Source organism: Rhea pennata, chromosome 2 (genome assembly GCF_028389875.1).
Source record: "Rhea pennata isolate bPtePen1 chromosome 2, bPtePen1.pri, whole genome shotgun sequence".
Taxonomy (NCBI): Eukaryota; Metazoa; Chordata; class Aves; order Rheiformes; family Rheidae; genus Rhea; species Rhea pennata.
In genome coordinates this window covers 56,173,682-56,297,047 of record NC_084664.1, presented here as the reverse complement: position 1 = coordinate 56,297,047, position 123,366 = coordinate 56,173,682, and the positions used below count along the sequence as shown (strand labels likewise).

At 39.0% G+C, this 123,366-nt stretch overlaps 3 protein-coding genes and 1 non-coding gene across 5 annotated transcripts; 2 read left to right on the top strand and 2 right to left on the bottom strand.

The window, feature by feature from the left end:
• Positions 1–6,803: 6,803 nt before the first annotated feature.
• On the bottom strand, positions 6,804–34,159 carry RALA (RAS like proto-oncogene A). The gene is made up of 5 exons (XM_062569577.1): positions 34,047–34,159; positions 15,587–15,741; positions 14,514–14,722; positions 10,744–10,918; positions 6,804–8,723 (listed from the first exon to the last, which is right to left on the bottom strand). Exons 2-5 carry the CDS (start codon positions 15,698–15,700, stop codon positions 8,601–8,603), a joined length of 621 nt encoding a protein of 206 aa, XP_062425561.1. The 5' UTR covers positions 15,701–15,741; positions 34,047–34,159; the 3' UTR covers positions 6,804–8,600.
• Positions 34,160–45,174: 11,015 nt separating this feature from the next.
• Positions 45,175–58,191, top strand: LOC134137076 (mediator of RNA polymerase II transcription subunit 1-like). The gene is made up of 15 exons (XM_062569574.1): positions 45,175–45,246; positions 46,354–46,438; positions 46,792–46,846; positions 47,293–47,425; positions 48,476–48,504; positions 50,847–50,918; positions 51,039–51,113; positions 52,271–52,341; positions 53,112–53,177; positions 53,743–53,851; positions 54,596–54,720; positions 55,131–55,243; positions 57,026–57,221; positions 57,609–57,704; positions 58,166–58,191. The coding sequence occupies exons 1-15, from the start codon at positions 45,175–45,177 to the stop codon at positions 58,189–58,191; spliced, it is 1,323 nt and encodes a 440-aa protein (XP_062425558.1).
• A 51-nt stretch (positions 58,192–58,242) lies between these two features.
• On the bottom strand, positions 58,243–65,881 carry YAE1 (YAE1 maturation factor of ABCE1). 2 transcript variants are annotated; one of them, XM_062569575.1, is made up of 4 exons: positions 65,861–65,881; positions 64,172–64,308; positions 62,336–62,457; positions 58,243–61,943 (listed from the first exon to the last, which is right to left on the bottom strand). In XM_062569575.1, exons 2-4 carry the CDS (start codon positions 64,286–64,288, stop codon positions 61,514–61,516), a joined length of 669 nt encoding a protein of 222 aa, XP_062425559.1. In that variant the 5' UTR covers positions 64,289–64,308; positions 65,861–65,881; the 3' UTR covers positions 58,243–61,513. The 2 variants fall into 2 exon arrangements, with proteins under 2 accessions (XP_062425559.1, XP_062425560.1); XM_062569576.1 differs by lacking the exon at positions 65,861–65,881 and adding an exon at positions 65,401–65,445.
• Positions 65,882–92,143: 26,262 nt separating this feature from the next.
• On the top strand, positions 92,144–92,216 carry TRNAV-UAC (transfer RNA valine (anticodon UAC)). Its single transcript has one exon. It is a non-coding gene; the product is annotated as a tRNA-Val (tRNA).
• Positions 92,217–123,366: the final 31,150 nt, after the last annotated feature.

The following is a 123,366-nucleotide window of genomic DNA, read 5'->3' as shown; positions in this document are numbered from 1 at the left end:
CCTTGCCTGCTACTCCTGTAGTAAGGAAACATCTGAAAATCAGTACTGATGTTGCCAGGAAGGGATAAAAAAGAGAGGGCATGAATCTGTTTTGCAGCCTCACCCTGTGCTTACTTTGTACTACCTTCTAGACCAATGTCCCACTTTCAACCTTGCGGGACTGGATCAGAGCCGTCAGTCCTATGGGCACCTTCTCCTATCTGTTGAGCAAAGGAGACAAACTCACTTTGCTTTTGGCTGCCAGAACACATTAGTGTTTTGTTGCCATCGCTGGTACACACAGCTTTGGTTCCCACTCCTTGTCTTAGTTCCTAACTCATTGCAAAGATTCTCTGATCTTTTGCCCAGGCGCTGCGTGCTTCCCAATTTCTTCATTTTCCCTGACTGCTTTTCTCAAGCGGACCTTGAACTTGATACAGCCCCTGTTCTCTCTTTGATTTCTCCAAGCCTCCCTTCACCCTGACATAGAGATGTCTCCGATTCTAAACCTCCTCCTGGTGTGACCCACTTGCCCATCAGTCCTGGCTGAGATCCCTTAATGAGCACAGCTCAAACTCTATCTCTGACAGCCCATGCTCCCACAGCTGCCAATGGCTGGCACCTTCCCAAGCAGATGGTTCCTCCGCCCCCTCCTTGCTCTCCTGCCCTAAATATGGTGAAATCCAAATAAAAATGGATATGGAGGAAAAAAAATGTGATTGCTACCAAGCTCAGCAAGTGAAGAAAGGTGTATTTTTAAATCCATATACTAATATGTGTCTTTTCCTTCATTTGCAATGTAACATACTGGTTCCTCAAGAATCTATAAATAACCTTCTCTCCCATCCCAAATGGTTTCCTCCAAGTAGGAGAGAAGCAGATGAGAAACTTTATTTAAAATGGGAGAGAATAGTCTGAGCACAGAGAAAGGACAGAGCTTAGGGTGGATAACAGCTGGGAAGGAATTTTAATATGAAGTGGGAAAACTCTTCCTTTGCTGCCTCTCTTTCTATTTAGTGCTTGCATTTAGCATGGGGGAAGGTCTAGGAGATAGCTACTGGCTTACCAATGTCTAATTGCTCCTGAGGGACATTAAACATCTCCTTGAGGATGAACTCTTCTTAAAAAGTCACTGTGTATATTACATTTTGCAGATCATTGCTATATATTCACATTGCTATATATCCACAATCTAAAACCAGAAGTACTTTCTAAGCAGCTTTGGAAATAAATGCAGTTGCCTTTGTTCCCAGGGGGTGAATCAAGCCAGGTCTTAGATTAACCCTACAATCTAGCTCAGATACCACAAGGTTGCAGGCAAGTAGCAAGTGAATGAGAAGTTTGATAGAATCCTTGACATACAGTTAGAGGCAAAAAGGAGGAGAAAATAGCATTAATGTTTGTGGAGGCTGTGGGAAGCCATGGATTAAGGTAGATGTGATCACCTTACCTAGAAGTGCTTTTACTAGAAATAAGGCACATTAGTGCCAGGGCACAAAGCCCAGGTAAGTAAATGGTAGCCTGTACCAATCAGCCTTGGTCCAGAGGAACTGGAACAGGTTCAGCAAAGGGAAACGACGATGATCGGGGAGCAGAGGAGCTGCCAAAGAGTTCTCGCCTTCCTGAAATCTGCACTGGAAGCAAAAGAGAAAACCACTCTTTAAGATGAAAGGGTGTTTCTTCTGCAAATACTATTTTCTATAGCTGTTCTGTGATTCAGCTTTGGTTTTCAGTGGTAAAGGGCACAGGCACCACCATTACGATTGGTCTGCATATGAAATGCCTATTAAGTGTATATAATCTGTTTCAAATTCCCAAAGAAGCAAAGATTTCTATGCTGGTAAAAGTGAATCGTACAAGAAGGCCCAGGCTTTTTCCCAAGGCCACACAGTGACAGGCATCCATCAAGGAAAGAAGATTGGTATCTAGGCTTCTCCCAGATTGATTAGAGTTACAGGGGTGACAAGAATATCCACAGCTACAGTTAACTCTGAAAAAAAGATCACAAGGGGATTTGAAACGCCCCTTTAAGAGAATTGAGAACAAGATGGTATCGGATACAGGTTGGCAATATACCTGCTGTTGGTGTCTCTTCAAGGTCTGAAGTATCTAGAGTTGGTCACTGCTGGACACGACTAGCCAAACTGGCAAGCCTGGGGTGACTCGGGCTGTTTCCATGTGCTTGCTTCTGCCACGTCCCCACTGGAGAAAGGCGGTCACCCCACTGGCAGGTCTCCTGCACGTCAGGGCACAGCAACATCCTCTTGTTGAATGCTGAGCTGCTCTCTACCCTCCCTCCTCCAGCAAAGCACCTCCTGATGGATTGCTTTATCACTATGCTCCTCTAACACACGTTAGCACCGCTCTCATTTTCAAATTAGCCTCATATATCTAATGTCTGGATGGCCATTAAACTTACCAGGCACTTGACATTGCCATTGCTTTAACAGCCTCAGACGATAACTGCTGTTTCTTTCCAGATGGAGGCCCTTGGCTACAATATTCCGTGTGTTAATTAAAGGCGACACGACTTTAGTATTGCAGCTTTAGTAGTTCAAAGAGGCAGCTCAGGGGTGCTGATGGCCAGCAGGCGGCTGTGTGCAGCAGGACCGGCATGCACTTTTAGGGAACAGCTGTACCTGCAACCAGAAGAGTCGGCACATTCTTTTCCTGCAAATACTGATAATAAATAATATGCTGTGATGCAAAAAACTCATGTGAACGACTATGCTGGCAAAAAAAAAAAAAGGCAGAGGGAAAAAGACAGAAAGCAGGGAATATGCCAATAATGACAGTGCTTTGAAAAATGCAGGTGTCCTGTGCTGGTTCCATTATTTTCCGTGGTGCTGATAACAGAGATGGCATAACACAAAAATTCAAGGTCTTAAAACTGTCTTCTCAGAGTTGTTTTTTATGCATGTGTTCCAAGATTAGGTTACTGAGTATGAGGTTGCATCCTAATGTGTGTTATAATAGTTGAACTGTTCCAAATCATCTATCCATGGACAGGTAGACATGTCACCCACAATTATCTCAGTAGATTAATGTAAGTGTATCGCAATGCTGCTGCAGCTGTATTTGTAACACACCTTACTTGGCAGAGACAGCATCAGCGCTTTGCTTTAATACTAGTCAACACGTTTTATTCCCACCTCTGACAGGCCCTTTAGCTTTCCCCGTCTCAGTTACGTCCATCCATAAACGTTGAGATGGGTGACTATCCTCAAAGTATATCTTAAATTGAATAGTGTAGTCAGATTATCATGAGAAATGACCAAATATTTCTTAAAATATCAGATATTAAGGAAAATTAAGCCTGCAATAGATACCAAACCACTTAGGAAGTGAGATTTCTAAAAGCATGAGACATACAAAAATGACCAAAGCAATTACTGTAACAGACTATCTGCTACAGGCTTTTTTTTTTTCCAAGAAAATTTCCAAGGTGGTTTCCTGTAGGAATAACTTCAGTAGAACATTATTAAACATGTATCCTCCTCCTTGCCTCCATTTAGCTAAGTGCAAAGGAAACAGTGGAGTGATGAAGTATTTTCCAGTATTTGGACATTTTAAGAGCCCTCTGGAGCCTGCTTATATTTAGCACATAGTTTCAGGTTGTAAGGCATTCTTCCTCCATTCCTTATTTTGCAATACCATGTTGTATTAATAAAGCAAAAAATGGGCATAAAACCAAGTGAGCTGCTGAATATTGTAGGACAGTTTTACACACAGTGGTGCATGGACCCAGACAAGCTTTAGTACTGCGAACAGAAGTTCACAGTAAGGGCCTGAGATGCCACCAACATCACTTCTTTCATTCTTCTCATCTCACATTTATATTACATTATTCAACCCTAGAGCTTCCATAATCCCTTACAAACGTGTGTCATTCCAGCAATGATCTTTGCTTTACGTGCATAAATTATGCCTGCATATACAGGAGTCCACAGTAAAAGCATAGGTGCACAGTTGCTTGACAGGAACTACAAAACTGGCAACTTCCATCACAAAAGAAAATCTGTGATTTTGGAGGGAAAAAAAAAAAGGCCATCCCTGGTTTGAGTAGCAGAGCGATAGTAACCACCTGGAGCTACTGTGAAAAGCTCAAGAGGAAGGAGAACAAAAATCTTCTTGGGAGCAGCATAACACAGTTACCCATTTTCAAAGAGACTCTGGTGCTTCCGTTCTGTTGAGATGCAGACCGATCCTCAGTTTTTAACATTTCAACAAGAAGTCTGTTTTTGGGGAATGTCCTTGCAAAATTTGAAAAGCTTAACTGATTGCCATCATTTGTAATCTAATTACTCAGGTTTTAAGATACTCCCATCTCGATTACTTTTTGCCACATTTAGTACATAGTCTTACCAAACCAGTGCATCATCAGAGTAAAACAGGACTGCTCAACCTAACACTTACTGGTCAGTGAACCAGTTTCCTAAATTCTGTCTCTGTTGTTTGCATCTCTAAGACACAGAATAACAGCGTCTGTGTCGCTAAAGCTGTCCCCACTGAGATCCATGAACAATTGACATTATGCATTAAATGCTCTGGTAGCATTAAACATTGGTGAGTGCAGTATTAATCAAGAGGGTGCAGGAGACAAATATTTCAACAACTGAAGCTTTGATACTTTTTCCATATTACATGGAAGAAATAAGAGTGTGCGCATGGTGGGGAGGACCCCAGCACACACAGACCAAAACTGTACCTTCTGAATATTTTCCCCAAAATAGGATTGTGCCCATGGTTAGATCCACCCAGGATCTCCTTGAAGATGAGGAGCATCTGCCCAGGCTCTCAAATGATAAACATTTCAGCATTTTGCCAAAGAAGCTTCAGCCCAAAATATTCCAGTCTGGTCAACGTGTTCAGATCAAAGATTAGCTTACAGGACTCCAGCATTAGCAACACTGGCTCCTCTTCTCTATTCAACAGTAGTAACAAACTGAAGCTCCTACAAAAACATGCAAGGAGAGGTTAAAGTTTCTTTCACAGGTCATCACTTAAATAGATGACTGGGTATGTTTTTAAGTATTCTTAAGATGGAAAAAACACTTTATTTGCACAGAATTCTTACCTGAGTTTTAACAACCATCTCAAGCCCTTAAGTCAAAATGCATTTCCAAAGCCCTTAAGTCAAAATGCATTTCCACACCCACCCTGTTCCCATTCCCTATATTAATAATAATTGAAAAATCACACCTCAGAATGCCCTAGTGACAGTAGCTTAGGTTTCATTAGAACTAATAGGATGAACAAAATTCAGTCGCATTGCTTCTTTTGGGCAGATAGAGGAATTTTATATCCAGTCAAAAATCTAGTTTAAATCACAGATCATAGTTTCTGGCATTTCAGTCTCTTAGGTGAATTTATGAAATCACCAGCAGCTGGAAGAGAGCTTTTGTCCATCATTAGAGACTCCTTTATATGTATTTGGGAACTGTGGTGTCCAACATTACTATGGCAAAAAAAATCTCTCCTATTCAATTCCCAGTTCTTAAAGGTTCAATCTTGTCTTCTGATGCAGTTTTGGGTACAGCTAAATATTATATGCAGTCATGTAACACCAGCTGTTTCTCCTGCTCTGCCTTTTGCATTAGACTGTTATCATGTAGAGATCGTCCACCCTCTCTGAGGCTCTGGAAGCAAAGCTCATTGCAAAGCTTCCTGTTCCAAAAAGGAATCCAAGATTTTCAGCCAGCTTTTTTCACATGCTAAGAGATAAAATATTTGGCTTCTAAAGATGAATATAATGAGCACAAGGCTCAAATATGGAGTGCATTTTATTGCATTACGATTGCCATTGGAACTCTGATGTTAACAGCGTCTGTATGAATGGGAAAGCACGTCCTGCCCACCAGGAGGCTGTTTCAGCATAGTCAAACAAAACTGTTGAACACTACGATTTTTAAGTCACACTCATCAGGAGGCTACCAGGTAGACCACAGCTTCTCTAGCTAGCTTTTTCAAAAAGTTGATTTTGAGTTTTTAAAGCTATGGATAAAAACCTTCAGGGAAAGAAGAAAAAAAAAGTTAACATAGGAATTCAGCATTAGTTTCGTGCATAATGGAAGACTGAACTTCACAGCTTGTTACAAATTAAGGTCTCTCTCTTGGGTCCAAAGTCTTACCGCGCAATGTGTTTCACGAACAGTGGCAAGAACACTACCAGCACATTAGCCTAATTTGGAGTAAAATCCCATGGAGCGCTTTGATCCTGCCAATACACGGAAATAGCCTTGACTTCTTGGAGGAGACACAGGAGAGGAAAGGTGTTTGCATGCACAGAAGCACAACTGACCTAGGAGTTTCAGACACAGAAGCAACACTAAACTGTGAACTTCCTTATGATGCAAATTTGGATCACTCAGTTTGGATGACACTCAAGTGCATCAAAATCCTATATAAGCAGTTCAAGCTATTTTCTCTGCAGGCTGAGGAGGAACACTTAATTTTTCCCCAAGTGTGCTAAAAGTAGTTACAATTTGGATTTTTTTTTTTAATTTTTAAAGGTTCTCTTTTTAGAAAGATCTCATTTTCCATTCTTATGGAAAAGTGTACTTCTGGAACAAGCTTACTACAATTCACTTGCCTGTTTTCTGATGCTCCTTGTTACAGTAAGTGGGGATGAATTAGTACAGGACAAAGTGTAGCACATGCATAATGTGCTTTTACACAGTGTGTTTTACTTACAGTAAGTTAAATCTACAGTTCTTTTCTGTTCACATACACTAACAAATTTCTGAATTTTTTTTCTTAAACTCCATGACAAATAGGATAGCATAGTATCAGTAATATAGTTAGCAATTAACACTACACAAGTCTTTTTTTAAAAAAATGGAAGTTTATTCATCTTTCAATGGCTCAAATAGCAAATAAAAGGACAGGTTAGGCATCAGCCAAGACCAGTTTCATGTGTCTGGTGGCTTCATAACACCTCAGTTCCCAGTATACAGGTTCCAAAGCAAAGTCACAATGTTAGTGGTTAGACTCCCTGGCTAAATAGACCAAAATGAGTACACAGTAAGATGAAGACTGGCTTATTTGCCATAGTTACATGAGTAACTTCAATTCTGCACTTGGCAGTCTACTAAATGCACATACAAAATTCCTACTGATAAATATTTAACATGACAAATATAATTTCTAAGAGTTGAGTCCCTAAAATGTCTGTTAGCTTGAAAGTTAAATATTTGTTACCTAGTTTGCTTGAGCACATTTCAAACTGTCAGTTATAGGCTTACACATGTATAAAAAGTATAACAGTTTGTGGAATTGATCTAGCCTGCCTTACCCCAGAGAAGTCCAAAACCCTCAAACATTCTGGTATATTTTTAGTTAAGATGCAGCATACTAACCGTGTGCTAGTATTCTTGCTGTTCTGAAGCAACTGAGGCAGTACACTTTGTTTGGGGATTTTGGATGCACGTGGTAAATGTTTCTGTATTGCAAAGCATATTTGATTGTTTAATATCAACATTAACTAGAAAAAGTAGCTACAATGTTCCCCATTTTAAATCAACATAAACTAGACTAAATAGTACAAAAGCTGCAAAGAGCTTCAGCATAACACACCATGGTTCCCGTAGTGAAAGAAATTAACTGATGACACCAGAATTTCCCAGACAACATCTTAACTCAAAACACATTAGCGCTACTGAATCAGCTCCACTCCACCCAAATCCAGGGAGTTAAAACCCAAGGAATACCTAGACAAAAAACTACTTGCAAAAGGAAGTTTCAAGGTATCAGCACATTAAGATTTAAACATCCGCTCCAGGCTTATGACTTCAATCTTATATGTATTCTGACCTTTTAGTTTTAAGATACCGTACTGTTTACTAAGATACAGATGACAGATTATGCTCTGTACAATTCACAAAACCAGAGTATGGCACACATTTAAAGAACAGACACTGCTAGCAGACAGCTAGTTAGCAAAATCATTCACGTAACTGCACTCTGAGAGGGCAGTCTCATACTGATGTACAGGGACAGTCTCCATGCAACAAGCTGAAAATACACCCTTGACTAAGCAACCTGCTATGTTTAGGTTTTAAAATTAAGGCATATTCAAATGTTTCAACGTAAAAGATTACTTCACTCTTTTAGGTTAATCAGATAATGCAGAACCACATATAATTTCTCCCAACGTAACTTTTCTTCGCATATACATTATTCTTTTCTAATTTGCATAACTCCATGGTAAAACAACTGTATACTGCTTTGTTAGGTATCATGTTCACAATTCTAATTTTCAAGGCAGCAGAAGACAAGATGAATTGACAGTTATCAATGATAAAAAAGTATGTTTTACAAGATCCACAAAGAAATACTTCCCCCCTCTATTAAAGAAAAGACTGCCTATGAAACACTACATTCAGAAGAAATGTGATAAGGTAGGCAATTATGAAATGGACTGAACTTTGCTTCTCTTGAAGCCACATCAATTTTTTTCAGTGAATTTGACTTTCAGTGCAGATCCAATTCATGCTTTTAGTGGTACATTACAATTTCCAACATGTTAGAGTAATTTCAGTCACTTGAGCCTTCAGTGGCATGCTTATAAATTATGTTTTTTATTAGTATGGTCAGGGTAGGAAAGGAATTCAGGATTTTGATTATAAAATGCAACATCTTTCTCTGATTCTCTTAGCTAGGCTTTTTCTTTTCTTCTTCCCATTCTTCTCTTTGCTGTCTTCCATTTTTCTGGCTCTAATTTCTCTCATTAAATCGAAGAACACCTAAAAAAGATGCAAAACTGTAAATGCCAAAATACGGACAGGCACTTAAGCTATCACTGATGATACCCATCTCAGCTGGTTAAAATAGTCACTTATATGCAGCAGATTTGAACAAACAAGTATGAATCTAACAAATCTTTCGCTGGTTTTGAAGACCAAGTCTACAGAACTGATTATTTTATGGTATCATAAAGTTTCCCAGTCTTCTGATGTTTGCTTACAAATCCCATCAGACACAATTTTGCACACAACTTCAAGCAGAGGAGTTGTATTACTGTCTAGTTCTTGTTTTTTTTAAATGTATTATCTACTTCTCACTGAGGGCAGTCAAGGAAGTTTATATTTCAAGTATTTTCAGTGTTTAATCATGTAGGCTGAAAAAGTATGATTTCCAATTCCAGAAGCACAGTTATGGAGCAGCGGTAGGTACTAAGTATTTCATAGTCTGTATGCCCCTTGATGCAAGTCTAAACGCACAGTGACTAAGAGATATCAGCAATTCCTTTGTACCAAAGCTAGCAATCGTATGATTACATTCACTAGCTTTTAGACTAAGTAATATCAATTGCCACATTACAGTCTCAAAGTAGATTCAAACTTTGTTTTCATTGTCAAGCGTTTCAGTAGGAAACAAAAATCTGAGACATATCAATGACTTGTCTAGAGAGACCCTATTGTCAATTAAGGCTTTAGGACTGGATTGTGTGCAGTTACTTCACTCATTAGAAAAGCAGATCATGACTTGTTTGACTTGTAAGGGGCCAAATAAAATAAGCATTTCGTCTTTGTAATTTTATTGTCTCAGAACAGTTGAGTAATTCTGAAACTTTTTGCTCTCAGGAAGATGTTCTCTAGATTTGTGTTTCAGGGGACTTGATCCATTTCTGTGAAACATGGACAGTACAGAGGGGCTAATAAACTCCTTTTCTACATAGTACAGCAAATTTTATTTGCATTGACTCTAATAACATATTGATTTGCAGCACAAGCATCGGCCTTCGTTACAGTGGCTGAAGAAAAAAAAAATCAATGTAACTAAACATTTCCGTTGAGAAATAAGATTACCTTTAGATTTCTAAATGTGGATTAAGTTACTTAATTATATTTAAGTCCATGCTTATGGTGTGATGCAACTGTCAGCTTGCCTAAGCATTGATACAGTACTACAGTTGTAAGCTACCTGCGATACTTAACTTACTGAGAAGGTGCTCAGTTTCTCTCACTTTTACCAAACTGAGTGCATTCACATTAGAAAATTTTTCAATGCAAGGTCAAACCTGTCAACAGGTCTGAAAGGAAAGGTTAGTACAGCAAACTGCTTATTTCTTTGGCCATCCATCTATTACTTTTGTAATGACAAGACAGAGATAGTTCTGAGTTCTGCATTCCAAGAAGCCCTGTCTTTTAGAGCTATAACTGAAATTCTTACAGATAATCAATAGTTTATCTTCTTGGGGATAAAGATTCTCTGTCTGGTATATCTCACTACCTTCTGAACCAGGTTCTCTCTTTCCCTTAAAATTCATGACACCTTTCTAGGCTGTTGAAAGCTTAACAAGGTTCATCCATTCCTCACTGAATTAACATACAACCAAGCATCTGTGGTCGAGAGGGTTCCAATCCCACCCCCACATACTTCCGTAGTTTTATTCTGGCTGAGGACCAGCTAGTATTCCTTGCTGTTCAGAAGCAGCTGGCCTACTAGTTATAGAAAACATGACAAGAAATCTAGGCAAAAATAGCAGCCTCAAGAAATCTGTAACGAAATGTAAGGCCTTGCCTAATAACCTACTCCCTAAAATTTAGGGTAGGATAAACTTGTTATACCTAACATTTTCACTATTCTACATGAAATGACCTAGCCATATGCTCATCACAAGCTAAGGGAAAAAAGTACTCAATCTGAATTCTACAAACAATGCTAAAATAACTAGAACATATAAAAGTACGACTGCACGGAAGAGGGGTATGAAATAAAAGCTGATGGATAGATTCTTTGTATTAAGAGGCCAGTTATTACCTTGTCAACATTAGCTCGTGTTTTTGCAGAAGTTTCCACATAGTTAACATTCCACTGGTCAGCTCTGGTTTTTGCTTCTTCTACAGAAACTTGCCTTTTATCTTCCAGATCTGATTTGTTACCAACTAGCAAAAAGGGGACGTTTTCATCTTCTTTTACTCTTAAAATCTGTTCCCTGGAGAGAAAAAGAAAGAGGGGGAAAAAAAAGAATTAACCGTTGCATGGAGTACTGTTCTTGGAACACAAAGAGAAGAACTCATCAGAGTAAACACTTTTCCATCTCACAGTAAAAACCCATTTATTCCTTTCGTGAAGCTTACATTAGTGAAATCTGAAACCTCATCATGACACCATACAGAATGAAGACCAAGACAGATGACAAGTCTTCCAGGAAGGGAGGAATCAGTAAGAGATTAAAACAGTAGAACAATACTATTTTAGATAACAATTTAAAGCCATCTTTTTAGGTGTAATTTGAGATTATTTCCCATTTTTATATCGCTATTTGTAATTGCAATTGTTGACCTAGCCAGTAAACTTTTTACACTGAGTGTAGAAGTGTTTACAGTAAGTTTTAACCTCAATGTTTTTTTTCCCCCCTAATAAAATGCACAAGCCATTTCTTAGGGCCAACAGAAATTGTCTACTTAAGTAGCAATCCAATACAGTACACAAAAAGAAAAATCTCTTCCTTTCAGGAATCTTTCAAAAGTCAATTACATTAAGTTTCTGCAGAGATCTGGGTTCGATTATAAGCCCACATAAGGATAAAAGTTTCACACACCAACTTTTGAAATACAGATCCTTCCACTGATCAGTGAACTGCTAGGACGAAGGGTTTGAAGTTATAAATAAAACCCAGTACTACAAATCCCTTGGTACAAAAAGTCTAAGATTGAAAAAAAAGGTTTTAATTTAATTAGAAATATATCCAAAGCAAGACAAAGAACCTTTTTCCAAGAGTGTTATTCTCTATTTTGTCCCAGGAAACAGTGCAAAGTCAGTAGTGAAATTTAACCCTTCTTGGTGGAGAAATTTCTGGAAGTTCAAAAAAAGCACAGAAAACTACATTTCTTTCATTAGTTGAGGTGAAACCTATTGCCAGGTTTAAGTAAAATAGAGAGAAACTGAAAAGAGTTAATTAATATCTTTCTAAATGGCTTTGATGTAGTGTGCAGGCAAGATCCTCTCGCCATCATAAAAATCTTTGAATAGCAAACCATCATTTTGAGAAATTCTACTCATAGTGCAGAGAAACTGCAGTTAATCCACAAATTATTTTTTAAAAAAACCAACAAATATGTATTTGAAGCAGCTTATAACACCACAGTCATTTCCCAGGTGTTATTAGAGTAACATCACCCCAAAATCAAAGCAAATGTTTTAATATCATTTTCAGCTATCCAAAAGTAGGCAACCAAATGTGCAAATAAAACTTCTCCTAAAAATTAGCAGCTTTCATCACTATTGCTCAGGTGATGCCAAACAACTTAGCCATTAAGGAGAAAAAAAAGCAATTCAAGTTACGAAATTCTACTCTAATCCCTCTCGGAAGACTGATATGCTAAACATCTAATTAAAGACATGCTAGGTTGAAATCTAAATTCTAAATTAAAAAAAAAAATTAGAGTCACATCATTTCTACTCAAAGCAAGAGCATAACTTGTCGAATAATCTCTGCCTTTCAAATAATTTAAAAGTTTAGTTGTTGCAGGTCTGCTTTCTATTAACAAAATTACTTAAAGACCATTGACATCTCAGAGCACAGTAGGAAAGCCACAGAAGACTTTGAAAAGTAGTAAACAAGTCTGTTGGGAGTTCTGCCATTCCATGAAAACAATCAAATGTCCAAATTTTTCTTGTCATTTCCTTTCAGAATTGTATCTTACTTAAGCAGTATTCCCTCAGGTTGCTCAACAGCAGCACTGGTGTTTTAACCCTACCTTAAAGAGATGCAGATTGCTTTTACACAGAGCAAAAAGAACAGTGTTATTTTTCTGAGTTACATTGTAGCATTTAAACTTCTAGTGTTTCAAAGGTAGTTTGAAAGGTATTTTCAGATTTGGATTGTGGAGAGTTTTAATCTCTTCAACGAATGGATTTTTTCCTTCCATCTTTGCTGTTTCAATATGCACACTATGAAGGCTCACCTTTCCTTACGAAGTAGGTCTTCTTTTAAAAAAATCTTTAGAAAATCATATCCTTTGATGCATTAACAGGATTTTAAACAGACTTGAATAGGTCATTTTGTACTCCACTGCTGTTATATTAAATAGTGCTCCAGCAGAGAAAAGACTGAAATATCTAGCATAAGCCTGCAAACCACTCAAGCCTTCTCTCTAAATACAAACACACATATCTATATATATGTATGCATGTGTATGTATTTATATAGAGAGTCAAATAAAAAGCACACCACAAGGGGAAAAATTCACTTCCTCTGCTCTCCAGACCACCTCCCATAGGGGCCATATTAAAAATACTCCGATATGTGGTGCTAATTAACTTGAGCTACGAAAGCATCTCTAAGAAGCCTTCTTTTTCAGCAGCACAGAGCTCATTTCTTTTTGTTTTTGCCTCCTTCCTTGCATTTTGAAGGCCATCTCCTCCCCTCTTTTGCCACACTTCGAAAAGGCAAACTTTTTCGGTCTCTCTAGTCCATAATTTCTTTTTTTTTTTCTTAATAGCAGGAAGTGTTTTAAATAGGCTTTATCTTTCAATCAAAATTAAACATCTGTAACTTACTGGTGCCTGTTTTATATTGCCTTCGAACACTATAGGGGTTTTAATTTGCTGTAAGCCTTAAAAACATGCTAATAAAGCCAGCTACTTGGTTAAATTTTCATTATACTAAAAAAAATCCAGTTCCAAATTTTGTTTTTACCATGTTTCCCTCTATTAAGTGAAATCCTCTCAGACTTTGATGGGAAGAGCTAACACTGTACAGAACCCACTTCTGTCTTGTAAATCCCCAAATTCACATCAGTATCTTTTACAGAGAAAGAGAATTCATATCCAAGCAAAACTGAAAGAGTAGATTTACAGCAGGCCTTTACATAAAATGCAGAATACTCAGAGATACTACTCATCTCTGTGGTCTATAAAATCATTTTTAAGAGGTAGAAACACCTGTGTTGCTTATACTATAAATTTCAGAGTCTCCCAGAATCCAATGCTTATACTTATCACAGCCAAACACTTCACAGACAGACATCACCAGCTGTGGTTCTTCTGCACAGTTTTTATTTGGAATCTAGTTACATCATCTTCATAGCTATTAAGTATCCCAGCATAAAACAGCTGGACATGCTAAAAATGCCTTATTTGCTCCAGGTACTGTTTCACAGGTTAAAGAAATATAACACAATCCTTCATATGAAGCAAGAACTGAACAAAAAAACCAAACAAACAAAAAAAAAAACACTCGCGAGGAAACGCAGTATTGTATCTGCATTATACATACCCACATAGTCTATAAGCAATTTTTATTATGTCTTTTACTTTGGACAGTGCTGATTTACAAAGGGCAGCAGCTTTCCAAACACCGCTAAGTATCTGCTCCGTGGCAACAGCATTTCTAGTATTTAGAAAACATAGCAAAGATACGGTACACAGACAATGAAAGCTTGATGAGGTACCTACTCAAATCTTTCTGCAACTACAGTAGAGCTGCTCTTGTCTAATCTGGATATCATAAGGATGTTAAAAACAAAACAAAATACCTTTTTACCCCATTTTAATTAGAATAACTAACTCGCTTTGTAACTTACCTGAAGTCTGCAGTAGCTGCAAAGGACTCCAGCTCTGTAATAGAGAAGACACAAAGAAAGCCTTCTCCACTTCGGAAGTAGTTATCTCTAATTGCAGCATAGTCCTCCTGCCCCGCTGTGTCCAATATATCAATTTGTACTTCTTCCCCATCCAGAACTACTTTTTTCCTGTAGCTGTCTGCTTTGGTGGGCTCGTAATCTTCTACAAACTAGAAACAAAACTTTTATTGTATAAAAGCATGCTTGCAAACCAAAATTAGCAAAAGAAATACAGATGCAAAGGCTATTATTTGCATATAAGGATATAACAACATGTTATATCATTACAGTAAGAAATAAGCAAGCAAACACATATGTTTAGGCTATGTGATTCAAAATGGTATTTCCATAGTCAAAGCAGGCTCTCCACAGCCCAATTTACGGGTTTTTGATTTCTTCAGCCATTAGAAGGAAAGTCTGGAAGTTACTTGAGCAACTGTAAATCATCAATGGCTGTGCACTAACTAAAACTCTGCTTCTAGTCAAACACAAAATCTGTCTGGGTTCCGTTATGCTGACTGAATACATTTAATAACAATTTTTTAAAGGACCCTGAAGTGACAACTTGTATCTTTTAGTGAAAGATAATGCCTTTTGCTGTCAAAAAGTGAAAATTTCCTGGGACAAAAAGAAAATGAATTCCTTTTCTCTCTTTACAATGGCATAAAAATGAAAAAAATCTGGCATTATTTCAGAAATATGCAACTCACCTACGAGAAAAGGCTTTGAGCTACAGCACCTAAGTAAGTTCTAACAGCTACAGTGAAAAATGACAAAACATATTGATAGTATGTCTAAGCAATTTTTAAGAATCTCAGCTAATTGCTTAGAAATCTGAAAAATACCAAATTACAACCTCACTTCAGAAGACAAATCCAAAAAACTTTTAAAAACACCTTTTGTTCAATTTAATGGCTAATTTTCATACCATGTCATATACATTCAGACTCCCAGAAAGTTACTACACCAATGAATGCTTAAATAACACTATGCAGCAGACATCTCATGAAAAAATTTCTAGTACAAATTCTTACCTCATCATACATAAATTGCAGTGTTAAAGCAGATTTTCCTACACCACCACTTCCCACCATGATGACTTTGTGTAAAGCCAATGAATTCTGTCCTTTAGGCTTATTTGCTGCCATCTTTGGACTGCAGAAACTTCACAGGTGTAAAACGAGAAAATCTAGAAGAAAAATACTGCTCCATTAGTTTTCTTTTCCCTCTCCCATATGTACTCTTTAAAATGGATTCAGTTTAAATCCTTACATATCACTTAGCTTTCACTGAAAATAGCAGAACTGAAATATATCTCCTTTTTTGCTAGAAAACACTCCAGAAATTATACTGAGCTCGTTATCTCTTTTTGTGGCATGAGCAAGGGGAGTCTCCATCACTTGGAAAGGGCACAAGTGGTGTGCAGCATCCGACAGTGATTAGGGGAAGAGATTTGCATTTTGGTATGTAATGTTTTCTTTTTGAGACAAGAGTTTGTTAAGAATTCTTGCAAGTTTACTAAGCAAGACTTGAAGAAAACCACAGTGAGTCAACAGCATACAAGAAACCATGAGCTATGATAGCTGCAGGGGAAGAAAAACAGGTATTTGAAGGAATTTCCAGTTTAAATAGCAGGCATGAAGAGACAACAAGAACAGCAACAAGGATTGGTTAGCATACTTTTTCAATGGGCAGAAAACCAGGTAAATGTGTCATTTAAATCCTAAAAATAATCTGGTTTCAGTGAATCAATCAGAAAACTGAAAGAATAATCTAGTTCAGGCACAGTGGAAAGATTGACCTTGCCTTTGTAGACTACAAAAATGATTATTCTGTACATTTGGAATAGAGATGTCTCAGTCCTGCAACCGTTGCCCACAGGCAAATCTCTGCACCTCGCTTACATTGAAGGGTTCTACAACAGTTAATTCACATATAATCTAATGTACATGTGCACATATGCAAAAATCATGTTGTGGTTTTAGCCAAGCTCCAACAGTTATCCTTCTACTCCTTCCTTTCATTCCCTACCCACCTCACTTGTCATATTACTGTATATGTTAAAGTCTATAAACAGTTAGCACAGTTCTTTAAATACTAGAAAGTCACTGTACAGATTTACAAGAAAATACCATCTTTCTAAGGTTTAAGGCTAAAATAAGCACTGATATCCAAAAAGTACAATGACTTCCAGACTACAGGATGTAAAGCACAATGAGACACTTACATTAGCAACTGAGAACCAAGTGCAACTTAAATTTTGGTAGTTAGAAAGCTCATTCAGATGACAACATAGTTCAGTTATATACAGAAGTATCAGAAAACACAGTGTAGTAACAGGATGCCATTACCTTTGCTCAGCACGTGATTATTTGACAATCTCGTACTAAAATTACATCCTATGGCACAACAAATTATCCACTATGTGAAGTTCAAACAATTTGCACAACAAGCACAACAATTTTCTTCAAATTCGTACCAAACTCCCCACTCACGGGCATGCACTGAGTTTTGTTAGCAGCTGAGACAGTTAAGTAAGTGTAAGAGCATGCCAGCTGAAGCTTCATTAGTGATCAAGCCAGTCCTTCCTGGGGGCAGGAACAGCAAGAAGCTGCCTATGGGAAGAGCTTTCTCTGGATCGCGTCAGGAACACTATTCATTATGCTGTCTAAGAATTCTGAAAATGCAATTGAAAATTAAGTGGCTTAAATCGGTTCTCCCAAAAAGGTTATCTAAGTGAACTGAGCACAAGTAAGCTGGTGTACTAATTATAGACATGTGGCAGAGAAATGTAGAGAACTGTAGCTAAAAATTCTTTTTAGGACTTTTAAAAGGAGATTGGTAAGTAGCATAAGAACAAGAAATACTCCACTTCTGGCCATCATGGCTTAAATAAACATTGCTTTCTTTTCACTCTAGAAGGAGTGAGAGAACACGAACATAGCTCCAAAGCTATGCACATCTTCAACTACTACACTGCAATTTGAACTACTCCACATTGTTTTTGCCTCCACATTTTTCTCTTAAAAGAAAAAATGTACTGTGAATGTCAGCCTAACCTGCTTTTTAGTACGTATTTCAGGCAGGTAGTATAGGGAAACATTCCTGTAAATTCCAGTTCTCAACTGGCAACAGCTCAGTTTGGTAAGCTTTGATTACAACGCACATCCTCAGAAGCACAGAAATTGAAGTACTAGTACACTTGGATACGCCTTGTATTAATCTTACTAAGCAGAAAAACAGAATACTCTTCTACAAACACTTCAGTACTGAAGTACGTCCAAACAAATTCAGCAGGACCTCTTAACAGGTGAGTTTGTGCAACATCAGTACTACAATTAGTGAAAAATTTCAAACACATAATAGTCAGGTTTCACGGTAATATTAATTGAATTAACCAGCAATCTTTTGAGATTAACCAACATGGAAATTCATATTTTACCAGAAACTCCAATTCAACTAGGAGGATCCCAGTGCAACAAAGTAGTTTGAGAAGCTGCCGCTTTTTGTACTTTATGCAACAGTGAACACTTAGGAAAAGCTGTAACAATGATGCCCAAGCAGAAAGATTCTTACAAATACACAAGTTAGTGCAGGTGTTCCTTTTCACTGTATATTTTCTAATCAGAAAGATTTTCTGGTAGCCAAGCATTTTTCAGAAGCCTTGATAATGTCTTTTCAAAGACACATAAGAGATGGAGTCAAAGAAAGAAACTTGGAATTAGAAAACCAACACAACCAGTCCAAGCTGTACCCTGAGTCATCCACTCATCAATAACTGTCAGTGAACAACATTCCAGCAAGATATTGAAGATGGCAAAACTCCACGCTACCACATACTTCAAATCTTAAAGATAAGCTTGTCATAAATACTGTGTTATTTTGTAGAGGGAAGAGGCTCAGTGAGGTCAGTTTGCTCTTAAGTTCCTCATGATCCAGGAAAGAGATATAATGCCGGCAAAACTCAGGGCTGCTGAATGGTAGTAGACAATGTGAAAAGAGAGAGAGAAACAAGTTACAAACTAAGCAAGTACAGTCTGATCTGCAGAGGCAAATGACATTCCTTCCAGAGAAACTGCTTCAAAACAAGTATTCCACCAGAGACAAAAGAGACCTTGAAAGAGAGAAGGTTTAAACTACTGCTACACGCTTCTCCCTGTTTAAGTCTGCTTTGAAAAGTAAAGTGGAACATGGATACAAATTTTAATAGTAAGGTACCCAACATGATATTTCACACACATTAACTTTTTTTAAAAAAAAACCCTTAAAATTGATGTAGCTTGACTTACTTTCCTAGGTGTTCATAAAAAGCCTTAATTTTGTCTACAGCTACAGGTTTTTTCACTTGTCCTATCTTATAAATACAACAAAATTGACAGGCAGGAACCCTGTTGTTCATAGCTTAAACAAAGAATACTATTATATTATGCTTTTTTTTTTTTTTTTTAATCTTTACAGTGTAAATTTGTTTTGGGGTTGGAAGACAAACACAGGCTCCTCCTACAATAGTTCGGTGTTGCCCTACAGCACAGAAACATTCAGGCACAGCCAGCAGGGTGTTGTCAATAGCTGTATTATCTATTTATGCAGGTCAGCTTTTTACCACACCCATCAGTAATCCCCACCCCAGCAATAAAGCTGACAACATACACAGAAGTTTATTTTTAAACAACTCTTTGTGTAGTCCAACAAGTCAACAAGTCACAGGAAGGATGTGAAAGCCCAACTGGCTCAACAATATACACCATACCCTCACTCAGAACAGCAAGAAGATTGTCTAACCATCGCTTCTGCTAAAGATAATTTACAAGGAAACTGCCCTTTTCCAACATGTTAGAAAAAACAAGGGCACAAAAACCCCCACATCTCGTGGCTGCTGAACCAAAGCAAGCAGCTCTCACCAGAACTCCTACAGCTGTTCATTACCTGCTCACAGATAACCACCGCTACAATTCTGTGCTCCACTTAATGGCAGGTTTCCAGCTGGAACCAGGACTATTTTTGTAGAGCCAGGTCAGGGACTGATTAGATTAAATCAGAAGAATTGTAGGAGAAGCAACTATAATTCATGTTAGCATCAGCAATGATGCCTTATCCAACAATGTAGTAATCTGGTGCAGGGAAAGAAGAGTAGGCAGGAAAATAACTTTTAAGACCATTGAGCAGCACTGGGAACTTGTGGCTGGAGGTGTAAAAGTGTTGCCTATCCAGTGCCTGGCTTCTACCTGTAGAAATACTAACTTTTCCAGAGTTTCACACCTTACATAGCAGGCCCTGTGTGCAAAAAATACAATGTTATCTCTATTCCCCTACAGATTCCAGCATAACATTCAGTTCCAGGAACCAGAGGGGTGAAGTGGACTTGGGCAAGAAAGCTGCTTAAGCATCACGTTAACTTTCTGCATAAGGTGGAACTTCCACACTGGAACTTCAAATGGTTATCCAGATCCACGGGAGCAGTTAAGCTGATCAGGTATCGGCATAAAAGAGGCTTTCACCTCTAGGGACAATGTTTTCAGGCAAGGTATCTTTGCAATTACACAGTAGGGAAAAAGAAACTGAAGTAGGAATCTTTGATCTCCCTACTACATTAATTTTTATTTTAACCTCCCATCTACTTCTTCAGCCTACTAAATTGAGAGAGCTAAAAAATATGTTTATGGGTAAGAAAACCTTATATGCTTTTTTCTCCCTTCACTCATCTTGCTCATCTGGTCAAATTCAGAAGAATTCTCTTAATAAAGCCTCTTAACACGTCCCATTTCTCACATGTAATTTGGAAATGATTTATTCTTGCAGAGTAACTTCTTCTAAACCAACTAATCAATGCACTCTGTTACAGATTTGTGCCAGTTGTCCTTTACATCCCTCTCAAATACACTAATACACATTTACACTTGCATTAAAAGGGAGCAACAAGATGGCCAGCACAAAATAACTGTGTATTAACACCAACAGGGCTGAAAAACATTGAGCTCACCTTGCGTCCTTTCCTTCAGAGTGAGCACTGATACAGATTTGTCCCCCTTTAGCTGATTTTCAGGAAGCTTATGGGAACAATAATATCCAAGACACTTAACCCTCTGTACCTCAAAATGTACCTGAAACCAGCCAACAGCAAAAATTAAGGCAGAACAGAGCATGTGAGCAGACAGACTCATTTTCTTAGGGAATCTGGCCAAAAGAGGCCAAGAAGCTACTCTGTCCATTTTGGTCCTCTGGAGTCTCGCAAAGGAAACGTCGATGAGAGCAGCTCAGGGAAGGAGAAGCGCTACATTGTGAAGCCACATCGTTACAGGCACAAATTCAGCTGGCATCTTCTGCAGCGCTATACATAAAGCTGAATGCAGGCTTTGTGAAAACGCAGGTGTCCACAGCAGGAGAACTTTGACTTGTTGCAGGGGTTTGAAGGGGACCAGTTAAACATAGCTTTATGTTTAAAGACAGGTGGTACAGCTAGTATAATAGATTCTAGTCAGAGATAACAGTGCCTTTCTTCAATTACAGAACAGTTTCTTAGGATGGCATTTTTATAGCCTTCATAAAACTATGACATCAAAAGTAAATCCCAGTTGTTTTCCTTCCTTTTAACAGAAGATTACATAAAGATGTATATGACTGTCATATTAACCTCATTACCCACTCACTTCTATGGAGAACAACTTTCTTCCCTGAGGACTGTTTCATATAAAGAGTATCAATTAGAACTGGTAGATCACGCTTCACAGTGCCTGCTTTTACTCTCCTCTTTAAATCAGTGAGAATAAATTTGATAAATTTGGAGGAATACAAATGATTTAATTGAAATATATGGGCTAATTGCATAAAATTAGGAATGGCACATAGTACAGTTTGACCAAAACACTCCCAGAAAGGCAAAATGTTGCATCAATCACCATATGATACTTACAGAAAATTTAGTAATAGTTTCAAAAAAATCCTTGAACAATCATTTTTATTACGGAAATTAGCATCTGCACTATTCTGCACCTTATGTTTAGCATAACCTCACAACTCCATGAATATTAGCTACAGTTTTTTAATCTTATAATAAATTTTCACATCAGAATACTTATTTGACGGTAAGTCCATTCTCTAAAGTGAGTCTGAACAGTCTCCAAAGTTTCCTAGCTCCTGTGAAGCGATTCACAATTCTGTTGTGTCTCTTGGCCTATGAGTTTCAAGTTCAGCACTCAGGAAAAGTTCAGGAATAAGAGTAAAAAATAAAAATAAAAAAGTGGGTCAATGCATTTTATGTCCCCAGAGACTATCAAGCAATATAGACTTATCTATTATTAAAGAATCACAATTTTATCCAACTACTTCATTTTTATTGAGAGTGGAAGCTTGGTTAAAGACAGCAAAACTGTGTTTGAGAATGTATTGTTTGAAAATGATTAGCACAAAGCAACATACTACCTGCAGAATATCAATAAGATACCTCAGGAATGACTCAGATCTTCCTGCAACAGAAATGTTCCTGGAAGTGAAGGGAGGCAATTCCAGGCAAGCAGAGCTTAGCTAGTCATCTCTCCCAACAGCTGCTTCCAATTACAATATTCAAACCAGATCAGCAGAAACACCCATGACCCAGAAATAGACAGGATACATGAGGACATAGGATGGGATACATGACGCCAGCTGTTTTAAGAACTAGAGAGTAAGGAAACTTTTTAGGCTAGATCAGCATTATTTTAATAAGTGACATTCCACATCTCAAATCTGACTTATGTTTTTATTGGAATAAAAAAGCAGTACCTGTCATAAATTAATATAAGGTAAAACAAATATTTCAAAAATTAAATCAAATAATCACTACAAATTCTAGATAGTAGCCTAAAGAGGAAATTAAACCCAATTTTTTAGGCAAATCATCTTAGAACTTATTAATCCCTTTAGACAATGAAACAGGCCTTCTGAACCTCAACCTTGGAACAAGTTAGAAACATTTTCACAATATAGCCCTTCCTTTCTCCTGAAAATAAACATGTTTGCATCAAATGTTTAACTGGCAACCAGGATTCATAGCTTCCCATGACTCTAACAAACTGTTATCAAACCACAGTCCAGGTCTAACAGGAACTCCTTCCAAAATCTCCCAAAAGGCACTTGTATCTGCCATAGGGCAAAATAAATTTACCAGGGTGACTACCCATTTACTAAAACAAAGCAAAGGGCAAAGAACTGACTTGAGTACACTCTCTCGGCGGCAGCAGCGAATCTCCTCATGTAGCAGAGCGCAGTATTTCCCAGCTTCTCGAGGTAGGTATGGCTGCAGTTCGAAGTACCAAGGCAACGAGCCAGGAAGAGTCGACCAGTGAACTCTTCAAGTAACTAAGGTCACGTCCTTCCTGCAAGTTTTATCATGCTGCTATAAAGAACAGTGGTTACCACGTTCCAGCAGCTCTATCACTCTCAAAACCACATCACAAGAATTAAGATCCCTCCAGCATGTCACTAAACCACTGACAAACAGTAAACAAGTCTGCAGACTTCCTGAATTTTCCCAAGGTTCAGCACCACCTTACTGCCAGTTTCTTGGTTGAGCCAGGAATTAAACAGCAGCTTAAGTGAAAATAGGTATGTATTCCATATGTCTTAAATCACCATTTTGTTACAAAAAAAACTCTTTTGCATACTGCAGGAGAAAGACGACTTCTGGGAAGACACTTCAAAGAAATCTCTCTAAACCCATATGGAATGGCCCCAAAAGCTTGACAAACTGAACAGTAGATACATTCTCAAATAAAAATCAAGGTCTTAAGGTTTTAAATCTTCCAGTGTACTGGAAAGAAAATGAACAAGCTACATTATTGTCCACAGAAAGAGCTGACAAAATTTGTGACACTCAAGCCTGTGTGTTTGCAAGGCTGATATAAACTCAGCTTTTCACTGTCTGACTGGTATTTCCATACCCTTCCTTCTGGTAGCACAGGCATTTGCAACAGCTAGGTGGAAAATTGGTTCAGAAACTGCTCTGGCCAAAAATTGACCTGTATTGGTTTCTGGACAGATCAGCTACCTAAACAAGCTCACTGACATAAAAGACAACTAGAAAAACACATGGCTGAGCATGGGAAAAGCAGGACAGCAGCAGCTCCAGTGTATGGAAACATGCTATGGAAACACAATGCAAACATGAGTTCAACTGTAATTTAGCATTGCTGAACACTTCCCACTTTTGGTAAGTTATGTGCTGGCTATTATGAAATATCTGGAAGACATCTAAATGCCTGTAATGGTTTATCTGCACTGATCCAGAGAAATAGGCAGAAAAGAAACAGACTAAAACACAGTACCTAAGTTAACATCAAGACCAAGTTTATTTTCATAGTTCAAATGACTGAAGTTACGCCATGAAGTAGTTTTTGTAATATACACATTTACACTCTTTCTGCTTCCTCGGGCTTGTTACATGACCAGCACCCCATGTCACTTGTATGTTAACCACCAGGGAACTGAGCTTTTTGACACCGATAATGTTAAAGTGTCACTTCAAAGTCAAAAGTATATATGTCATGCCTTCTCTGAGAATACAGACATATACATCCAGACTGCTAGGAGATTGTTCTGATTTTGTACTGATGTAACATTATGTACCACAAAAAGAGATCAACAATAACAGCAGCCATGGTAGAAAAAAGACCAAGCATCTCCCTGGTCTGTCAAAGTTATCCACTCTAGTGACTTACAGGTTCATCTAGGAAAGATTCAGGGGCAAGAAAGCCAAACAGATATTGTGGTACTATAGGGGATTTTCTACTGTAAGCAGAACCAAGGAAGAAGAATAGGCTAAAACAGAAGAGAGGGACCTCTGCAAAGAGACTCTCATACTAAATGTTCTTTATCGAGTCCCTTGAGAGAAGTTGTTAACATTCATGGGAGATGCTATGTAAAGCCGGTACTAACAGTGAATTATATTTAGCTGTTGATATAGGACAAAGACAGTTTTTTTTTTCTTTACATAAAATGCAAGTGACAAGGCATAGCCCATGAGGATGAATTTTGTTAAACAAGATCAACAACTGGGAGCCATAAGTTAGTGCTATTCCACTAGAGTAAGAACTGAGGGAAGCACTTTAAGAACACAGTTAAAAGTTGCATCACCTAAGACATACTAGCCACAGCCATTTTCACTCTGCATTTCAAGTGCACGAAAGCATGTTAGGAAGCTAAGAGTCCTAATTGTGACAAGTCACACATCACGCACACTTGCCTAGAGCTGTTGTTTCCAGCTATTCTGGAAAGCAACACAAATGGAGTTCCCTGGAAGGCACTGTTCCAGGACTTGCACCATGAGCCTTAACATTTCACCTTTAAAAGCAGTTCAAGAGCTCTGCTTTCAAAAAGCTGCTCAGAGCATATTCAGTGTCCTGAAAATAGCTTTTATTGTCAATCACATTTCAAAAGAAATCTCAGCCACATCAGCATGTCCTTTTTGCCCAGTACACCTAGAGTCACTTCATTCACTAAACAAATCTAAGGAAGGTTTAAATGCAAGTTTGTCAGAGTGGCTTAACAGAGTAGTCTTTAAAGCCTGAAAGCACCTTCCAAAAGACATCTTGGAAAAATCTAAGTTTGCCAGAAACAATTCCATAAATCAGGTTTTCCTTGAACATATCTCATTTACTGTCAATAACCCTGAACTCTTAGAAGTTCCATATGTCAGATGTGCATGTTCCAAGAAAAAAGTGAGCATTCACAGATTCCTTTTAAGGCCAGAAAGGAGAATTAAGATCTACACTCTGTAACTGCACAACTCCAGCTGAATAGTTTTGCTGTTCTACAGACAGGACAGTTAACTTGCTACAGAGAGAGCTAGAAAAAAACAGTACATGCAAAACCTAAACAAGTTCCCATTAGGGTCTTCACAGTGCACTAAGCACTATTAAATAGTCTACATTAGGGAAACAATCAGTATATTCTAGTGGTTAGAAGCAGCCTGGTTTTGTTGCATACATCGTGTTTCACTGTGAAACAAATTCCGATGTTGATAGCTTAGAGAATTTATCCTGCTCAAAACAACTTGTTTTGCCTCATTAGCCAGTCATATAGTATTACAGCGAAAAATCACATGGACACCCTGAAATTCTTTCAAAGCATTAGTACAGACAGAATGAACACAGAAGCCTTGTTTGAATAACACTCCTATGAAATTCTTGACATAGAAAAAGTTTAAGCTTTCAAATAAAGGGTTTTTGAGGCCTTCTGTGTGGTCAGAGACTAGTTGGATGAAGTTTCAACAACAGGAGAGTGGCAATACCAATCTTACACATTTTATTAATTGGCTTCTGGCAGTGAAGGATGCAGAGAACAAGCACTCCAGCAGGTGCAAACACACTTATATCAAAGGCTGCAGCACAAACAGTGCTAGCACACAACAACAGACACCGAGAAGCAGGTACCACCAATTTCTTCATCTCTTCTTCACAAATACGGGCAAGTGCTCTCTCCTCACAACACGCTTATGCATCAATACACGAGCCAAATGGAACCTAATAAAATAGGAGCAGGTTGGAGTTTGCATTTCAAAAAAATTCCTTTTAGTCTCCAGAGGACTCATCCAGCTATAGCACATAAACTTCATTAGTGAGATCTAACTTGGCAAAGGAAGTTATTTCAATCATTTTATGCCTTTAACATCTGTTTTACCATCCAAATACAAACTGTAAGCACTCTTTTGCAGTTTAATTGTAAAAACATTACTTTTGCAGCCATATTTTGTTCTTGTGAATTCCCCTTCCAGTTTACATACTACATACAAATCACTCTTCCTAAAACCCTACTGATTTTTGTGTTTTATTCATGAGAAGAGTGTTTCATTATGGGTGACTCACTGAATGAGTCTGGTTTGCAAATATACCAGGACTTGCAATTAACCTTCTGAGTAGGTGATTCAAGGACACGAGTTGTTACAAAGCTGATGATAATGACAGTAATACAACATTCGTGAAATTGGAACACTGCTCAGTCTGATTTCTCCCGATTTTTAGAGCTTGATCATTTTAAGACTACTTAATTTATCAAGTGAAAATTCAGAACAGTCAATCTAGTAGACTTAAAAGATTCAACCAAGCAATTACTTGCCTTTTAGTTCAATATATGGTAAATGATAAGAGTTTACTGGCTACTTACATACTATGGACATAAAACATGCAGTGGCTATAAACTGACAGCATTTGAACCAGGATCTTTGTACCAAATTTTTAATAGTCAAATCAATTTATTAACTTCCATATTCAGTGTCAGGGCAAAGTGTTTTTGATCTTGCCCTACTTAAGACTGAGGATTAGATTTTTCTTCCAGAGCCACAGAAGAATTTCCAAGTTGAATGTTTTGAGAACAGACAAATTATTTTAAAACCTTGCTTTTTGTTCTTACTCCAATTATCGATAATTCGGAAAACTGAAGAACTGTTAAATGACTTACAATAATAAAATTGTGCAGGTGTTAAGAGAACAAGCTATCTAAAAAATGTTCTTCGCAATTACAGCAATGTATGCAATCATGCATCAATTTCCAAACCCAAAAGCAAAGAGGATTTTCATCTTAGACCATCTGGGCAATCAACAGAAGCAGCTAACAAAAAACTTCAGGTAAGTAATAGAAAAATTAGTTTGTTAATCACACTCCAAATGAAAGGAATCTTAGATGAGCCATTAGTAAGGATGGTGCACTTCTGCACATCACTTGATGGGCCTGAAGGCCCATCAATTTAGATGCTTTTTTGTATACACATACAGTGTAACACGAGAGCCACAAAGACACTTCAACAGTGGTCACAGACTATACCCAGTTCCTTTTAAAGATCAGCCTATCCAGGGAAGAACTACCATAGAAGTCTTTGGTGAAATCTGGTATCTTTATCAACATTAAAAACTCATTAAATCCTACACAGGTTACAACACTAAACACTAGCAAGTGTGAGTTGTATGCCTTTCCGAACATAAGTGCTTTTTAAGTAAGAAGTATGTGTAACCTCATCCCTTTTTGATGTTGTATAGGATAATATGGGATTTCCTCTGGCCTACAAAATCTCCACTACTGCTGGACTTAAAAAAAAATTTTATTCCCAGCCTATCACTTGCATGTTTTCAATTCAGCACCAGTGCTTCTAATACTGCCAGTTCTGCACTGAGCCAGAAGCTAATTCTACAGCTTACCCCTCCTCTCCAGAGGGATTTTTTTTTTTTTCCCTCTTCCTTCTCTTCCTTTCTTTAATAAAGACACAAGCTGAATGCCTGTATAAAATCTGGAAAAATTAGTTTTGTTAAAATACATTTATACTGTTCACTGATAATGGCCAGCAGGAAAGATGTCAGTCTGTTGAGAAACAGAAATGACGAAAATCGCTGTCAAACTGCAGGCAAACCCCAAAGTAACTATGCCAGCCTGATGCGGTTAGTTATGACCACTTCAGTGTTGTGTTGTACTGTATTTCACTGTTTATAGTTAAAGCAAAAATCCTTTATATGGCTGCAAAAATTCTCTGCTTCAATTTCTCCTCCAAGAATTAGATTTTCTTCCTCCCTCAAATCTTAAAAAGAAAGAAAAAAAAAACTTATCTAAAACTGTAGTAAAACCCATTAGAAATATTACAATATAAAACTCTGCTCCTCATGCAATGGATAGTTTTCTTCATTTTTTCAAAACTATAGGTAAGATCACTAATACTAAACTGTTTTTGCAATGCTCTTTGAAATACCCCAGCCTGAAGAAACTCAATTACACTGTGTGTTATTCACATGATCTCAGTTCTTTGTTAGATTTACTGGATTATTTAACTCCTCTACCCCTTTCGAAAGCAAAAGCTATTAGACTCAAGCTTTGCAAGAGACTGAATACCACAGACATATGGTATTCAAAATAGATGCTTTTCTATTAGAAAAGTTCAACAAGTGCCAATCAACAGTTTTCTAAAGAGATTACTTTTGCCAATAGGCTCCAAAAGAAAACCTTTTTTTTAAAAAAAATCAGCACAGTAAAGAGATTTCTCAAAAAACAAAACAACCCTCTCCCTCCAAAACAGGATGTCCTAAGATTTTTGAGTAATTCCACAAAACATTTCATAACCCACTCTATGGCAGCTTGGAGCAGAGGAGTTGAGAAACATAAGCATTTTGGTGAGCAGCTGCTCTACAAAATCATGTTTTTAATTGTAATTCCATCAGTAAAACTAATACAACTATATGCCCACTCAGAGTTACTGGCTGTGAAGGAGTCAGTTGCATGGAAATACACATAGAGGCTTTTGTAAGATATTTTATGGATCAGTTTCTGGTCTCCTGAAGAACATCTACAGATTATAACCCCCTTTATCTGAACACAAGAAATAGTAGCTAGCAATAGCTGCAATGGGATTCTTTAACAATGCATAGAGACATTCAAGATACAACATATACCAGCTAAAAGTTAATTTTCCCCTCACAGCAGTAGCAGAAGGGTAAAAAGCAGAGAACATGTCTTAGGACCCAAGTTATTAGCAAAATAAGACTTAAGCAAAAGCACTGAAACATTACCTATACTAAGATTTATAACTTCATCAACTCCTCTAAGGGCAAAAGGCAGCAATAGCTTTTCTGCTCAACTTCTACTATGTAATCACAGCAGATGCACAAATTCTTTCCAGAAAGAAGGCTGCACTTGGAAAAATCATTTGGTTCATTTCATCCCTTTTAATAGTTCTAAGTCTTTTTTTTTCCTTCTCTCTCTCTCTTTTTTTTTTTTTCTTTTTTTTTTTTTTTTAAACAAGAATACAAAATGAATTGCTCAGAAAATGGGTCCCCACATGTCCATGTCCCTGCGCTGCACTACAGTTAAAACAAGACTGGTACTAAGGCAAGCCAAAGTAATAATTCATATTAGCAAAATTTCCTTAAATCCAGCTATTATTGTTCTTATTGCAGTCTATTTAACAGAGGAAAACAATCATGTAATAGCATTTTATGCATCTTGGCAAGTTACAGTGTGTATTTGCGTATTCTTGTGCTGCATACTCTTGCATGAACTAATTTCATAGCCATCTTTTCTTCCCTATAGCACTAGCTGTTAATAATCTTCTAGGGGGTGAATCTGCTTAACAGACACAGATTATGATATTTAGCCCAATGGATCTGCTCTTTAAAATCTAACTGACAACTCTGGAGTGTATAAAGGAGTTGCCTGGACTCTACTGTTCTCTTTTGGGGTTAAGCTTTACTGGTTTATTATATACCTTACTTCCAGTTCATACTGATGAGCTGGAATCTCAAAAGCATCATGCCTGAGCAGTTCAACAGCAGGCAGAAAACCCCAAAACTTGAAGCATCAAGGAAAGATTATTTCACAAATCAGGTACTTGTACAGACCAGTCCTGCATCACTGAATTCACAATGTTTACAGAGCCACTGTAAAACAAGTATCAAATTATAGCCTTAAAAATCATTGATAACTGAGTGTGTAAATGTACAACCATGAACAGTCAGAGGACTCAAGCTGTATTAACATCTACTGTGTGTGTTAACATTATGGATCATAACCCTGCTGGACCACTCACTGAAGAATTTTAATACACTCTTAACTAGGATCTTGTTAAATATAAATTTTGACCTTACAGAAATCAGGTGTTCAAGTACGAAATATAAAGTTTTATTTCTTTAAACAACAAATTTCCGAATATTTAACTGAAATTGTATTTGCATGTTTTACTATCAAGGTGGAATTAGTTTAGATGGCTAAGTGCGAGTGAAAACTTTGTATTTTAGTAGTGTCATACCAAAATAGTTTTCCACACAATAATTGCTTTCATGCAGTATCTGATATTGCTCTTACTTTGTTCTCTGTGGGTAAGGACAAGCTTCTACCAGCCTTGCTCTGAGTAGGGCTTTCGGGTCAGTCTGCTTTAACAGCTTCCACGGCATGACCTCACCCGCCAAGGGTGTGATTTGTGACTGACACAGCATGCCTGCTGAAGTCTGTCACATTAACACTGCTATCCTGCTCGTATAATTTATTTCATTCGGAGGTCTGAAATAAATTCCACTGGGGAAAGTTTTGCTGAAATGAACTACTTCCATACTAAAAGCCCTTTCAGGGAACAGCACAGCTTTCCAACAGAACTATGCTGTAACAGCCTTGAAAGGAAAGGTTAGCCTTTCCCTACGCTATCTGATGGGCTTCAGTAGGACTACTAGCAAAGTAAGGGACTCTACAACACATAGCTCCCGCCTTCCAATGTTCTTAATAAAAGCTTCATGTTTGAAAGATTTACATTTTTACTGTACTTTCTCTAATGTTAACTGAAACATTTCTGCCTGTCTGTATGCGGGTGCTATACGTAAGCATCCTCAGACTGCAGAGGACAAGGACCAGAGTTAAAGAGTCTAACAGTGTCACAAAAGGGGATAAGTTAGAATTTCAGAAAACAAAACAAAATGGGTACCAAGATGATCCCTAGGATGCACAGGTACCAGGCTCTCCCACAAAAATCACATCTTCTGTAATTTGCAGAAATACTTGCTTGGTCACATATTGTATTTACGTGCCATTTTTAAATGCAACCTTGTAGGCCACTGCACCAGACACTCCCAGTGCTGCATCAAATCACCTAGTAAGCTTACTGTTTGAGAGGAAAAAAACAAAATACATTAAATGAACTGCACCGGTAGGAACTCAATACACATGGTAATTGCTTGAACTAAAAAGCCAATATCACAAAATAAGCATCATCAGTTCCACTGAAGTAATGATTGCAGAGTTACTATGCAACCAGCTTTCTTTATACCTCTTGTTTGTGCTACTCTCTTTGCATTCTTGGCTCCTCTTCACATTACCATTATAAACAGATTAAGGCATAGCTTGTTTTAGCTCTCTTCGGTGTCGGTCTTTTTTATTGTATTTTCTTTACGTTGCCTAACATCTCCCCATGTGTCACAAGCTTGCATACTTCAATCTATTTCCCCAAAGATGTTAGCAATTTGACAGACACCAAAATAACCCTAAACAAAACAGTAGCAATAAAGATTAAGCCATCCTCTATGCAAAGGCAACCAATTCTCTCTCACCTGGATGTTCTAAGACAATATTAGTTAGCTTGTACTATATTTCCTTCCAACTTCCTACTCAGCAATTCCAGAAAGTGTATGACATTGTGCTGACCCTTCAATGGATTTGCAAGAGTTATACTAGTTGTTCTACTTTCTTGGTTCTTTACGTTAATTCTTGGTAAGGTAGGAAATGGACCTAAAGCAGTCACCACATAATAGTGCGTGTGATGTGGGTAGGCTGTAATACACTCACCAGAATGCTGTCACTAGCATATCAAACTATCTTGTTCAGTTAAAATAGATTTCAATTTAGATGCAAAATAATTCTAATAGCTTGGAGCCACTGGAAGTTTATTGGAAGTTGGCTGTAAAAGCTCTCAAGAGAGGTGGAGATTTCTCATCTAGAATACTCTAAACATGTTATCAGTGATTTATTCCTCTACACGATTGTGCTTGCTAGGTTGGGGAAACAAACAAATTAATCAGTTACAAGACTTTTCTCATATAATTATTTCTTCCTCAACAGTGAAGCTGTAGGAGAAATGCTACTGGCAACTAGCTGAAATGCAGTTGCCTAAACAACTTTTTACGTAACGAGACACTGTTCTTTGATGCAGGACACTACCATATATCAGTATGACTTAACTGAGGTTAAGAACAAAACTGTTCTTAGGGAAGCAAAACTGAATACAAAGCACAGACTTTTCCACCCCTTAAATTAAGGCTACTATTTCTATGGATTATTTATATAAAGTGTTTATGCCCACAGATGTCAGCTTACAATATATGCACAGCTACCAGACATTTATTTACCTTTCTCTTTGATGGTTAAAACTTCTCTCCTTAAAGTTTTGAACTAAAAAGATAGTATTTGAACATTGCCATTCTTAAAATACTGACTTATTCACCCTAAAATGATAATCCTTCCCCTTCCTCAAATTCAGAAGAACATAACAAAGGGAAGACGGAGATCAGGGAATTTGTAATAGTAAAGGAATATGTTCACTATTTTAGTATTACAGCTTATATAACCTTACAGCTGACTTCTCTTGAAGGGGGACTGATTGCTTTGAGCAACAGTATTTCACTTTCATTCATCCAAATAACAAAACAGGTGAGGGTAAGTAACTTCTACAAAATTTGGAGGTTACTGCAGAAAACATGTTTGACAAGCTGTCTCACAAGCACAGACAAAAGGGTTTACATATGCATGAAGGATTTACATATCACATAATTCCTCTTCATTCTTTTAAGAATGCCCATAATTTTCCAGGATTTAAATGCTAAGGCACCTGCTCTTAGGTGAATAAGTAGGCTAAAAAGAAGAAACAGGATTTTTAATTAAGAATCCAGTTACAATCACTATTAATTATACTGATAACAGAGAATGCAAGTATCTTCTTCCAGTCTATGCAGCTCCTCTCTCAGGAGCTCCTCTCTTTTCACCTTAACTTTCATTGAACGAAAAGAATGGTTGCTAGATTTCTTTGCAGACCTCTCCATGATCAGTCTCTAAATACTAAGATGCCAGCAGAGGTGAGGATCCCTCCTGCATGGGTAAGTACATTGGTTTGTACTGCAGAAGGCAAAGCCTTTTTTCAATGAGAGTAAAGGCAAAACTTAAAAATATTTTCGAGCTGAAAACGACTGTAACAAGTATTTTGATGGTCCTTCTACCAGGACAGGTTGGTGACACTACATTTCATTTTCTGTTCTATTTTAAAGAAGGCACTTGCGTTAGTCCTAACAAAAAATAAGCAGTCACCAAGGATTCAGGCAGACACATACAGGAAAACCTCTCTCTCCAAGCGACTCTCGGGATGCATACGGCCCATTTAACTCTTTATTTTCAAAGGGACTCAAGCGAGAGGAGGAGGGCTGACACTATCAGTTTCCATTCAAAAAAAAAAAGAAAGAAAAAAAAAGCCAACACGAAGCGATCTGGCTGTCCGAACGCCTTTAGAGGTGCCCCTCCAAGGGGAACTTCAGCGGCAAACGCGGGCAAACGCGAGCTCCAGCCAGTCACGCCGCATCCTCAGCGTGCGCCGCCACAGACAGAGCGCGCACGCGGCGCGCACCGAGCGGCCGCTGCAGAGACGCGGCTCACGCTCACCCTTACACGCGCTCCCGAGGCCGGAGCGCCGCGAGGCCCCGCAGGGCGCCGCGGCCCGGGGGGCGGCAGCCCCGCCCGGCCCGGCCCGGCCCTTCCCTCCCCCCCCACCCCCGCCACGCCCGGCGGCGCCGCGCCCGCCTCTCCCGCGGCAACAGGAGGCGGCCGCGGCGGCCCGCAACCTTCGCGGAGCGGGAGGCGCCGCGCCCGCCTCTCCTCACAGGGAGCCGGGCCGGGTCCCTGCGGGCAGCGCCGGGGCTGCCAGCCGCTCCCTCCTGCCCCCCGCCCCCAACCGCTCCCTCCGCGAAGCTGCGGGGCGGGGTGGGGGCCCAGCTCAGCCGGGCGCCGGCCCGCACTCACCTGCGGCGGCGGCGCGGCGAGCTCCGCTGCCCGCCGGAGGAGCGAGCCGGGAGGGAAGGAGGGCGGCGCGGCGCGGGGAGGGCGCGGGGAGAGCCCTGGTGCCGCCTGGCGCCGCCCCCGCGCGCAGGGCCGGCGGCGCGCGCGGCCGCGCGGGGCTGTGGCGGGGGACAGGAGCGAGGGGAGCCGGCGGCAGCCGCAGAGGCACGGAGCGTCCGCCCGGCTCTGCCCCCGCCCCCTCCCGCCCCGCCCCGCCCCGCCCTGCAGCGGGAGCGCGCGCGCGTGGAGGGCGGCTGGAACGCGCGGGAGACGGGGGTGCGCGGTGCGCGCGCGCGGGAGAGGCAGTTAGACGCGGAGACGCTCGCGCCCGCGCGGAGCGGAGCAGAGCAGGGGCAAGGCCGCCGGGGCGCACGGGCGGAACCCGCTTCCGGAAGGAGGCGGGGCAAGGCGGGAGGCAGCCGCTTCCGGCAGGCGGCGCGAGCGCGCGCGGCCACGGCGCCGCCGACCGGGTCGGGTGGTGCCTCGGGGCCCCGCCCACGCGAGGCGGGAGGGGCGGGGCCGGGGTTGTTGGTGGCCGTTAGGGGCGCGGCAGGGTCGGCTAACGGCCGCGGGCCGGAGGTTGGCGTTTTCACCGTGTTACCGCGCATCCCGCAAAACGAGCCTCCCTACAGGGTAACAAAGCCAGTTCGAAGCCTGCTCCTGGCAGCGGCTTCTTTCCAAAGCTTGGTAGAGGCTCCCTGGCTAGGTCAACCCAGTCTGGGGACTCTGTCCTGCTTCCCTCCGTGGTGTGTTCACTCTGGAGCCTAATGGCACTTGAGTGCCTGCTTCTGCTCTGTTGTTTCAGCCTCTTCTTTTAAGTATTCTGAGACAGTGACACTGCACAGCTTCATGTCTGCTCCTTGTTCCCCCAGCTAATCCCTGACCTAGCAAATAGATGAGGCATGTTCTCGGATGGTAAGGAGATAAGTTGCAGACATCTGTCACTAGATTTATAAACACAGTTATTTTGAGTGGGGAAAGCAGAACATGAACTTTCCCTCAAGGGATAAATACAAGCTGGGGAAACACGTAATATACTGAGTTTTAAGAATTATCATTGGCAGAAGGGAACATGAAGCACTGAGATTGCTACATATTTACGGCCGTGGACCAATCCATGCATGGAGGGTTTTATAGATGCCAAACAAAACAGGGAGATGAGAGAGAAACGTTTCCTCTTTGATAGCAATAATTCAAATAATAACCACAAGAATTCCTTAATAACTGTATCTTTCGCTATTAAACCACAGAGTTAAATGGGAGCGTTGTGTAAACACAGCATGACTTAAACTGATAGTATAGATGGTAGACCTAAGCATAATGTAGAAACTGACTACTCACTATGTATTTTTGTTTTATCAAGCTGTAACTGGACAGACATTTGCCTCACTCAAGATACCTTTGGCAGTCAGCGCTTAGCTTGCTGGGTATTTTTTCAAAAAGTCAGTGAGACCAAGGGGAGAATGTGAGTAAGGGCTACACAGGTTGTTTGGATGGCTGCTTCCCACTCCTCCCCCTCCCCCCCAAACGATTTGGCTGAACTTTTTCCATGTTTGGAATTTCCAGTTTTTAAAATTTTGACTGGAAAACTTGTAGCACTACATTAGCCATTGTATTTTGAATAAAATCTTATTTGTTGTTCTCTGTGCTCAGTTTTCTGCAATTTATGACATCTTAGAAATGTAGTCAGTGTTTAGTCCATCTCCTCTAGGATTTAATTTCTTTGGCCTCACATTTCAGTATGAGCTAATTTTTGCATACTCCACAGAGTATGCAAAGGAAGGAAACTCATCTCAGTAAAGGAACAATTCAAGTACAGCTCTTTCCAATTAAATTTCCAGAATATGTTTGTTCATACAAAGCAGAATGCTTGGATCCTGTAAAATGCGAGGAGAAAAGGAAATTTGACAACACCAAGTCAACAGAACAACAAAAAGAAACACAAACCATTTTGGATGTTTCAGCACAGGGGAAAATTGACATACTAGCTATGTTTGGTCTTTTAATAAAACCATAAAACGTGTGGAGGGTAGGAGCATGACCCTTGCATACTTACAGATCGAAGGGTCTTTGTGGAATCCTGGCCCGAGCTCTGCAGCTATTTGGCTCTCTATATAGTGTATTACTTTTTAATACATATTCCAGAACCCTTCAGCTGAAAGAGTGGCTGAGTCATAGTTAAGGTGCCAATAATACCGTGGTCTGCAGCTATTTAGTACCTCGTGTGGAGGGAAGCCAAGACTGGGATGTTAGTTTTGCCTCCACTGATTATTCCCTATCTTCAACATCTGCATTCAATCAGCCACATGCCCTGAAATCACACAGTTTAAAGATCCTTAGTTGCTGAAAAGGCATCACTAGTGGTTGAAAAAAAAAAAACCGTATGCAGTCATTCTCCCTTTCTTGCTGCCTTTGTCTTTTCTTGCCCAGTAATTGCACCCCTTCACTCCACCCTGTGTGGAAAGCGATGGAAGCTCTGCTTCTGAAGGCAAACAAGTCTTTGTATTGATTTTAATAGGAGTTTGGATCATGCCTAAAAGGTATCAAAGACACTCTCTTGGTCATGCATGTGTATTTTGGTTCATATCAGGCTCATGCCTTTTAAACTAATCTCTTGCCTGGTGTGACTTACTCTGCTTTGATTTGCATTGTAGAATGGGCTTGTAACATGCAAACTGTATTTGTTTAGGGTGAGAGGCAGGAGTGCAGCTCATGCACTTCCACAGCCAAAGAGGGTTCTGTCCACAGGGCCACAATAGAGCTAGTCCGAAATAACTATCCCCCTGTAATACTCGGTGTGACTGTTAGGTCCTTTGTAGCAACTGTTTCACTCTGTAGATCTGCTCCTACTGCACCATGCTGCTTGCTGATGTAGACATAGCCTTTGTCCTTTTGCTCTGCCTCTGTCGTTTTAATTTTTGTCCTGTGTCCTGCATATTATAATTCAATAGAAAACAATTTATACCATACCCTTGACCTCCATTCCTGACCCTTCCCCCCCACTCAGCACTGGTCTAAAACAGATGGAAAAAATAAGCTCTTTAACCCAAGACTAACAGAAATATTTCCATGAAAATGGAAATAAAATAGTTAAAATATTTCCTATTTCCTTGCTAGTAAGCAACCAGATTGAGAGCATTGCTACAGCACCCATGACAGTTTGGGACATTTTTCTGGTTCTTCTGTTCAAGAAAGCAGCCGGAGTGCCAGAGGAGAGTAAGTTTTGCTACTATTCCACTGACCAAATATGAACTTAAGGTTGGGCAGCCCAATATAACAGTGGGTTTGACTTGCTCACTGCTTGCTGGTATTTAGATGCTACAGCAGGAACCTAAAATCATAGAGATGGAGCAGTAGACATCTGCAGTATGACCCTAGGCATGTATGTGATAATTGTCCTTTTTTATATATTAGCATATGCGCCAGTATAACTCTGTACATAAAATACAGAGAAAAATTACAAGGAGTCATTAAGCAGAGATGTAATTAATTGCATGCTATGAGTATTTGCATTAAGTACCATAATACAACTGAGATACTGACAAGAATTTCAGCTATTTTAAACAGTTAAAGATAGGTGGCATTTACAAAACAGGTCCTAGTGTCTGGGAAAGACCTTGCTATTTGGCTTCCCTATCCAGCGAACAAAATTAAAAGAAAAAAAAAAAACTTATTCCCTTTACTTTAGCACACACTTTAGAGCACACTATACATCCAAGGCATGAAGAATTTTAACACTGTAATTTTTTTCTTAGTTTGCTGTTGACATGAATGAATGAACCACGTTCTTTGGAAAATGCACTCTTTACAGCCTAATCACACATGAAATACCTATTCTTCCTTCAAGATCTCAATAAATCTTCAAGGGTGAAAGAGACTTCATTTTCTAAGGAACAAAATAGAAAGGCAGCAAAACCTCTTGCTGCTTTTTGAGGGCACCCTCCTATTTCAGCGCAGAATCGATAACCCTGGCACCTGCTGTGTCTGTGGGTGAGCAGGCCTTTGTGTTCTGAAGTATTGCTGAACAAAAATCAATACAGGGGAGGCAGGATTTCCTGGTATTAGGGATAATATTTTTCTCTTTTATGCTGGTTGCACAACTGTATTATCATTTAGTAGACAACATTATGTTACCAATGCATAAGGATGCATGAAACGTATTTGTGATTTAATGGAGTTTCTAAGCAGCAGGACTGTAGGAAAGAAGCTACCAGGCTCAAATTCACCATGTATTCTGGAGAGTATTAACCTCTGGCAAATGAAAAGAAATTTTCACCTGCCTTCATCTTCTACTAGGTATGGAAAATAGTAAGTAATATGGAATAAAGAATATGGCAGACTATTGCCTTGCTCATTCTAAATGTATCCTATATCCCAGCTATGTAGTTCTGTGTGTGTATAATGGATTGTCAGTTTTTAGTGACATACTAGAGGTACTCAACTGACATGCCCAAACGCAGACTTGGTACTTAGCCCCCTCTTTATGTAACAGAGAGCGATAGCTGCCTTGAGAGGGTGGTGCAGATGTCAGGCAGGTTGAGTCTGCCTCTGAATGGGCCCATTTCTCTCTACAGCTACAGAGGGAATTTGATGTAAAAAAGCTTATTTTTGTGTTTGCTATTAAGCAGGACAGCTCCAGGCCTTAATGAAGAGGCTACTGGGTTGGGATTCAGAAGATCTTAATTCTACTCCAACATTGTCACTAACCTACTCTGATCTTAGCCAGTCACTGTCCTTCCATTTCCCATCCCAACTTGCATCTGCGATTTATATTTAGAGCTTAAGCTCTTTGAGGTAGGAATAGCCTTCTATGTTTTTGCAATATGTACAGCACAAAGAATATTTTTGTGATATTTATTGTGATATTCTCAAGATAAAGCAATCAGATCAGATTATGAACTCTACAGATCAACATGTACACACACAAAGAGATTGGGGAGCTGCTTCTACTAAACCTACTTGACACAAGGGTGTCTTAATGTCACCTGACACTGGAGCTTTCCATCATCTGTGACTGCTTCCAACACTGTCATACACATACTCATATGCTTGCAAACAGGTACTTGCTGCCTAAAAGATAAGATAGTGTGATTATTTTTTGCATTTGCTTAGCATTTGCTAGCTGTCCAAATTACATGATTCTCAGTAGTCCTTTTCAGCTGATCATGGCTTTTGGCATTCCCCAACTTCTTTATCAGTCTCAAACTGTCATTTTGAAAAGATAATCCAGCCCTGAAATGGTTTGTGCTTATACAAAATGTTCAGACAAGTGACTTAGGTAATAATGAACCCAAGACTAATGATGAGTTTGCAGTCATTCATTTTGTCATTCATCAGGGCTAGGAGAAATAACATCATTCTAGTAGATGTCCAGGAATCTGGCAATCTAAGATTCAAGGGTTACAGAACTGTTGGTTTATGAGAAATCAGAATAGACAGAAACATATGAGAAAAATAATTAAGAAATTACCGAGTTTCCAAAAAATATAGGCATTAAAATGTGTAACTCAGTGTTTATTGCACGTATTTATAACAAGATTTCACAGTTCCATTAGGTTGATTTTACAACATAAGATATGAAAAGCTGTATCAAAATCTTTAACATAATAGAATTATGTAAAATATGTAGCTTCTGTGGACGACATGGTGTTGGTGTAATGTCTTTACCTGGCATTTAATGGGACTGAACTCTTTTATGGTATTGTTTTTCCTGAATAATTTGTCCTTCCCACATACTATTTTACTGAAACCAGTATTTGCCACCAAGTGCTGTTGCCCCTTTAGTCATCATATTATATAACTCAGATCCTGGTATATATTGTCAGAACACTTAAGCCTCACAGTCATCTCCAAACCAACATGGGTTCAAAATAGCTCAAAGTAGACTTAAAAGGCCTTTCACTTTTCTGCCATGAAAATAACACAAAAAAAAATTAATAAAAATTATTTTTGTAATCTTAAAGTTGCCTATATTAATATTTCACTTATCTTTTTGTATCTTTTCTGCCTTCCATGTCCTTCCTTTGTTTTTGCTCCCATTTTTCATATTTTTTTTCATGTTTTTACATGTCTTTTTATGACCTTTCCTCTTGTGTTTCTTCAGTCTCTTTCCCCATCTCTTTCATTCTTTCTTTGAAGGTTTCCTCCTTGCATGTCTTCTAATAGGGCATACATTTCAGTGGAATCTGCTAAACCACAGTTTGGTTGCTAGTTCTGCTACTGTGGCAACCTTCAGCAGTCAGTTCCTCTTCCATCTCTCCCTTTTCCTTGCCTGGAAAAAATAATCTGGTCTCTTATGTGGTTAGTTTTGAAACACATTGAGAAATACTGATGGAAAGCGCCTTTTAAGCACTATTGCTATGTCTTTCTCCCTCCATTTCTCTTCTTCTCTACCTCAATTATTTCCTCAATAGGCTTCATGATTTCCAGCTCCTCAGCTAACTCTTAGCTCCCATTTTTTCCCCTCCCTGACTCCATCTAACAGTAACATTTTCAATGAGGACTTTCGACATATCATGATTATTACCAATTCTGCTATATTCTGCAGATTATGTGCCCACTGCATTCACTATGTATCTGTCTGTAGTCTTGAAAGAGAGCTGGAGCAGCTCAAAAGTGAACGGTTCCATTCGTTTCAACTGACTAGGGTCACTAAAGAACAGGAATGATGGTGCAACATCTGGTTTTAGTTATAAAATGATCAGAAGGGTCTTAGAAAGATGAGAGGTATGCGATGAGCAAAGAAGTTTCATTTATGAGTCATTCTAATGGCATCTAAACCTTGTAATTGGAAAATGTTTATATATGAAGATTGGCTCCCATGTTCACTCATGAAGTTACTTAAATCATGCTATCACATCCCTACTACCTTGGGAAAAAGACTAAGACAATGCATATTTGGATATTAGAATACTAACATCATGCAGAAGTCAAAATCTTAGTCATATCTTGGCGATGCTCAGGAGAAAAGATAGGTACTGTCAACGTCAATATACTTCTACATCCATGACCATTTGTTACAAACCTATTTTTTGATGTCTTTCTATATAGCCTTCGGCACTGAAGGACCTTGACGACATTCAGTGAAAGAGCAAGAAGCAGTCAAATCTTGTCAGTGTTAAATGCCTCAGACTGCAGTGCCAGAAGTCCTATTCAGTAAGTTGTTAAGTAAACCCGATTTAGTCTATATGGCTATAGTGAAATAGAATGTAGACACCAACATTTTGATGTTACTCTCTCTCAGGGACAAAATATTTATACTCTCTAGCTGTGGAGATGATGTAGAGAGTGAAGGAAAGATGAAAAACATATTGTAGTATTTACATGCTGTGAAGCCATAAATTGTATATCGTATCAGACTTTGATCTTAGTAGTTCTTAAAAGCTAAACAATGTTGGGTTTAGCTAACTGACATGAAAGAATAGTTAGCATAAATAAAGGAATAGTTTGAATGCCTCATCATTTTTGATAAATACTGATTCATGCTACAGTTACATGTTCATTTTATGAACAGTACATGTTCATTTTGTGAACATCCTGTGATTTTTTTTGAAAGAACATGCTGGTACCTCTGAGCTGAGTAAGTATCAGTTCAGATAATCACAGCAACACCTCTTACACATCTTGTAGCTTTAACTGGAACCACTGGTTTTCACTGACTTCCTCAGACCACAACTCGTTGTTTAGAGTTGCGGTGGGCTGCTTTTAGGTGCTGTTTTCTTTGATCCACACAATTCAGCTGACGGCTTCTGTAAAGATACAATTCCAGGAAAGTGCTGAAAGCAAGCCAGTGAAGATTTTACTACTGATTTGTTTTGATTTTTTAAATGAAAACATTTGAGACTGGCTGTAAGACTAACAGAAAAAGAAAAAAAGAAAAAAAAAAAAAAAAAACCAAGAAAGCCACTAATTATTGCACTGAATATAGATCTTATTCCTGGAATCTCTTCCAAACTGCTCTTGTTAAAAATACAGCTATAACTAATGTGAGAAGTTTTCCCTTGTTCTGTACTAAGCTTAGAATATCTTTACTGAAACCAACAGTTTACTTGAATACCTGCAAGAATGTTAATAGAAAATATATTGATACCTTCTCAGAAGAAAAAAAAACACCATTCAGTGGAATGGAGAATCATCAGAAGTGGAAGAACCATGTAATTACTGAAAATGTTTTTTTCATATGACTCATGATGTTCCCATGGCATGCCTGGTCCAGCATATTATTGAGTCAAGAATTTTGCAAGAGTTAGAAAAGTATGACAAAAATAAACAGTGGTAATAAAAATCAACTTATTAAAAGAGCTTTAGAATGACAAACCAGTATTAAAGGAATAAGATAACCTCCAATTATTTGAGAGCAAGAGAAGTTTTTTTTTTTTCTTTTTTTTTTTCTTTTTCCTGGGGATAACTTACTTTGTAACTGGGCATATCAAAGTTTCTTTCGGCAACAGTTTTTGCTGAATGCAGTAAGAGCTATCTAAAGCAGGTGGACATGCAGGATTCATAAGGGTAATTCCTATTATCTCATCTACTGACAATGATGTTTGGCCAGTTGCTTTTTTTACTCTTAATGAGTTGACCTAGTTAAATCATTTGTGTATCTAATATGTATGAGATGCTATAATAAGAACATTTTTAATTATTCAACATTCTTAACTCTTCTCTTGAGTATGGTAATTTGATAAGACAGTTTTGAACACTGGAACAACACCTTGATCCAAGGAGCTTTTTGCCAATACTTAAACTGTTATTTCTCATGCATAATCTTAGTCAATATTATCACTTTATGCACGTATGAAGGTTACTATTTGTCTTGGAATATTTGTTTTCTTATGAAAAGCTGCACTATCCCTGTTCAAGCAGATATTATTTAAATTCATCTACCTAAATAAAATAACATTCATTCAGACACTGGAAAAGATTTTTTTATATTGGAAAGGAAAAGAGAATTTTAGGCTTATGAGCTATGCTGGAGGAGAGTCTTTAACCATTATGTCCTTTGTTTATTTGCACAGCTACTGTGCAGACAAGGTAAGCAGTCGTATCTTTCCTCACATTATTTTGAAAGCATTCTCTTTGAGAGGGTAAGGAAATAATTCACTTCTCCACTTACTCAGGACTTGATCAAGCCACTGGAGTGAGTGCCAAGTTCACAGTGAGTAAAATAAACTCTGGATCAGGGTAAACATTTACAAAAATTATTACTAAAATAGTAAATATTGACAAGTTGTGGTGCATCATATAGGCACATACCTATTCACATAATATGGACTGAGGTAATCTACTTATTTTACATGGGCCATAATATACATGTTTGCCTAGCAAAAAACATTCCAGTACATTGTTCAAGCATACCTGAGCTAAAATGCCTTTCTAGAAACACTAGATTACAAAAATTTTGAATTGGATACACCAAGTCACAGCTAAAGACTGTCATTATACCTGAAGTCAGATCTACTTTAAGTTTTAAAAATAATTGAAAATTTAAGAGCATAAACCAAGCTAATCGGCTTTGGGAGGGAGTGAAATTTAACACAAGTGTTTAGTTACATCATCAATTTACTTGATCACCTCTTACCTTCTTTGTAAAAGCTGAAGTGCAAAAGTTAAGTTAAGACATCAGCTGCACTGACTTTCCCTTAGTTATCTGCTTGACACCTGTCTATTTGGAGACAAATACTTGCTCTGTTGCACCTACCTTGCTCTTCTGTGATCTTAGTGAGGCCACCAGACTATTCACTTCCTACTCAAGTATTTCTGTGCAATCCCATGGTGACTGCCTTGACATGTTATGAGACTATTTCAGGCATCACAGTATGACTGAAGACAAAGCTGAAAACAGAAAGAAAAACTATGTTGTAAGACCAGTCAAAACACTGCCACGCAGAGTTCATGCAGGAGACAGCTCTAGGCCTGGCATTCCCATGGTGAGTAAGTTTCAAGCTAGTGCCTGTGCACGAGGCCAGGATTAAACCTTGCCTTGCTGCTGCCATTGTGCACTGATCCCTGCTTATGGGGAGCGGTGACAAGAGGTAGCCACAAAAGGATGCACAGACTCAACACAAGCACTGTAAAAGGTGGTAGCTGTCTTTTCTTTTCTTTCTTTCTTCCCACTCCGAGCTAGGTTCAAAGCTCCCTTGTGGAGCGCTTCCCTGCTTTGCTGAGTGAATGCCATTGCTATACCCCACTTTCCCTCAGTGGAATTAAATACTTTCCTGAAGGTGCTGCACTTTCTGAAAAGATGAGGATAGACGTTGTGCCTTCTCCTGTGGCCTGAGATAGGGAAGAAGAGTCTGATTGACAGAGTGTCTCACTCCTAAAGATTAGCAGAGTGGAGAGGTTCCCATGTTCAAGCACTAACCTGGAACCCAGTTTTGTGAGGTGGGAGCAAACCTGCTGGCACCTGTGAGTGCGCAGTGCAGGTGATACAACTGGGAGTCCCAGTATGCTATGGCATGGATGGAGATGGAGGCACAGGAGGGACAACAGCTGCTGCCCCTCTACAGGCATCAGAGCACAGGTGAGTGGCACCCATGGGAGGCACCTTCCCCTGGTGGAGCTCTTGCAAGAGTTGGCTGGGGGCCACTGCTGCCCCTTCCTCCATCTAGTCAAGGTTGGGATGGCTGGGCTTTGAAGGGATCATGAGTTCTGTTGTTCCCCTGTTCCTGCTTTAGGTGAAGGTAGAAATTGGGCTTTCTGAAGCCCATAGCAAGATCAAGGCTTTACTGTTTGCTAAAAATGCATACCTAAAATGCTGTGTACGTAAAGAAAGCCTAGTGGTTTAACAAGCTGAAGATGTGGCTACATTTCTGTATTTAAAATTGAGGTTACTTGCCTACACAAAAAGTCTTTCTGGTTTTCCTCCACATTTTATGTCAAAAAGTCTTGCGAAAATTAGATATTTGTATGCAAAATTCAACTAAAACATTTTTTTTCTGTCACCTTTCTTGAAGCACCTATGATTATAGCAAGTTTTTTTTTTTTTTTTCTTCCTCTAACTTTTCTGGCTGCTGGTGTAAATATGTGGCATTATATTTAGAGTGCTCTGACATATTTTTCAGGTGCTGTGAAAGTTAATTCTACAAATGCTTTAATGGAACAATTGTATCTAAAATACCAACAAAAGCCATGGACAGAAACTCTGAAACTTGTCCATTTTTGCATGGTAAGAACTGCAGATTAGGTTGGAGAAGGATCCCTGATATAAAGATATAAAGACAGGTCACTGAGATATTTCAAAAAAAAAAAAAAAAAAAGCTACCCTCCCCCCCACACACATGGTGCATATTAAAGCTTGGTTTCTGATTTTCTTACAATAGTTGATGAAAAACAGTTTCTTGCACTATTTTAACTCTTCAACTGCTGATAGAGTCTGATACTTTGGACTAGTTTTATTCAATAACATCTGCACACTTGTAGTGTATAAAGACAACTTCTTGCCCATAGAACTGGGAAAAAAAGTCACTTCCTCAGAAACTGGTCTGATATGTTTTAGATGTTGCTCAGAATCTCTTCTGCTCTGATTTACCTTAAGTCACTCTATACTTTCTGCCCTCCTGGTAACTAGTTATATTTAAGTATCTCCTCTGTGAACAGCAGTTTAGCACAACTGTTGTGAGTTTAGTGTAAAAACAGTCACATTTGTTTTCATGCTTCTTTCTATTAATGCTCAACTAAAATGTTCCTCTGAAAAAGAGGTCCTAACTTTGGCAGCATGGAAAATTTTTCAGCAGTGCATGTTCTTTATTAATTGAAGTGTGAAGAGCTTTCAGACAAGAACTACTGAGATGATGCTTGGAAAGTGTAATTCCCATTTAAAGTAATAGCTTCAGCTGGAACTTGTGCCCTATAGTGCTGACCAGTATCTCATTTTCACTAAGACAGATTCTTCTTAAAAACAAAATCTAAACATTTTCTTTGTTGGCTCTCAGTTACATGGTGAAATTGGCTCACATTAGGAGACAGATCCTGTGTTCATCCAAAAGAAAAGGGAATGGAAGGCAGTTTTCTGCACCAAAGGTCTCTGATACATAATTACTGTACAACAGGGTCTTTATGAATCCATTAAGTTCAGTATTGCCACTTTAGAGATAATTATTGTAATTGCTCATCTCTGTTTTACAGAGAGAAATAAGTATGATATCTTTTTTTTTTTTTTTTGGATTGGGTATCAGTATCCCACATCTGGTGTGCAGTGATATTTCTCTTTGGCCGACAACTTAAAAGACCTTTCTCTCTGTCTCTCTCTCTCCTCTGTTCACAAATGTGCTAGGATAAGCCACTTCGAAGGCTGGGCAGTAACCCTCCAGGTGGTCCATTGCTCTCTTGCCTGGAGAAGATACAGAGGACACTAAATGGTAACGAGCTGTCAGATAACTCAAAGTGTGTTTTTAGTATCCTATGGAAACTGCCTATGCCTCTCTGCTGTTGATGTTCAGTACAGGGCAGCCAAATGGACAGAGGTGGATATGAGGCCTGTGACTCATTTTGGGTTAAAACTTTGGGCTATAACTATTCTCAAAGCCCGAGGAAAAGCTTTATCCAGCACAGCACTCATTAATCTCAGGGTAACAGTTATCATTAATAACCAAGAGTCATACTAGAGATAATGATTTTCTAATTACCTAAATCATATGCTTTAAAGGAGGATAATGCTGACTCTGCTTCTTGATCATTGTGACGTGATTAAATAGTATTTCCCTTTTTACAGCTAAATCTTTGTTTTCTGTGATGAACAGATTGGAATCTTTATCCAAACAAAAAGGGTAAGTTTGTTTATGAATAAATGCAAATGAGCAAGCATGGCCCCAAGTCCAGTGAGAATTACCATCTGGATGGCTTGTCAACGAGATTTATTTAGCTTGGCATTGTAATGGAGTGTATTACTTGGAATGAACATAACTGCCACTTTGTCTTAGCCCTGCATGGCGGGGTGCTTGGGGGAAGAGAAGGGATTCATGCCTAGGTCCCAAAGCTGCAGATTAAGGTAATTTCCAGCAAACTGATGTGATAACCCGAAGAGCAGAGCAAGGGTTGGGTATTATCAAAAGCTGAGCCAAGAAAGAGTTATTTTTGAAGTGTCCCTGGAGTTTCTTCCCATGATCAAGTAAACTATGCTGATTTTCTTTCTTCATCTGACAGAACTTCTAGATATACAAGCTTTTTCTTATTTATTTTAATTTTTATTTTCTTTTCTCTTTGCTCTCCCGAGGCTTAACTCTCATGTTAGCCCCAGTGGAACTGCCTGCTACATAACATCAGATATGTTTTATATAGAAGTTCAGCTGGAAAAGGATGGGAAGGTGATGGATGTAAAGCTGGCTCACCTTGGAGAGGCTCCTGTGGTAAAGTTAATCTCTGTCCCTCACCTCCCTGTGGTCTCCCTCATGGCCTCCAGCTGCTGTGCCAGAAGATCTCAGACCTCCTTTTGGTCTTATCAGATCTGCTAGCCTGTGCAGATTTCTTGGCTCCTTTAGAGCATCTAAAATGACATTAGAAACCTGTTTAGGATCTGAATCTCTCACCTAAACTTAGTAAAGATATCAAGTATTGTTGCTTTAAAGATATCCCCACCTTCCAAGCATTTTGTAGAATCTTGTATAAATATTTATATTGATCACAAAGTACAAGAATACAATGTAATATATGTTTCCAGTGGAGGTGTCTTTTAGTGTTACCAGGGATTCTCAGTTTTCATCTGCCTTCTTTATGAGTAGGTTCATTCCTGCCAGTGGTGTTTTTTGTTTTTTACCTTGCAAAATCTCATTAAAATATTGGTAAAATATCACTTTGATTTGAATGCCAAGTGTTATAGGTGATCATTCAGCTCAAAGTTAAAACAACTAGCTCAATGTAGTGGGGGAAATGTATACTCTGATCAACAAAACTGGTTAAACATGACTTGAATGACTTGAAATTCCTCGTATGACTGCAAATGAAAAAAGGGACTAAACTAACTCCAAATGAATGTAACAATATGGATTCTTACTGATGAAAATCCATCAGTGCTGGAAAATATTATTAAGATGGAAATGCACATCCAGAGAACTGTAGCACAGTAGCTGCCAACAATATAAAAACTGGCAAAGATGCAATTTTTTCTGGAAAGAACATATCAACAAACTATTTTTGCTAATTATATCCTCTTCACAGAGCCTTCCTTCTCCTAATTATTATATTAACAGTTTCAACTGCTATGTGATTTTTTTCTTTTTTTTGGGGGGGGGAGGGGGTGTTTGTTTTCAGATAAACTATTCAGCTAAGTAATGGAGAATAATCTTACTATTGCCAATGAATTACTAATTAGTATCACTCCACTATTATCAAATTGCTGCCTTTTAGGAGGCATTTCATAACACAGTAGTAAACATGACTCTCTTCTCTTACTTCTCTAGATTTGTGATGATTTGGTGCAGCATCTAAGGTAAAGAATTGCTTAATTATATGCAGTGTATCTTGTTGAATAGAAAAGAATTCCTGATAATCTTGTGCTTCCCTGAAAGTTTTAGGGAGTAGAGGATAGAATGATTTTTAGAGTACTAACACAACCATCTCCTTTACTCCCTTCCTTCCCCCCTTCCTCCCTCCCACCAGAAAACCCCCAAAAGAGTCAGAGTCAGGCAATAATAGTACAAATCCGGAAAACAACAGAAGAACTGACACTTATGGGATTTCATTTTAAGTGGGAAGTTAGTTACAGTGCTCCATATTGGAAGGTCATTTGTTGTTGGTTTTCGTAACTGGCTTATTTCCAATCTGTACATACAAGGATAAAAATACAACAAATGTAATTTGAAAAAGCCCACTCTAGGTGGCTGGTATTACTCATTTCTGAAGTCATCTCATCAAAACCAGCTAAATTGCACCAGCTTCTATTGGAAGACAGACAAACAAACAAAAAAACCCCTACGCGTTAGCTCTAGCTGCCAATTGAACACAGCCTTGGACTACAGGCACTTGTATTGATTGCAAGCTCTAGACTCCGTATCCATGGAAATGGGTTGTTGATTACGACTCAGAACTGGCAGATTTACAGATCCAAAACAGATATTATCTTTTCCCGCTCTCCTTGCATCAGACAGGATGCTTCAATTAGCCTCTGTTGTCCTTAGCAAATGTCTTCAGTAGGTGCTCCTCAGGCTTCTGTCACAGCAATAAAAGCAAGGCGGTATCACAAGGCCAGTTTTTCTTTCAATATGTGTAGGAGATTTGATTTAATTTTCTCATGCTGCAGTAGGGCACTGTATTTTTTATTATTATTGTTATTTATTACCATGTTTTGTTTGGTCTGAAGAGTTACTGTTTCAAATCAGGCCTCCTCCTAGAAAGTTCTGTTAGAAGTACCCTGAGCAATCTGACCACAGTTCCAGGTTTTCTAGTAATGAGTACATACAAGAAGCCAGGTTCTTATTTAGATGCCTTGCCAGAACAAGTGAAAGGGAAGATAGATAAGAAACATGAAAGATCAATTATTATTCTTTTCTCTCTATGTGTGCCTGTAACACATTTTTGTAATTTTTTTTTCCTGCCCTCTTTCCTCAGAAATTGAGTTCTACTTAGTTCTATAAGTAGATATATATTAAAGATTTAACTTGCACTTTCATAAGTTTTTGACTTCCAGTGATCTTAATCACCAGCTGTTTGGCTCCCAAGAATGGTAATTGGCATTGGCACTATAGATACTACTTGCCTGCCTTCCTGTTTTTGTTAAGATATGCTGCTAAGTACAAGTACACCTCCACACCTCCTGGTGTAGTAGTATAGTATTTCATTGATCCTAAGGCAGTTTGTGTGTGCCGAATTAACTACAAACTAGTGCTGAATTAAGCCCAATTCATAGGCTGGCGCTGTATATTTGCATGTGTGTACATGTGCCTGCTTCCTCCCTTTACCCCTGCTTCCTCGCTGTTTCTTCCAGTTGTGAAGAAAGTCATGGAAGAAAGCGAGTGTCTTACTTAGGTTTCTCTTTGGAAAGAGGATTTGTCCCTGTGCAAAAGTCCAGGCAAACTTACTTGGTCCCCCCCATTTTTTTTATCCATGTTGCATCCATATCCACACAGAAAGTGCAGGTATAGCTTTTAAACTCAAGTACAGCTATCTGCTGCAGATAGGGTTGTAAAATCCATTTCAGCAGATGGGTAAGTAAGTACTTGACGGCTTAGCCTGTGCAGAGCTTCAGGCTGTCACATCAGTATCTAAATAGCCAGTTAGAATCTGCAGGAATTTTGTAAAGGAGTGGTTCATACCACGCACAAAACAACTTTATGCAAGCTACCTGTCCCCTGGGTCTTTTTTTAATGCGTCTGTCAGTTGTATTTGAGATCTGCCTCTCTCAGGGTGCTATGATGTGCAATATTAATATAGAGCTTGGTATTTTGATGAAAAGAACAATGAATGAGCGTATTGTATAAGGGGAGTGTTACTACATGACTAACTTTTATTGGAACATCAAGAAGAGTGCTTTGTAGCTGATGAGCTACATCTCAAGCTGTCAGATTTGTGTATTATGCACATTTATCGCTTTTTGTAATGCATATTTAAGCAGTGTTAGCTGTAACTACATTGCTTTTTGCAAGAAAGCCAAGGATTCACCTTTCCTGGTATCTTCTAAGAAAACGTATAAGCAGTACTACTACCTGCTAGATATGATAAAGAGGGTGCCTATGTCATTCTGCCTGATATAGTGTTTTTTCTAGCAAGTTAGAGATGAAAGACTTATTATCCATCTCATTTAGTAGTGTGGTAATAACTGTTTCTTACTGGTAGGATGAAGAACTATGATGCCTTTGGAAAGATTCTAGAAGACCTGTCAAATCTGTATCGGATTCCAGGAAACAGGTTGCAACCAGTTTTTACTTGCAAAATCTTTAACATCTGTAGTCTAGCTTTGCTTTAACATCTGTAGTCTAGCTTTTCTTTACTTAACAGAAAATTCATTTTGCTTTCTCTCTCCCCTAGTGAAATGAAAGCAAAGGGATACCTTGCTTTGCAGTCCCTTGAAAAAGATCTTTATTCAATGTCTCTTCTAGACAGGTAACTGAAGACTACCTCTTTTTCCCTTCCCCTCTACCCCACCCCTTTTTTTCACTACAAAAACAAGTCACTTGATGTAATTACAGAGCAGGCTATAGAAGGCTAATGAGTTTTCTCCCCCTGGAAAGCTTGAAGTCTTTCTGAAGTTTGTCAATCCCAGGCATGCCAAATGATGATCTACTGAGTTGCTGCCCTTTATTTAAGGGATTTACTGTGAAACTGGTTGGTTGCAGGGCTTAGGGCGCTAAGAGCAGACTACCTAAATTTACCAGTCATTTTTGGCTCTCCCTTTGGCAGAAATAAAACATACCTTCTAGGATTCTGCTTTCTGGGGATCTTGCTTTCTGCTCAAGTTCTAGATCAGGAGTAGGGGGCACTAGCTTTCCCTCTATCCTTCCTTTCCTCACTTCTATCAACAAGCAGGATCACAGATAGATAGGGGACACACTTCCCTAAACCCACTAGCAATTGTTTGATGACTTTCTTTCCAGAACAGCAGAGTTGAGGGCAGTGCTTCCCTTGATTCTGAAGCGTCTTTTCTGATATCTTGCGTATTAAATACTGTCACCAAGCATGGCCTTCTGTAACTTGAGAGAGAGACTCCTGACTTTTTTTTTGTATGGTGTTCCATTATGAAGCATATCAGATTCATACCATGTCCTTGCTAATCATAGATTTCTCAATAAGCGTTATTCCTCAGTTAAATAAGATTATTTTTCCCTACTATTGATACAAGTTAATGCACTGCAGAGACCTAGTACACAGCTATATAATTGCATGACTATATGTATTCAGCTCAAGGTATTAGAGGTTAGAGATTGCTTCTGTTTGAGTTAGTTTACCCAGGTTTTTTTCTCACTCTTTGCTCTATCTGTCACTTCAATATTTTCCTTACTCTTTCATTTCTGGTAAATAGCACATCAAGTTTCAACATGAAGCAGCTGAGATACAGGGCTGAAGCTGGAAGCCCAAGTCCTAGGAGTTGCACATGAGTTGCATAATGGATTTTTTTTGAAGTTGTCATAACAAATGGAGACATATTTCACTTTCAAGAAAGCATACTTTCCCTTTTGTTAGGGGTACAAGTAATCTTTTTATATTGATCTAGCTAGCACTGCGTTCTCAGGAAACACTAATCAAGATGTGTTTTGAACTAGAACAGAGGCTGTAAACAGAGTTACTAAAGTACTTCATGGAAAAGTAGGACACCTGGTGCCAAGAACTGGAGGTGATTTTATATATATATTTTTTTCCTTCACAGATTCAAAAAACTAATAAAAGCACAGCACTGAGTTGATCCTTGTTCACAGTAAAGATCTTCTATTATGTATAAAATGTGTGGTGTAGGGACTTGCTGGGTCTCCTTTCTTAGATATTGTGCACACATTCAGAAAAAAATACAAATGGGCCAGGTGGCTTATCAGCTACAGCAACACTGACTTCACAGCAGCCTAAAAGTAAAGTGAATAATATTTTGAGGTTATGTGAGAAAGCACACTTTGGGAGTAACTGTGAAATGACAACTATAATGGCTGAGATAATACTGATGCTGCTTGAAAGGCAAGTACATTTAGCTGGCAAGTTTTCTGGCTCATCTACACTGTCAAAACTGAGCTTTAACCATTGGTGTGTTATACCCTGTAAAAGCACTTCTAATATATGCTTCCACTATGCTGTTGCACAGCTCAGTGTGAAGCTCCCTATACCTATCACGAGTTTTTCTCCTATTTCAACTAATATTTTTAAGGTTGAACAAGAGGTTATTGTGCAAGAAATTGAAACTTAAACCTAATATTTTGAAAGATATCTGATGACTCTATATACTGAGGTTTTAGCTGTTAAATAGTAAGAAAATGCTGTGATTTGAACACATGCTGTGACTAGAGATGCATCCTTTTAGGAATCCCTTTCTGCCTACCCTACACTTTTTTTCCTTTACCATTAAGGTATGTAATAATTTCCTTTGACTTGTAACTTTTTTTTTTCTTAATTCCTCAGGAACTCCTATGAACATTGAATTTTACATTTCACCCTATCAAGTTTTGGAAGCAGAACTAAACCCTGGTAAAGCTAGAAAAGCAGAAATAACGTTTTCAACACTACATGTTTCATTAAGCAAAAGGTCATTAACAAGACTCAGAAATATGCCAGGAATTTTACTACAGTCATACTTCATGTTGGAAATTTCCTTGCAGGACAACTAGAATGTTTTGTTTTGCTGTTGCTTCCAGTGAAGTGAAACAAGTTAGATTTCAAATTCTAGTTTAGCAGAATGACTTATGCAATGCATTTTATCACAGGGTGTCAGCAAATTGCTTTCCCATTTCTTGGCTGTTAATTGAAATTTAAACAAGTGTGGTATCAAACAAAAATAACTATCTTGACAGCATGAAAAAGGACTGGTAGTTTGATCTGTTACATGGCATGATCAAAAAAATTATTGCTGCTATTGCTGTTTGGCAACTTTGACCATTGAAATGTTGTCTCTGCAAATTTTTCCTTACTTCTCAGTCATTGTGGCTGTCAGCTGGGTCTGATCTTTGCAAGATCTTACCACTGCATATTTCAGATGCATAGGATTAGTTTACACTGACATGGGGAAAAATAATGCAGTTTCTTTCTCTTTCAGATTCCCAGGTATGTGGAGCAAAAATAGTTGTAACTGTTGAAGGCACAGATATACTCCAGAAACTTCCTATTTCTCCATTAATTGCAGATTCTCAGGCTGCAGATGATGGGTGAGATTCTGGACGCTTCTCAATATACTGATGAAGTTGCAAATCATTGCCACTAACCCACCATAACTTGCATTGATTCTGTGCTAATAGAAAGGATACACAGTTCACTGTTAAACCCAGGAAGCTCTGTTTCATTGATGGCATCATCTCCCATGGCTATACCTTGCATAACCTGTGGCTTTTACAATTTTCCCAAATGGACTTTCGAATCATTGTGCTCATATTTAACTCTGTAAATTGCATAAATTATGGATTTATTCATAGATTTGAGGTCAGAAGGAGCCTCTGCAATAATGTTACTTAACTTCCTAGCATTCAGTCAGCAACTCCTAAATAGTTTCAGAATAAATAAAGCATGTATTGATGGATATTACACCTAAACTATAAAAAACAGTTTGCCATCCTGCCATAGACACTATCACCTCATATCTTCCCTCCCTTTTCTTCCCCAATACTAGATTGGAGGAAAAGTTTGAAGCTATTCTCCAAAATGACCCATTACAGACATCTTTATAGCAAACATCCTTATACACTGCTCTTCAGCTTCCTGTGGCTCACTTTTCCTTTCTGCTAGTTTTCACACTAACCTTGTTTTAAAGTGCAAGAGCTATACTTGCACTTCTAAAGAAAAACTTTTCTTAAAGCAGAAAAAGTATGGAACATGGGAAATTACTAGGGAGCTCACCATGCACTTAAACAAAGTATCAGTTTCTTAAGTTTTCGTTTCTTTTTTTTTTTTTCCAGCTGCCCTGCTTTTTTGCCATTGACTGATGAACTCTGCATGGATTTATCAGCTTGTTTTTTGTTGAAGTCTCACCAGTCTATTCCTATGTCTTCATCCAGTATCGAAGAGATACAGAGGCTCACAGGCATGTTTTGTCTTTAACATTATTTCTGTGACTATAGATGGCTTGTATGGCTTGTTTTTTTAATTTTATTTTTATTTTTTATTTCCTTGTGTTAATGTTGTAAGGGGGGGGGAATGGTTTCTGGGGTAGAAAAAATCTGTTCTGCACGCCAAGTATAGCACATTTTAGCAAACACTGTAGAAAAAATAAATAGAAAACATGTCTGAAAAAGATGTGACAATAAGAAAGAACAGGCTTATGGACAAAGCTATTACATATTATTCAGTTTCCCATCAGTGAAAAAGGGAGATATGAAGGAAGGTTAATGCTTACATTGGTGCATTTTCAAAACACTGGTTTTGTTTTTAGTATTAGCTTTCATTTATAGCCATACTCTAAATACTAATTAAAAAAAAATCAACTTGTTTTAGGGATTCAGATTGCTGGCTTGAAACTAGTTCCACTATATGAGCTAATTGTTCAGTCTGCTCTTAAAGAAAAATGCAGTGAAGATTTGTCTACACATAATTCCTGTTTCTTTGTGGTGAGTATAGTCTATGCTTGACACTCTATCCTTGTGCAAGGTACATGCTGAAGTATCTTTTCCCTATCAGCAAAAGCAGTGCAAACTTCCCAGAATCCCAACAATACTTAAACGCTCTAATTGCCCTAAAGGGAATAATTCAAGTTACTTAGGAAACAATACTAGGCCCTTTAAAGAAGTAAGCAAGCTTCTCATCCTCATTGATGAAATACTTTCTGTGTATGGTTATTGAAGTCATATCAACTTGTCTGCATGTTAACTCTCCCCAACTATTTATTCTGCTAAATACTGTTTGAAATTTCATCATTAATGCCTTAAAAAGAAGGAAACTTATTGGCTGGACTCATTGATAAGGTAATGTTGAATGCTTTTTTTTTTTTTTTTTTTTTTTTGGGGGGGGGGGGGAGGGAGGGTGCACCTAGCTGGAATAAAGTATACAGATTTATGATAGGATTGACAATTTACTAGTTGGAACCATTGTTGTTTAATTGTGGATAGCTTCCCTTTTAAAAGCTGTTTTATAAGAAAAATACTGAAATTATGCTGTATTAGACATAGGTGGGAAAATTTAGCAAATAGAAAGCTAAGATGCTTTGCCATTAAGCAAATATATAACTTAAGATAACTACAAGATAACCACAACTAACTTAACTTGAAAGATTACAAGATAACTGCAACTACAAGATAAACATCAAAGATCTACTCTTTTCCTTTTTCCTAAGAAACTCATCTTGCAAATCATAGTAACAACAGGATAGGGCATTTCTTTCTGTATTACCAGAGCCCATTGCCTACATAGTTCTTGGACTTCAGGAATACAAAAGATTGTAGTGAATTTATGCTACTCTGACAGAAGGCTTAGCAAAGTTCTGTTCTATAAAGACCATAAACTGGGAAGAATTTTTAATTTCCACTAGATTTGATACACATGAGAGGCTCTAACTCTTTAGCAATTCTCTAAAACATTAGTATGTAGCAAGATTATTTTGCATCTGAGTCTAAAGTTTTTATTTCTAGAAATAAATTACTAAATTGAATTCTGACCTTGAATCAAGTGAGGAGAAGCTCTTCTGCACAGACACCCAGGGACAAGATCTTTCATTCTGTTCTTCATCTTTTCTTGATATCAAGCCTTTTAATTAGCTGCCTCTGCCCTGTTCTTAAGGTAACAGCTCCCACTTGGATCAATGCTGATATACTGAAGTATAATGCTATATTTCACTTATTATCTAGCATTGCTGTCAACATGGAGAGGTGGCAATATTTTTTATTACCATCTCCTTCTCTTGAAATGAGTTACCAGGAAATAATCTAGCAAAGTGTACTTCTCCAAAGAACAGTGGTGGTGCAGGAACAACACATGATGGGCCTAAGGGGAGAGAGTTCAGGCAAAACTGTTACCCTTGTTGTACAAGAGTCAAGTAATATTACTAAGATATTCTCCTGAGAAAAAAGATCTTGGTTAATATTGCTATAGCTTCCTCTGACTCTTATCTCTTACTCTTACTCTGACAGTAGTCAGAACTGATGGGACTAAAACTCCCTTTAAGGGCTTTAAGGGTGTATTTTCCAAATTGAAATGTATGTGGTGGGGGGAAGGCCTCAGCTAGATTCCTTCTATGGATTATATTTCTACTGAAATGCAGACAGACATGATGGATGTGCTAGAAGTGTGCCTTTCAAAATGAGTTTTGCTGTCAGATTATGTGACTGCCTGATAGTATCAGGTCTTAATTTCGTGTTTTCAATATTTAAAGAATCAACTGTTTCCCCCACCCCCAGTCTCTTCCAGATTGCCCAACGCACTGTTACTTCATAAACAAGGGCTTAGAAAAATCAGATTTAACAGGAGCCTTGGTCAGTAAAATCCCATTTACCCATCCAAAGTGTGTGCCTGGCATAATAGAAGTTCTTCGACATCAGATGGCATATAACACTCTTATTAGCAGCTATATCTCTGAGAAGCACATAAACGAAGGTAACTTTTTTTTGATTGGAAGTTATGACAGAGTATTAAAGCAAAGATCCGTTTTTAAGCTGGATGTTAACAGACTTTTCTCTTCTTTGCCAGAGCCTGCAGAGTGTTTTAAATGATCAAAAATCCTTAATTCTAGTATTATACTAGGTTGATTATATAAAAAAACTAAAAACAAAAAAACAAACAAAAAAAACAAAACATGCACCACCCAACAATCTCCTAGTCCTGAAACTCCTAGAAGAGTATAAACTCACTTGCCAAAGCAATGAACAATTAGCTTCTACTCTATCAATCCTGTTTTTTAACTACTGGCATGCAATTCAGCCAAAAAGGGTCCATGTTTAATGTGTGTGGGGAAATACCACTAAAGAGTAATTTTGTTTCTAGATGACTCAGAACTGCTTTACTTTGAAGTGGCACCACAAAAGAACACCAGCTTTTCTGTTTCTTTTCTTCATCCTATGAAAGACAACTTAGCTTGTGGTATGTGTGAAATATTTGATACTGTCCTTTTTGTTGGATTGACAAAAATCTTGTTTTTGTCTAGGTTTCTGCATTGTGCTTTTCAGTTATAAATACATTCTAATGGCTGCTCTTAGTGATGTGCAACCATGAAAAACAGAGTAGCACTTATGCATAAATCACTTACAGAAGTGTTCTTATCCGGTATAAACCAGAAAGTAATGCAAAAACTCATGTCCTAATTCTATCTTGGCCTCCAGTTAATTAACAAATTGTAGCTTCTAATTTTATTGATTGTCAGTACATTAGGAAAAAGCAAGCCTTGTGCAAGAGCATTACTGCAAGGCCCCTTCCTGCTAGCTTCAGTTTTTACTTCCTTAAAATATCAGAATCAAAGGAAGGTATTCAGTGTTAAGGAAAAAATGTTTTGAAATACTTATATTCTGTTTTTGCTTAGTGATAATTGATGTCATAACATCCAGAGAAATCCAATGTAGTCTTCACGTAAATCCTCAAGATCCAACTCTAAATTCTAGTGATGACTTTATATCAAGAGCTGTGAAGCGGTAAGTCGCTTTGTTTTATTTCATAACATTTGGAACAAACCTTCGATATCCATTTAATAGAAATATCATGTGCATTCATAGTGCCATTAACTCGGCTGGCCAAACAACTTCACTTTAATAAAAAGTTATATGATAGTCAGAATAAGACACAGCAAAGTGACTTAACTATCTTTTCCAAAAAGGCACATTTAAATATTACTACTGATAAGCAATACTTTCTTGCACAAAAATGTGGTGGCAGGGGAAATGATTACGAATGAAAAGACTTTTACCTTTTCTTTTATATAGACACTTTTTATAAAGATGTTTTTCTGAAGGCTCTGGCTAATGACAGTCTCATGATTGGTATAGCTTAGACACGTGACAGCATAAAAAGAACTTTTTCTACATCTACACAGTATCAGTCATAGCTTCTTTCTAAAAAGGGAAGGTGATATAGCATGTCCTGACACAGTTTCTGGCTTGCTTCTGGAAACTTAAAATTCCAAGAGAGTTGAGTTGTTATGGCATACGAACATATACTAGAGAAAAGACTGAGCATATTAATTCTTTTAACGTAGTAAACAATAACTTGATCACAGCAAGGTTGATATAGGCTTGATTTTTTTTCCAACTTGTTCAATTAGCCTGCTCAGTTTTAACTTGCAGAATACTAGATACTGTCCCTAAAACTAGATCTCTTTACTGTCGGGGAGGATAGGGGGGGAACCTTACTGCAGATAATGCTTTAGAGAAGAGAGATTCTGTATCTGTTTCATACAGAACACAAATTACACTCACTCTTTTATAATTGTGTTCAATATTATTAAAGTTTTCATTAAAACACAAGTCACAAGGATGCTTTTGACCTTCCACCTCTGTAGCAAAATTTGTTTGCACTAGTCAGCTTGAAAATCCAGCACTTGAATCCTTCAGGTCAACACAGTTTCCAGTATAACACATGTAGTTATATTGTAGTTACAATGTACAAAGTGCCTTTAGGGTTACATGAGACTAAAAGATGCAGGGAAAGAGGGAGTGGTGTTTGTCACAAACAATGAAATCCAGATGTCAGCCACAGTGTAAAAGAAGAACTAATTTGAAGAATGAGTGATGTCTGCAGTAGTGACTAATGTTTCATTTCCTCCTCTAGCTGTATGTCAGTCCCAGTTGTCATGAGAGCTATCTTCAGGAACGCTGCCAAGATGGAAGCTGGTAGTGAAATAAAAGACATGGAGGTAGACACAGAACAGAAACCTGCATTGCCATGTGAACCGATCACAGATTCTAATAGTGTTGAAGAGAGTCTTTCTGTGGCTGGTCAGCAAGATCTAGTAGAGAGAGATAAGCAAAGTGCTCAAGACAGCACAGAAGAAAGTCCTTCCACAGCTGAACTGGAAACTCTGGGTGATGGCACAGACAAGAGCACCTCTGGAATGAACACAGAAACTACATGCAATACAATAGAAGAAAGTAATTGCACAGCTCATATAGAAGCTGTTATGATGGATGTTAAGTGAAACAAAACCTATTGTTTTATAATCAAACAAGAAAGCAGTACTGTCTCAAGAGCAGATTGCTTTTGCAAAAGAATTTGAAGAGACCTTGGCAAGCTCCTTATGTACTTCATTTTCTTCGAATAGTGTTTCTTCTTTCCATATTATTGAATACATGGAGGTAATATTCCCAAATTTTCATTTTAAGTTCCAAATTTGGAAAGCCTAACAATGCTCTAGAAACTTTGTCTGCTTTATTTTCCACTGTATTATGGAAAAAAATTGTCTGATGTATATGTAGACTGTAATGTAACATGTACACAGCAGAAAAGTAATCTTTATTAATATCAGCATTACATTAAATACAGGGAAGAAAAGAGCTCTCTGAACAATTTTGTATATACATAGAGTCTGATTCAATTCCACTGTATTTAAAACAAGTTCAGTATGAGACATTCTAATTGTCCAGTTGTTTTCCTCTAATGCAAAAGCAATACTGAATTGCAGCTAACTTATATTCTAGCCCCATAATAGCAGAATAACAATCTTTTAGAGAGACAGTTACTGGCTCATTCTCTGAAAAAAATCAAATAATTCTTATGCTGGCTTTTTTTAGCTTCAAAGTATACAGTTGTTTAGTGGTTTTTTTAATTAGTCATAAGCCACCTGTTTAAAAACTCCAGTTTGTTGCAGCCTAGACCCACCTTGTCTCAGATATAATTAAACTCTGAATTGCTTGTAATCAATCTACTGCAAAACAGAGACAGGCATTTACAAAGAAAAGCTGTCCTGATCAGAGGACTTTGCAGTCAAAGTTAAGGCAAGTAAGGGGAAAGGAGATAAAATAAAGGATGCTGGCATAGAAATATGAAGTTGTCAGAAATATGGCTGCATAGCTGACGGCATGTTTTTAAGAGAATGTAAAAAGGCAAGAAGCCCTGCCTCCTTGAAGACTCTGAGGCAAGGGGAACACTATGGGAATAAGGGGGAACAAAGCTCAGACAAAAAGGACTGGCAAAACAAATAACATTAATTAAACTGGAGAAGTGTTTGGTGCAGCCCAACAGGTTCAGAGCAGACAGCATAACAGAGTAAAACAATGAAATTGTCAGTAGTTTTGCACTTGCAAAGAGTGGTGTGTGTAAACAGAACTGCAGAAAGAGGAAAACAATTTTTTTTTTTTTTTTTTAACTAATGGTTGTGAAAATTCCCTGCCTAGTGGTTGCAAAGGACAGGAGAAAGAATTTGACATGAAGTGAAAAATTCCAGTGCTTTTTATGTAGTTTCTAGGGAGAGTCATAGCACTCTGCATGTCAGGAGATCCTATTCTGTTTTGAATGGAGTTAGCATATTATCATGAGCAACTGCAAGTACAGCTCATCCATAGCAGCAGGTATTCTATGCATATAATCAATTTTGATTCACTTTTTTTTTTTTAATATTAGAAGAAACCACTTAAGGGACCTGTTCTTCTTCCAAAAGAAGAAGAAGAGAAAAAGTGAGGGTAAGATATCAGATTTTCATACAGAAAAGAAACAAGTTTAGTAAAATACTGTAGAGCTTTTAAAATCATCTCATCGTTCAATGAAAGTCATTGTTCAAAACTGAAAGCAAAGTATTTTTTTGTACAGGAGCCAAAGCATGGTAAAAGTTTATGGGAATGACCTCTACTGGGAAGTATCGGAATCAGGTTTCCCTGAAAAGAAGTGAACCATGAGCCTGGACCTGATCCACAAACACTCCAATCCAACACAGTTCAGATAGTTTTAAATACCACGAGACAGGGAAACTAATGTCTTAGTTGCTGGACATGATGTAGCATGTCCAGTGATAAGCCCAGTTGCTCTACTAACCAAACAGTCTGCTCCTTAACCCAAGCAAGGGTTGGCCTTTCAGAATCTGTGCAGAATTTTGCCTTGATACATTCAGACTGCAAGGAATCATCCTTACCATTATTGCTGCAACAAGTTTTGCCAGAGTTGCCAATATGTACATATTTTCCAGCTTTAACTGCATCACACTCAGTCCCAGCTGAAGCTGTATCACTAAGGTCCATGTCTTGAACAAAATCTAAAATCCCTCCAAGATGTGGCTGATCCTGGATAGAATTCAGGTACTTAAGCACATCTTCTTCATACTTTCCAACCACATCTAGAAGATGATTTATCTTATTCAAAGCAGAGTCATGTCCATTAAGGTGACACCATGATAAGAGAGCACTGAAAGGGGGAAAAAAAAGTAAATGAAAAAAGTAATTACATGCATCTACATGAACTTCCAGTTGCCTGTAGGGAGACAGCAATGTGACCAGGTATCTGTATAAATGTATATACATTTCATTTACAGTTTCTGGGAAATTCAAGCAGTATAGTTTAATATTCAACTTAAAGATGCAGATTTAGTTGACTTTCCAAGAGTAACTTGGGGAGGATTTTTAAGAATGACCACCCTACGCCCATGCAGGTAACTCCCTGTATTTAAGACCTGAACTGAGAATTCTCCCCTAGGTTAATAGCTTTGGTGACATTTGTTGGTATTACAACACAGCTACTAAACAACAAGTAAAACCCCCCAAAACAAGAAAACTGCTCCTTAAAGATTCAAAACTTACTTCAGGGTCCCTCTGAACTGGCCACACGTCACCATCAGCTCAGCACCTTGTCTGTAACCCTGATTGAAGCCTTCTTGGAGTGCAAGCTCTTTCCCAGCCTCAATGCCATCACTATAGCCTTCCTGTAACACAAAAGTGGTGCAAGTGGCTTTTCATGATGTGCAAAATTAAAGCTACAAACATCCTTTCAATGATACAAAAGCCTAAACAAGCATCCAGTCTCTTAAAGATACAGCTTTTTGCTTTGAGAAAGAGGAAAAAAAAAAAAAAAAAAGAAAAAGGCCAACCCTCCACACCAAACTTCTGCAGTGCTTTGCGATTTACAGATTCTTAACATCCAGTCCTTTTTCAAAGGGATCTCCAGCAAGGTCAGAAAATAAGGATAGTGCTTTTGTAAACATCAGAAATAAGACAAATCTGCAGGAAAGCAGGCTTGCTTTTGAAGTTGATGGCCAACTCCCCTATGAACAATTTTTTGAAGAGTACTTTATACAGATTTCTTGGTATCTAACAGCATGTAAGCTGCAAAACCTCCCCATTAGCAGAGGTATTAAGGGACTTTGTCTCCTATCCATAATCCATCTACCTATTTTCACAGAACTAATTATTGAGCCATACTTCTCTATTTGCTGACTATTGCTCAAATAATTCAAGAGTTATATGGGAGAAAGATGGTGATGCAGTGAATGACATATAAATACACATAACACTGAGTGTGCAAAACCTCTCTCTGTAAGAACTGCTAATGATTATAATGAAAATTGATTTCCTTATCTTCTAATAATGCTATAATATAGAATAATTCTTTTCATACCAAAATTCCAAGTTTCAAGAACAAGAACTTTCATTCGATCACAGGAGAAAAAAAAATGATGGCCTTTCTAGGGAAACAGCCGGGAACAAGAATGTTTCTCTAATTTATTCAACATACAGTTTTGACCTCAAGAAGATTTACGGTTCTGCAGCATCCACTGAGAAAATACCACGTGTTTTTGTAAGAACATTAAAGACCCCCTTAAGAAAATCACATTTTTTTTTTAAAGAGACTCAGTTCTGGAAACTCTTCCTTGGAAAATAATGAAACAATCCCTTGGTAACATCCTTCCTCATCAACGGCCTGTACAACAGCTTCCATTCATGTTCTTCACTCAAATGTTCATCCACAAACAGATGAGCTCTTCTGGGCCTGCTCTGAATGATAACATATCTAAGGACAGATAGCAGGGCTGCATTTGGTATACTTGGTGAAAAAAATGGATTCCAAGGATCCACATCCATTGAAGTCAGCTAAATTTTTATACCTGTTTTTATTCCATGTAGAATTTCAGAGAGGAAAGGCTTGTGGAGAATGGCTTTCATAAAATATTTTTTCAGTAGGAAAATAAATAAGTCAAAGAACTATACAGATTGCAATGATCAATTGTGTCCACCAGAAGCCAAACATCTAAATGATGAATATTACTAAGAGAGGGGGGGGGAAATGCTCATGTTTCTTTATTGGAACCGTTTAGTTATATTGCCCACATTTACTAGCAGTAAACCTACAGCTATGAAGCAAACAGCTTGAATCCAGATTTAGCATTGCATTCTACACATGCACATACTTGTACAGAGGGAGCCACAGTCTTTTGCTAAACTACTACATGCTCTGACAGGCTACTTGGATAGTTTCTTTTAACATCAGGAAAATGTAGCAGAGAGTTGCAGAAACTAAGCCACAGTAACTTTTAAACAGCCATTTTTAGTCTTCCCTTTAAGTCAGCCATATCAATCAAGATACATATCAGCAAATAAAAAAATGGTTAAAAGACTAAAAAATTATGGTTATAGAAATACCTTCAATCTTTTCTTCATGGTGCTATTCCATTCTTTCTGTGCTATACAGATCTCATCTGCATCTTCATCAAATATGTCCTCACTGGATTGGCTGATGGCAACTTGCACCCAGGACATTACAGAACGATGACTGTGACCTTTGTTTATGTGGAAAAGGAAACACTGAGAAATTTTCAAAGGTCCTTCTGACAAAGCATTCTGTTAGAAGCACAGGCAGAAAATGTGACTTCTAAAGAGGTTATTATTCAACCTGTATGTTTGTTTCCACAAGGCAACTGGATGCTGTTTACGGCTGCATCTCTCAAGACAGTCAGATTACCAATGGTAAAACAACCATTTTAATTTGCAACTGCAGTTTCAAACAGTATTTTCTTCATTTCTTTACTTCCAATGGCAGTAACACACTTATGAACAGCAAATTAGTATGTCTAGATGTCATAACTTTATGACTTGATTTTGGTAGCAGGGAACAAATAGTCTCATACAGCTTCCATGCAGTACATATTAAGTTATACACATGTAATTGCTTTCAGAGTTCTGACATTAATAACTGACATGGACATTCACCTTTGATTTTCAGTTCCATGGTTATGCCAAATGTTTAACACAAACTTGTTAATCTTGAATAGAAATAAATTTTTTTTTTTTTTTTTTTTTTTTTTTTTACTTTGAATAAAGAATTAGCTAGTTCTACTCTAAACGGAAAGACTGAATTAGATTGTTTCATCTTGTGCACTGAAGCAAACCTTAAGAGGCCATTTGCAATTAATTACATAAATGACTGGGAATTTTTATAACTCACAAAATACTGTCTTTTTCAGTAATTTGTTAAAATAGGTACAGGGCACTGAAGTTAAGTTTCATTTTCACACTTGCTATATACAATTTTTTAAAACCTTAATCAAAGCTTCCAGAATTCCCAGTACTGTTTTATTCAGTCTTTGGGAAGGGATCAAGTAATTAAATGGCTAGTCCAAGAATCACAGCTTTTGCTCAAGTTCACATAGATCACTAACACAATTTCCTTCTCCTGTTTATCTTTTTTTCCACGGCTAAATAGAAAGCAGTGAAAAAAAAAATCCCTATTACTACAACTTACAAGTTATACTTACAAGTATTTCAGGCTTAAAAAATTTTATGCTTTGATATATTCTGACATGATGGGATAGAAATGGCAACATTAGTTAATGTTATATTTATTAAGATAACTCTATTAACTTCATTATCACCTGGTTTTGTTAGCTCCAGGGTGAATCTATAAATCTGTCAAAATCCTAAAATGAGGAAAAGAAGGAAGGACAAAATACTGCAATCATCTAAGTCAGTGTGGGGGGAAGGAAAGGGAGAAGTAAGTTCAGTAAGTTGGAGAAAAGGTGACTTGAGAGCGCTATACTCCAAATCACTCCTGATATTTTATGCGAAAGTGCCCCGACTATGGCCTAACTACAGGCCGGTGGGCACAGGGCGAGAGCGGCGGCGGCCCCGGCCCGGCCGCCCGCCCCGGCCAGGCCACAGCCCGCCATTTCGCGGCCAACCGTTCAGCCCCAGCGCCTCGGGGCGCCTCCCCTCTCTGCAGCCTGAGAACAAGCGCAGCCTCCCCTCCCCTTCCTTGGCTCCTCGCTCGGACCCCCGGCGCCAGCCTGGCCCCGCTCCCCGACCCCTTTCTGCCACCGTCAAGCGACTGCCTACCTTCCCTCACAGGGCGCAGCCATGACGGCTAAGGGCGAGCTGGCTTCACTACCATTGGAAACAACACGGGAACGGTAGCCATGTTGTCTAAGGGCAAGCCGCGCAGGGGCTGCAGGTAAATAGCCGCCATCTTAACCCGCAGCTCGGCGGCTTCAAGGCCCGCTTGAGGCACTGGAGGATGGCCGCCATCTTGAGTAAGGGCGCAGCTGTGCGGCCTCCTCAAGGAGGCGGGACGGGGGTGACCCAGGCGCAAGCCGTTGGAAGAGGCTGCGAAAAGAGCCGTTACTCCAAACGCCTGTTAAAGCCATTTTGTAGCGCCGGAGAGGTGGCAGGCCGTGCCCCTCCACCCCCCCTACCCCCACCCCAGACTTTCCCCTGCTGCCAACCCTAGTGGGTGCACATTTCCCCCCCTGCCCCCGTAAGAGGGTTTAGCTTGCTTTTCAGTCATAACTTGTGGAACTGTAAAAAAAATCTTCTGTGTTGGCTTTTGAATCCCCAAAGCCCGTGGGTGTCAGCTGTGGCCTTGTGCTGTCCACTGCAACCACAAGGTTTAGACATCACATGAATATATCCTTTTTAATAACAAGGGTGCCAGTGAGAGTCAAGTGTTTCATTGTTTGCTCCTATTAGAGCAAATAGTGCATCCTTTCAACATAAATATGACAAAACTATTCAGTGATTTTCTTAGTACATTCTGTATTTGGCATATGAGAACACTTTGGGTAAAGGTGGTCCATGGCAGCAACGTACCTTTATAAATGTACTACACATCAATTGTTGCTTCAAGCCGCCACAATTCTTCCAGTTGCCAAATCCTATTTAAATAAATGCTCTGATGCTTAGTCTGAGGGAGAGGGGAGCATACATATGTTCCCATGAGAGGGAGCATATGTATGGTAGAAAGAGGAGATTAAGAGAAGACATGCATAAAATGAAGCGCATGAGTGCTGCTGTGTCCTGTGATGGGAGTTTCTCATTGCAGCTGCTTCTCAGGTCCACATAGAGCTCACAGCTCTGCTGTCCCATTACGGCCATCCCAATGGTGCTCTCAAAACACTATTTCTAGACTTTTCACTTTGGTTAGTGAAGGCATCTGAAGGCCTCCATAGGAAGGCTGAGAAAGCTGGTGGCAGGAGACCCTCCAGCACACACCTCCATCGGCAGGGCACACTGTCCCAGGAGGAGCTGCAACTGCCAAAGTTCGTCCCAGAAGGCTATGTGCTGGAGCCCACATCTGCACACTTTGATGCTGAGCCCCAGGAGCCACGTTCCCAAGGCACAATGTGCCTCAGTAGCACAGGCAGGAGATGTTAATTTCTCCTTTACTGTGCTGACCATGCTGCCACGCTCGCACCCGAGTGCATGCCACATCAGAAGACAGCTGAAACTCCCATTGCAGCAGGGCTAGATGCACAGCCATGCATGAAAGCAGTGCCTGTCCTAGCACCACAAGTAATGAGAAAAGAACGATCATGTGCTGTGACACATACAGCCACAGCAAACTCATTCACCTTCCCACTTCTATTTGGCCCAGACAGCATATCCTCCTTCCTGTGGCCCTTCTCAGACACTCACTGCTGATTGCATGCTGAGGTATGAGTAGCCAAGTAACACAGCTCTGTCAAGGAACCAGTATGTCAGTGGATGAAGCAACATGGGTGCGTCTGGCTGGTGGACCTATGGTCATCTGTTTCTCAGAAGTTACTATACATGGCCATGACTGCTGACTTTCTAGTCCAGTTCTGCCACTTCTACCTCCTCTCTAGTAGAGGTTAACTTGGCTGTGCCTGCCTGTGCAACCGGACCAGCCGTACCCTTGCTCATCACCTGATGTCACCTTACCCCCAGCCTCTTGCTCATCTAGAAAAGACACGCAGGTCATGCTTCAGGGAAGCATTCAGACTTGGTTCAATGGTTTGTTATTGCATTCCACACAGATGTCTGTGGAAGATAAATCCTTATGTTATGACCAGGAGAAACTATGAAGAAGATTCACATTCCCACCCCATTTGGTTAGTGGTTGTGGGTGGATAATTTGGTGAATCACCCTGTGTGCATAGAGCAGGGCTGCTGGGTTATGAAGTACACTTGCTGCAGACAAATTGATTATATGCTGTTGGCCTTGACAGGGCTGCTGGCAGGGCTTGAGGGTGAGGTGTAGTGCCTCGGGATGTGTATGCTTTCCACACCTATGTGCATTCTAAATAAAGCAGCACCTACCTGTTATGGTGACATTTTGTAGTGCTGCATGCTGAAGGATCAGAACAAGAGGAGAGTATTTCACAAACTACAAAATATCTTTAACATTTTTGCAGAATGAATGTATGAGAACAATTGACTCCTGAAAATTTGTGAAAAAAAAGAAATAGTTGATTTGTGACCCCTTATAAAGTTCATCACTGCCATAGCTAAGATTAAAAACTGAATAATTTTAGACTTATGATATCTGCAATACCAAAGGTATCGCTAAGCCAAGAACATATTTGACTTACCACTTGCTCCCTGCACGCCTTGTTGTAGGAGGAACAGATTCCAGAGAGACTGTGCACACAAGTCACGCACAGCTTAGGACTATCAAGACGTTATGGAAATCCTTACCAAGGATTTCTGTCAGTTGACTTCAGCAGTAAATTCTCCCATTAATCAGTGATCAAAAGTGATCTCTAAAATTAAGCTATATGAACGTAGTAATGCGGATTGCTTTTTTACATGATTACTACTGTGCATAATACTTCAGATACAGCATTGCTCCTATTCAAGTCTGTACTACACATCTTTCAACCATCAGTGTCTCAAACATGAACTGAGCAAAACAGTCAATGGAGTTCTTCCATTGTGCAAGGACTCCTCAGAATTTCAGGGTTTTTTGAAAGGTGGTTAATTAGTGTAGCCAGGACTTGCTGTGCTGTGTATTGGACACACTGTCTTTCAGGATGATGAAAACCTCACTAGGGCAATTTCTATTGCAGTGCACTGTTGTCTCTGGCATGCTCAAGCTAAGGCATGTGAAGAGCCCAGAGTAGAAGACTATTTGCACTGGCATTACACTGTAAGTAACTTATTCTCCACTGACTTTTACATTCTGTTGTAACAATGTTTATTGTCATGGACCAACAGACAGAGCCATGTCTCACTGGCTCTTAATTTTGGCAGTTGTATATTTCTTTTAAGAAATCACAGCCCTTAAATGGTATTTGGATGAATTTCAGGAACACTGTCAAATCACTGTTCACTTGTTCTCTGTAGTAAACAAGACTCAGATAGGATGAGTAAAGAGTAAGCTATTGAAATGTGAGGAGAATGAAGACTACTGAGGTTTAATAAAGCCAGTAAATACATTGTTACCAAACATTGCAGGATGTTTCTGAGACATTTTAGACTGTAAGTCCCTCCCGAAATACATGTTCTATCTACAGCCAGGTCTGTAGTCTTTTCCAGGTATCTATCTCTACTGACCGGTCAGATTCTAGGCTGTTTGCCTGGAATATGTTGAATAACAAGGCATCAGTAGGATTTTCTGCAACAACAACAACAAAAAAATGGGTTGTTCATGCTTTCATGCAGCCTATACCTTTGTCCTGAGCTTGATTCTTCTCTGCATTATTTATTTTCTCCCTCACACTAAAGGTGGTGGAGTTTGCTGTTGGCTGGATGTTGAAGGTGGTAATATAGTAACCTCCAGTGTGTAAATCCTCCTGTTCCAGACCTGCCAGAGAGAAGGAACGCAACACAACAGTGAGCTAACAGGTTAACTGAAAGGTCATAGACTTAATGAGGTTTTAAATATTGTAGCTCACAGCACAAGAGATTACAGCAATGCTAAATTGAAAAAGAGGGTTAAAATAAACCACTAGGATCAGTGATTATTGCCTGGGTGTGATAACAAAAATATATTTCTATGTGTTCCTATAACTTCTCTTATTCAGAAGGCAATTTACTAACAAAGCCCTGTCACCCTCTTGTGATGAAGGTAAAGAATACATAGGAATCACTTCCCTGTTTTTGTGAAATCACCTCTCTCTTCTTTAGGAACTGACAATAAAATTATGCAACATTCGGGGTCAAAATGTCTTATTTAAGTTCACAAGAAAATAGAAAAATATGGAAGAGAGCTAGAACTTTATGATGGTTTGGGGGTAGATGTCTAATGTTTGCTTCAAAGGACCACAGAATTTTTAATGATCATGTTGTCTTTACTTCTCACAAAAGTATTTGCAAGTGAGAGGGTAGTTTTGTGCTTCTTCATTCTCTGATATTACCAAAGCATAGAAACAGGTAGTTAAATGTTATAATAGGGCAGTTTTCCTTCTGGTAGAATCATTACCATTTCAGAACCTGGCAAAAGCAGAAATCTTAACTGACTAGTCCACGGACTGCTGGCAGCTTGGCTGGTGATGAGTTCTAAGTGGAAATGGTTAAACAAGGGAATAAAATATTCTTTTTTTCCTCTACTTTCCCCAGGCTTGCTTTGAGCATCCCCAGGGAAGCCAGACTTGCAGCCTGAAAAGCTGTATGCTGAGCTCTTGTGTACTAAACAGAGCAGCAGGTACAGTTTATTAACCTGGACGCAGCTCCCCTCCATCTGTCAGTTTCCTTGGTTTGCTCCTCAAATGAGTGAGGTTTGTTGTCCCCAGATATAATCCATGTTTTCATCCTGAAACTTTAATAACAACTCTAACATTGAAAAAAGATGGTATGGCTGAAATCAAAACTAGCTATATATCTCAGGTCAAGATTAATGCCAATGGAATGGAATATCAAATGGGACTGCCCTGTGCTCATTAGACTATGCAACAGACATGGAAGGAAAGAATATCCCTAACCATCTGCAAAGGTGAGAGCTTCAGTCTGCTGACAGTGAGTTTTGTTTTGGTATGAAAATTTTACCACAGGAACAGAAAAATATTATCTCAGTAAGCACAGAATAAATATAATAGATTTTACATTAAATGCATTTTAGTTGTGTACTTGCATCATATATTTACGGAAATTATAATATTGGCAATGGGTTCTCACATCGTTAATAAATAAGGACTTGCCATAGCTTTGCGACTTAGAAATATCCTTCAATGAGGTTTTTCTCTTACTGTTTTTTTTGATGCAGAGCTGCCTTGCTTGTTTATATAATAATTGATCTTAATGTGCAAATAATTACTGTAAATGTAATTGATCTAAGGAAACTGCTGGGTTCCACCTATGATTTTCCCCAGTGAATTGTATCTCTATTCAGATCACACTGACTTTACCTCATTCTTGCTTTGCTTCCACAGGAGAGGAATGATAGTTCTTTTCTTCTGGCTAAGAGAGGAATTGCCCTCTCTGTTTTATCCCTTGTATAAACTCAGGCAAATGCTGAAAAACTGCAGGAATAGCAGCTGTACAACGCTGATCCAATTGTCTGAAGTGAATGAAACTGCTAGAAGGCATAAAACTTGTGGAGTGCAATGATTTCTTTGGCACCTGAAACCATAAGAAAACAATTGTTTCAGTGACGATGACAGTTTCTGAAAGGTTAAGGTTATGACAAGGGTGGTTAAATGGTGGCTTTTGAATTGCATGTGGTTTGTGAACAATTCCAGTACAGCGTGTATGGCATATCTGCAGCTTATAATTGGTTGTTTGGCTGTACTAGCACAAGGGCCTCTGGGCAATTCATATCCTCTGCCGTGGAAGAAAGTGAGCTGGCATCGCCAGGCCTCCCTGCGACCCAGCTCTGCATTCAGGCTAGCTCCAGCCCACAGTGGGACACAGCCCCCTGCAGAGCCATCGGCATCTGCAGACTGCTCCTGGAGCATCTCTCCTCAGCTCTCTGAGGAGGGTCCTGCTAGCCCAAAGCCCACAAGTGCCTGGGACAGCATATTGTTGGGCATAGCAAAATGTTCATGCCTCCTTTTGCCCCCTTTTGCCCATTCTTTCCTTACAGCCAGCAACTGCTGTCTGGTGGGATATTAGTTACTACTTCATGGAGTCTCCCACCCCTGCCAGAGCAGTTGGGCAGCAACTTTTCCTTCTCCTAGCCTCATCCTTTCTCCATTTCTTGATCCTATCCTTTTAATCAGTGTTGGAAAAGGAAATACAACTTTGCTTGCAGCTTTGACTCTGAGTTATGTCTAGCCACCCAGAGGTGATGGCGTGTAGCTAAAAGGTCAGGAAAAGCTCAGCTAAAAGCTGTTGAACATGATCTCACCACTTTTTTGGGGGGGTTACTTTCTCAGTCAAGTACCAATCTTTCAAAATTTTCATTGGTGTCAATGGAAGGTGTCATCTTCAATAGCAACTGCAGGTGCCATGCAGTTAACAGAAGTGGAACTTTGATATTTAAACAAGATTAATCATTGCATGTGGCATTTCTGGAATATTACTCACTAGCCTGGAGAAATCTGAGCATAGTTACTCCTAGTTATTCCAGATTTATTTCACAGGAGTTAGCTAAGTAAATTGACATTAAGCCACCTGCCAGTACTTTGAGATCGCATTTTTCCAGGGACCAAAAAATACAGTTCATACAAATGTATCATCTAAACAAATAACACTATGTACCTTTCTCAGTAAATTACTATGCTCCAGTATATGTCACCATAACTTATGCTGAGAAGCACACTGCTATTCAGGCAGTTATTGATTTCCATAGGTTTTCACTCAGGTTAAGGCTGTTCTCAGTGCACAGGATCACAGAGGAGGCGAGCTTTCTCATCAAATTTTCAGCAGCAGAACAGTTGCTAGCTCTTTAAGGAAATTGAAACAGCAGTGGTCATGTTACAAGTTCAGGCCCTGACCTTAGGATGATCATACTATACATTCAAAGTCCGAAGGTACTTTTCTTTGCTCATCCAAAGCCTCCACTGAAGAGAGTGGCTCAGTGGGACACGTAAGGAAGGCAGGCTTGGCCTCATGTTTTAAATAGCAACAAAGAACTTCAGAGAACTAAAGAACTACAAACTAGCCTTTAGTTTTGGGAAATAAAATGAGGTCCACACCTTTGACAGACTGGATACTGTATTTTGTTACTGACGCAGAGCGTTACCTGACTAATTGTGACTGAACAGGTTTATGAGTAATGCAGCAATTACATAGAAAAATCAAAATGAATTCAGCACCACCTGATGGCTGGGAATCAAATTCCATAGCAATGTGACAGGTGCTCTAAGTTACAGGAGATGAAGCATGAGGGAAGTGGATTTGAGGCAATTTGTGCACAGAAACTGCAAAAAGCTCTCTAAAGGAATGGGCTACTTTATTTTATATCTTCTTATTGACTGGATTCCAGTCACTTTTATTTCTAGCTCCCGTACAGATGTCATTTCTCAATCACTCTGAGATAAACCTGTCCCACTACAATAGCTTTATTTGCATAGTTCAAGTGAGGTGAAAAGTGAGTCTTAAAATGGGAACTGTGGTATATTTTTAACTATGTAACAATTACAAAATGATTGTATTATATAGTTTAAGATTTTGCCTATCTGAGGAATATTAGTGTCAGAGTCTATGCCTATTATTTATAAATACACTATAGGCTAAAATTAACTGTCAGTTCTGTTTCCAGAACTTTATCAAAATTACAGATTTTAGGGTCTTTTTCTGAATAACCAAAGTAATTAAATTTTATGTCTATCTGAACTATCACATTCTATTCAGGGTCATCCTTTATCACGATTTTTGGCAGAGGCATTTCTAGTTTATTAAAAAGACTGTGATTTAATAAGTTGGCCAAGGAAAATCTACAAATCCTCTGAGAATCTACATAGCACAAATGGAATAGGTCCCTTTTTCTAGCAAGAAAGGAAGGAGTTTATAAATATTTTACTAGCATGCTGAAGACTACATTTTATCCTCATGCAATATTAGCTCCTCAAGAACATTCTCAGAATGTATTAAGGTATAATACAGTGTAGTCTGTAATTACTTGAAAATTTAAAACCTTGTATTCTCTCTTATTCCTACCTTCAGTCCTGTGATGATGGCTTTTTCCTCTTTTTAGAACCAAAAACAACATAGACAAACCTTGTAGTTTCCTGAATGACTGATGGGATAATGAAAATTAATAGTAGCCCCTACAAACACCATTGATTTTTTTTAAAAATCTCCAAGACTGACACCTTATCTTGGTATGTGAAACGAGTGTATGTCTGTTTGTTGTAATAAATGTAGGTATGCATGTATACCCTGATACCTGCGTGCATTGTTTGCAGACTCTGAGGAGCTCAGGGGCATATTTCAAATTCACTTCAACAAGGGCACCAGGCTGTGTTATAAAGATTTCGTAAAACTCCATCCCTTAGAATCGTGTAGGTAATCTCTTGGATATCCTACAGGCTCTCTTTCATAAAGCTTTCAACACGGAGTTGAGTGGGCTGCGCGCGTGTGTGTGAAGCTGCCCTGATTGAAATGCCAATATTCGCTCTCTCTCTGTGCTCTGAAATTTACTATTGCAATAAAACGGGAGCATTCCCTTGCATACCAAACTGAAGTGGCTGTGAAGAACAACCACTGAAACCCCTCATTTATTTCATGGATTCAGTTTAATTGACATCAGCATTCAATCCTTCCAACTGGCCTATTCATTGTCTCCCTCTCCTGGAGATTCAATCTGGATTCGGTATACAGCAAATTCATTACTGAACTGCAGTACCTTCCCCCACTGGAAGAAAGAGGAAGGAAAGGAATCATATTGTGGTTTGAATCATAAGCATCTAATCTTAGTGTTTTTCCATCCAGTTCTTTCATCTATATTTTCTTATTTTTTTAACTTTTAGATATTTCCCTTCCCTCCCCCATCTCCCAGTCCAAGTGTCTGTTGAGGGGGAATATGATAAAAGGATATTTATCTATCTCTCTGTCTCCAAATAACCTGTGCCAGAGGTAGCACAATAACAAAAAAGATTTCTGAATAATTTATGATGTGATTGATGGGCAAAATATATTGCAAACAATATATTTTATGTATATTATTTAATCAACAGCAATAAAACTGATCATTTTGTAAAGAACATGAATAATTTATTTTAATACTAAAGGCATGAGCACTCATATCATGCATAATTTGTAGGAATGATCCAACCAGCTCTAATCAGAGACTGAGAAACATGCACAAGTAGCATGTGAGTATGCAGACATCAACCACAAGGGAAAAAAACTGGCTGCTCAGAATGGTGAAGAACGCCAGTGTCCGCTAGTCTTTCTGCAGGATGGGGCCCAAAAGGCATTTGTTTGAAATTAGGGCTGAGGACATGGAGTAGGGTAAAATGAAGAGAGCAAGGGGATAGACTTGGTAAAATCTTGCCTTACATGGAGAAGAAAACAAAGAAGGATTACCTAGAGAAAATGCAAAGAATGATATTTGTGGCAGGGGGCCACAAGGAGTATAAACTCCACGTTAATGTAATTTTGGGGGGAAGAAAGTTGTGGGAGGAGAGACTAGAGACCACTATGATACAGGACATAAATCCTAATATCGAACACTTAACAATTCTAATTTCTTTTTAGCATAGTGTGGACTCCTTGAAACCACTCCCAAACCTGACTTAATGGAACAAAAGTGCTTCTGGAGCTACCTCTGATGTTTGTATGCACTAACAGCTTACCACATTTTTTAAACCTGTCAAAAAAAAAAAAAAAAAAAAAAAACAAAAAAAAAAAAAAAAAAGATGAAAGTTATCAGGAGCCACCAGTGAGATTTCACAGCAGATACCACATAGATACCACAGCCTATCAGCAGGAGGACTTCCTTCTAGTGAGAGCAGAGCCATTTGTAAGGTGGAGCAAGTTTATCGTGAGCCCTCTGGCTGTGAAATTAGAAAAGGTCCTAACGCTTTACAATACTTCTAGCTAAGTAGAGGGACAGTCTCAGCTTGTGCTGTGGCCTTAGATTCTGTGTACGTACCTGGTTAGGAGACAGTAGCTTCAAAGTAGTTGAAACCAATCAAAAAGTGAAGTAGATTAAAGATGCTCTATTTATATTCCATTCAGTGGACACTTCCTAAGTATTTACTGTCCTTTTGAAAGAAGTAGAGGTACTGTGTAATAATATCTACAGGACCTAAAGCCCTTCCGGAAGAGCTCTCTGCTAAGGTACACTGTGATATGCTTTGCAATAAGTTACTAAATAATGTAACAGTGTGTATCATTCATTAATTATCAATAAATAATTCAAAATAATTTGTAATTTAAAGTGCTCCTGAAATTACATCCCTTCCCCGCTTTGCTCTGCCCTCAGTAAAAAGGTTTTATGAGCTTGCTTTAGCTTAAACTCTTCTCTTTGGAATTCTTCTCTGCAGTCACTAAGAAGAAATGGAAGAACAGTGGATGAATCATTATTTATTTGAGATGATTTTATCAGAAGTAGAAAAAAAAGAGATGCTTTGAGGTGAGAATGAATCCTTTCTTTGGTAGATTAGCCACTGGCTCCTAGATCTTCAAGGAGAGAGGAGGGTGACAGGAGGTAGTAGGGTGCTCTGACTGTCTTTCTCTTCGGCAAGTTTGCGGTTAGCAGGTTTGTGAGGAGTCCAGCTCTTCCCTTCACTACCTTTCGTACCCTGTTTTATGGCAGCAGGGCACAAACTCATTAACTTAATAGGCAGAATATCAACCCACAGGCACCAGTCAAGTGCTAGCCCTCAACGTTTAATTATGAGGTGCAGTTCACTTAGCAGCATTTTGCCTATGATAAAAGGAACCTTCAATCAAATCTTTGTGGGTTATTGAAGGATCAGAAGCAGTGACCTGACCTTAACAACATTGCTGTCTTTCTGTAACAGAAAGCTAGGAACTTTACAGGTTCTCATGCTAAAATAACAAGAATTCATGTGTGTGTACGATACCTTTTTCGCAATACAGCGCAATAGATAAAAATTGTAACAAATGTACGTTAGGGTAAATGAATAGATGAAATTTAAGACTGACACTGCAAAATAAATCTGGAGTGGCTTTTTTGGTGGGGAAAACTCATTAGACTGTGAAAATTAATCACACTGTGCATAGTACCCCACTGGCAAGACATTACTCACTGCAAAATAATTCTGTTGTTTTGGGGCTTTGCATATATACTAGATTGATGATGATTCAATGTTTATTGAGATGTTTGTCTCGCATCTCATTTATGCTTATGCCTACCAGATGATCTTTATTTGTCATACTATTTGTTAGGATTTTTTTTTTTTGATCTCTGAGATTTAAATGTGTACATGATGAAGATGCTGTGTGAGTAAAAGAATAAACAGAACAATATTAAATATCAAAGAAGACAAGTGATTGCTAAGGGTAAAGAAAACAGAGTGTGATTACAAATAATAGTTTAACAAATAAGCCTGAAATGATCTAGATTTTGGTTCTAAGGATACAATCTTCAACCAAAACTTGCATCTTGCTGTGTTCTCAAACCTTCTTAAATTTGGGGATTTCAAGTTAGAAAAAAAACCTGAAGTAGGTCAGTTAGTAAGAAAACTTTTTAGCAGCAAGACTTCTTTTCTTCTAAAGCAAGTGTTAGAAATCTCATTGCCTGAGACATTTACAAATAGGAGTTTAAGTACTTAACATTGTATTTTAAAAAGCAAAAATATAGGAGCAGTATAAGAGGCAACAGATGCTCTAGGTGACATATATGATCATCCTTGTCTCTGCTTCTCTCCCTTCAGTGTCACCTGGGTTGTACAGAGTGGTAGACTGGTCTGTGATAGGAAGCTGCCTTCTAGATAGCACAGGTCCTGTTAGACCTGGAGTCCCATGTTCTGTCCTCACTGTTGAGTGTTGCAGAGCCCAGTGCTACAAGTTGGCCTCTTGTATAAGAAACAAATCTTGGCCCATGGTTTTCGGGGATGGTCACTGACCTCTGTGATACTGGATGTTTGGGAGATAATAATAGTCTTGCTTATTTTATCTTCTTCATTCTTTAATTCAAAAGATGTGGGATAAGAAAGAGAGATTTTGGAACCCTTGAAGAACCTTTCAGTGTTTCAAGTAATGGAAGAGCCTTTTCAGTCTTTAACTGCTGCAGCCTTATGAACAGGAGTTAGGTCATACACCCTTAAGGAAGAATGCTCCCATGGCAGATACAGGGAAAACTTTTGACTGACTTCAAGCAAAGAACATCCTGCCGTAAGTAATCCTGATACTACTTCAATGTATGGATGTTGAAATTAGTATTATAAACTCTTGCGTTTTTTTATTCTTAGAAGATTCAGCTAACAACCAGAGACACCCTTTATGCAAAGCAAAATGAAAATATAACTAATACAGCTCCATAAAAATAAATAGGGAGAATAAAAACAAAATAATCTCCCCAGCCTTAGATAAACCTATGAGGCAGAACTACTAGGAAGTCCTTACGTTTCTGTCATTAATCTAGCTCAATTATTTTCCTTCTGCTGTGAGTTACTAAGTCTTGAGTTGTGAAACTGAATGAAAATTAAAATAAAACAAGAGTTTGGGGCTATACACCTCATGAGAAGAGACAATACAAACTACAGTTAATTAAATCACAGAACTTGATTAAAGTTAAATTAGGAAGAACAGGAGGCAGTGATACTGACTGCTTGGAATAGGCTTTAGGAGGAAAATTGATTTCTGTTAAACTGAATAAAATCTTGAGTGACCAGAGTGACAGCTAAATATGGCTTCTTAAGGTAATATTGCTGGCAATCATGGTTAGAAGTCTTTTTGTAAAATAAATCAAACTGTTGGGATCTCCACTTCCTTTAGAAATTATGTTAAAATAAACTTCCTGTCTCCTCAGCCAGGATGTGACTCTTCCCATTGGGAACTACTCAGAGGTACCTACGAAGATGAATCACAAACAATTTTATTAGAGGGAAAAGTGAGGACAAACAAAGCTCGAAAGATTTGGAAACTCCCAAGCAGATGCCAAATATTTTGCCATACACAACAAAAAAAGCAGAAGTATGGTGCGTCTAAAATATGGACAACAGCTCTGATAACTGATTATGACTGTGGTATGTCTATACTGCACATTATTGAAAGCTGAAAAGCAGGTAGTGGTTGGTGCTCATTAAAGTTGGTATTTTCTATTCAAACTTTTACATGAACTGTATTATCCAAGCAGTGACCCTAGCAGTGTGATATATGTTTAAGAAGCATACAGGAAAAAAGAACTGAAGGCATTTCTGAAGGGATATATCTGGCCTTAATGAGATAAGATTTTTACCTTCCTTTTGTATTCCTTGATTCTGTACTGACAATCTTCCCCGCCTCTCCATGTGCTCAAGTTCCTCCTGAACAAGTTTTCATTTCATGGAGTCACTACTGAAGCTATAATCACAGCAGGATTGGGCACCATGTCTCACCAGCCCAAGGCAACTCAGATTCATTGTTTTCATGGGACCTGGTGGCAAACAGAAATTACAACATCCCTTGCCCTGTCACAAACACTCCTTTTTCCTCATCTCTTTCAATTTGGGGAAGATAAAAGCTGTCACAATTTTCTGTAGGCAGTAATTTTTCAGTAGCCATTGGCAGAAAGCACTGTATTTTAATATCTGAGCATTCTTATATGGAACAATGTAGCTATTCAGACTGTATAGACTTTTCAGGAATCACACAAGTCTTTTGTAAACTTCTTTCTTGATAACATGCAGCTATGACTTTATCATTAGAGAGATTTAGGAATCGGTTGCCTGCTCCTGCTTTAAATTAAAAGATACTGCTGTTAGCTCATTAATGCAATCAGTATATGCCTCATCATAAATATCTTTTCTTGCTATGGAATGGGAAGGAAAGGATTTTTTTTTCCCCTAATAATAATCTTCACTGTTTTGCATAGCTCTGCTCTGGCCTGTAGGTGTCATAGTCAGAATATAGATGAAATAGATGAACACTGGCATACTTATGTGGAACAACTATTTCTGAAAAACAATGCTCTTGATAAATAAGTACTATTATTTATTGAAGCTTGAAAGTGGAGAAACTGCCACAATGTATAGAGAGGTATATGATAAAAACGATTTGATTATATATTCTCTGCCTCCAAAAGTTAGGGTTCTTGGCTAAGAAACGTTTCATTTGTCCTGAGGCCTCCAGGTCTGACCTCGCCTGTTTTGATCCCATTCTTCCTCCATTCTCCCTCTCATCCTCACTTCCTCTTAATATCTCCCTGTCTCAGAAAAGACTCAGAAAAGTGCCTGAAAAGATCAAAAGAACAGCATGTTCCTCCTCCTCTTGAGGAAGTAGTATAGTGGCCTGCTCGTGTCATACGGCCACAGGATGAAGCTGGAATTAATACTAGAGAAACAGCTAAGGAAGATAGGTAGTGTCAATTAACAATTCTTATCCTCTGTTGCCTAGTAAGTAATTAAGCACACAGAGGCTCAAATTTACCCAGGCTCACTTCATGCACTTTCCTAAAATATCTAAATTAAAAAGCTAGTTATACCATATAATAAGTGTAGTGTTCAAGCATCTCCAGGAGAGCATTGGTCTACCTAGGATGTCGGATTCTCTCCAGTTACAGAGGAAGGTGATGATGACTGAACTTGTACTGTGACATCTAAAGTAAATACCCAAGATTACATGGGGTAAATCTAGGCCTGTTTCACATTAATGATAAGATACAGTAAGCTCTGATAACACTGAATGGGCTGCTTACACAAACAGTATTTAATCTAGCATTGCTATAACAAACAACTCTGTAAGCACAGTGTAACAGCTATACTGCTTGGCCAGTGCTCGGCTTCTGTAATTTGTAGAAAGAGATGTGAAGCATAATTTCTTCTGTGGAAGTTTCAGTGGGAATTCTGCATCACAGTAACAGAGGTGCTAGAGCCTTGGACTTTTGTGAAACATATAAAAGGGTGAATACTTAGGAACAGTTCCGGGAATGTCAGTTTAAAGCTTTCTCCTTAATAACTATCTGGAAAATAGGACTAGAAAGTTCTTTATCCTGTGCTTAAAGGTACTGTGCAAAGAAGAAGATTTAGCCATGTGATTAATTAGCACTGGTATCTTCTTTTTTCCTCAAATGCAGGGAGAAATGGTAAACCGCGTTTTACTGTCATTTGAAAAATTCTTGACTTGTGGTACTGGACCAAGGTGATAAAAATAGAACTATGAACCTCTGTTCTAGTCTACTGATATGTAAGAAGCACTGTGCCAAAGTAGATAACTCAGTGAAAGATTTCTATACTTATTGCTATAGATGTCAATTTATAGGAAGATCTAATCTCAGACAATACTAATTATTGCAGTGTGAAACCAGGCATCACTATTTCTGGATGGTAAAGAACCACCAAATCTGTATCTAGGGCCCTAGACCTTGACATTTCTGTGGCATGTGGATCTATATATGAATTTGCTCATGTACTTTCAGGTAATGATATCCTCTTGTGCAAGAATTTCAAAATATAATTAGAACACTTAAAAAATTCTTGGAGCTGTATGGCCTCTTTAGCTCAACAGTATTATTTACCCCTAACTGTGTGGAATAAAGGATTTAGCATTCCCCTAGTTAAAGCAGCTAAGGGCTGCCTTTGTTAGCATTAATGGATGTTTACAGTGGATTTTAAAATCCAGTTTTAATAGCTGGACATTTCTGTTCAGATTCAAATATTTAAAAACCTTGGCATTTAAGAAGTCTAAACGGAGCTTTGAAGTTCTTGCTCTGAAATAGTCTTATTGCTATTCAGGTTAGGTAGTGAAACACTTTGCCATGCATTTGCTCCAGATTGTTAACCCTTAGTCACCTGTAACACACAGCATTGCGCTAGGAGAGGATGATAGCTTTGTCCGTGCCCTAAGATTCCCCTTTCAGACACTAGTGTATGTCTGACAGACATTATATGCTCTGTAAGGAGAAACTGTGGAAAGCTAACCTTGTGGTCTCTTATTTCAATCATTTGGTGAGCACTCTGGTAAAAAAGTGGTGCCTGCATCTCATTGTGTGTCTGGCAGCTGGCGCCATGCACTGAATCACTGTTGAAGGCAAAGGAGCTCAGACTCTGCTCTTAATTCTAAAAGGGAAGGACACGAGGACACTATCCAGAATTTTCAAGGGAATCCAAACTGCTTTAACTGTTAAAAAACTGAGGTCAGATTTGGATGCAATTGCAAAGTTTTCTAATCATTCTGATATACAGTGATCTGAGATTTGGAGAGTTTTGTTTTTCATACTCCTCAAACCAGGAGTAGTTGAATGAGGAGGTCCTGCATGTCCATCCATTGTAGAAGTGCATTTGGCTGTATTGTGCAAAGTTTCACTCTGTCTGAGCTACAGGTGTGAGACACACACTAGGAATCACACTGTGCTCTGTACAGGTTCAAAGACTGTGTCTAAAGTATGGGTTTTGGTCTGTTCCTAGGAAGATCTCCATGTCTTTCAGAATGACACAGGCATATAATTTACTTCATATAAGTTTATGCTTTCACAATGTAGATGTCTACACATCTGAAGAAGTCAGCCTTACCTCCCTTTATCATTAATGGAGAGGAATAGACACTTGAAAACATGATTTTTAACACAACTAATTGTTGCCTAGAAGCATGTTTTTTCCCATTGATTCTAAAGGTGATTAAGACCATTAGCTCACAGGTAAACATGCATTTGGTCAGATAAATCCAAACAACACTGCCTGATGCCATACACTGAAATAACTAGGAAGATTTCCAGTTACTTCAGGGAACACTGAATAGGTAAAAAGTAAGCTGGAACTCTGAATGATGTGCATCTGATTGGCTTCCCTGTATCTCAAAAGATAGCTGAATTCTATATGGGTTACAACGTCTAGTCTACTCTAAGTTAATGGATTAAATTTCAGTAAGAGCAACAAAGAACATAGGCTGTTTTAAAAAATGAGCAAACCAGTCAATTATGTCAAGATAAATAAATACAGCTACCGTCATCTACTCTGACATCACTAGATACGTCTAGGGCCACCCTTCATTAGGATTAAGATGTTACTGGTTAAAAAGGACAGCTTTCTAGATAGATTGCTGGAGAAGCAAGTGGAATGAAATGCGTTTGGAAAAAATTATAGAAAATAAAGACCGAGTCTTTTTTAGAATTCTTGGACTTTTTTTTAGTTTTCTACTGTATCTAGGGATTTCTTTGCCCTTGCAAATATTTTAGCTTATTTTCTTTTAGCTAGCTAGTCAGCACACAAGCCACTTTTTTGTCTGCAGGCTCTGAAACTTACTGTGGCACCTGAAAAGAAATGCAACAAAGACTTCCTGCCAGAGACAACTTTCTTTCCCCAGGACAGCATCAATGTTGAGAAAAATTCACAACTTTTTCTTCCTTTTATAAAAGAAAAACAAAACAACAAAAAAACAACAAAAGGAAAACAAGAAAAACATTTCCCCAAACCCTACAGAAGGCACATAGCAGAAGATGTCCATGATCTTCAGCAGAAAAAAGAACAGCATATCAGAAACTCAGTTCAGCAGCCTTATTCAGTTTAGCAGCCTTACTCATATAGGCAAATACTGCTCATGCATGTAGTTACATTAGTGCCAGAAAAAATACTCTCATGAGCAAAAAATGCACTGATTCTCAATGTTTCCTTTTACAAAACAAAAATTAATCCCTCAATATATCTCAATAATACTGGAATGTCTGTGGTTCAAAGGCAACTGTCATGTGGGACACTTTCCTTGCCCCCTGGCTTTTAAACTCAACTGACTAATTAGCATCTGATTTATGAGTGTTTCATATCAAGGAAGAAATGTGAAGCCTATTGGCAAGTGTCCTTATCAGGGAATTGTCCTTAAAGAAAACTTTACAAGGTTTCTTTGCAAATAGCATAATTTATGATAATATATGAACAAGGAAAAATATCCTGTAGAGCTCTTTTAAGACAGTGGCAACTTTAGAATGAAGGGTTTTGGGTTTTTTTAGTTCTTGTTTTCTAGCACTTTTTGGAGGAAAGATTGTTAGATGCAGCACATCTCAATTGCACTTGGACTTGGACTATTTTTTGTATAGCATCCCGGCAAGCAGTGAGAACTCTGTTTTTTGTCAAATTATTATTTATTTAAGCTTTTTCTATGACTTAATGATGCTCCTGTTCTTCTAGGGAACATTTTAAGGGACAGAATTTCAGAGCCTGCTCTTCCAATTGCAGTAGTTTACTAGCACTGAACATTTGTGAAGGCTGGTGAGATGAAGAAATGCTACAGTATGCTAAGGTCTCTGTTCTGAAGAGCATAATGTGGAAATGTTAACTAAATAAAAATAAAAAACAGGAAGAGCTGAAGAACCTGCTGTTTGCTGGCTATTGTGTGTGCTCCTTAGTAAAAATACACGTAGAAAAAAGTTTGGATCCCAACTAAGCTGGAGCAATAAGGACGGACATGAATTATATTTTTTAAATTATTTACAACTTGACAGTGTCTGTCTTTAAATTATTGATGCTAGTGACAGCAACTGTCAATGAGACAAAGCTCCTACTGAAACAGCAGCAGCTGTGTGCTGCGGATGGGTTTGGTTCAGTCCTTTCAAACCTTGTTATTAAGGAAGAGTGTCACTTTTCGCTCATGTTAGGAGGGCAGAAAAAAGGAAGAGAGATCATTATTAAAGGAGAAGTTTTCTGCAATAATCTTTGATTTCGATGCATCTCCAAGAAGCCTTTGGATAGCAAGTATTTTCTAATGGAGCACAAAACAAGTCAATCTTAACCGCAAATGACTGCATAATGTTTGCTATCATGCCCTTTTACATGTAGAGTTATAGCAGCAAAGGAGCCCTGCTGCACTGCAAAGGATGAGGAAGCAGTGCGCTTTGGAGGCACTCTGGGGGGGGGGGGGGGGGGGACGACATTTGTCACTGCCCCACAGTGCGTTCTCTGGGGCAGTGTAACTCCCTGTCCAGGCAATGCCTTTGAGACAAAGGTATTAGCTCCTCCAAAAGGGGCAGAGGCTTTTATACCTCAGCTGGTATAGCAGCAACTATCAGGAGTAGCACGGATCATCTGTCTTCTTTATTACTGATGCTCTCTCTCACTGACCTATGCAGCTGTAATCTCCTGAATCTGTCTCTGTGTATCTGATGGCTTCCTAATAAAGTTCTGTTCCTTTAGGTACAAGCATGCCCGTTTTTAGTATGGTGCTGTAGGGCTCTGGTTTTCTACTGGTTTACCAAAGTTCAAAGGAACAATGCACTAGCTGAAATTTATGGAGAGAAAAGGAATAGCTTGTTGTGTTACTTGGATCTGGGGGTTTGGTTGGACCCATAACTACTAAAAAGAGAAAAGATTTCTTCTTTGAAAAGATCAGTGAGCTGTATGTGTACCACATATGCTTGCTGAGTAGAAAGGAACTGTGTGGAATGGGAAATTGCATCCTGCACTGTTGGGTATCAGGTACTGAATTTTATAAAGGTAAGGGTGTATTAAGAGTAAATAAATGACTAGAGTGATTCTCAATAGAGAATAATTTTCAGTAGAGGAGAATCACACCTCTTTGTGTCCTCTTATGTGCAGGAATGGAGGGAGAGAATCAAAAGTCTTGTGCTGTCATTTAGGAAACAAAGATCATCTTAATTACGTACAAAATAGTAATAGGCACATGGGCACATGTGCTGAGGTGCGTATGAAGCTGGAAAAAGTAGTTACATTTATTTTTATGGTTTAAGTCCCACTGAAATGAGCTTGGATTAACATGAAGAGGCTATTGCTACCCTCTGGTTGCAGGTCACTAAGATGCAGGCCTTCCACTGCCACACAGGATCTAAACAGGGCTCATCTGTGTAGCCTAGAGGGGCCTCCAAGCTGACGCAGCTTTGCATTGCTCACTGGCCTCAGGGCCTATTCCTGCCCCATCGCCTGGCGTGCAGTGAAGAGTGGCATGAATCCACATTGCTCAAGCGGCTAGTCCCTCTCTTCAGCAGAATAGCCACATCCACAGAACAGAGCATTTTTCTTGAGCCTTGTGAGGTGGCCATGAGAAGATAATTATAAAAAGAAAAGGTTCTCCTTTTTCCACTCTTTCAAAATACCTGAAGTAATGAGAGCAGTGTTGTACAAAGTAATGTAAATGCACTAAAGATAAGCAAGGAACCAGGACTCAGGACAATGATAGCGAACTATGCCACTTGGCAATACAAACGTATTGTACAAAATATAGATTCAGATGCTCAAGAACACGTTGTCATATTGTATTTCAGTAGTTGTGACTGCAGCAGTATTAAGGGGACAATCACTAAGGAATGAGGCAACAGGAATGCAAGGGTAGGAGCCAGTAAGCTGGTCCTGAGAAAAAAGCAACGTGAGAAGGCTTTTCAGGTGAATACCCTTTGACTAAAGAAGCTATAACTAATGAAATGATCTTGTTTGATTCCTTCAATGTTTAGGGAAGCAGAACACTGCTTTAGAAAAACACAAGCTTGCCAGTATAACTAAGCTGCTTGATTCCATTATCAGTTTCTCTTTTTTTTTTCCTAGTAAAACTTACTGATGCCTGACGTTTGATTAATTGTTTAAGTCAACTCTATCTTGGTCCCATCTCCTCAAATAGGTAATGCAGCACCTTGCTCTGCCACCATTTACCTGACCTTCACCATGACCATAGCATGTGAGTATGCAGTAAATTGAAAAGAAACTGAAAGGTCATCATCTCCAGAGATCCTTTCAGCAGCTTTTACTGCAGTTAAAAGCAAGAATGCTGAAATCACAAGGAAAGGGACCACATCATTTCTTTGAGTCTATCTAAAATATTTAGTGTTTAAGGGCATTGAGTGTAGGATACCAACATCAGATAGCACTACTGGACCAGGAAGGAATTAAGATTTTTTGACTGGTGAGATTCAGAAAGGATACTATCCTTTGCAGTTTAGTCATTAGTTAGTGGCATAACAGTGGCAAAGACTCTTATTTTCTCATATGTAAAATACCGAGTAGGTGACCATAATGGGAAGATCTCACTGATAATGCGCTGCTAAAAGTGGATGCTAGCGGAATAGAACGGTTGCTATAACATGGTGTGAAGAAGGCATTTGTAAACATAAAACAATCATTTCTTTCTTGACTAAATCTGTCCTGATTTTTATCTTTTTTAAAATGTTAATATGCTGATCTAAATACACAAATTCATTCTATTATAAGAATCTTTGTATTTAACATTATTTTGTGCACCATCTCTACAATGGCATACAACTATATTGGTTAGGTCAGATCTTTCTCACTCCATCTAGCAGGTTTGTCTTCCTTGCCTGCCCCTGGACAAAATGGAATCTGAGGTCTTCCAACTTCCTGAGGCCTCTGTATAGTGGCAGTGCCAAAATATGTCAAACTGTATGATTCTTCTATCATATACAGTAGATTTCCCTAGGACCTACCTATCTGAGCATGTCAGTCTTTTGACATATATTCCTGTATCTTCCAAAGAGTTAACAAAGAACCAATATATAGCTTTGTTGTTGTGATCAAAACACGCATTGCTGGTCATGTCTTCTGGGAAGAGAGACTGAGGAACCAGCCAACATCCAAAATTATCTGACTGGTGAATGATAGAGCCTGGAATGAATTGCAGATCTCCTGAGTCCCTAGCCCAGTTCTATAGCCACAGGGCACCGTCCAGTTCAGGTAGTACAGAGAATGGAGATTAAGCAACAGAGAAACAAAGGTTTTGGTCTCGGTCATGAGGAAAATCAGCCACAATGTGTAGAACCCAGTTCCAGGTTTTTGTGTACTGGGCCAGGGCTGTGCCCGCTGAATCAGTCTTCTTTCTCAACAGAATCAATCAAGACTGAACTTACCTCACATGAATGATGGGGCACGTAGAGACCTCAACAGATGCTATGGTTCCTTCTGCCTATGAAGAGAAGAATTGCAGTTTACATGATGATTTATTGTCACCAAAGCCATGGCTGGAAGGTTGGCCTAGAAAACAAAACCCTGGGTTATACCAAATGTAATACATTCTGCACTCCAGTCACCTGATAATGCAGGCTGCTGTCCAAACAGGTCTTTGAACAAGTACTTCTTTCTAACTTAATAGTAAAAAACTGTAAGTAGAAAAAAAAATCTGAAACCTGTTCAATTACATTTAAAAATAAAAGAAAACCACAGTAGTGAACACCAGGTGGTGCTAAAAGACTTGGGATTAAGCACTCACCTGAATCCATCTCTCTACAACTGTCAGTGAAGAATGAGGAAAACATACTAAGCTCATAGTATGTTTGAAATGTAGAAAGAAGTAAGACATGCAGATTTGAATAACTGCTATAAAAGATCTAACTCCTATACACATGCATACATAATAGCTTTATGTATCAAAATTGTGCTGTACCTACATTTAAAGCATTTGGACAAGTGTGTTCAAAAAGTTTTAAAAAAAGAGGAGGAGTGAAGACACCTCTTTTCTATTAATCTGCTAATGTCATTTCATTGCAAATTACTAGAGTGGTAAAAAGGTTTTTTTTTTTTTATTTTTTTTTATTTTTTTTTTTTTTACTTTTTTGGCACAGATGAAAACACAGTGACATTTTCACTGGTTTTGCTCAAGGGTAGAATTGTGCATGATTTTATTTTTAAAACACAATCACTCACAAAAATTTAGATGTCTATTTTAGAAGCTGAGATTTAAAAATTTCTTCCAAGTAAGAGCTAATTCAGAGAAGGAAACATAGAAAAGTTTGAATTTTACATGTTTTTAAATGTGAGAAAAAACACATAGGGAAATATCACAAACCCCCCACAAATATCACTCTTCCCTCACAAATTTTATATCTTAAAATAAAAGGCTAAATCAACAAATGCCATAGAGAAATAGTAATGTTTTTTATCATGAAATGGAAATTCTGTATCCCATGTTGATGCAACAGCTTTTTAGATAACTAGTCAAACATTCCTACATTAGAGACAAATACTATCTTTACAAATTTCTTTGGCATTCAGTGAAATGTTTTATATGATTTCAGTGTAAGCCTCATACAAAATATCTAAAATAGTAGCCTATCTGGCTGAATGCCGTTAATTATGTATCAGAGAAAACTTACTTGTAAATAAATACTTATTAGCAGAAAATTATGTGTTTAAATATAGAATTCCACAGCTATTGTGTGTGCTGTTATTTTTGGTAGCTCTGCAACTGAGTGTTCAGGTGTTATATTTGAAACAGAAAGTATGATTTTCTTTCTTTCTTGGATAGCTGTTTAACTGCTTGTGACTTCTCCCTGCTGGACAAACAACCATCCCAGCAGAAGCCTTATTTAGGACTCTTATTATATGTGAGATCCATATACTATAACATCATTCCTAACTACGTTTAGAAAAACCTGTTGACTTCCCTCTTACATCTGCTCTTTTTAATGATTTGTATAGCTTCTCTGGGTGTGGTTACATTAAAGACAGTGGTTTCTTTTCTTCCCTTCCTTTCCATGCTTGCAGAGTGAGATTTAAGAGTCTTCCCTAGGGACTTCAGACTAAAGTTTTGCATTTGAGAAAGTTGTCATGGAACTTCTCCTGCCTCCCCAATTCCCTTAGCTATCCTGTGCAGGTTTTAATCTTGTTGTATCTCAACTCAACACATGTCAGCTGAGAAGTGCTTGAGCTGAACACGTTTAGGCCATGTTCCACTCTGATATAACAGTAGGAAGGTACAGAGGAGCCAACCTGACTCGAGATCATCTAGTGTGGTAGGTATAGATCTCACTGTTGCAAAAGAACAGGTGAGAATTTGGGTTTTATGGCCCCTACATGATCCAGAGTAAGTAAAAGACGCAGAACAGCAGCTCAGGCTCCTTGCATTGGCTTACCTATGTGGTTTAGCTAAGTCTTGAGACAGTGTAAGATTGCTGTTCTCTGCAGGGAGGCAAGAGGTTGTAGGTGTCAAGGATGTGGCACATGCGGAGCTGCACCACAATAAAAGCTGAACTGGGAGCCGAGTGCAATACCAATGCCACTATGCCCTTGCTGACAGGGCACCTTCTTGCAGGGTCTGGGCCAGATGGGCAGAGCCAGGGGCTGGAGACAGGCTCCAGTGACAGCCCCAAACACAGGAAGGGGATGAACCAGAATCAGGGTCTGGCCAGGAGCAGCGGGAGATGGAGTTGCAGTGTGAGTCCCAGGTCTATCCAGGATGCAGGATGGAGGTTGGGCTAGAGATGGACACTGCTATGACTTAACTAAGACAGGCCTGAGCTAAAATGGTGCTCCTGAGCCCATGGGCAAGGGGTGTGGGTGAGGGTCCAGGTCAAGTCAGGGCCATAAAGCCTATTAATGCTCTCAGGCCTTTGAATCCCTGGCCCTTTTGCGGCTACCAAGAGAATGAACTGTGAAGCACATGCTCTTCAATTGAGCAATGAGCTGACCTACATGAAACACCAGGCACCAAGGGGCACACGCTTTACTGCTTTGTGAGGCATCTGCCACAGCCAGGAGCTTCTCAACTGTACTGTCCATTACCCACCTAAAACTGCCATTCCCTGCTTACTTCCTTTCAGAGCTCCCAGTGACTTTTTCAGCTCTTCCTTCATACCAGGAATTGTGTTTCCTTCCTGGCATACGGCAAGAGTCCTCACTGCTCTGCTCCCTCTTGCTGTGCACAAAGCAGCTGGCAAAAACCATCAAATAATCAGAACTCCACTGGGAATGGTAAGCTGTGAATGATTACTGATCACCTCCTGGTCTTTATAAAATGGAACAAGAAAAGAGCCAGAGTGAAAGAATCGAGCAACTGAAAGCTCTATTGGAGCCAAAACTCTCTGGAGATTTGGAAAACTCACACAAAGTTTTAAATAGTATGTCTAAGCCTGCAAGCATCTATATATTAGGATGCCAGCAAAAGTGGAAATCAGTTAGAAGGTTGCCCTATTTCTAGAATAGCTATCTTTAAAGTGCTTTATGTGCTTAATAATTGCCATGCAACTCAGCCGAAAGGAAAGTAATGCTAATACTGTTGTATGGAAATCTGAAGAGTATGGCACCACACAACTACAAAGAATGAAAAATACAAACTAAAGGTGAAACCAGAAAACAGTTTGTGACAGAACTAAGGCTGAAGAAAAATTTTTAAGGGCTAGGTATGTTCCCAGTAGGAGATAGGGCTGTGAGTAGAATCAAAAAATTCTGGAGAGTACTGCAGAAAAATCAGAATTAACTCTTGATGAAATATTTTGAGTTTGCCAGGCAACGTAAAATCAACCAGTCCACAATAATGCTATGATCAGTGCTCTGAACTTGAAGACATCATAGAAAATCCAAACCACCATAAGCCACCTGAGGCAGAAAGGCATGCAGAGTTTCAAAATTCAAAGTTTCAGTCCAGCAAAAAAAAGTGGAACTGACATGTATTCAGTTCCCATATTGTTTTATGGGGAAATTCATCAATATTTTGATAGGATGGAAGACATGAAGGTTTAATGGAATGACATTTTGATTTGGGAAAAAACAGTAACTGAGCACGGCTGGAGGCACAGAGCAACTGTGGAGACAACCAGAACTATACTGAAGAAAACTTTCATTCTGTATAGTGGAAATAACATACCTGGAAGAAATATACCTGTAGACCACAATGAAGTTGAAGATACTACTAACATCACTCTGATAGATAAATAAGTAGGTAAAAAGTGGAGAGAGAGTTGACTCTGCTCTGCAAGATACACTTAGGGCCTTAAAAACAGGTTGGAAAAACAAAGTCAGCAAGGGCTCAAAATGAGATCCTGTGAAATGAGATTACGGCTTTCAGCACAGATCAGCCAGATGAGTGCACTCCCAACCCAGTTTGCTAATTCAGAGCAGAGCTTTCAGTCTACGTGTGTGAACACCTGCAATGAACAGCTGGGCTCTCTGCTACAGCTCTGACATTGTTTCAACAGTCGTCATCATGTTGGAGGCAGGATAAAGCACATTTAAATTGTGTATTGCTATCATGTAACTTTATAAACAGAAATGGTAGAGAAAAGAGAGTAGAAGGATCTCTAGGAACCAGCTCCAGGATGTTTTTTGTCAAACTGCATTTGCAACCAGAAACAAACAGTTCAATTTGGATTAAATAGTCTCTGCCTGGATGGTGGCTTCTCTTGTCTGCTGTCTTTACTACAGAGTAATTTCCTTTGGCTAGCTGCGGGGCAAGGTGTCTGGAAAAACCATTGCTATTATTTTGTTGTCGGATTGTCTTTCGGTCCAAAACTGTGCTGGTGAAAGCATGACTTAAGGAACTACAATGTTCAGTTGTGGGAATGGCACGAAATCTCAGAATTCAATAATGGTAAATATTTTTTGAAAAGGGTTTAAATGTACCTGCTTTCAAAATCCCTTTTCATCTGGTGGCCTGATAGAAAGGCTGGAGAATCTGGAAAGCCATAGCACGTCTGCTTTAGACATCCTAAAATGGGTTAGTTGTGGTGGTTCCATAGTGTAGTGGTTATCACATCTGCTTTACACGCAGAAGGTCCTGGGTTCAAGCCCCAGTGGAACCAGCACCAAGAAATGTGTGGGAGGTTAGACTAAATGACCTCCAGAGGTCCTTTCCACCCTTACTGATTGTGTGTTATGACCTTGTAGTAGTCAAGACCTCTCCAGATTTTGAAAATATGGGCTGCCAAAGGCCATATTTGACTATGAAAGGTTGAAAGAAGGCACCCTAGCAACAATTTTCCTTAGAATTTCCTAAGAACTATCACCTTCTTTTGAGCAATTATCTTCAACAAATGGGCATCTTCCGACACTGTTCTTCCAGACATGACCTGGAGATTATGCTTTTAAGTGATCTCCAGAATGGGAACTCAAATTATCTTTGAAAGTTATGAGACTGAGGTAGGCTGTACCTATATGCAAATGCATATTGGTGTTTATGTGCTCTGCTGGAGGCCTCAGTGATTTGGAAGGCACCTGATCTTTGGAAAGTCAGAGGCTGTTTCATTTCTAGTTCAATAGAGAAGTGCTTCAGGATCTTTCAGTAGCTCTTAATAGGCTACCACGGAGGCAGAAACTGCCGTAATATAAACCGTCCTTCCTCTTGACATCGGAATTGTAAAGCCATTGAGTTGCAAAGTCTTGCATATAGGGGAAATTATCAGGCACAGCCATGGAACAGGGGGCTTTTGTTTTCCTTGTACTAGCAGGAAACCGCATGGGAAGGAACTGGAATCTGTCAAGGCCTCTCACAACCACCAAACAAATAGTCAGAAATCCAACTCTGTCCTCGTCTTGATAAGAACTTAGTAGGAAAAACCTGCGATTGAGCTGTGTTATCTTGTTAGATATGAAAAGAATTTACATATTATGCTGTACATCCATTTCAATATCAAATGGAAAACAATCCTTGTACTGTCTTATAGTTCGGATATCTACCTCTGCCATAGTTCTGCCTGCACTTTTTTCTTGCTTCATTTTCAAACATCTCCGCTCTATCTAGGACAAATTTAGACTTCAGCATGCTGCCCCTAGATGAAACCTCTTAGCCCTTTTGCTTTGAATTTTAGAACATTTACATTGTAATTGAAATTGCTGATTGTATAAAGAAATTAAAAAGGGAAAATGATCATTTCTATGAGATGGCTAGGAAACATTGATAAGTGATAAATTCTTGTAATAACATTCTTCTACATTGTGCCCAGACTTGGCATTGGAATGAGACTAGAATTATCCTGAAAATATCCGTACTGATGTCCTTGTAGTTACACCACAAATGAAAGTAGCCCATCACCTGCACCAGAGTTGCATTAGACATGAATCAATTTTTATATATATTGATTAGCGTGAGGTCATGATCTTTCCATGAATATACACTAAAACTTAAGAATTCTAGGATAAATTTGAAGTATAGAGTCAGCCAAGAGTACAGATAAGACAGTTTTAGCTTATATTAGCAAGTGATAGTGTTTTAGTTCCAAAAGACATCTGCATTAGTTTTATTTTTCTGTTTTCCACAAAAAGTTCAACACATCTTGTGGGAAATATACTAAGAATGTTGTTTATTAATGGCTAGATTTATCTCTGAACATATTTGTCTATTGATCTTATATTTTACTGAAGTCTTTTTTGTTTTCTTTAGTGAGGGGTAAAGAGAGAAATTTTTACCTGAAGCTTAATGAGCTAAGCCTGTATTTATATTCAAGAGAAGAGGTGAAAATGATCACTTAACTCAGACTGCCATCAGTGTGTATAAACTATGGATAGCAGTGCACTGAGACCACCATCAGCAGCTTCTGCAAAGAAAAGTACTGATTGAAAAGGAAATGCCACTTTCCAATGCTCCCAAGCACAGGCGGAAAAACACTACCTGATGGTATCTATCTGCTGTGTTGATTATTGCTGCTTAATCTGCCCAGATACGCTGAATGATAGTTCAGTTGAGGTTGTGTTTATTTCTCCTGTTATACTGGATATCAGTGGATTGCAAAGCTGACAGTGAGCCCCTCTAATTGGGACTATACTAGTCACTTTGCTTTTCCAGGAGCCAAAAGAGCATTATTTTACACAGAAAACTACAAAAAAATTCATGGGCAGTGGGTGATTTTGTAGCCAGAAATGCCTAAGTCCACTGAGGGCTTTGTGTGGACTAGAACAGCTAGGGCATCACTTAATCTTGAGTTGTTTAACTTCTCCTCTGGTAATCACTGTCCCCTCCTGTTATAATGCAGGCATACTGCTGTGACTCTATTAGCTGTTCTCCCTGGAATTTCACTACAAATGATTGCTAGAACAAGGAGCATGTGTGGGAGGGGGACAAAGATTTATATTGGAACAGGATGATGCACTCTGTAGGGCTGCTATTGCTAACCATATCTGCTCAGAAATCAGGCGTGTTATTTTTCTCCTTTTCATGGCCAAATACAAATTCAGCTGTGGTATTCATGCAAGCTTATTTGCTAAATATATTATACAGTGTATGTTTTACATATAAACTTTAAATCACCATTAGAGAGTTTTTATTCCCTTGTCATTTAGCATTTGTCTTAACTAGAGGTTTCTGTTCAATTCCTGTCCTGCTAGCTATACTTTCTTACAGGTATAGAAGGAAGAGCTGGAAGATAATACAATTAGCAGCTATGGGCTGGCAACTGTCTCCCAAATGCATACTTTTACCCTGCTAAGTATCTAGAATGCTTTTGCAAGCCTTGTTCAGACAGCCCTTCCTCTTCAGACAGTCACTGAATCCTTGATACCTTTCCTGCTTCCATCTAATCTACATCTGTTTAATTCTGACCCCACCAATCAATAGGAGTCTGCTCTTACTAAAGGTCACTAAAGTCTTTCTCCTGGGCAAATTCAAGAGCTTCCTGTCTGGTTTTATCGTCTTTTGGCCACTTTTCATGTTAATGGTCTCTTCTCTCTCATAAACCATTTGCTTTCTGGCATCTCTCAGTTTTCCTTTAGCTATTCCCTCTGTACCTATAGTGACTCTGTCACCGTCTGCTACATCTCTTACCTACGTGTGTCCTTGAAGGCTTTCCTGCTGGTCTCATCTCTTCCTGGATCTATTCACAGGAAGAACTTGTGAACTTCCAGTTCTGAAGTAACACTGCAATTATCTGATTGTTTCCTTATATTTCCAGAAACTAAGAGATTATTTTTTCTAACTTGTTTATTTTCATTTTTGATGGATAAGAAAATGAATGTAGGGAGGGAAACAAGGAGTGACAATACTGTTAACATAACTGGACACACAGCTTATGACATTGCAACAATTGAAACCATCACTAATTCATTTATACAGGAAACCTAGGGATAGAGAAACTCAGAGCAACAAGACAAAAAGACCAGTTGCAGCATTACAAAATACAAAATGTGTTAGACTCAAAAGTAGTATTTCATAGTTAACATAATAAGAATAGCCACAGATTTCTTTAAGATTATTGCTGCTTGCTGAAAAAAGGGGTATGAAAAATGTTATGACATTTCACTGTAATTATTTAAAAAATGTCCACAGTATTTAAGAATGTTGAACTTTTCAGATTTTGCAGGGACCATAAAGCATCCTATCTGGACTCTCTCTGTTTTGTTCTGTTTTTAGCCTTATCCCTTTTTTTCTTTGCAGTTACTCTCTTTAGTTCTTTACCACTTTATTCTATTTCTGCTTCTGAAATATTAGGGAAAGCCAGGAAGACAGAGCCAAAAGGAGAACAAGACACTACAATAATCAATAACTGAAAGACAAAAAGGAATCCCCCAAAGTATGTTTTTTTTTTTTAATGTCACCAACGAGCTGAATGCTTTGCATCTTAAAGTTTGAAGCTGTCTCTGCTTTGAATGTGTGCAGGGGGACTGAACCAGATGACCTTCTACCAAACAAGTTTATGCTATTGTTCTAAAAAGCCAAAAAAAGCCTAATTTTTTAAATCATCTTTTCACTAGCTTTTTAATTCAAAGCCTTTTAAAGATGTTTTACTGACTATGTAAATGATTTCTATACTGAGACAATTTTATTCAGCATTTGCTTTTCCTCCTCATTCAATACAGCATCTAGAGCAAGGTATGCTTCTCACAAATCCATTGCTTCCCCTACTGACAATGATCTGTCACTTGTGTTTTCTACCAGCTATGAGTTTGAGAGATGGGATTTTTCACCCACAGCTGGATCTGTCCTGTGAAAATTGCTCTAAAGCAGACATAAAAATGACTATGGGTTTAATCTCTTCGGTTTAACTTCCCTTAGCAAGTTTCATGCATACACATAAAAGCCAGATCTATATGCTACCCATGTTTCTTTCCTACAGGAAGGGGATGGTGATTATTACTTCTGTTTTTAAACTTATTTAGTTCTCAGTTGATATAGTGAGTGAGACAAATATTGCCTATATCTTTGTCTGAGATAGGCAAGTTAGACATTGGCAGCTGCATAATATAGCAGATAGTTTTTGCAATGACTAAGATCAAGTATTTTATTTTTCCTATGATGCTTTCTGTAAGAACACAGTCATACTGGAATCATTCATTCTCAGCTTTTGTTGCTAAAGGTGGAGGCATAACATATATAAACAACAAAAGCAAAATTGTGTTGCTAATGCCTATGAATTTTTCCATGGATTCAGCATTAGCTGCTCAAATCAGGCCATTGCCTGAGATACTTAGAAATATATTTTGTCTTTTAAAAAGAAAGCCTTGGAACAAAAAATCCTCTAGGAGGATCTCAAAATACCCTGCAAATTTACTATTTTAAATTTCTCAATGTTTTTTGGGGAGCCTTCTTGGAAACAAAACAAAACAAAACCCAAATCCAGGAAAACTCCAAACAAACTGGATCCCCTTTTACAGCCACAGGAGTTTTGACAGAACTACAGAAAAGTTGGCTTTTGAACCATTACATTAAAACATACCTTAGTAATCAGTTAGAGCCTTCTTTAGAAAACTACAAGCAGAGAAAAATTATTCCCTTTTCTACTTAGATTTTTGAATCTTAGTATTTCTTTGTACTTTTTGAAAGCATTTTATTGCAATGAATTGTTATTAGCAACCTACTGGAGCTGAGCTCTCTGTTGTGACAATTTCAGCATTTTAACTGGCCAAATTGAAAAAAACAAATACAACATATATTAACCCTGTCCCATCCTTGTAAACCTGTAGAAGCACTACCCAACTGCTTTCTACAGCCTACAGGGCAGAGCCAGCCCTGTCTTACTGAAACAGAGACATTAGGTTCCTCCAAGACACCAGCCAGAGGTGGAACAGGAGAAAGCTGTTCAAACTGCAGCCTCAGAGATGCCTCGCCTGTTTTGGCTACCTCCTACAATCTGCTACAAATTCTCAATTTTCTTCTTAAAATAATGCTTTTATATTTTGGTAGTGGGCAATTACAGGCATCACAGACCACAGGAAAAACAGATGTGCTGCTAACCAGTTAACTTAGTCTTGCAGAAAACTATCTACAGCCAAAGAGCACCAGATGGCAACTTACTCCTGTTCCACTTCATTACCTTACTGAGGTGTGAATGGCAAGGCTTGTAATTCGTACCACTTGGGTACTAATGTTTTTAAGCATAGGAAATTTCTTTTTTAAAAAACAGAGTAACTAACATACACCTTCACATTTGTGACTGTTGGTCACTACAGCTAAAACAATGAATATAAGAAATACAAAACGAAGCTTTCAGAACCAGAGCTTCTTAGGTTATATAGTTCATACAGTATGTAGGGCAGGAACCTGAGCTCTGTGGCATGGCTAGAAAGGTAATTCCATTACTGTGCAATTAAAATCAGCTGCACTACACAGTTGGGGGTTGTGGTGGAAAAAAGTCACTGGTGAAACTGCGAGCAGGGGGGAACAAGGTTCTTACTCTATTCCTTTCCCCTCCCACCTTCTGAGCAAGTATTAATTCTCTGAATTCCCCCATTAGAATTGCTGCAGAGTAAGAGACTGCTGTTTTCAGCAATTTCCTAGAAATAACCACTTGGCCAAAATAATTAATGCTCATGAGCAAGATCCTCAAAGGTTCTTTGTTGTTGTATCTTAGGGAGAAGAGTGCCTCAAAAAAACCTTTCTGTGTTTGAGCTTGGAAGGAAAGAGTCTTCAGCTATAACGGTGACCTACTGTTGTCTACTTACCAGCTACTGATACAACAGACTCTTTCCAGTACAGAACTTAATGACTAGGAAAAAATGCTTCAGCACATGCAAAAACTAAATGAAACAGAAGATATGAAAAGATGGAAAAGAGAATGAATAATCTCTAAGAGTGCTGAGTGCTGAATAAGCAGTCTCCAAGGTTCTGTTATACTTCACAATGATTTATTCTAGGAACCCATATAATAAATACTTCAGCAACATGTGTTAGCATGGAGAAACAAGATGCAGACTTACTGGAACTCATCAATGAAATTATAGAGATCTTGGTTGAAGTGCTTATAGGATCTACTTCAGTTCTTGTTTCTAGAGGATTTGCAAAAATAAATGAGGACAAAACATTAAGCATCCTGCAAGGTAACTGCTGAGCTAGTCTGTGGGAGAGGCAAATCTACCTAGCACATCTACAAAGTCTTTTCATTGAGGTGTATAGAAACATCTTTGCTGCAAGGGCTTAAAACTCCATTGGCTGCACTTGCTAAGAAAGCAGTCACCCACAAAAACCACAGAGAGAAGTGGTTTTCCCCCCAACATGAGTGGCACACAGCTGAATTCAGCTAAATGCTACATTCTTTTTACTCCTGAAGGAAGAATCCCAGGAATACCACTGTCACCTTACCCTCAGACATCCCTGTACAGATGAATCCCTCTGGTTTTGTGGGCAAAGGATCAGGCACGTACAGTTCTCCATTACAGGTGGTTTTAATGCATTTTGATGTCAGTATTTCAGCCTCTTTGTCTGATGACGATTGCATGAAACTATGGCCAGGCTTTTCTTATAAAGATTTCTTTAAAGAGTAAAGTTTGCTGCATTATTTAAAATTGCCTTCTTCAAACTGGCCATAAAACTGTCCTCATATTTCTTTTATTTTTTTGACATTTCCTGTGTGATTTCTTAAGATAATATCTTAAAACATCCAAGCATCAAGTCTTCCTGCTTGAAATTCTAAAATTTGCAATGTCTTCATAGCAATAGGTGTGCAAACAGAATACATTATCATATGGAGCCTAAAAGTACATTTCCTTTCCTATGTGAATTCTTCCCCACATTTATCTGTTTTTTAATGAATCCTCTACATGATTTCCTCTTTTTGTGAGAGATGGTGGTTAGTTATTGAAAATGAGGAGGCTGAAATCTCAACCTGTGTGGTTTCCTCTGCTAGTAATAAGTGGCATGAAAATTATTAAAAAAAATAATCACTAATTCAAGAAAAGTTTTAAAAACTGTCAGCTAATGGTACCTTCCTCAAGGCATCCCTAGAATTAAGTATTTTTGTCAATTATTTAGTAAGTGCCTAATTTGCTACTACTGGGGAAGAAAATTACATGGTTGCTTCTAAATTATTAAACAATATTTTGATGGCCTTGACAGAGCAAATAGCAAGATATTGACCACAGTCATCATGTTATAGACAAATTCTTGTAGTTTTCTTTTTTATGTGAAATTGAAGAGAAAAAAATGTCATTAACTGTTATGATCTATATGTGCAAACTGATTGGATGCTATGCCAAAAGTTCACCTTCCTTTATATTTTGCTGTAGAAAAATCCGTATAAATTAGTTATTTTAAGAAAGCATTTAGAACAACTTCACAAAGAAACTTGATTGTACTGTACTGACAATTTTCTGATGTTTACAGAGTTTTTGCTCTTCTCCTATTCATTGGCTTCCAGGTCCATTTTCAGCCATTTGAAAGAGAGGTCTACAGCTTTAATAGCATTTTAATAAAACAGTACCTAGATTTCAGACTCACTCCAATTTTGCTGCCTTCTTTAGGCATCTTCATCAGGAAAGTTTGTTTATTTTTTCCAAATATCAAACATCCAGCAGAGCATTGCAAGTGTCCCATATGCAAGTATACTTGTCCAGAGAGCTCAAGGGTGAGTTCATGATACAGTCCCTAGTAATGGGTGAAGGAGGGAAGGGCTGCTCATAGTGCCTGGTACTGATGAGTGATGTTTTCTCCCTGTATGTAGGTTTTTATTTTATATATATATATATATATATATATTTTTTTTTTTTGAGAGGGCTGGGAACTGTCCTGGGAGCAGCATACTCCTGTGTTATAGGAGGGGTGAGAAATCCAGATGAGAACAGGAAGAAAAGATACTCACAGGGATACTGTAGTGTTTCTTTGAATTTATACATCACAAAACCTGTCTCAAGTTTTTTTTAAGCAACAAGTATTTCGATAGAAACTGATGATGTCTAGACAAAGCCCTTCCTTCCTGCAACTTGCTAGCATTTTTTCTAATGCTTTTTATTTACATTATAACTCATGAAGACTAGTCCAATTATCAGCCTGTATCAATTGTCCTTAGAGTTAAGGCTAGACATCTGAAGAGTCGAAATATCAAATGAGAGAGAACCTCTAGCAAGGTATATGAAAGAAATCAAATAAAAATAGCTTTTGCTAAGAAAGAAACCAGAGTAATTACAAGCATGAAGTACAAACTCAGCAATAAGCAGCTGTCTGGAAATGAGCACCCACAACATAGCTGCATCTCAAAAGCTGGTGTACCTATATAACATCTGGGAGCTTGTGCTACTGGAATTTGTAAACCTCCCTCACACCCCCTGAATGCACACATCTCTGATGATAAATTTCTAGATAAATCCCCCAAACAAAGGAGAAAGATTATATATATAAAAAAAGATACAGAATAAAAAAAGAAAGCGTTTGTTTGAAGACAGAATCACATACATTTAATTAATTTCTGACTACTTGGCTAGTCTTTTAAGCGCACCTATCCACCTACTTTACCCTGAGAAAGATTTTCCCTTAACACCTGATCTAACCTGTTTTGCTGCAGGTTAAGCCTGTTGCTTCTCTTTCTATCAAAAAATTAATTGCCTTGAGGGCATTTTTAACCTGCATCACATTTAGCATCCACTGAGCTCGAAACACTTCATGGATTGCACCCATTTTGCTTAAAGTCAGTGAGAGTTTTGCCATTGAAAAGAGCACAGATTTAATTAGGCAGCCATCTCAGTGCTTCTGAGGGATGCTCATTTTTATATTTCTGTTACAGGTATGTGGATGTGGACATGAAGAATGGGACTGTTTTCACCTGATGTTAGTGATTCGGCATCCAGTCTAAGCTAATTGCGTAAACTCCCTCTTGAAGTTGATAGCAAGAGGAAGGGAATCTCAGAGGACAACTCACTCTTGCTGTCTTAGTGTAGGGTGACTCTCTCTCTCTGAGGTTACTATCCCTTCAAGAGCGTGAAACTTGATACTTGATCCTACTTCTAGATAGAAAAGAGCAGATAAGATGAAGTCTATTCACAGTGATTATTTCTTTGAAACGAAACTGTGGCTGCATGTTACTATATGGGACTAAAGATCCTTACAGCCAATGAGTTAACTACTACACTCTGCTAGTGTGGTTGGGATATGGGCTCTAAATAACTTGTCCTACTCTATAATATTAACTTAGAAGATTATATTATTTTCCTGCTTACATTATTTTTTTACTCCACATCTCCAAGATCCCTATCAAGTGAAAATAAAGTCTAATCCATGTAACATGCCTGGTAAGATCCTCCATGCTTGACCAGAAGGCTTCAATATTACTCTGGTGCTTATTTGTAATAGAAATGCTGAAGTGAGTTGTCAGTGAGGTTCACTGTAATCTGGAGACAGAAATGTCTCCTGCTGATTTTAAGTCCAGAGTTGTTATTCAGAATGATTTTCTTAGAAGACATTTAGTCTATGAAATCAGAGAAATAAGGATTAGTCAGGCATTATAGTATTGTCATCACAAACTACTCCTGTGGTAGCTTGGAAATAGCTTTCTTCCTCTGTGGATGTTGATGACCACGTTGAAAAGCTTAGCTTGACTCCATGTAGAAGATGAGAACTAAGTCCACCAATAAAATAACAAAACTTGGCTGATCACATGGGATCATCCTCTTTGTCGGGTTACTGTTTATAAAATATATTACCTTCAAGATTTGAATAAAAGAATCACCAGAACTGGAGATAAAAATTAATATTTTTCCTAACTTCAGCTCTTATTGAAAGATCTTTTTGAGAAAACCAACAGTAACTGTAGCATAATTAAAATGGAAGATGACTGCAGAATTTCCAGTTCCAAGATTTTAAGTGACTTCGGAGCTATTTTTGGAGGGGGGTTGCAACTGAAAAGGAGCTAATTTTTAAAGAGAACTGGCTCTCTGATATAGCTGATATAGCAGCGCTTTATAGTTTGGTGAATTAGGCTGCTACTGAGCATTTAGTCAGTGCCAAGGTACCTTTTAGTGATTTTGTTCATTGCTTCCTTCACTTGCACGCACAATGTTTTCCTTTGATTAGTGGTCTCCAATTGTTTTCAGAGATCCGGTGTGGTGTACTAGACAGCAACATTCTTCAGAGAGGTTTTAAAAAGAAAATGGCTCTGGTAGTCACTTGCTTCTTTTGGAAAGACCTAAGCCTGCACTGCAATTTTATTTTCATTAATACATTCAGGACCGATCCCTCCCCTTCAGTGCGCTCTAATCGGGTCACTGAGAGCAGCACAGTCAGAGCCTCTCCACTCTCTTGAACAAGGTCTAAAGCTGCTGCCCAAGCACTAGCTACTGTAACTTCTCTCTTTGTCTACTGGAAAAGTCTATCTACCAAGAGGTTAGCTTCACCTTGGCAACTCCATACCAGATAAATAAATACAAATATCTAATGTCACGACCTTTCCATTCCACATATTCAGCACGTTTCAACAGTGTAAGCAGACATAGTTCAGGCCCAGCATATATCAACACAAAGATTAAAACGCCCTTTTGTCCTAGAGTTTGGCACCTTGCAAGGTAGGGAAGTGCACCGACCGCACAGCACTAGGAAGGCAGCGCGGAGGCCGCTTGCAGAGCTCGGGGGCTGCGACTCTGAGCTACTAGGACTGGTTGGAGAGGCCTAATGCAGAAGAGACAGCGAGGCTCAAGAGCTGGATTTGTCTCAGAAAAGTTTTTGTGGAATGAACTGGTGAGCAAAGGGGAGGAGGGGGAAATGGAGTGTTACTTTATATATGGCAAACAAATTACACTGTCATTAATATTTCAAGCTTTTTTTGTGGTAGGAAAAAAAAAATCCCTGCTTTATTTTAAGATTTTTAGTATGGTTTATTCTGAGATTTAGAAAACACAGGAGAGTCAGGCCTTCCAGACAAATGCACTTACCTTGACGGAATGCATTTGCAATAGCTTTACAACAATGCCTAGAGAATACTTGCAATTCACATTGGACTTTTTTTTTTTTTTTTTTTTCCCTGCTTGGAAAATGGACCTGGTTCGCAGGCCTAATTCACAGCTACCACACCTACTCTCTCTGCCCAGAGAGCGAAGAGAATGAATAGGTCAATCACCTGACATATTTCCATCCAATTTCAAGGGTAGAATGTGTTCATTTTCTGACTAATGGCATGTCATTTTGCAGAAGCCTTTGGTCGCGAATTAATCCTGGAATCAAAACAGATTTTCCGGGGAGCAATCTTCCATCAAGTATTGATTTTTTTACACTCATGGAGTCTGTACTCCCTAATTTAACCTGACAATGATTCTGCACAATGGGCTGGGAGCACCTTGGCAACTCACAGAAGGAACTTTTAGTGTCTTTTCTTTCTGCAAAGTAGTGGGGGGGGGAGGGAAGGAAGGGGGAAGAAAAGACCCAAACAACATAGTCAGTCACTAGGGGAGTGTTTTATTTCTGATTATTTGGAACAGAGAAATAATGCTAACTTTAGAAGTAATGTAAGGTGGAAGATGTCTCTGAAAGACCCCATGACTCTGAAATCCTGTTTATGGCAACAGACCTCCACTGCTCCTGTGCCTTTCCTCTCCACCACCCTTCTTGGATGCTAACAGTATAAAACATGTAATAGCAGCTCTTGTTGCAGCTGATCTTTATTGTTGAATAAAATGTCATCACAAAAATTTGCACTTAGAAACAAAAATGCACGTTTTCCCGAAAAGGTGAGTTTGGACTCTGGTCTCAGAGGTCCAGCTACCTCGAGCCATTCTTTGCTGTTGGATTCTCCTACGGAACAAAATCTTTTGCACCTGCTTCTCCACATGCTCTGCATTACACATCTGTTCTAGCTGTTTGTTCAATTTGACTACTTACACCAACAAGAAGAGATGAAAAAAGATCTAGCCATTGTGAAACAATAATAGAAAAAAAAGAATAGAATAAAAAGCTAGAAATTGTTTAGACACAGAAAGATTGATGGGGCAAGATGGGAAGAAGCCATCAGAATCTGCTTTTTAATAGAAAACTAAGGTAGGGCATTTTTGTTTTTGAAGGTACCACTGCAAAAGAAAAATAATGCAGTGTAATCATCATTCCCAGGTTAAAACTCCTTTCTTGTACATGAGAGGCAATACATATATTTGAGAGAGTAGGCAAGGTGCCAATCCTTTTGCCTTATTCTGAAGCTGAAATGGAAGGGATTTTAAACATCTTGCACACAGGTCTTTGCAGAAAAATAACAACATTTCTGCTGATGATTTCTCCATTAGAAACGCCACATTACTGGAAACATTGCTATATGACCTGAAGAATAATACTTTCTTTTCCTCTGCCACTTCAGAGATGCTTACAATTTGAGACATGTTTCGTTAGAAATCATTTCCTCCCCCCCGCCCCAGCCCCATAAAACCGCCTTTCAGCTTTACAGGGAATAAAATACAAGAGTCTTCCTTAGCCTAATGGTAAAAGGTTTGCAGAAAAGCACACCAGTCCCTTCCTTCAGCTCAGCCACCACCAGCGTAGCGCAGTAGGTATGTTTGAGACACAGCATACCAGAGAGTTGCGAGCTGCAGACTCGACTGTGCAAGTTTGAGCCACGGAACTGCGCCATTGACTCTGCTGAAATCGAGAGAGGACGAAAAGGGCAGAAGAGGAAAATGGCCTCAGAAAAGACTTAATGTTAATACTATGCTTGGCTGAATCAGAATCTAAATTCCTGAAAACGGCAACTCCAGAGCATAATACAGGAAATTTGATGAAAATAAAGAGAGAGAGATACACAGAAGTAAGAGTTCCACATACAGTTCAATAATGATATTAAATAATAAGTCAGTACTAGTTACTCCAGAACACTAACAACGCCATATTATTTTTCCATTGTACTATTTTAGGAATACCTTGGAAACCACAAGATAAGTGTTTTCTGGCCTCATCAAAAGGTTAGGGTGAAGGGCCCTTGCCTCAAAAGTTTTGAGTGATAGAATGTTTAAATTGTTACAAATGTTTATAAAAGTGCTTCTAGGCATAAAGATGACGACTGAAATACATTGGAAGAGTTGAAGGCAGCTCTCTTTTATTGTTAAAGAGTTCTTCTCTTACAAGTTTTTTTCCCTCTACTTTCATCTCATTTTCCACAGACAGTTTAAAAGAGGACTGCTTCTTTTCTTGTTTTATGAAAGTGCCTTTGTACATTAGCAAAGTGCTTTAATAACACGCACTTTGTAAAAGTCAAAAGTGCTCTATTACCCATAAGTGTAGAAGTAAATAGCACTTGTTTTAATTGAAAACATCAAACTTTTGTAGCTCTAAACACATCAAAGACACATCCATTTGTGCATCTTTTCCAAAAGGTGAATTCCACTGCTTTTAGTCAGACTGCAGAAGAATCGAGCTTATTAGAGCTATGAGAAATTTTCAAATGAAAATGCCTTTCAGCCTTCAAGTGGTTAAAACACGTAAATAGTTAATGCACTTAACACGTGAAGCTGCATTCAAAACTGTGAGTGGTTTAATCAATACCCCACACCGTGAGCTGAGATGTCCTACCTGACCACAGACCCAGTCTTAGGTTGGCCTGACTTCAAGGCAAAGCACACTTGCTAACCTTTCAATGAAACAGCTTGATCTGGAGCTTAAGCAGCAAAGGGAGATTTAGGCCAATGTGTTTCACCTCACAACTGGAGGACTCCAACCATGCAGCACCAACGTGCACAAGTTACTGTCTTTCTCTGCCTGACAAGGGGTTGACAATAGTGCTTGGATAGCACGGATACACGAGCTCCTGATAGACCTTTTGTTTCAAGCTTGTAACTACGGCCTTAACAGCATAAGATACTTCCATGTGGAGGAAGTTTCCCTCACTTTGGAGCTTCATCAGTCTCTAAAAGCCACCATGCAATGGTGGCTACCATCCTATCAGCTCCTGAAAGGGAAAGGATGCTACAAGAAGAGCTGATATCAGAACTGAAGTCTCCTCATTCTCAGGGGTACACCAATAACAATTCCTTGTCCTCCATACCATCGAGAGCTTAGAGTCATAACACAAATTTTCGTTCACCCTTTAAAGTCAAACTTGCAACAGAGTCACTAGCTCTATAAGTTCCTTAGCTTCTTCCTGCTGCATTTTGTAGTTTGGGTAGGAGGAGGTATTATATCAATTCTTCTAACATACCTTTCATATCTAAAAGTAGAGGTGTGTCTGTGCAGAATATAGACATTCTGAATAAAGTTCTGACACCCAGGAGTCAGTAATGAAACCTCCTGTGACTTGAATAGCGCACGTGTTTATCTGAGGTATTGCACACAGCACCCACAACATTCAACTAGTAACAATCTTTATGGGGGAAGGGAGCAAGGGTTTAAACAAAAAACACACACAACCATCACATTTAGGACCCCTTCTCCCACAAATTTAAGTTCCCAACAAAGTAAACAGGAACAGTATTTTCCACTTTTAGATATAAACCACAGTTAATATATTTTCTTAAAGAGCAAAACTGAAGTTAAAATGCATATCTCTATTATCAATCACTCCTACCTGCCTCCCCCTATACACAAAGCACAAGACATAGCATGTGGCATATCCCATATAACATACTGCCAGAAAAGATAAAATATCAAGAAGAGCATATTCTTTTTTTTTGTACATACCCTTTCAACTTTTCTTGCTTTGTATTGCTCCAAAGATGAGTTGTTTCTTTGGAGAAAAGTCTGTTTAATCATGTTAGGTCAGGACTAGCTGCCTGCAACTAGAAGGCAATCTGAACTAGCCTGTTGTGTTCTAGCTTTACTAATATGGAATGTGTGGCAAGGCATACCTACAAAGAAATAAAGTCAGTGGAATAATTGATGACTTAATGAATGCAAAAGCAAATGTATGTGGAAGAGTGAAGTGGCTACAGCCAGTCAGGTAGCAGGATTGTCTGGCAAATGTCCACTATTGCCTTCCAATCTGTCCTAACCCATACAAAGGCTAACAGTTCAAGGTTTCTTATTAGTAATTGTCATTACTAACCAGTAAACTAATTCCTCATATTGTAAACAAAACAAAGAAATAGGCTTCAAGAAAAGGCTGCCAAGTAGCTGTAAATATTTTCCCAAAGGTTACACTGTTTACTCTCCCTTCCCTATTTCTTAGCTCTTCTCTCCTTCCTTCACATTTAATTCTTTTATTTACCCAGTCTATTCTCATCCCTTTGTTCTGAGAACTCCTTTCTGCAGGATGAGAGCTGTGTGTCTGATGACTCAATACACCACAGCTGTGGGCTCAGAAATGCAAGTACCGAGTCCCTGTATATTAACAGTACTCCTGACTGGCGGCTAGCATTCAGTAGGCAGCAAAGGTGCAATAAAATTGCACCATCTTCAATCTGGCATGGTCAGAAGGTTCACCAAGCTCTGCTGGAGCTGACTGAGGCATTTCAATGCATTTGATTGCCCCAAGCTGCTTAGTCTCCTCCTCTTAGAAGCTCTCTATTAAAGGCTATTACAGGTGTATATAAAGTGAACTTATAACTCAGCCATATCAGTGCTGTCTGGCACTTCTGTGTGTGGTTAGGCAGCCTACAGAAGCTTATTTAAGAGCTTGCTGCTCCCAAAAGGGAGTAGTCCCACTCCTGCTGTCCTTTGCCCTGGACACGATGCTTCTCTGATAGTGTTGTAAGCCATATTCAGTTTACTAATTCAGCAGAAAACTAACTTCAGAAGCTCTCAAGCCAACCATTTTTCTCCTGGATTAAGGTGTTGAATGATCTTACCATGCAGTTAGATGAGCATCCAAGCTGGCAGAAAGGCACATGCAGGACTGAACAGCCAAAAAGTACCAGAGACATCAGAGCTGGGTGGTGGCAGGACTGAGCCTCTCCCTTTCAGGCCCTACAAGCTCTCAGAGTGGCTCAGCCATGTTACCCAGCTGTACCCTTAAAACCATGGGGTATTAGAAACCAAACTGCTGGGATCCTTTCTGTGAGGAGGAGAGAGGAAGTAAAAGAAAAAGCAAAGGTGGTAACAATTGGCTCTTGTGCAAATAAGATCTTAAATTGCTGCAGCTGTGGTGAGTCTGTGCCCGCAACCTCAGTGGCAGAGGACTGAGCTGATGGGTTTGACAATACACTGGGGACAGGCGCACAGAAGGTTATGGTTCTGCCAGTACCTCATTAAATCTCCTTGCTCAGCTGTGTCTCTGGGTCTGAAGATGCACTTTGATTTCTTATTTCTGATGAAGACAATTCCAAAGCAAAACAAACGTAACTAGTCTTTGCCCATATTCCCCCCCTTGATAAGACAAACCCTAAATCAAACCTACAAAGCCTAAAAATGCAAGCAGAATGTTTACCCCCTGGAAGACAGAAAGGAGATGCCTGAAGTCTATTTGTGATCTTACTAGTCCTATAGATTTTATCCAGGATGATCCATCTCTGCTAGAGCTGTGTTTGCTGAGACAGCTACTGTTTTTCACGACTCGCTGTTTTGCTACTCAGTAATGCATGGGAGTGCCTTTAAAATTGCCTCTTCAGCTTTTCATACATTTGCTAATATGCACATAAACACATATATGTGCACATTACCTTTCAGGACAAATGCTGGATGCCAGAAACCAGAGTAATTGTCAGCACTATGTAACTTTATTTTCAAATATTCAGACATCTATGTTAGTTGCGAGTATTAGAGTTGGCGTGCTTTAAATGTCAACACCATTTTAACATCTATAGAAGTCTCAAAAATTAATGATGAGAGAGATTCTTACTGTAAATGTATTGGAAATGGCAGCGTTCAGTTACCTGTAAATGTTAAAACATTGTCTACTAAGAGCTGACAAAGCCAATCAGGAGATGCATGTTTTAGTTTGTCAGACTCTCAGCCCCTGAAGACCTATTCCAGCTCACTTTGCGTTTGTCTGAGCCTTTCGTTCACGGTGCCAGGCGGAGCGGCTTGGCCCAAGATTGCAAGGACTCCTGCCTTTGGGAAGGAGAGGGAGGAAACAGTAAATGCCGCAAGAAGATCCGGAGGGGCTGCGTTTGCTGGGGTTACGGGCGGTGGTAGCTACGTGAGTGCTGCAGCGGGGTGCCCTTTGCTTGCCCCTGCTGAGAGATGCCCAAGAAGTTGCTGTAAAAGCTTTCAGAGAAAAGTAGCGGGGTATTCTGCCCTTTGGGACGGCAAAAGGGGAGCAGATCCCGTAGGGCTTTTCCGTGTGGGTGGCTGGACAGAAAGTAAACACAAAGAAAGTTTTAATGCTTTGGAGGCTGAGGATATATCCTTAAAATCTGCCAGGTGGTTTTTCAGGTGGAAAACGTCAGCGTTCCCAGAGCTAAATAAAGTAATTTATGTACTTCCATGTAAATGGCTCTATTACTTTAGCTTGTATTGAACAGTGGAAAATAACCAATAGCCTATATCATTCAACACTAGCGCAGATGGCTTCAAGTAATTTCCAGTAGTGACAGGCTATCTTGACAGGATAATTTATGTTTGAATTTCATCCATTTCACAACATAAAACTTGCTATTCACCACCGCGCTGGACTCTTCCTTTCCATGTGAGAGGAAATCAGAGCCCTTCTGAGTCTGCAGGCTGAATACGGAGCTAGTTTCTTTTACACCCCGGCAAGGCACTTCTGTTTGCCTCACGTGCACTTTACGTAACGTGCTTTAAAGGATCTCGCGGAGACAGTGCCACTAGAAACTTCGCGCCAGTGGTTATCTGAGTTTTAGACTTGCACTATAAAGATGGCACTACAACTCAAACCCGCAAATGTCTTCAGAAAGCAAACAGAGAAAGGTCACTAATCAAAATTCACCGAAGAACCTCAACAAACATACAAAGATCCCCCCCAGTTTTCATTCAGGTCCCGTTTATGGTTTACTTGCAATTACTGCAATCCAAATTCTCTCCTCACTCCCTCTCCTGCTCCCTCTCTTCCTTGCAGATCCTCATAAGAGATTTTATCATGTTAAATACAAAGCTAGGCAGATGTATAAATATTCTAACCCCCTTCCTCTCTGCAATTCCCGCCCCCAATAACAAATTCCTGTGAAATTTCTTCCAGGAGGATGTGTAAGAAAACACTTTGAAAAAAGTTGTAAGACTTTTATATGGTTATTTTATGTGTGCATTTCACTTTGCTGCAGGCAATGGCAGAAGAAAAAAAAATCAATCCATATTTGTGCAGAATGAAAAAATGAAAAGAAAAAAAAATCCTACCAAAATAATTAGTTGTGTGGTGTAAGGAATGAAATCATCAAAAATACTTGACCTGTTCCCCTGCTGCTGCTGCTGCTGAGCCCTTAAAATAGACGAACACATTAAGAAAAATTGTTAGGAAGGTTTATTTCAGGGAACAGGCAACTCTTGTTTGGGAGAGCGGTGGATATTGGCTTCTGTTGAAGCCTGGAACCTCCTGAGTTCTGATTTAGGGGTGAGTGCTTTAAAATGCAACAGAAGCCAAAAATAGCATAGCAAGGCATTTCCTTTAAAAAAACATTAAGTGGGTCAATCATTAGTTCAACCACGGATTCACATTTAGCTACAATGGCCACATCTAAAAAGTTCTATGTGTCCATAGCTGCATCTGTGGCATATTTGTGTATGTATATTTGTATGTGTCTAAAATAGAGATAGACATTTAACCCCCCTTCCTCCTTGCAAATCGCCACCCCACTCCCAACCAATGAAAGTCAGTGATTTTTCTTCCAGGAGGATGCATAAGAAAACATTTTGAAGAAAGTTATAAGATTTCTATGTAGTTACTTTGTATGTGCATTTCACTTTCTAGGTTATACTGGTTATCATATATGATCATCTGTGTTTGTGTGAATATACACACACGCATACATGGTAAATGTGGTTAATCTAACATCCCTTCTAAAAGGCTGTACTACCCTGTTGAGTTCCTAGAAGAGACAGAAAGGAAATGTAGATGTAATTGGTTCAAGTGGAAGATACTTGAAAAATAGTTTATTCAACAAGGTAGGACTTCTGAATGGCTGAAACGTATGGTCTTACCATGACAGTGCATTAACAGTGGCCAACTCCAGCAGAGAAGATTAATATTACTTATAAAAAGGCTGGAGTAGAATGTTTGTTCAACTGCCAGGAACACTGTATAGGAGGCGATTTTTGGTCCCTGGCAATGATTTTTGCACAACATACTGGGTAATCATTGTCTACAATGCACTTTTATCCATCATAAAACCTGCAAAAGGAATAATACGGCCTTCATTCCTCCTCTAGCTCCTAAAGAGAGCTTTGAAATATACACCTCATGCCAGTAGTCCATAAACTCCAGTTTTGCTCAGGCACTATGCAACCTGAGGCTATCAAGATCAATAAAATTATTGAACCCACAAATATTTCTACTGTTAGATCTTCTGGAAAAGCTTAGAGGAGTATAACTGTATGTAGGGAAAATAGACCAAAAGGCCTTTGCTGGCAGGAGGAGCTACCTCCTGGTAGCTGGATTTAGACTGCAAGACCATGAACATCAGAAATGTGATGTTCATGGCTAGATGCCACAGCAGTATAAATTCAAGAAATGCAACACACTCAGGAGATGATTTAAGGAGACTGGCTGGCTTGCTCTGGCAATTGCTAATAAGATGCAGAATGGTTCCTGCCAAGGTCACTGGTTTTACTCCATTTCATTATCAATTATTAAATATTAGTTTACAAGTTGTTTTCACATAAGGGACACCATTTGGTGTCCTATGGGAAGTGAATTGTTGATGACAAATCAGGTTCAAAGCAGAGTGATATCCATAGCAGGAAAACCATTTTCACATTTGATAGTCACTTGAACTTTGTTATGTGTCTCAAGAGGAAGGACAAGGACTATGTTGAGGTATATAGCCTGAGCTGTTTTTCTCTCTTGCTCTATGTACTATGCCACCTTACAGAGAAAGATAGATCTTAATTTTCTACCAATCTGGTACCTTACATATGCAATAAACATCCTCCCAGGATGGGTATCGGATGGTCAACAATTGGGTTTCTACTCAGACACACTCATGCCTACAGCCACCTTGCCTTATAAGATAGAATTAATGAATTTTAGTTTTTCTTCTTCACCAGAATAGCAGCTTAAGTTAGAACATGTGCGATAGAAGGGCAAAGATAGGATTCGATCACGTCATAACAGTAAAGATTAATAAAGAAAAAGGGCAAACCGCTGCAATATTGGTATGAAACAACAGGACATTTCATTTCTTTTTTCTCATAGAATTCTTTGTTCAAAGGAAACAGTCTCTGAGGTTCATTAACAAAAGTACAGGAATTTCTGGCAAGTGAGTTGTCAAACAAATGATTCTCCTTCTTTAGAACAGATATGGCATACTCTTCATGTTGTCAAAAAAAGAGATATTACTAGGAGGATGTAAGAGAGCAGTAAATTTAAAACATAATTGTAGGTGTTGTGACTCTCACTAAAAGACATGCTGAAACTATGAGGTGATGAACAGGTTGAGTTTCTTTTTTGGGGGAGGGGAGAGGATGGGAGGTGAGATGAGGATCGAGTTTGGATCCAGCTGTGCTCATGGATGATATTTCTGTCCTCGACTTTTTCCTCATTCCATTCTTTTTGCTCCTTTTCCTCAAAACTGCCTGTGGAGTGACTTGTGAGTTGCTCTCCAACCTGTTTCAGTGATAGTGAGGTGAGTTACCTTAAAAATTCAAAATAGTAAGTGTTTGTTGAAGTCATTGCAACTAAAATGAGTTAGTGAATGAAAACAGGAGCATATCTGCTGGAAGATTTGAAGAGGTGGAAATCTTTGGCACTTTGGCATAGCAATGAGAAATGAGGATAGTAAGCTATTCTACTATTGCAGTTGTTTGCAGAGCACAGGTTTGCCTACACCAAGACAAATGTATGGATCATCATCTTCTGAAATTTGTTGCTTAGTTGATTTGGGGACCAGAGTATTGGGGAAGACTGCAAATTGCATCTATGTCTGCAAGATATATTCACAGCCTTTGACTCTGGTTAGGTTGCACTGTTAACATCAAAGGCAAAGGAAAGAAGTAGTGGCTGAGATGCTGAAGATCCTGAAGAGAAATCACTAGGATCAACAAAGCATAGAGGAAAAAAAGTACATTGAATGCAATAATCTGGATGATACTTAAAATAACCTCATCCACTCACGAAAGAAAAGATTTCCAGGACTGTGTTTTAGCGTACTCAGTGCTGCCGCCTAGCTAAACCTGTTCATTGATTAGTTCATCAATGTGTATTAGATTTTTTGATTTTGGAGACTGGAAGATCAGTTCCTCAGTGCTTCCATGTCCTCAGTGTTTGTGGCTGAGAAATGAGTTTGCTTCCTTATTTGTATCATCTCCTATACTGGCACATGAACTGCTGTTATAATGTTGGAGTATCCTCCCACTTAGAGCTAGGAAACACGTGCTCTGGGCGCCAGCATTGCAGGTGTTCACAGCCCAGCCGCAGGGATTATTACTAGACAGCTCAGGAAGATCCACCCCCCAGAGCAGAGAGCTGCCTGCGAAGTTGGTGGGGTTTCAACCACCCTTGCAGAACGTTTCGCTGGTGCAGCACCCTGTGGGAGGACTTGTATGTTCCTGTTTGGATGGGTGGCTTATGGAGAGAGCAATAATTCTTACTGCCAGGCATGACCAACATTTATCCTTATAAATTTAACTGGATGTGGACTTTCCTGGCATCCTCTAACCCATTTTACAGCACATGTGCTGCAGGCGGTGAGCATCAGAGCTTCTTTGGAAACACACTAGCATTAGAAGATGAGCAAAGTATTGAAAATAAATATTCAAATCCTGTGCAGTTCTGGAATCAATACTCAAGCAGCTAAGCAACCAAGCAAATTAAGGTAACCCTGTAACTTCATACCTGTAACTTCATACATTTGAACATTTAACCCAACATAAATAGACTGCTTCCAGTGCTTCCAGCTTCTTGCTGATAATAGTGACCAGAAATGGCCTCAAACTTGTTGCAGATTTCATAAAATTAATGAACGAAAAGTTGTTTTGTTGATTCCACTCCTGTGTTTGCTAGTAATCTCTATTTCTGATTTAAATCCATGCCAGAAAAACACACTTTCTAATACAATACCTTATGAACAGTTTCTGCTGGGAGGCTCTTGGGCCCCCTCTTAATCACATTCCCAGTGCAATAGCAATGGAATGTCTTTTTTCAACTAGAGAAAAATATCCCCCAAATTACGATTATAACTACTGAATTAGATCTCACTGACAAATGGAAACCTGGTGGAAGTGGCAGACTGTTTCCTTTTGAACACGGTACTGTTGCACAGCAAGGAACAGTTTTAAGGACTGCAAAGGCCTACGTGTTGGGCTGGAAAGCAGACTTGTGCCCATTTACCGTAATTTAAATTCACCCCTGCAAGATGTATTCCTCTGAAGCAGTTAGCAGTGGGCTTTGTGGAAGGAAGGATGTGAGACCAGACAGCCCACTGGTCCCTGCTGCTATGCCAACTCTGTGGCATCTGTGGCTCTGCTTATAAACCACGTGACAAATGGGCAAGACTGTCAGCACTGGAAATAATGAAATCTCATTTCCTAGCATGTGCATCTCCCGGTGTCTGACAGCTCGGTGTGAATTTTTTTTCCCATGGTTGGGGATTTTAGAAGGACTTTTTTTTTTTTTTTTTTTTTTTTTTTCTCCCAGTCGCATGTGGGGTCTCTGGTGTTGAATAAGGATTGAGTTTCCTGCAGCCTTTCTCTCACCTGGGACTCCAACCTGCTTCTTTCTTCTCTAGTCCATTTTCACTAAACATGTAGGAACTTAGCTACAGTTGAGGTTTCTACTCCTCTGTTGGGTTAGTTTGAAATTGGCCAATATTTTAAAATATTGAGGGTAAGATTGTATGAAACTTAGGAAGACGAAGAGAGCAGGCACACTTTTTTGTTCTTCTAGTGATACTAAGCTAACATGGCTATGTAAACATAAACATGCAGAACTGATGACTTACCTGAGGCATGATTGTAGATGAATGAACTAGGCTGGGGATGCTTGCTTTGCTTATAGGCACATTCACTTAAAAAAAAAATCACAGCTATCACAGAATTATCATATGTTGATATAATTAAAATAGCAAAAATCAAGCTGTACACAACCAAAAAAACCCCTCTAGGCCATGCATAGTCTTTGAAAATGTACATTACCTTCCTACTGTATAAAAAGAGGGAATGATTAAATATTGAAGAAGATTTAAATTTGTTTTAGGAAAATTATTTCTATTACTCCAGTAAAATTGTCTTAGTCTCAAAGTTTAACTTTTTTTAAAAAAGTTGTAACTTGTGTAGGAAGGGCAGGCATGAAATTCAAGCCATTTCCAGACATAAATGTAACTTGTCATACTCTCATCTTCAGTTAATGTCTGGGGCCATAGGACCTGCTTTTGATATCACACCTTTAACCACAGCAGAAGAGAGTATGTTATAAATAATACAGACTGCTCACGAGCTTTATGTACTATGACTGCATGCTCAGCTGATACCAAGCGATTGATAGGCTTTTATTACAGTGTACGGCTCTTGTAACACATCTTAGGAAGAAACATCTTCTGTCAGTTTTGCCTTTTCCTAACAAATGGCCACCAGTTGTGGCTTTAGTAAGTATTACCTTTTGAGTAATTTCTCTGAAGATACCACGCTACAGGAAGTGCATATGCTGGTGTGGATTTTTGCTCCTTGCGCTCCGTAATCTGGATGTTCGGACCACCTGACGTGTTGTGGTCCCCAGACCAGCTGCTAATGCTCTGAGCCAGGGTGCTGGTGCAAAGGCTTGTGATGAAGTCTGCAGCAGGCATGCACTGGTGCTACTCTAATTTCTCCTCACCAGTAGTCAATACGTGTATTGCTGGGGTACCTTCAGAATGGAGCCCAGGCAATTAAAACTCCCGTGGAATATTACCGAGTAACTTTTAAATATTCACCAGCTCCTGCTTTTGCCTGTTCCCTGCTTTCACTAATACACCCCTGAATTACCTTCAGCAGCTTGGATTTTGGGCAACTGTCTGCTGTGCCAGAAACAGTAGCTGTGTGGATGTTGGAAGAAATATGCATATACTTTCTTGTTGAGACACAGCCCTCGCTGAGTTGTTTGTGTTTCAAAAACAGTAAAGCGCACATCAAGATTTACTGATGGATGAGCCAGAAAAAATGACAAATGTAAGTATTGATCCACAAATGCCAAGGGTAGGTCCAATCCTGTGAAGACTTACGCATGCCACTAAATGTATCTATGAAGGTAGTGCCAAAACATCAATAACGCTAGGTGGACAAATGAAGTTATTACTTGATGCACTTGCAAGATCAGTCTCTTTAGTTTCCACAACTAGTAACTGAAAATAGTGGTCAGTATTCAAGAAATAACCTCTTCAGGTAACTTAACATGGATGAATTTTGAGGACAATTTTAGGGATAGTTTTATATCTTTCTTAAAAGAAGACACATAATTGAACTGAAATTGTCAAAAAGGCAGAGACAAAATAATAAAAAACACAAGACTGCCTTCTTCATGAAAAGAAATTAAAAAGGCTCTTCATAGCTTTGTCTTTTCTTCATTGCAGTTGATAAGTAACAGATGGGTTTCTGTTTATAAATTTCAGAGAAAAATGTGTCAACAGTGCAAGAGAACATGAGATGTTTGAAGTTACTAGCATTAAAAACTAGGATGAATGACTAAATGTCAGTGCAAATTCTTTAAATAATTATAAAAAGAGGAAGGGAGAAGGCAAGTCCTGACCTGACAAGTTGTTTGTTGATGTTGTGCCAGTGGCGGGCATGCCACAATTTAAAGCTGCTGCTCCACATGGGAAAACTCTCATGTTCTTTTAGGCCTGGCCCATTCATGTAGTCGCTAACATAGTTTTAGTACTGCCAAAGCCATTTTTTTGCTGCCTGTTGTGCTTTTGTACGTGTTTGTGGCCTGAGCCAAAAGTCACCCACTCTGTGCTCTTCGGTCATAGCTGAAGTGGGAGAAGTCAGCTGGTGTTCTCACTTGACACCAGCGCTCGTGGGGTGCTAATGAGGAGCTCAGGGACCTCACGAACACAAAAAAATGAAAGATTTCTGGTATCACATGAGCTGTGAGGCCTGTGCATGCCCACCTTGCAGCTGCTTCGGTGAATGACAAAAAGTTGCTGCCAGCATTTCAGAAGGAACTGGGGCAACTGGTGCCTGAATTAAAATATATGGTCACTGCTGGTGAGCTCCCCAGTGACTCTCTGCTTGCTCCTGACCACTCTTGTGCATAACATGGCACAACGCAACAGTAAAGGACAGTGACTGAGGAAAAAAAAAATAAAAAAGAGCTGTAAGTCTGGAGAGCAGAGGGAGAGAGAAGGAAAAAACCCTCCAAACTCCTTAATCCTCAATTATTTTCAAGAACATTATGATCTGATATGGCAGTGATTCATATTGAGACTAGTGGCATAACAATCTCATTTAAAGAAAAAATGAATTCCCAGATTAAAAAACACAAGCAAACCCCAAGAGAACCTTCATTCTTGATAAGTCTGTTTTGCTTGTTGAGTGCTTATTTAATTGAAGTTTAAGTCAGCAGAAGGAAATCTTTGCTTACCAAAGCCCTGCTAATACTGCAAGTTTTTCCTCCAGATCTCGATTTAAACTGTGACTGGTACTAAAGTGGCTGCAGAGGTGAATAGGCCATGCAAGAACATGTCTTCCAGGTGTAGCTCTCTGGTCTTCATTCCAGATTTCTATTCATTACATGTCTTAAGGGAGGGGGCACAAGCAGAGCTTATGGCTTATCGAAAATATCACACACATTTTCTTCTGTTTTTATTTATTTATTTATTTATTTATTTATTTTAAGAAGTGCTAAGGAGAAGCCATGGAAGGAATTGTGCTTCTAACGCTCTTTGGCTATGATAGTTCTTCAAAGTTCTCTAAAGGGAACATTAAGGACAAACTCTAGAAATTTGTTTTTAAGTAGTCCTTTAGGGGGTGTGAGGTCTTGAAGTCAACTTTAATTGGCTTTAAAGTAGAATCTGTTTTGAGCTTTCAGTGATCAATTGAAAAATAATCAATTCAATTTGCAAGGTTACAATTTCTTGTGACTATAATAGATCCAGGTTAAATAATGGCTAGAAAGGGTTTTGTGCATATGAGACAGCTAAAATACCTATAATATACCCAGTGAGAAAGTTTAGCATTTTTCAATTGGGGGGGGGGGGAGCCTGTAACCGATGTTCGACTGAAGTGTACGTGTCCAGCTCTGAGTAGCTGCTATGAAGGCACGAAGGGCCATTCACCACTCAATCACGTGGGCCAGAAACGTGGCGGGAGGCAGCGCTGCGTAGGTGAAGGCAGCGTGGAGCCAGCGCGCCTGGAGGAGCTGGCGTCATTTTGATCCCCCCACCGGTCTGCAGTACGGCAGACCATCCTGCAGGGCAGGAGCAGGGAGGCGACGCAGCGGGTGTCTTCCAGCGGGTAGCTGTGAAGAGCGCTGGAGCCCAGGATGTCCCTCTTGGAGATCGGTGGTATTTGCGCTCCCTACCCGCTGTGTGAACAGCTGTGTTTTGCTTTAGCCCACGATGTGCGCAAATGGCATACTAGATAATACTAAGATATGACTTTAAATCACCAGGACACTCCCGTGTCTTCTCATTCCTGCTTCTCTTCTGTTTAGCTTTTAGCTCAGCTGCTTTTGGTTCGGACAGGGAAGTTATCTGTGCCTGAAACCTTGTCTACTTATCTGAAGTACGCGAGCTGGTCTAACTAAGGCTTTAGCTCTGCCAGCCTTGCCCTGCTTATGGTGCCTGGACCATTGTGGCAACAAGAAAGTTACTTTTCTCTGTTGTATTTCTAATAAATTTCATAAAATGCAGTAGATATGTATGGAAATGGGAAAGTCCAATCTGGAAACACTTCCACGGCCAAAGGGAAAGCAAAAAATTTAAAATTCTGGGTAAAGGAAAATACCAGCTTCTCCTTCTATTTTCCAGGTAGATTAAAAAATTTTTTTTGATTATTCAAAATGTTGTATTGGAAATGCAAAACAACATTTAACAAAAATCAAAGGGAAAAGACTTTGCCAAAGTTTTGTTCGCAAGTCTCAAGCAAAATACTCTACTATTATCAATCAGAGCTGTTTTTCTAGACATCTTTGCCAAAACAAATCCATGAGAAAACTGAATTAATTTCTCAAAGCATGTCAATTTTTCCGAATCACCTATTTAGACAGACTGCAACATGACTCAACTCAAATGGCCTGAACAAAAGGCACTTCTGCTACCTAATATCATAATCCCTGCAAGAAATGAGGAATGAACCTTTTGATCTATGCAAAAGGTCAGAAGAAATCTTCTGAGATACACAGGGTGAAGCAAGCTCACCACCACGCTCTTTTTTCCCTTCGCTTACCTGGCTTTGCTGGGGGAGCCGTGGAAGCAATGGGGAATTCATCGGCTCGGGCCTTAACGTCCATCTGCGTTTCGCTTCCCTTCGCCGGGAGGATAACACACACTCACCTGGGCGACGCCACCGCAGCCCTTAGGCCGTTCCTCTACTCTGCGTATCTGTAGAGAAAATAAGGTGTCACCGATGGACATGCCCACTTTGGATACAGAGACAGCGCTTAGATTTGCAGATCAAGTGATGTTCAGCGGTGCACACAAAATTTTTTTTTTTTCCTTTCTTTCTTTCAAGCATTTAACTATTTTTATATTGAACTGATGTGAAATTACATGAGCTCGGATCATGTGAATAATGCATGAGATTTAAGACAAACACATGAAAGGAGCTTATTTTTCATGTCAAACAATTCTTTATTTTTTATGGTACAAATTAAAAGTGACAGATCTGAAGCTGTTAAGAAATACACAAAGTGCAGCTTTACTGACCATACAGATATTGCTCTAGATTAAGTACAGTTTTTGTCAGTTTTTTTATTTTTTTCATGTTAAGCAACCTGTGCAGATAAATCAGCTTTGGTTTCAAAGTCAGAGTAGTAAGGAGCTTTTAAATATCCAGTTTGTTTCTTGGTCACAAGTCCACCACATCAACTCCTTTTGTAATTATATGCATTTTTTAAACAACACAATACAGTCCGTTTTGTACTGCCATCTTTCCTGCTGCATGCTCCATGCATGGAAAAACAGATCTCTTTGCAGTGCTTCATAAGTGACCCTGGTGACCATTCTGTAGATTATAGCACATAGGACAAAAAAAAATAACAATAGTAATAGTAATAATAATAATAATAATAATATCACTTTTTAACAATAAATAAACAAAATGTGCCCCACATAATCTCAAGTTGGAAACAAGCAAACCACATGACAAAAAGCTCATTACAAAATGTTATCCAAACAGATTTTACAGTCGAACATTGACATGGAAATCAATTTCCTCTCTTATCTTCTTATTTGAATGTTGGTCAATAACTGGGTACAAGTAGAGTGCTGAGGTAAAACACTGATGAACAGTTTTATTTTTGTATTTCTTCTTCTTTTTTTTTAAACAGTAACAGTTTAGTATTGCAAGATTGTCAGCAACATTTAGCCATATCTATACAATGTGCATATACCTACATACATTGAGCTTTGGTCCAGCATTGAGAAGACGAGCAAAGGCATTTTACATATTTCTTTTTGGTTATAGCTTGAGTTCTTTGATACGCCTCTACTTGTTCCTTCCTAGCTCCTTTTTGCTTTCTTGTTCTCTCTTTTTTCTTTTTTTTTTTTTTTTTAATTTTTTTGGTGGTAGTAATGTAAAGAAACTGGAACCGTTTGAATGCATTTGATTTCTTCAACTGTCCAAAATAGCTTTTTTAGTGAAAAACATAAAAAGACAAAATCAGAATAGTAAGTGACCCCTTGGTTCATTAGTCAAATAATACTTTTTTATATATATATATATTTATTTTTAAAAAATCAATGATCAATAAACTGGAAAACCATTATACCTTCACATATGATTGAAGAGACTTTTGTTTCATCTGCTGGTAGCAATCTATCTTTTAGTCGCATGTAAAATTAAAGGTATTCAAATGTAATCAATACATGAAATTTGTTTACAAATGGAAACCACAATTGTTGCCAGTAACAAAATAAAACAAAATATTTATGGCCCCCAAAGATGTATGATTCACACATAATTTATATCTTCCTAAGAATCTGTTCAGGCACCATTTATGCCTCATAGCAAAAAATTGTTTATAAAAAAATTAATATAAGAAGCATTACAACACTTTATAAATAATTTACAAAACATAATACAAAATTAGAAAACTGTTAAAAAAAATTACTGCACATGAATGGTTTTAAGACTGTGGGATGAACAACATTATTTTCTTCCAAGCTGGCAATTTATATTTATTTTACATTTTCACTTTCCTAGTTATATCCTTCCGATATGTACTTTGGAGCAGAAAGAGCTTATATAACCGCTGCCAGCATATTTTTAAACATTTAGCATCCTTCATACGCTGTTTGGTTAACTTTTCTTCTTGGGGAATGTTTTCTTTGCAAAATTTAGAGCAGTTCCTGGGAGAATCGGAAATTTGCTTTCGGGGCCAAGAGCGGCTGACCGCTCTGTTCCCAGGCTGGGGATGGCGGGGGCAGGCGGGAGGTGTCGGGGGCGGCTCTACAGGAAATCATGTCGTGGGCATTAGCCCTGGACAGCGCGGGTGGGACGTCAGGAGCGCCCGCTTCCAAATACTCTCCGTCTTCCCTGCTGGCTTCCGGGTGGTCTCCTGATCATTACATAAATTGAATTGTGGCTAGAAATTTAGCTCTGTTAGGTATAGGCGACATAGACGTATCCAAGGATATAGGTACTTATGGACAGAGTGAAAAAGAAAACCCAGAGGGGTAGATGTTGCGCTGTGAGATCCTCCCTCGCTGTATTCGCTTCACATGCACAGCTTGGGTAACCTTTCTTTTTTCTCCCCTCACAAAATTTACCTAGTTACTAAGATTTTTTTTCCCAGCAGATATTTATATGTCAACACTCGGAAAAGAGTCAATAACAATTTTCACTCTGCTCCTCATAAAAGCAATACTGAAAATATTCTTATACAAATCCCGCTGAAATTTAAAGCCTAAAATGCATTCATTGGATGTGAGCCCAGGCTGGAGTACTGGATCCTCAGGACTCTCCAGCCCTGACCTTTCAGAGCGCTCACATTCAGATGCAGTTTTGGGCACAGATGATGGTCTCCGAAGCCTTAAGACTGCACCAGCCATGCAGCAAATACCTCATTGTACAAGGCAAGTCTCACCAATAAAATAGTGAGGACCAGATTCAAAGCCTAGTGAAATCAATGGGAGTGCCTTTCTTTCACTAAGTTTTGGATATAGCCTTGAGTTCTTAAAAATATAACTGTCAGAGGGGTGTCATTTGAAGGCTCCAATACTTCAGAAGCATCCTTCAAAGTTCAAGGTAGACCAGCAAAAAATCCTTTACAACCATCCTGAAGTGAAGGAATGTAACCAGGAGCTATAGCAGCAGAATTTTTCCCTACAACCCTACAGTGAGCCAAACTGAAATCCCAGAAGTTAGCTTTTGGGAAGTCCTGATCAAGATGTAGCTTCTATCCTAATAATGGGCTGAACCACAAAGGCTGGAGCAGAGCTCAGCAGAAGATGAAAATTGCAGGTAGGTGTCACGGGTCAGTCCATAACCCCGTCCAAGACCTGCAATACTCTTCCCTTTTTCTGAGCCTTGCCGCTTTTGCAGGTCCAATGACCATAGTTTTTAGAAGATGCTTCTCCAATCAAAAAGGAAGCCACAGAGATAAGTTGTCTTTAAAGGAAAATCTCCTCACCTGAAACACCATGCAGGTGACCCACCTCTCTGTTCCCAAAGGA

What these genes read in the sequence shown, in the direction of transcription:
- RALA (XM_062569577.1), bottom strand. Translation starts at nt 15,700, where the DNA reads ATGGCAGCAAATAAGCCTAAAGGACAGAATTCATTGGCTTTACACAAA. An exon ending in GCAGCTACTGCAGACTTCAG is followed by an intron (nt 10,919 to 14,513) that starts GTAAGTTACAAA and finishes TTTTCTCTCCAG; the next exon opens with GGAACAGATTTTAAGAGTAA. An exon ending in CACGAGCTAATGTTGACAAG is followed by an intron (nt 8,724 to 10,743) that starts GTAATAACTGGC and finishes CATCTTTTTTAG; the next exon opens with GTGTTCTTCGATTTAATGAG.
- LOC134137076 (XM_062569574.1), top strand. Translation starts at nt 45,175, where the DNA reads ATGGAACAATTGTATCTAAAATACCAACAAAAGCCATGGACAGAAACT. An exon ending in GATACAGAGGACACTAAATG is followed by an intron (nt 46,439 to 46,791) that starts GTAACGAGCTGT and finishes CCCTTTTTACAG; the next exon opens with CTAAATCTTTGTTTTCTGTG. An exon ending in AGAGATACAGAGGCTCACAG is followed by an intron (nt 54,721 to 55,130) that starts GCATGTTTTGTC and finishes AACTTGTTTTAG; the next exon opens with GGATTCAGATTGCTGGCTTG.
- YAE1 (XM_062569575.1), bottom strand. Translation starts at nt 64,288, where the DNA reads ATGTCCTGGGTGCAAGTTGCCATCAGCCAATCCAGTGAGGACATATTT. An exon ending in CCATGAAGAAAAGATTGAAG is followed by an intron (nt 62,458 to 64,171) that starts GTATTTCTATAA and finishes TTTGTGTTACAG; the next exon opens with GAAGGCTATAGTGATGGCAT. An exon ending in CAGTTCAGAGGGACCCTGAA is followed by an intron (nt 61,944 to 62,335) that starts GTAAGTTTTGAA and finishes TCCCCCTTTCAG; the next exon opens with TGCTCTCTTATCATGGTGTC.